Raw genomic sequence first — 123315 nt, forward strand, 5'->3', positions numbered from 1 at the left:
TTGGAGGCAGAGGAACTTCCTCAGCAACAAAGGACTCACAATAGAAGTACTTCATTGATGTAGGTGGTATAGTGGCTGCCTCTTGAAAGCTACACACTCTGCAACAAAAGTGTCAACAGTTGATTTTGACAAATGACTAATTATTACACAGACTAGATAATGTATGTAATGTATTGTCTTTCCAGATCTTATATTTGAAGTAATTTCAAGTCTAAAGCAAGACTTACCTGTCAGTTTTATCATAAGGATCTCTGCTACGGTGCATTTTATTGACATGCGCTCCATAGGCTCTTTGTGGTGGAGGACTTGGATGCAGTGGAATCTCAGCCAGCAGGTTGAGGGGCATCAAATTAAGACCTTTATCATCCAGAGAAAATCTGTCAGAAACATCTGGGTACTTCTTCTCAAGAAAGTGCCTCACATGACATTCATCGTCAACAGGTAGAGGACTTGGAGGCAGTGGAACCTCACAAGCCATTACACAAAGAGGCTGGGACATCAGACAGGCCACTTCATCATCCAGACAAGGAAACACAATGTATTTTAAATCTGGGTGCTTATTCTCATCTGTGTTCCCCATGTCCAGCACATCCTCAGCAACAGTGGGGCTTGGAGGCAGTAGAACTTCATGAGGCAACAGATTGGCACACATTGGATCAGTGTTGTCATCCAGAGAAGGAAACCCAACGTTTTTTAAATCCTGGTACATCTTCTCATCAGTGCTCCACATATCCAACACATCGTCAGCAGGTGGAGGATTTGGAGGCAGTGGTATCTGAGCCAGGAGGCTGAGGGGCATCAAATGAAGACCTATATCATCCAGAGAAGGAAACCATTTGTCAGAAAAATCTGGGTACCCCTTCTCATGAGCGTCTCCCATGTGAAGCATATCCTCAGCAGGTGGAGGGCTTGGAGGCAGTGGAACTTCATGAGGCAACAGGTTGGGACGCGTTGGATCAGTATCGCCATCCAGAGAATGAAACCCAATGTTTTTCAAAATCCTCTCATGAGCGTCTCCCATGCCCAACACATCGTCATCAGGTGGAGGACTTGGAGGCAGAGGAACCTCCTCAGCAACAAAGGACACACAATAGAAGTACTTCATTGATGTAGGTGGTATAGTGGCTGCCTCTTGAAAGCTGCACAATCTGCAACAAAAGTGTCAACAGCTGATTTTGGTATCATACAATGCAAACAGATAACAAAGGACTCATTATTACACAGACTAGTTATCGTATGTTTTATGATAATAAAGACGCGTGGTTTACTTCATAGGCTGTATACTTGTGTTATTACATTATCTAGGTCACATAACAGTGATATAAACCCATAGATGTATCCTAGAATTCGTTTGAAATAGTAATACATAATTATAGCTGCTCCGCAGCAATGGTCAGGGCCCAGCATTTTAAGCAGGAAAAGAAAAAGGCATTGGATGGAGAAGAGGAGAAAAGGGCAAATAAACGAAGATTCTGTCTGCAGAAGTGCCAAACAGAGACAGTCCTGCTCATCTGTTGAGTATGCCCAAGGAACAGGCCTAATGTTTAAGTGAGGGTTAGTGAGTCCGTAGGGGATTTGAACTCCTAACCTCTCGCATTGAAAACCAGTATCAAATTTGTTGAGGTACAGCTCCTTTTAAGAAACCTGTCTCCAATCTCCAAAGCATAATGCCAGACTACACAGTGGCATGTTAAGCTAGGACACAACTAATGAGCTGATCGTTTAAGACAGGTGTGTTGATGCTGATAAACATCTACTAAAACATGCAAAAATTCATTTCTCACTAGAAAATTCAGAGAATTTTTGTACTTCGTTAAGACAACTTAGAGATGCCTGTAATGTATTTTTGACAAAGATCAAAAGATGCTCTATGTTGCATTGACTGCAATAGCATAGATGAGGACTATTTGAGATCAAATTCAGACATTTTGCACACTAAATCTACAGTGACCTCTAAATGTTGTGATTTTTTTTCCATAAATATCAAAGATTTAGTTTTAAGTATAGGTAAACGCTTGTTAGCAATTGAAAAAAACTGTATATTTGAAGTTATTTGAAGTCTAATGCAGGACTTACCTGTCAGTTTTATAATAAGGAGCTCTGCTACGGTGCATTTTATTGACATGCGATCCATAGGCTCTTCGATCTTGTAGGGGCTCTTGATGTGGGAGCTCTACCAAACTGTGTTGGTGATGGCCATTTGCCTTAAAAAAAAGTAACATTTTTGTTGGTTCATTTGTTCATTACTGAATGGTGTCAAGCACATTATTTTGTGTTTTACAAAACTGAGACAGAGAAAGAACTTACCACACTCTGTGCCTTGTTTAGGCATTGGTCAGACCAAAGCTCCATGGTGGCTTTTTGATTTGACAATTTGTATAACATTACTTTTGTCAGAAAAAGTAACACAGTTTTATCAAACTACTCAAACTGCAATGTTAAACATCTATTTACATGAAATCTAATCATAGATCAGATGTCAATTGAGCTGTTTTGTAAATGAATTAAAGATCCATAAAACCTTACTTCAATGACTTTTTTTCAATCAGTGTCGACAGCAGCCTGCAGTTTTCTTGAAATATCTCTGGGTTTTGTAAAATGATCAATGTTTCGAGTACAAATATAGTGTCTTTCAGTTGTGGTGCATTGAGAAGAAAAAATCACTTCTGTGACATACATTCTGTGATGGAACTTCCATCTTGTTCCAGAGTGCAATGTACTCCAGAACACAGTGATGTTTGGTTCTGTGTTTTTTAAATGTTCAAGTTACAAAAACACATACAGTAAAATGCAACATATTTAATGTTCTTTAATAGCCATACAAAACACATTTTAAATCTTCAGGGCTGTTGTAAGATTGTATTCAGGTTGCTTCACTGATATTTTAATGTACATATAAAATATGTATAATATGTATATATGAAATTAGAAAATAATATATAAATAGTACCTCTTTTTTTTAATCTCTTTTTGGTGTAGCTGACTCCATGGTCTTCAGACCCAACAAACATTTTTATTTACCTATTCCACACTCACTGAGAGTGAGGATGCAGTTTAGTGGTTACAATCAACAGACCCATGATGTCCAGAAGCAGCCATGGTTGTGTTCAAGTCACTGCAGCTCACTCTAGGTGTTGAGGATTTGGCAGAAGTCGCATTAAAGTACCTGAAGGTCAAACCCAACACCCTCACGACATTTGCAGCAGGCCATTGGAGGACATGAGGAGCTAGATTCACTCATCAAAGACTCCATCACTGGTGGTGGTGTCAACCCCCACATCCACAAATCTGTGACTGTAAGAAGTTGGCAACAGGAGACTGTTTAGCCTCAAATGGCTCAAGTTCTCAGCTTACTGCTTATTCTTCTGTGGCGTCAATAATAGTGTTTATTTTGTGTCTTTTGATGAGATAATCCTGCATTTTTGTGACTTTTTTTGAACTTTCTTGAACATGTGTGGCATTCTTGTTCTAAGAGTGTTTTATGAATTGAATAAAATATTATTCTTAGGACAAAATAATTGTTCTGCATCAAAACCATGCGTTTTCAGAAATTATTTTCCTTAGGTCAAACACATATTGCTCCCATTCCTCTTTACACTTCCTTTAGTCCACCTTTATTCCGTGCAGTAAAAAAAAAGGTGTTGCTTGTTTTCCAGTCCATAAATCACTGACTTTATTCAGCACTGATATACCATGGTCTGTGGTGCAGCATAGCAGTCACCCTAAAGTGCTTTCTTTCAAGTTCATATTTCCTTTTACTGTAATGTCTGAGTGCACAATATACACAATAACCCACTTTTTTCCATGAATGTTCTGATTCTCTGCATATCACTTGCCTCAGGGAGCCACAGGTTTTGCTATGATGTGAGACTGCCTCTAGTGGTCAAAGCAATATACTTGCACGTGTGTGTGTGTGTGTGTGTGTGTGTGTGTGTGTGTGTGTGTGTGTGTGTGTGTGTCGTACAGGAAAAGGGTGCTGCTACTTTTCCAGTCCATTGTGCCTGAAGTGTGTAGTTTGGGGCTCTGCATCTTCTCTAACAATACCTCTCTGCCTCAGCCTATCTGCCTGTGTATCTGTGACAGATTCACCCACACACTGGTTTCTCTAGCCTGTGTTATCTTGCACACACACACACACACACACACACACACACACACACACACTCTCCCTCTCCTCTCTGTCTTTCTCTACCACTTCTCACTCACCTTCTGGCTTCCAAGCCCTCCCCCCCTTTCCCCTCAGCCTCGCTGCCTGTCCACGTAGAGGACTACGGTGGCGAGGGTGCAGTTCACCAGCAGTGGAGGTAGCCCCCTTTTGTGTTTATCAAGAGCAGTTTGACAGGAGATCTTATCCCCTGTGCGCTGCTCACGTCACAGCAGGAGAAGGTGGCTGAACTACTCTCCGTGGGCTGCCAGGGTTGGATAATTCAAGCTCAAACTAGGAGAGATACAATGTTAAGCTCAATAGGCCAAGTGGAAAGTCTTTCCAAGTGGAAAGCTCTTTCAAACATTTCTTAAGCTGGAGGTCGTCAACCCCATGTGCTGAGAAGTTAGTTACCCGTTTAAAAGCTTTGGGTTACATTCATAAAGTATCAAAAAATAAGAGTATCCCATTCTTTCTTATCCGCTCACAGAAACTGTCAGTCGAGGGTGCCTTAACTCAGCACGAAAACTGTAGGTGGTCCTTTCACTCAAGTACCACAATGATGAAACAGGTTGAAACTTCCTGAATGGAGATTTCCCCTGCAGCATGTGGGTCAAAGGAAGAGTCTAGACCAAATGTCTAAAGTTTAGTTTCCTGGAAGAAAATGTGCTTGGTTTAGAATCTAAACCCATCACATTTTCCGCCAGGAACTTCTGCGTGTGATTGTAACTGTGGGTTGGCTCTGGCAGATGTACGTCTGTCAGAAACATACATACAGTTAGTGAGTGTGAAGCTGTGGCCGTTCAAAATCTGTGATGTAGCATCATACTTTCAAATATCTACAGTAAATAACGTAAGAGTTACCTTTATTTATACTCACTGAAAAATATGTTTAACAGTTGCATCCCTGGAAGTAAAGCAATACTGAAAAGTAATGTCCTAAAAATGTGGCTTATTTAGTCTCTATTCAGAAGCTGGTTGACTCCTTGCTCAACAGCCCTGTAGCACATACACATTTGTTAGACCATACAATAGATCGTGGCTGATTTGTGAGTATTAAAGGTAGCAAAGGTCATCTGCCAGTGAGCTAGTGGTAAGAACTGTATTCACAAAGCCCAATCCTTCAGTGAATACTACATTCAGCAGAACCGAAAGCTTTATTGATCGCCCTTAGTACTAACGAGATTGGACATAGCATTCCTAACACCACCAGTATTCTTTTCTCACTAAATCAAGGGATTATATTGGCATACACATCCGTCTTATCACAGCCTGTTACCATCCATATGTGTCAGGCAGCTTTAAGAGGACAAAGAAGCATAAATGAGAATGAGAGAAAAGGTGGGATTGAATACAAGAAAAGACACACCTAAAGGACTTATAGGGCTCCAGCTGAGTCTGTATGCTGAGGTAGAGACGCCCACAAAAGGGGAGAGAGATGAGGGTTGTGATGGGCAGGCCATCACATCCACAGGGAGACAAAAGAGCGGGGTGACAAGCAGCCGATGGACAGAAGGTCCATTTCCACTTGCACAAAAGAGCCGGGGAGATGAAGCAGATTAGCAGCTCTTTTTGCCCATTGTGGAGGTTCTAAATGATAAGATTTACCCCGTTTCCATCCCAGCCTGTGTCCTGTGTGTGTGTGTGTGTGTGCATGTGTGAGTATAAATTCACACAAGACACCACGAAATCCTTTCTCTTTCACTCCATCAGAATATGCTTGCCTTCTTTTTCTTTCACATGCAGGTACTTACACACACACATACACTTTTTTTTTCCAAGTCTTTAATTCATCCTCATAGGAAGAACAGACGCGACAGATGGCTTTTGAGTCACTTCCCTTCTTTGTACTAAACCGTAAATGTACAGTTTGATGGGAAAGCTCTTAACTTAAACCTTTTCATCACTAAAAGACTACGTTCTTTATATGTCCCTTTAACTCATAAATTCCTTTTTTCAGTGGAAGAGGCACATTTAAGCTATGTTTCTACAATCATTTATAACTCATTCACTGGTCTTAATATAATGTAAAAATGGCACACCGTTAGCAATTAATATCATGCCATTATATTACATTATTATGTTCCATCTCCAGTAGTTTTTTTTCTCACCTCTATCTCTATAGTCATGGAGGTTTTATAAACTATTGTTCAATGAACAATAGATAATATGAACAATGTTCCTACATGACTCATTTGGAGACAGTAGTTTCCTCTGATTATACCTTAGTATTTAGTGCCATCTACTGATCATCTTATAACATTGCAAGCTCTCATTTTTCCAAATTTGATCAAATATTTCATACAATCTATTGTATAAGATACATATTATCCTTAAATTGTATGAAATTAGAGTTGTGTATACCAGTGCTGATGCTTGGTTGATGATGTAAATGTAATTTTTAAAGTGACGCACAGTTGAAAGTGACAGAAATAACATTACCACTTTAAAGTTATACTAGACCATATGGGTTTCGTTCTGCTTTTTCAAAAAAACTGTTAATGAACTGCATTTTATATCCAGTGGTGGAAGCAAAGTGCATTCATCATTCATACAACTTTGATGTACTCGTAATTAACCTGAGTATTTACATTTTATTTTTACTTTACACTTACTTCAGAGGGAAATACTGTACTTTGTACTCCACTACACAAGTTACTTTCAGCGGGGTATCTTAACACTTATTTCAACCATTTTCATTTCTTATTTCTTTTTAGGTCTATTTAATTAGTCTTTTTTTTCAATTCTTTATTGTACAAAAGTTTATATACAAAGGTACACACAAATACATAGAACAGATATTACAACACAGGAACAAAAGAGAAGACAATACCATAAAAAAAATATATACTTTTACATTTCATAATGCCAGAGCATGTGTCATATTATTTCATATTATTCATTTAATATCATGAAGGTCTTAATGGCTTTTTTTATATATATATATATATTAAATAAAAGGGTGCTATATTGCTAAAATTCATTAATAAAGTGCAGGAAAGTTGGCTTGGTTCCTGACCATTTTTGCTTATGGATATGGAATTTTCCAAAAAAATAATAAATAGTTGTATAATATACCTATTTAATTAGGCTGCGTCCATGCTGCTCCCACATGTTGTCCCCTTTCCGGTCTGTGTGAGTTTTCATTCGTCCTCTTGGGGGCGCTGAGTGTCGGCCCCTCCAGTCAAACACTGTTGCGTCGATTGCCGAGTCACGGATAGGAGTTGTTTAACATTCACACAAGGGCAACAGCCGTTAACAGCATGAATATACAAAATTGATGTTAGCGATGACAGACGCCTGGCTCACACTGACTCTCACCAGTCCGCCACGTTATGAACTGTCGTTTGTGTTAACGTTAAAGCTGTGTATAGCTGACTGAGCTAGCTTACAGCTAATAGTTGTTGTTAGTGGATTTGCTATCTTCCCTGGAGTAACGTTAACCTCTGTTATTGACAAGTGAGTGGGTCTCCATCGTTGAAGTGACTGCGAAGTTGACAGCAACCATCTGGCAAATAAGGTAATGTTACAATTGGCTAACTTTATGTGTAGAGCCTCTGAAATACATGCTAGTAGTGTTAAATTCCTTTTGCCTATTGTCACTTCACCTTCTCAATGTGAATGATGTTGGAGCGGGTATAATGTTACACTTCATATGAAGTGTTCCTGTAAAATGCCCTACCCACCACATTTGGTACATTTTGGTAATGTGTGGCAACTGTGTGGTGGTGTGGAAATTTATAACCAGCAGTTAAAGCATGTGCAATAGTGAACAATGAGTCAGCAATGTATGGTGTCACTGAAGTTAACAGCCTAAAATAGCAATAGCAAATCTAAGCAGCCAGCCAAGTATGTAGAGAGTCTGCACTTCATTGTTTGGAGGATATTTATGATTGTTAAACTACCCAACAATATATATATATACATTTCCTTTTGTTGTAATTTTACATTAAGGTGTACAGTCTTCTGGACATTTAATCTGTTACCTTTAATCTTGCACTTAATCTATGGTTGTGCTGTATCTCCAATTAAGTCATTTCTGTCTCTCCCCAGCTGCAACCATGGTGTTTATTCAGGGCTACTGCGAAGCCAATTCCTCCATCTCCCACACCTGGGTGGATGAAGGCATCTCCCCATGCTTCTACTTCACACTGGTCCCCACCATCCTGCTAACCATCTCCTTCTTCCTTGGCACCATCCACTGCATATTCTACCAGAAATATGGCACTGCAATGGAACCCAAGTTCATTCCACGCTCCTGCCTCTATGGTTTCCAGCTAGCTATCTCTGTCCTTCTCCTGATCCAGTTTCTGGGTGGGATGGTGTGGCTGGCAGCCAACGGAGGAGAGCTCCCAGGCTACGTGTTGTTATATGGCTGCTTCTCTGCGCTGGGCTGGGCTTGGGCTATAGCCGTGCTCAGGGTGGAAAGACGCAGGTCTCTGCTGATGGACCGGACAAGGGGCCACAGTGTAGCCCTGCTGCTGTTCTGGGCTGTGGCTTTCTCAGCTGAGAACTTGGCCTTCATCTCCTGGTACAGTCCTCACTGGTGGTGGGGCCTGGAGAACAATCAACAACAGGTGAAGAAAGATCAAATGTCACATAAGATACCTTTTTTTCACCATCATTTTGAAAAGTCAACTCTTAAGAGGGCTTGGTCTTTTGTAGCACAAGCCTCTTTTTATTTTTATTATTTTTTTCGAGACTGGATTTGATCAAAATATTGTACACTGCATACTGCATTGAGCTCATATGCATTGCTTCATTGTTATCCTCTGTACCAGCATGCAGCATGTCTGTGCAGTTTATCTCCTTCCATTCCTATCTATTCAAGATTAAGTTCATTTTTCTAATCTTAATTTTTTTATTTAAAAAAATGCCGTTATAGCTTATGCACATATTCTGCATAAGGATAAACCTCTTTTCACTATCATTCTATGACTGTTTTCTAATGTTGACAATGTGTGCTTTAACAGTCTAATTAATGAAAGGTTAGTTAGTTGTTATTCTTTTGAGACACACTTACAACTTGGCTTAAAGCAGTGCAGCCTGTTTTCATGTTTAGTTTCGAGTATAACAAGGTCCTACCCAGCCATGGCATGCAAAACATGCATAACACCAATGTTAGTAGGTGCAAGACTAGAGCCTTTTTTTGCTGAGTCATTGCCCAGTCTAACTTTCAGATCCCAAATTTTAAGACAAAATCTTGCCCCTCCCACACTGAGTCAGACCACAGAATTGTAAGCATGACTTGACATTTGTGTTCTTTGTATTATTTTATCTGTCCTTAATTTGAAATGATGTTTTGTTAAAATGTTAATCCTGTGTTTTACTCAATTTGATACCTCTTTTTCATTGTAAAGACCCCACATTTATAACTTGTATGATGAACACCTGTTATGTGGTATCCATATTGATCAGTTTGAATTGCCTATGAACCCCTCAGGTGCAGTTTGCCCTGTGGCTGATGCGCTACATTGGCACTGGGCTGCTCTTCTTCATTGGTCTCAAAGCTCCAGGGTTGCCCCGGAAACCCTACATGCTACTGATCAACGAAGATGAGCGGGACGTTGAGAACAGCGGACAGGTAACTAGGCCTGTAAAAATGATTGCATAATTGTCTAATTGCAAATTTTTTTTACATAATTGCGGTTTCCTTCTTTAACCGCAATTAATTGCTAACATTAGCTAAGGTCTTAAGGCGTATGACTGGTAAATGTTGATTTTGTTTAGATATGCCAAATTGTAATTATATAAGGGATTATTGGTCGGACTATATGTTTTTATAATTATTTCAATTGTTAGTTGTTGGCACTTGACACCATACAAAAATGACGAGGGGGATACAGAAAAAAATGTTTTGGATAATAAAGAGGCTTGACCTACTTCATAGGCTGTGTGTTTGTGTTATTACATTATCTGGGTTACATAACTGATATATAAACAAAAGATGTATCCTGGAATTGCTTCAAAACGTATTGTTTAAAAAAGTAATACATAAATTAATATTTTTAAATTTGACTGAAAGAGACAATTATATTGTTAATCGCAATTCTTTCTGAGACACTTAATTGTACAGTCACATTTGTAATTGTTACAGCTCTACTACAGGTAACGCAACATTAAAACTCTCATCTGGCACTGATGTTTAAAATTTCACATCTCAGACATGGCCTCTTTCCACTTTTATACACAATGCTGTGTTAATTGATTTGTATGTCTCTATCTCAGAGCCTTTTGGGCAGAACAGAGGACAACCAGTCTACCTGGCAGGGTTTCAGGAAAAAAGTGCGCATGCTTCTTCCCTACATGTGGCCCCGGGGCAACATCTTCCTCCAGCTACTGGTCCTCTTCTGTTTGATCCTGCTGGGAGTCGAGAGAGTTATTAACGTCTTTGTACCTATTTACTACAAGAATATTGGTGAGGGACATATCTTGTTACCAAACTTTGTAGACTCAAATGTTGATTTATTTCAGAGCTGCTTCTCAAGTGAAATGGTCCGTTTCTGTAACTACATTGCTGCAACAAGCTAGAGCCACAAGCTAATAGTGTTTTTTTTATTTATTAAGTCTGAGCCACAATTTGAAAGCCTCAAGTGCCACATGCCAAAAATAATGTTAAATATACACCAAGTGGCATGCAGACAGACTCATTGAGTTTAACACACTGTTCCTCAGGATGTGTAATGTGATAAAATTGAGACATCTTTCTCCTGATAGCTTAGTGCCTCCCGAGGACCAGAGAGAGAAATATAAAACACCCTATCATCAGAGAACACCTTCCCAATCTTACTATTATCTACCTTATCTTCAAGCCAAATAGCTGACCGTCTTGAGTTTTTTTTCATTTACCTTGATGTATTTGTCCCTTTCTCAGTGAATGAACTGACTGATGGCAGCAGCTGGAATACTCTGGCTACTACAGTGTGTATTTATGTCCTGCTGAAGTTAATGCAGGGCGGCGGGGCAGGTAGGACCAACACATTCTGTTCTGGACGCATAATGTAGAGAGTAGACTTTGTAGTGCCACAGAAAGACAGACACTTACTGTACAAGTGATACGGCACGTTGATTTTCTGTTTCTAATCCCATTTCAACATGAAGGTTGTGATAAGGCTTGTCTGTCACTTTCACCATTGTCTTTTCCTCTTCCCAGGTGCCTCAGGTTTTATCAGTAACCTGCGCTCCTTCCTGTGGATCAGGGTTCAGCAGTTCACCAATCGTGTGGTTCAAGTGCGTCTGTTCAGCCACTTGCACTCCCTGTCCCTGCGCTGGCACCTGGGCCGCAAAACGGGCGATGTGCTGAGAAGCATCGACCGTGGCACCTCCTCCATTAACAGCCTGCTCAGGTAAAATGGCACTGGATGGACTGGGTTTTCCTCTGGACCCATATTTTTCCTGAAATTGTATTCTCCTATTTGAAGAGAAAACTGACTCAACTGTCCCTTTTTTCCCCCGCCACAGCTACATAGTGTTCAGCATCATCCCAACCATTGTTGATATTGTCATTTCTATTATCTACTTCATCACTTATTTCAATGCCTGGTTCGGCCTAATCGTCTTCATCTGCATGGCCCTCTACCTCAGTAAGTAGTGCATGTTCAACCATAGCTATCCAAAATTCTAATTCATTTAATAATAATAATAATAATAATAAACAACTTAGTTTAGTTGAACATATCCCCAGATATTATTGCCTGTCAATATTTCCACCAGCTCTGACCATCATTATCACTGAATGGAGAACTAAGTACAGGCGAGACATGAATCAGCAGGACAACAATGCCAAGTCCAGGGCTGTGGACTCCTTGTTAAACTTTGAGACGGTACATCAAACATTTCATCCATCTGCATTTTGGTTTATAAAAAAGTTTCAATAATTAAGATGCCAAACTTTGTCCCACCTTTTTTATTTTGTCTGTTTAATAGGTGAAATACTACAATGCAGAGAGCTATGAGGTCAGCCGTTTCGAGGATGCCATCTTAAAATATCAGGTAAGTTAGAGAAGTTCCCATTTGGACATTAATTCTGTCTATGTATAATCATCACTGCTTTTGAGATTGCTTTTAGTGTCAAGCTGCACAAGATGCTGTGTGGAAGCCAATCAGCACCTTCCCCAACAGCAAATGGCCAAACCCCCAGGAAATATAATTATTTATGGCAGGTTTAGTTTCAAAACAAAGACAATAAGATCATTTGACACACACACACACACACACACACACACACATATATATATATATATTCTACAGTCTGATGGTTCTTTTCTCCTCCTGTTTTTAGGTGTCAGAGTGGAAGACCCAGGCATCCCTGGCCTTCCTCAACCAAACACAGAACCTCATCATCGGATCAGGCCTGCTGGCAGGCTCCCTGCTCTGTGCCTACTTTGTAACTGAAGGAAAGTTTCAGGTACTGAGCACTTTGACATGGCTTTTTTTTTATTTATTATTATTTTATTTATTTATTATTATTAATTTTTATTTTATTTTTTTTCTATATTCTCCGGTCTCTACTAGAACTACCGCTTGTAACCTGAACACTCCTAAGATGATGTCTTGATAAAATGTATTGTATGTTTTACTGATCAAACTGAAGAATAACAATTTTAGTTTGAAGTGTTGCCATGAGGTGGCCGGGTTAGCTCAGTTGGTAGAGCAGGCGCACATCTATAGAGGTGTATGCCTCGACGCAGAAGGTCCAGGGTTCAAGACCAACCTGTGACAACTTCCTGCATGTCTTCCCCCTCTGTCTTCCCCTTTCATGTCTAGCTGTCCTATCCATTAAGGGCGGAAATGCCCCAAAAAAATCAAAAAAACAAAACAATTGTGCCATTAGGTTTGACTGTGAAAACAAATCCTTTTATCCTAGATTGGAGATTTTGTTCTCTTTGGTACCTACATCATCCAACTATACACTCCCCTCAACTGGTTTGGAACCTACTACAGGTAAGAAGAGGAAGAAACAACTTAAAATGCATTGTGGTCGACTATAGTACAGTAAAGTTTCTTACTTTTGGTTCATTCTTGTTATTGTTGTAAACTGTTGGCCCTATTTGTTCTTTACTGCAGAATGATCCAGAAGTCTTTCATTGACATGGAAAGCATGTTTGAACTTTTCGAAGAAGTCGAAGAGGTACTTTTTGAACTGGCCGATGATTGTCCTGTGTTTTCACCAGTCTGTGGTTTTCACTTTAGGCGCTGTATTGTGATCCACTTCATTATATCTTCTGTGTTTGTTCTCTCGTGCAGGTGAAAGATGAAGTAAATGCAGGAAGTCTTCTATTCACACAGGGAAAAGTGGAGTTTGAGAATGTTTACTTCAGCTACACCAATGGGTTGGTTCACATTTGATTTGATAGCCTGGTTAGAACTACAGTTGTGTAAAGTTGTTAGACTAGATGTAAGCCGTGACTTAGTTTGATCATACGAGACTCAATTCTTGGATTTCTTTACTGTTTTACAGGAAGGAGATTCTCAGGGATGTTTCCTTCACTGCACTTCCAGGACAGACCGTTGCCCTGGTAAGGAACAACTTCAATTTAAAATGGATTTACTTACTCGTACAGTGAAAGTGTCTGCGTTCTGTTTGGACTGTGCAACTGTAATTTGCTCTTAATCTCTCCAGGTGGGACCATCAGGCTCTGGGAAGAGCACCATCATACGACTCCTCTTCCGTTTCTATGACGTTCAGGGAGGCTGCATTAGCATCGATGGGCAGGATATATCAAAGGTAAATGTTTGGCACCATATCTAGTACATGGAAACATAATTCCAAGTACAATTGAGCATACAGTGAAAAAATCAAAGCAAAGGCACAGTTTGTATATAGTGGAGATGGACACAATATGTACAGTGCAAAGGAAGTCCAACTAATGTAAGCATAAATTAGCCCCTTCTTACGTTGCTCTTGAGATTACCAAGAGAAATGAAAGCACAAGTTACATTGTCTTTAATATAGCTGTATGATACTGTGTGCGTTCACAGGCACACTCTGGGCTGGTAATGACTATGTCTTCATTGTCTTTCCTCAGGTGAAGCAGACATCTCTGCGAGCTCATATCGGCGTGGTTCCCCAGGATACCGTGCTTTTCAACAACACCATCCGGGATAACATCCGCTACGGCCGCATCTCTGCTAGTGACCAGGAGGTGGAGGAGGCTGCTTTGGCTGCTGATATACACGATAAAATCATGACCTTCCCCGAAGGTAACCTTTGGATTAACCCTGCTGTGCTTTAACTGATGTATCAAACTGTCGTGGATGTTGAAGGTAATGGGAGGGATATAATCCCTCTACTAGTTTGTTGTGCTACATTTGCACAAACTATTTCTACCACCAACCGGTGTCTTTCTCTGGCAGGTTATGATACGCAGGTGGGTGAAAGAGGTCTGAAGCTGAGTGGAGGAGAGAAGCAAAGGGTGGCTATCGCCAGAACGATCCTCAAAGCACCACAGATCATCCTGCTGGATGAGGTGAGATTCCAGGAAGGGGCAGTGATGTCTGAGTGGACAAGCAGACCAAACACAGAAACCGTTGCATCTACATTAGGGCTGCACGATATGAGGAAAATATGCGCTAACATTGTTGAATATCTCGATAACATTACTTTCAATAAATAAACAGATATTTAAGTGGACTCAGTTCTGCCTTTCTGCTGCTTTCAGTAATCTGCTAAAATACAACAAATTGCGGGTTGAATTTAATTCAAATAAAAGGAAATCATTTCCAACATTTTTATTGAACAAATTGAACATTGAATAGAATATGAAAGGCACCACTAAAAAAGTGTCAGTTACATTTTAAAGTGCAGTTTTCTACTGATATTTTCTTTCTAATAACAAAAAATCTCTTGAGTGTCTTTTTAGCGATATGCTGCAGCCTTTGTGATGTGTTGATTGCGCCAGTTGATATCACAATGGCGATTTAAAAAAAAAAACTATATTTTGTGTAGCACTAATCAACATTGAATCTTAACGTTGAAGCCTTAAAATAATTGCCACAATGTTGCCGTATTTGCCCAAGTTGTTTCACTATCCTTCCACTTTAAATGGCTAAAATGATTGCTGTTATTTCCAGTTGTAACAAATAATGTCTCTCTGCAGGCCACATCTGCTCTAGACACACAGACAGAACGCAACATCCAGGCCTCATTGGCTAAAGTCTGTGTCAACCGTACAACAGTCGTTGTAGCTCACAGGTAAGAGATGCATGTACTGTCCGGTTGTTTTCTGAAAGGTTTTAGTTTTTTCTATTTCCTTTGTTTCAGTGGTTTTATCTAATGGTATGTGTGTTTCTCTTTTAATCTATATATATAAAAGGTTGTCCACCATAATTGGAGCAGACCAGATTCTGGTTATCAGTGATGGCCGGATTGCTGAGCGAGGACGGTAAGTGTGACTTATTGTTCTGAATGTCATTGTGAAGATCCCCTTCTCCATTGAACTCCAAGTGACTCACTTTCTCTCCATCCAAGACATGAGGAATTGCTAGTCAAGGGAGGCTTGTATTCAGACATGTGGATGAGGCAACAGCAGGCCCAGGACTCCGATTCCTCGTCAGACACGGAAACCAAAGACCGAACTTCAGAGAAACTGCAGCCGCCCTCAGCTTCATCAGGCGACCACGGCCACTGAATGTATTTGTTTTGTTTTGTTTTGTTTTGAAAGGGAACTTTCTTTTTGAATGTGCGATGGCAGGTTATGGAGAAAGGGGAAGGTGCCTTAACCAAACTGAGGAGGCACGCACAATCTTACTTTTTATACCCCAAGGCATTGGTTGTAATAATTATGGTGAAGGTTTTGTATGCAGGGACAGGACAAAAAGATCAAATCATTACCGCATCATAAAAACAGACATCGGTACTTTTTTCTCCAAACCTATAGAATGAAAAGTAGTGCATGTTGTCCCATGCCTTCATCCGGAGGACACCCTGCGTGTTTACATTTTACAATTTGTTTTGAGGATGTTATTCATTTTAGAAGTACTCTTCTTAGCTTTTAAAATGTTGTCTCTATTTTTATATTAAACATTGACATTTAAATGTCTTAATAATCTCTGACCTGACTTGACATAAATTATTTAAAGATACAAAGGGAGAGTTGCAAGAAATAAGGGAATAGAAACACTAAGATTCAAGATTCAAAAAGCTTTATTGTCAAATATGTTGCAAAGCAGCTTGTTGAATTGAGCAACTACTAATGACTCTGCCGTCCACTAAATAATATCATATGAATGTCAATAGGTTGGTATACAAACTGTCAGGGATTTTATTTAGCTTTGTTTTATTTCTTCAAGTTTTTGGTTGTCGGTGTCTGAGCTCTACTGTTATTTATATTGAAGGCGTATTTATACTTTTTGATCACTAAGGTAAAGTGGGGTGCGTTGCTTGTTATATTGTGTCTTCTATTTAATTGTCAAGGATTAATGAAGACACAAAAAGTAAAGGTATAAATTGGCAATCATGTGATTTTTAAAAATGATTTACATATAAAGTGGTACGATCCATGTCTGCCTGTCATTGGCAGACATTTTGACTTGGTCCATGGATGTTAAAAGTTATCTGTTAGATCTGCTTTTGCTGCAGAAAAAAGTCCAAACTTATAGCCATGAAAAAGATGTACCATAAAACTAAATAATACCCAATGTTATTCTCACTTAGTGTAATGTTTCAGTATATACAATCATATACACAATTTCTGAATAAGAATTTGCAATCATTTGATGTTTTGTATCTACCTCAAATGGTATTGTCAATGATTATTACAATTTGTAAATATTCTGTTTTGTCTTAAAAATAAAAGTTGTTTGTGCTGATTTTGACATTTACTCTATCAAAACGGAAAGAGCAAGTAAGAATAAGCAAGCTGAGAGTTGGACACAGTAACTAAACAACTAAGCAGCACACTTCATTATAGGGAAGCATCCAACTGGTATTGTGATCATTGTGAGGTACCAGAAACTGTAGAGCATGTGCTTGTTACTTGCAGGAAATATGTAGCCTATCAGAGAAAAGGGCGATGTTGAAAGAAATGAAACGATTTGGGATAAAAGGAGCAGGAGTTAATAACATACTGGAGTGTGGTGAGAGTGGACAATACTTCCTAATGAGAACAGGACTGATGAGCAAAATATGACGTCCTGGACACTGTAAGAGTTAACTAACACCAGAAGATGGCAGTAATGCAAAACTGATGCAAGCTGCCGTTCAGAGAAGTGTCCCAGGTCAGGCAGGGCGTGTTGCTGTCTGAGCGCTAGCAGTTACTTGTCAGAAGGGGGCCAGGCCAAACAGTCGTCTTTTCAAAACTCGGCGGACTAATGTTTAATCTATAGTAGATATGGATTTCGACGCTTTATTTAACGAAAAGACATTTCAGTTTTCGGACTTCCAGGAGTTCACGGTATGTCGTTCAGTTACGACGACGCTAGGTCCACTAAGTACGGAAGCTAACGCTTGGCGCTTTAGCTAAGCTAACGTTAGTTGACGGATATGTCAGCCAGTTAGGTTAACATTGGGTCTCTTGTTCGAATTTCAAATACGGCCTATATAAGTCACATTGATTAGCTAGATAGCTAATGTTACCAATTCAAGCTAAATCATGTGTCGTTAAAAATTATACTTTTAAGTAACGCTAGCTCCTAACGCTAGTACTTTGTTAGCTAACGTAGCTAGCTGTCATGTTGCCCTCACTCCGTTGGCAAGCTAACGTTACGGGCCTTATATAATAGTTATAAAAGCTACTGTAAACTCACGAAACGTTAGTGTTAATGGAAGCTTTTGTAAATGTGCGTGTTAGTAAAATTAGTGCTGAGCATATTGTTTTTTTTGCAGGTAGCGTTTTACGTAACGTTAGTGCTTTTCTAAGCGAACTAGCTAACGCAACGTTGTTGTTTTTGCAGTTTATTCCTGGACACCAGAAGTTGAGTGAACGAGTGAGAAAGCGACTGTATTATGGCCTGGACAAAGACGTTTCTTTAGATGGCCTCTCTTGCCCTGTTACAGGTGAGTTAAATATTAGCCTTTAAACTAGGTGAACACACAGAACTAAAGCGCCTCCCCTTCGTAATAAAAACTGGATGTGCAAGTTTTTTTTCCCCTGACTTGTTATAAGTCACTGTCAACAAAAGAGGATTTAGTTTTATATAAAATATTTTTGGGACAACTTTGAAGTTCCCATATAGTGACTTGCATGTTACACGTACAGAATTAGATGATAAACCTAAATAGATTGTGATTGCACACAAGTTAACTTTTGTTTTTACTTACTGTGACTGCAGATATCGCTGTTGAAATCTTCCAGAAGTCTGCCCCAAGCCCAATACGAAAGCTTCAGAAGAAGTATGCTGCTCATGTTTCCAGGTTTGTACTTTGTATTATGCATAGATTATATATTTTATAGGAACCAAATGTTGCACTGCCAGTCATACATCTGAAACTAATCTATTTTTTGCTTCAGGGAGGCTTGCATTTCGCCATGTGCCATGATGCTGGCTCTAGTTTACATAGAAAGGCTCCGACATAGAAACCCTGAATACCTACAAAAGATCTCCTCCTCTGACCTCTTCCTGATCTCCATGGTATGTGTGTTGGGTTCATAGGTCATTCCATATGTGTCAGTGTTATTTCTGGCATTGTTGCCGCTCATTTCAGGAAGCATTGCAGAGTTATACTTTTGTTCCCAGACTGCGAGTATAATAATATTGTATTGACAAATCCATTGATCTCTCACATTGAATTAGATGGTTGCCAGCAAGTACCTGTACGATGAAGGGGAGGAAGAAGAGGTTTTCAACGATGAGTGGGGAGCGGCTGGGAAGTTGGACGTCAAAACTGTCAATAACCTGGAGATGAACTTCTTGAATGCCATTGTAAGTGTGTTTGTGCATTAGCAGATAATATGTTCTCACATTGGCATTTTGGTTCAAGTTCTTTGTTCCAACCATTGTGTTGTATCTTCTAGGAGTGGAGCCTCTTCACAGAGCCAAATGACTTATTTGATATACTAAGTCAACTGGAAACCAGGTTGGTAGTCTCAAAATACTTTTTGAATAATTTTTTTTTTATCAGCACTGTAGTGACATAACTAGTGTAAATGGAGTATTTCTGACTCTTGCCTCTGTATCCCCAGTATTGCAGAGCGGCAGGGGATGAAGCGTGGCTGGTTCACCTACACTGACCTCTGTGTGCTACTGGAGCAATCGGCATGGAGTCAAGCCCTCACAGCCATCTACCAGCACTTTACCAAGGTTTTTTCAATGTCTTTTTTTTCTCCTCTAGTTATTACTTAAGACCACACAAACATTGCAACAACAATATATAGTCAAAACTAGAGGTATTAGAATCGTGAACATATAAGGTTTGATCATCCGATAAACCTCATTGTATTTTCAGGTTTCATGTATGCTCGGCCTGGTCTATCTGACCAGTGTGGCTGGACTTATTGCCACCAGCGCTGTGGTGCACCAGCTCAGTCTCTCCCGGAGCGGCCAATCCCTGCTTCTACCTCCAGCTGAGATTAGTCCCGACCTTCAGATCTCCAACCGAAATGCAGAAGCTCGTTCTCCAGCCCGGCACCTCCCCCGTTGTGTTCTGGCCAACAACAGTCTGAACCGTCAGCCCGGTGCAATTGAAATCGGCCAGGATCACGGACAAAGCCCCCCCTCGGTATCCTCACAGACATCAGTATTGTGTTTCTGGGGCTCCATGCTTGCCTCAATGGGTCACATACATCCTGAAACAGATTCTGATATGGAAGCTCCCCAAACCTGGTCTCCTGTCTCCTTCTTCTGTCCTGGCTGTCTTGCATCCCTCCGTCCTCTTCAGTGCGGGCTTAGAAACACCTCAACACTCTTCGCTCACGGCTCCCTTGATAACCATCATGCAACGTGGCTGGCCTCCAGCCTCCTTGGATGGGCAGAACCAGGTCTAAACTCTCGCTATACTCCACCTATACAGCTGGGATCCTGCCATCCGGAGTCTATGTTGCCTGTCGACAAAGCCCAAGCTCTGCTCATGCCCGGTTAGTCACTGGCAGACTCCACTCCTGTCAACCTGTGGTAATGGACTCTGGAAGTTAAACCAGCACTGATTTCATGACTCATCAACTGCTTTAAGTCATGTTTTTGTTTATTTTTCCAGATCTAGAATACAGGTGCAAAGGCCAGAGTACTTAGCCACAGACGGAGGAGATTTCGGAAATTCACTTATAGCTCAGCACTGCAGAATTCGTTTGCCACAAGTAAAATGCCATAGTGTTCCGTTGCTCTGCAACTTGTTTTAAAGCGGAGAATATAACAAGGAAATGGAAGCTAGTTTGATATGTTTTTCTTGGCTGCAACCAAACAGTTTCGCTACCCACATTTATCGTTGTTTGAAAGTTCAGACCGGGATGTAGGGCCTTTTGGGATGTGTGTTTTGAGTTACTATATTACAGCTGTAATATTAAAGCTGCGTGCTACTTGGCAAGTTGATGAAAGTGTGTGGAGGTTTTCACAGCATATCTGAAAGTTGACTTTCACAGTAGGTGGTTTTTTTATTTAATGATAGGGCTCTGTGAGAAGAAGGGACTAAACCAGTTTACTTTGTTTACTTGCAGTAATTTTGGCTTATCCATATTTGCTTAGGGTTACAATTTATTTTTCATTTATGCATAAGGAGCTTTACACCAGGCATTGGTCACACACATGCAGCAAGCATTTTGTACACCAAATAGTTTCTGTTTGTGGAACACATTAATTGCCGCCTGTCCTTTGTAAACTTTCTCTTTTTTATTCAGAAGAAAGCATCAAAGAAAGGAAATTGACAACACAGAAATCAATAACATCAACTCCTCTTATTCTGTTTATTTGTAGTAAAAAGTCTAATTTTCTTTATTGTCAATACTTGCCAGATTCTATGTGGCAACACATAACCTTAAAGCCACTTCTCTGTCACAGGATTATGTAGCCGGATGAGATTTAAGAGATTAGTTTCCCTTCTCTGTAAAAAGGATGGGCTCCTGCAGTTTCATGCAATTTGTATTTGGTTTCTGGTTGGTGTTTTTGAAGTGAACATTCTGAACATGTTACAGACTAACGGCCGTGTTTCTTTGTTGATGCGGTCTGGAATTTGCACATCTGGCTCCATTTTCACTGCAACAGGACATTTCACTCTGTCGAGCATTGTCCAGTGCATCTTTTAAACACAGAGGTCTACATGGTCCCCAGGACATTTATTTTGTAATCGAACCTTTTGACTAATTGTTCTGAGCATCTGAATTTGATACAGCACAAAGTCCTTTAATTTTGTACATGGTGTAAAATACAAATATTGTACAAATCTGTAGAAAAACCAACAGTCTAATAAAGGATGCATTTCTTTGACATTTGTTAATTATCGTCTTTTATCAACAACAGTGTAAAGCCTGGGGAAATCATCGTTTGAAGCACACTACTGTCACAAGTTGACAGCCAACAATATGTTTTGTATGTTAAGGCTCTCTGAAAGACCTGATACTGTATGCAGCCCATATAAACAACAATGTAATGCCATTTTTATGCCTGACAACAGGCCTTGATAAATAATGTAAGATGGATTTGTAAAACCTCTTCAATGAATAATTGTATGCCAGAAGTTCCACCTTGTGTGTGCTACACCGCTTTACAGTCAATAAATAGAGGCAAATGAGATCTGCGATGGCAGTACATGTTTTAAGGGAAGCCAATGCATTCCTTTAAACCAGCATGAAGGCAAGGCGATGACGAGTGCATTTTAAAGGGACAGGGGAGCGGATGTCTGGTTTTGGCAGATTATTCAGTGTCCCGCCCCCTGAGCTTGAGCCAGCTTCTTTTACCCCTGGCCTGCATACCGCTTGAGAGCTCCTAATATAGACCCAACTGCTTCATAGGAAAGGGCAGCAAACTAAGCGGAGTCCCCAGCAGTTTGAGTTTGCTGCTTTGAAATCAACTTTTTCATGGACACACCAACAGAATTATGGAGCCTCCCTCACAGGTGAAATGCTACTTTGGGTTGAATACAACTAGAAGAAAAGTGTTTGTGGAGTTTAAACTATTCTGACAATGTCATGTGTGCTTGTTCTGTTGTAGGTGTTACTCCCAGAAAAGAGGCAGGAAATAAAGAAACAGGGTACGATTACAATCATTTGCATACATATGATCTGTCTTTGTAAATGTGCATATAAGCAGGGTTGTATGTACACATTCAGTGCCAGGATCTGTGCTGTTCATGCTTGTTAAAAGGTGTGTGTGTATGTCTGTCAGGTAGTGTGATCAGCTGTTATATGTGGTATAACGTGTGATTCCACACAGAGGCTGACGCCACAGTCTACATGAATTTCATGAAAAGTCACTGCTGCTATGATGCCATTCCAACCAGCTGTAAACTGGTCATATTTGATACCACACTACAAGTAAGAAACTTGTGCACAGGCGCTTGAATCACCATTGGTATTTGTTGCTAGTAAATCTCTACTCTGACTGTGTAAATGTTATGACTTCCAAAAGGTGAAAAAGGCCTTTTTTGCACTAGTGGCAAATGGCTTGAGGGCTGCGCCTTTATGGGACAGCAAGCTGCAGAGATTTGTGGGTAAGACGAGAGATTAATGGAATAGCCATAGTGAAGTATTAGTCACTGTTAATTCTGATAATGGAAACATGTCACAGGTATGCTGACTATTACGGATTTCATCAACATCCTCCATTGCTATTACAAGTCCCCTTTGGTGAGTATGAAGACCCTACAGTACCCAAAATGTAAACCCTGATCAGCTTTATTTTTAGGATAGTATAAATAGATCAGACATTATTATTTAACATCCCCTTCTTTTTCTAATATAACCAGAGATGGCATAAAACAAAGTGTGAAACACTTGACAGAATGTTTTGAAGGGTTGCAATATTTGATTTGACCTACTTGAATGGTAATCTGACTCATAACTTGACATTTGGGTTTTCCCTTTGAAGGTTCAAATGTATGAGCTGGAGAACCACAAGATTGAGACATGGCGAGGTGATTCATTTCAAAGTAAATAACCAACACTGATCACAGATATTACCCCTGTGTGCACATTTCTATGAATTTCTATGAGAGCTCTCTTTCTCTCTCCTCCTGTCTAGATGTCTACTTACAGTGTTCCAATCACTTCCTCATTAGTATTTCCCCAGAGGCCAGGTGAGTGCACACAACACTAATCTTTAAACTATTTCAACTGATTTCTAGTCCACTGGCAGTAAATGCTCTCCTCTACTCTTTCCCTTTTAGCCTCTTTGACGCCATCTATTCCTTACTCAAATATAAGATCCACAGGCTGCCAGTCATCGATCCACAGTCTGGAAATGTCCTGCACATTCTCACCCACAAAAGAATCCTCAAGTTTCTCCATATATTTGTGAGCAAGCAGATGTTTAGCATGTGGATCACTTACAACCTGCTTTTTGTTTGCATGCATCAATGTTCCTTCACAATGCTGTTTTGGATTTGTTTTCAGCAGAAAAGAGTTCCCAAGCCTGCATTCATTGGAAGGCAGATCCAGGAGCTTGGGATTGGGACGTTCAGGAACATCGCCACTGTTCAGCAAACAGCATCACTTTATGATGCCCTCTCCATTTTTGTGGAAAGGCGAGTGTCTGCACTACCTGTGGTGGATGAACAAGGTATGCACTTAAAAATGTGATTGTTTTACATTAGATGGCTGTATTTATTAGTATTGATGGGCATTACAGTTTACCAGAAAGTATCTTAGCACTGATATTATGGCGTCCAACATTTTGTTTTCTCAGGCAAAGTGGTGTCACTCTACTCAAGATTTGATGTGATAGTAAGTATTATGTCTTACACAGTTTTTTGTGCAACTAAAGGCTCTATTTGTTAATCTCAAAGGGACACCTACAGTTAATTCTTTATCCTTGCATATCATACCATTGTTTGGTGTCACCTGCTCCGACACTGAGGTATCTGTGTTCACTCCATGGCAGAATCTAGCTGCCCAGAAGACGTACAACAATCTGGACATGCCGATGCAGGAGGCCGTTCGCAGGCGCTCATGTTTTGTTGAGGGAGTAATCAAGTGCTACCCTGATGAAACCTTGGAAATCATCATAGACCGTATAGTCAACGCTGAGGTAGATGTTTTTCTTTGAATGAGTTTGGTCTCAAATATTTCTCATGAAATCAGACAATCTGCAAACTACAGGAGAATGTTCTCTCCTTGTCATTTTCAGGTCCATCGGCTGGTCCTGGTGGACCGGGCTGATGTGGTGAAGGGCATCATCTCTCTGTCTGACCTGCTGCAGGCCATGGTCTTAACCCCCGCAGGTATTGATGCCCTTTTGTCCTAGCACCAGGTGACAAGTGGTCCCCTACTCTCCTTTACCACCTGTGTAGGCTTGAGTCCTGGCCGTGTACCCAGCCAGGTAGGCCTCTCAAGCCTTTTTTTACTCATTGTAGTTGCTAAGTAGAATGATAGAAGATTGTGCTTATGTCTTTCAGAATTTAACTTGTGACTGAAATGAGAGACCACAAAAGGAAGAAAAATCCCCTGGCTGTGCTGCTGTTTACATGAACGTGTCTTCCATGATTTATGTGCTGTGTTCAAGTAACTATAAAGGACAGTGAGCCAACCTTGAAAATGTACTGAATCTCTATAGGTCTCCAAGCACAATGTCCATATTGGCTGCATTTGATCAAATTGATCAATATGTGTTTATGCAACACTGTATATTTCTGTATTAAACATTTGTATCAAAACTTGCAGGTGTGTGTGGTCTTTTCAATCTACATTTTCTGGATAAATGCAGTACGTGCAGTATGGCTGAAGTTTGCTTGGTGTTCATTAATTACAATTAAAATGAAATACACATACCGGTGAATATTCTATCATACTATCATCATATAATGGCGGATTGCAAACAACTTTTAGGTGCATATCGCCGGCGCGTCATCGATCATGTCATTTTACAATTATCTTAAATTCTACTCATCAACTTGTGTTGTGTCTTTAAAAAAATGAATTAGTTCCGATTCTTATCCCCTCTCCCTCTCCTCCTGATCCCAGTATCCCCATCAGATTCCACTCCCGCCCTGCCTCCTGAACCCTATCCCAGAAAAGAGATGGATTACTCTTTTAATGGAGAAAAAATATCAAGAGTCACGTTTCTATTTTTTAATCTAATCTCAAATCTTACATCCAACAAAACATAACATAAAATAAAAAGTATTTAACTGCCTTGAATGTCTTTCATTTAACTTTGTATGCCCTGGTCTGATTATTTCCTTGACTTTATTTGTGTAACATTTAACTGTAAAGTTGTCGGTATAGCTAGCTACAGCTTTAGCAAAACTTATAATAATATTAATATATTATAATGTTCAGAAAATGTGTTTTTACGCCATCTAGCGGCCACGTACAGTAACTACGACTACATTCATGTCAAGATAGATTTATCCATAGACATATCGCATATAAGCAATCATTTTCGGTTACATCCTTCAAAATAAAACATTCATATAAGCAAAGATCCTCTATACCAAACCGCCTCTGGCTGCGTTTGCAGGTGTTTTACCTTTGTGCAACATTTCATGCATGCAGCAGTATATCTAACCACACAGGGGCACAATGGGCTTTAACCTTAACCCTTCTCCGTAAACAAGGAAACACGTGATCCGTACGCCCCTCTGTATTGGTACATCAAGTTGCCAGAAACCATCAAGAATAAGGACGGAAATTAATATTGCCTTCAAAGTAAAATAAGCTTACCGTGCCGGACATAGCATCTCTGAAATGATTACTAATCATTATATTAGATATGAGGTTATTTGTAAAAGAAAACACCTTGTATACAAAACTTGTATTTTTTATTGACCAAATACATCTCTATTGATCATTTTCGCGTTGGTGTTTTGTGTTGCTATAAGCGATAGGTTTTATTTTGAAAGTAATAACCGGAAGCTTACTTTCTCTGTACGTCTGCCACACTTGACTCTGCTCTTTGCATATACCCCGTGATATCCCAACAACATAACAAAGTGGGGGAAACATGGCGAGCGAGGAGGAGGCCAGAAGACGCCCATCGGTTACCTCCTCTTCTGTCGGTCTTGAGTCTCTGTTCCCTTCAGGGACATCGGAACAAACCCGCGGGGACGAAAACCCGGAGCTCGTCCGCCTGCGGGAGCGTCTTCAGGGTTGGCTATCGCAGTATGAGCCCCTGCTGCTATGGGTGCAGAGGCTGTTGGTCTGGGAGAGGCCATTCTACAGCATCTCTGTGGCCCTGACACTCAACACATTATTTTGGTAACCGTCGAGTCCGTGTTTAATCACGTTATTCACATTCTTGACAGCGCAATGAGGTTGCATTGAACATCAATAGCTAGGCTGGCTAACATCAGCGAGGATATTACGAGTGAACGTCAAGATAAATTAGCTAATCCCACGTCTTTAGCCCAATGCTAACGTAGCTTTCAAGACAGCTTAAACTTACATTTTTTAGCTCGGCAAAGTTGGCGTCATGCATTAAACACTATCAGGAAAAACATTATTGCGCTGACAAAATACGCAACCAGAGTTATTTTGAGTTGTTTACACCCGTCAGCTTTGTTCATCTTATTCCTAACAAACACTCATGTCATGCTTAGTGGCCCAGGCCTTGTGAACCAGCTGTCAATGACAGCCGACTAACACAGATGCTGTATAGCTGTATTTATTAAGTTTAATTTGGGAGTGAGTTTCCTGACAGCACGTGTATGTTTATTATATTTTTGTGTTGAACACGCCAGTTGGTAGGCTGTTTATCTATGTGTCTCCACAGGCTCCTGTCATCCACCTCCCTGCGGCCTCTGTTCCTGTTGAGTGTGTCCCTGCTGGGACTCATGCTACTGGAGAGATGGAAGCCCAAGTTGCCCATCATTACCGGTAAACCCAGGCCTTCATGTCATTCCAGTCTAGTTCTCAGACTTTGTCACTCATTGCCCAAGCATATGTTCAAAGTTGCTGAGCCGACTAAAATCAGTATTTGTGGAATCGCAGTACCTTCACTGGATAGAGAAGCCTGCTATGACTATGTCAGTGTGTAGACTGTTTATCTGCTTAAGATGAAGTATTTTTCCTGCAGTGTTTGTGCCTTGTCAAGGTGGGAAATTCTCAAGCAAAGAAATTGACGGAAAGACCATAACATTTTTGAAAATCAGCTAAATGTTATTATTAGTGTTCTTATGTATCCGGTCATGCATACCTGATGGAAATCTTACATTCTAATCAATCTAAGTTAAGGTTTTCCAATTCACAACCAGTGTATGATTGCTTGATATTAAACAACATTAATATGTAATCAAACACAATACATACACCTTTTTTATGCTCCAAGGCCAAAAAGCATAAACCCCTTGAATCTTTTTAATAATCTTGAAAAACATGTTTGCTGAAACACATGTTCATGATCTGCTGCTAATTGTGTTTTTCTCCTACATCAGTTGAACATGCAGAGGCTCCTCCTGTACAAAGGTATGTAGTGTATGTGCACAATAAACAGATTACTTGTTAGATAGTTTTCTTTATGACAACGTTGTGAAGTCTGTCTTTATGTTTACAAAATTCCCTTCACGTCACACCATACAGTATCATCAGAAGTGATTTCAGGCTACCAGGCGTCTCCACTGTCATTACATTAACATAGAATCATACATTACCTCCTCTCTGCAAACATTTCAGTACAGCCTGAAGCATTTTAAGTACAGATTTTTGTTCTTTACCAAATGTTTTGTCACTCTCTTCGTGTGTGTGTGTGTGTGTGTGTTCTTGTTTGCATACAGTGACACAATGAGTGTGGAGCAGCATTTGCTCAGTATTCCTGAGCTCAGCCACCACCTGGCTGAAAGCTACCTGACCTACTGCCTGTACCTGCAGGAGATGCTGCAGTACAAACAACAGAACCATGGCAAGGTACAGCACTTTGATTCTGCCCATTGACTAGAGGTGTTGAACTTAATCAAACATGGACATGGACGGTGCTGCATCGATAATCGGCCCGGCCATAATCGATTATTTCTGTTTACAGTTTAATGTAGGCCTAACAACCTTTCTGTTTACATATTCTGTTATGTTTTGCACGTTCAGGAAGTGCCATGTGCTCAGTGCTGTAGTTTTATGTATCCAATTTATTTAGTATTCGAGCACTGCAGAATGTTTTGTTTTTGAAGCTTGAAAAGCTATGAATTAAATATCCTATATGGCTTTAATAGAAAAATGTATTTGACGCATCGAGATATCGAATCGCTTACGTGATAATGGTAATAGAATCGGGAGATCAGTGAAGATTCACACCTCTACCATTGACACACAAAGAAAGGAATTTACAGGAAGTAAATTAACAAGTGTTGCATATTTCAGACACCCTAAATGTTTGTATTTGTGGTTAATTATTGCAAATTCACCGTGAACGCAACTGTGTATATAAGAATAAGTACGGGATATCTACATCGCACGGTGCAATCTGTCGGATCTCAGCAGGTGCTGCATTCTCTTCTATCATGCACAAATGCACCACACACCTGCAGAGATACCACGTTTTCACTTCCTCATCCTGTACCCTGTGGAACTTGAAGGTGTAATAGCCTAATTTCCTTTACTTGTTGTTTCCCAGTTCTGTGTGATGATGTGCAGTGGCTGTCTTGTACTTGCCGTGGTTGGGCATTATGTACCAGGAATCATGATCTCCTATATTATTGGTGAGTCACTTTTTGCCTAATCGGCATAAAGAAACTATTGTGCTAAGCTCTGAATTTACATTGGATTGTGTGCTTGTCCTGACAAACAGAGGGTGTGTGTGATAACAGGCAATGGTAGCAGTTAATTGAGTAGTTCCATTTTCTTGTGGTTTTGGATTCCCTGGTAATGTGTTCAGTAAACATCAGGAATCCTGTAGGTGTAGGGGAATGTCTAATAGGCCATTCTCCTTGTATTTTAATATTTTGTAGCAAGGGGATATTTATCACATCAACTGTTAAAATGGTTCATTTTTTATTGTATGGCACTCTTGTTTGTATACTGGTGAAGAAAAAGAGCAGTATAAAGTTGATACTGTTTTGTCTGTGCACCTGTTCAGTCCTGAGCGTGCTGTTGTGGCCGCTGGTGGTGTACCACGAACTGATCCAGAGGATGTACACCGGCTTGGAGCCAATCCTGATGAAACTGGACTACAGCATGAAGGGAGAAACCGAGCACCGCAAGCACGACAAGAGGAGTGAGTGTTACTGTGACACCTTCAGGCTACAGATTTAGGCCTAACTCATGCGCATTACTAGCCTGGTTGACACCAGACCCTTCTCAGTTGTAACTGAGAGTGGGTCTGGGGGAACGTTCATTCACAGCCCATTTCCAAAGGGGCGTCACCAACGGACGCCGCTCAAATGCCTCTGGGCGCAATTGGGTAGTCCTTCAACCAATCAGACCAGCGATCCGGGTGACGTAGCAGCGACAGTGGCATCAACGGGTTGCTGCGCTTCGGTGGCCGTCATGTTGAATGTAAACAAAAAGCTGCTCGCCATCGTCATCGTGTTAAGCCCGCCTCAACGGTTGTGATTGGTGCCTCGATTTGGAAAAATTGGAAATGGGCTCTTGGCCAGACTTGCAGGGGGGGCTGCAGAGCAAATCTCAAATTTGCCGGAAGTTCGTCAGGGTTTTCCCAGGCTAGTGCATTACATCAAATTAAAACAAATGCCTGTGTTTGTAACATTAACACAGGGATAAGCATGTGAGTGTGAAGTGTAACAGAGGGAGCTTGAATCGATTGAGACCACCTTTCTTCTCCCACCACAGGAAGTGTGATTATAAGTTCCTCCGGTTACATTTGTACCTAGATCCCATATCTTTCTTTATTTCGAACGATTTAAAAATAAATAAAATGACGACAAAAATGTTTTCAACATAACACATACTAGACCCATTCGAAAAAGGGATAGCAAAAAGCCTAGGCTTGTCAAGTCCTACCCCCACTTCTGTACTTTTCAAAGAAGTATATCTTTTGTACATATATATATATATATATATATATATATATATATATATATATATATATATATATATATATATATATATATATATATATATATATATTTAAATTGCATTATATTTATACTTAGTTTGATCGTTTCGTCAAGACCTTTCCACAAAACCAACCCGCAAATCGTAACACACTTACTTTTGAGATTGGTCCGAGCATATTGCTGTTTCAAATTGAATTCCCCTCTTAAGTTGCACCCCCCTTCTCTATCTATGTCTCCCAGTGTAACAGTACATGTATACTGTTGCTCCTTCTGAAGATACGGCATAAACCTGAGTGTCATTCTGTCTTTTAATCAGTTCTTAAGCACATTTGTTCAAATGCATTTTCCTCTCCATTATAAAAGTGTGTGTATGTGTTTTAACAGAGGTAAAGAAGGAGATGGAGGAGGGGGACGAGCCAAGAGCTGAAACGGAGAGTGACAGTGAAGAGGAGCTGTCCTGTTTTACCCCAACGGTATGAAGACACACCTCCAAACTCAACCCATGTTTCACTGCCACTTTTTTTTTTTTTTTTACTTTTATGAGAGTGTGTACAGCATAAGACCAACAGAGGAAGCAGTAGTAGTGTGGGAAGCAGGAAATGTGTTTTTATTTTTAGTTCAAATGGAGCTCTGCATTGTGGTGTAGTAAATAGCTTCAAAAATATATATTTTTCAAGTGTGACCAGATTCCATTACGCACCTGCAGGACATGGTTCCATTCAGTAACTGACACTGTTGCTGTAATGTCAGGTAGGCAGTCGATATGCTGTGTCTATTGGATGAACTAAGTAGGGGTGTGCAGTTAATCCAAATTTGAATCAGGATTACGATTCTGGCTCCTTATGATCACAAAGACTGAGTAATCGAGAAAAAAAGTTTGTTTTGCACATTGCGTTTTGCAAGTAAACTCTTATTTAGTCTTGTGTTCTGAATAGGGCTGGGCGATATGGAGAAAATCAAATATCACAATATTTTTGACCAAATACCTCGATATCGATACCGCAACGATATTGTAGTGTTGACTATTGGTGCTTTAACAAAAATATTTACACAATGAGATTTTTGATAAATAATCATCAGTAATGTGGCTATAATGACTAAGTAGGTAAAGGCAAATAATAGAACAGTTACAACAGTCAGGTAAGTTCAGAAATGACTTCACTTTACTGTAATGCAGCCTTTAACCAGGAAAAGACAACACTTATGCCATATTACAATATCCAAAATCTAAGACGATATCTAGTCTCATATCACCATATCGATATAATATCGATATATTGCCCAGCTCTAGTTCTGAATGGAAAAAAATGGGGAAAGTATGAAGGGAAATTTCACAGTTCTAGGTGTTTCCACTGTTGATTTGTTTTACTTTTTCACTTTTTTAAAGTTTAATAATTGCAACATCTTTCCAAAAGACAATGAGTAATGGTGTAAAAAAATTGTGATTTCAATATTGACCAAAAATAATCGTGATTATGATTTTTTTTATTTATTTTTTCTTCATAATCGAGGAGCTCTAGAACTAAGACACTGCATTTGTGTGTTAGCAGTGGTCTAACGCTGTGATTTTGTTGGTCAGGTGGATGTGAAGACCACAGCTCTGGCGATGGCCATCACAGACTCGGAGCTGTCAGATGAGGAGGCATCCATCTTGGAGAGCGGAGGGTTCTCCGTGTCGAGAGCCACCACCCCTCAACTCACTGACGTCTCTGAAGGTAAATGATCGCTCATATCACTGTCACACTTCAATTCATACCCATACAGAAGTAGCAGGTTTTTTTTAGGGGGGGGGGGGGGGTTTCTTGGTAGGAAGTTCAAAGGAATTCCAAAATATAGCAGAACACATCACTCCATGGAGGCGTTGCTGATTTATGAGGTTCACTTGATCCTATTAGAGCCACAATGCTGGTCTGCGAGCTGAACAGTGACGTTTAGCTTTGCTCATTTCAAAGGAAGTGTGCATGCAGATGTTCTTTTGCTTCACTGGTTCTTTGCATCAGTAGTTTTCTTTTAAAGCGTAACTCTCGCCAAAATGCAACCTTAGGGTCTTTTTGTGAATGTACCCAAGTCAAACTTTTGTTTAAAAGCATATTTAGGACGGAAGCGCCACTTTTAAGATTTACCGTTTTCTCGTTTTTCGGTCAAATGGCCTTTTGAATGGGAGTGCTAGGAGCACTTTTATGCTAGTCTCAAAATAGCTATTTTTAAAACACTAAGAAGGCTCGACACAACATGAGAATTTGCTCCAAGTATCACCAGGGGCTCTACACCTTAACCAAAGCATTGACAACATTGTTTGTGTACCCAGAGTTTACTAAAAAACAACTCACCGTAGCTCTTGTTGCTCCTTTTTCAACTACGAGGTCAGTATTGTTTTTCAATAAAGACAAAACGAGAAATAATCAGTGCATTTATATGGAACTAAGCTTTAGGAGCTTTCCATCTTTACTCTCCTCCCTGTTATGTTGCATTCGGAAATCGATTGTTTTTGACTGACAAAATGGCTGCGGCCGGAAACAACAAGACCTACGGTAAGTTGTTCAAAACCTTTCTTTTTAGTAAACTCTGGGTACACAAACAATGTTGTCAATGCTTTCGTTAAGGTGTAGAGCCCCTGGTGATACTTGGAGCAAAGTCTCATGTTGTGTCGAGCCTTCTTAGTGTTTTAAAAATAGTTATTTTGAGGCTAGCATAAAAGTGCTCCTAGCACTCCCATTCAAAAGGCCATTTGACCGAAAAACGAGAAAACGGTAAATCTTAAAAGTGGCGCTTCCGTCCTAAATATGATTTTAAACGAAAGTTTGACTCGGGTACATTCACAAAAAGACCCTAAGGTTGCATTTTGGCGAGAGTTCCGCTTTAACTGGGTAATTACAGGATGTTCAGCTCAAGTCTGCACTTGAGTAAACATATTTGTGATTTATTGCTGTAATATTTAACCAAAAACATCTCTATCTGTGAATTATATTTGGCTTTGATGCTTGAGTCAGTGTTTTTTTTGCTGTCTCATCTCTACTACAGACCTGGACCAGCAGAGTTTACACAGCGACCCAGAGGAGTCCTACCTGCGGGATCTGCCTGAGTTCCCCTCCGTTGAGGAGTTCCCGTCCATCGATCACAACCTGCTCCACTTCCCTCTGCGAGGCCCCGGCCAGGGTGACGGAGCCCAGGCTGGTGCTCAGTCCGAGAGGGAACCGTTGAGTCCCGCCAGCCTCCTTATCCAGCACCTAGCATCTCCGCTCCACTTTGTGAACACGCACTTCAACGGACATGGGCGACCACCTGGGGGTGAGGAGGGCATGTTGCCTGTGCCAGGCGCAGGGGAGGCAGCGGGGACACGGGAGGAAGAGGAGAAGGAAGCTGCAGTAGCCCAGGGTACACAACAGTCCTTGGAGGCGTTGAGCGAGGAAATAGTGAGCACAGCCATCTCCACCGTGGTGCAGAACACTCTGTCGGCCATGCTGCGCTCCAGCGAGGCCAGCGAGGAGCCCTCCCTGGCCGAGTTCCTTCCCACTGAAACCCCACCTGGCCCTCTGGAGACCTCCACCCCACCCACCGAGACCACTGCTAACACTACGATTACTACAATAGGAGCGCTGGGGGCTGACCAGGACCTGGATGAGGCGATTACGACAGAAAGCGGCACCGGAGAGGAGATGCCTGACGACACGCTAGTTCCGACCGAGGAAGAGGACTTTGAGCTTCTGGACCAAAGTGAACTGGAGGGGCTGGATGAGGCGCTGGACCTCATCTCTGCCAGACAGGCAGTGGGAGGAGCCTCGGGAGCTCCAGAGACGCCTCCGTCTCCTCAGCATCAACCACAGTCATAGCTTCCCTGTTTTGCTCCCCCTGCCCCCCAACTGTTTTGTTTTTATTTCTACATTAGACCTACATTATATCCATACATACTGCTATATACAAAACATGAATCAAAGAGTTTGCTGTTTAATACGGTTGGTTATTGTGTGGCATGTGGATGAGACCACTCGGTGCGTTGGAAGGGTCTGTTCAGCCTCCGTTTGCAGTAGGGATTTTTTTTCGGCCTGCTGGCCAGATAGTAGATCATGTTCTGGGAGAGCAGGTTCAGGGCAGAACTTCATTCTTGTCAGGGGTTGAACAACATTGAAATTTGCTTGTTAAATTAGCAGGCAAATATCTTACAGCGTAGTGGAAAAATAGGTCCCATGTCAGAATGATGACGCCTTTATTTTCTACTGTGGCTGAGAGCTAAATAACCCTTCCGTCTTGTTTTCATAAGGGTCTTTATCTCGATGGTGTTACGAAGAGTTGAAATGTCGGATTATATAACAATTAATATATGCTCTAAATTATTTTATTTAACGTCATTCGATGATACTTTATTGTTAAGCCGAGGGGAAGTTTTAAAGTAAATGGAATCCCTTCGGTTGCCCATAATGATTGTATGATAATTGTTTTAATGTTGACACCGTGGACGTCCAGGTTTAAAATGTTGTCAGCTATTCCCAGAGTTAGACTTAGTACAGCAACAGTGTTATCCTTCACTTCATCCTTACCTCCGAGGTCTCCGAGGTTACAGTTTTGACAGAAACATTCAGTCATTAGTGGTCTTTCACTTGTTGCCTGGAAACTTAATCTTTGACATTGTTGGATGTTAAAAAGTAGTAGATCTTTACCCGTACACGTAAGTGGCGTTGACATGGCAAGATAAAAGAAATGTTCCTGAATTTTTGTCTCTGTGGTTGATGCCTCATTTGTATTAATATTTGCGAATAGAATTTAATTTCACACATCCATTATGTAATTGAATTCATTCTTGATCTACAACTCTGTTAAAAGACCCGCTTCTTGTCGATAGGCCCGTCTGTGCCCAACCATTTGTTACATGTATAGTCAAGTCATACATGTAGTAAAGTCCATGCATGCCATGCATCACGCATGTATTTACCATGACAAATATTTGAGGTCAGTTTTCAAAGGAGTGTTACTTCTACTGGCGCAGATTAGGCCTGCACGATTCAGGGAGAAATATGAATCACGATTTTTTTTATTTTTTTTTAGCTTAGAATTGATATCACAATTCACTGCCACGATTGTTTTTCTCACGAAATGTAATGTTTATTGCACACATAAACCATGACAAAACAAATTGGCAGTACCAAACATAGATTTGTTTTTGGCACCTATAGCACATTGCGCATCACCACAAGCCTGTAAACATAGAGGCTTCAATGAATAAAGAAAGTAAAAGTACATACTGGCCATTTAAGTACAGTAGGCTACCAAAAATAGTGACAATGAACTAAATATGGCCCTGATACAGCCTCTATCTGAACTCCTTGAACATGTCTTAACATAATTAAAACATGTCAATGTCAAATGCTTTCAATAAATTAATTGGAGAAAAAAAAAAAAGTCATTTAAAAATTAAATCACGAACGGGTGAATCGAGATGACGATTTTAGAACGATTTATCGTGCAGGCCTAGCGCAGATTTAGTTTGTTTCTCGAGGGACATCATAAATGAATTAATAATTAATAATGTATCTGGCCGCTGCTGGGAATTTGTGGAAAACGTTTGACATGACAAAAAGAGATTTAGCACTATGCTCTGTTTTGCTTTTGTAAACCACTCAGCATCCAAGTCTCAGGGGTGGGTTGTACAAATTGAATATAACATTGCAGAATATGTGTTTCCCGACTTGTAGTAATGCACTGTATTTGTACTAACCTTTCCTTTTTCAGTCAATGCCTCCTTATGTATAGTGTAGAAATGTTCAAAAGGAACATGTATATTCTGCATGTAAAAACAGCGCTCTGTTCAAGTTCTCCTTGTCAACTGACAAAGTACTGCACAATTTGTGAGAAAAGAAAATCCATATAATTGTTTCAGGTTAAAAGAGCCCATTAAATTCCGTTAGTTTATTATTGAATTACCACCGAGGGAAAGAAATGTTTTGATGTGTCCTCATTTTTAAAAAAGACTGCTCAACTACTCAAGTAAAGGGAAATGGGTGGCAAGTGATAACATCAGACTTAGAGAAGGATATTAACGGTTTGTGTATGTTAGTAGTGTGTTTTATGCTTAAAATGTCGCTTCTTGAACTATAAAAAAGGCACTTACTGAACTGTACAATTTTAAAAAAGGAATATATTTTCTAATTTCTCCTTTTTCCATAAAGTACTCAGTTTGATCTTTTACATCTAAAAAATATAACAGCAATGGGCGAGTTTCACAAAGCAGAAAAGATTTATTGTCATTAAACTGGTCAAATAACACCACATGTGAAAGTAAGAGAATAAAAGAACAAACTGAAACAAACTTCAGATGTAAGACTGCCATTTATCTGAATGATTTCCCTGATCATTGTAACCAACTTCTAACCTATGTTTTAAGTCTGTGTAGTTAATATGCACAATTTTCTCTTTTTGTTGGCATTTGTAGACCTTTATTTCTGACAGGACGGCTTTAGACATGAAAGGGGAGAGAGAGAAGGGGAATGACATGCAGCAAAGGGCTGCAGGTTCAGTTCCATCCTGCGGCCCTTTGCTGCATGTCACTGCGTCGAGGACTGAGCTACCAAGGCGCCCAATATGCACATTTTTAACACCTATCAACTGTCTACTTTATTTATAACCATTGTGCAATTTTCTGATCCAAGTTCTTTTTCCTGGGGAAAGGAAAAACACATCCGTTAGTACCTTTAGAAACATCTGTGAAATGGTAACAGGAGATTGCAGCTATGAAAATGTGTGTTGTGCAACATCCCTTGTTAATTTTGTAACTAGACATACCTGCCGGAGTTCACTTGCATAAAGCTGAAGTCTTTCCTTCAACTCGTCTCCAACAGTGACATCCCACAGCACGGACCATCTACCGTCTGTGAAAGTTACTGGGATTGAGAGAACGATGCCATCTGGGAGATTGTAGTAGCCTGCAAGTAGCCAAAGATAACAATTACACATCAACTCTAGCTAGATCAGCCAAAATCAATGTCTAAAGTAATGCGTTGTATTTACCTGGGCAAAGTACACCCATAGAGAAGACCTCATCTGGACAACAAATGCCATTCCAAGCCTTTAGGACAGCAAGCATCCCATTGGTAACTGTCATGGCAGCTGCTCGGCAGGTCTTTGAGGTCACAGCTGCACGCTGACAACGTACCAAGTCTTGAAAGTCCGTTTCCAACCATTTCCTGGAAGAGAGAAGGAGATTATTGCCTTTTTTTTTGGCATATCCCAGTGCAGGGTGTTTTGGATCAGAGTATTCACTGTACACTACTGTGAAATTAACATTGGCACAGACTGAAAACACGGCAGAGTACAGTTTGGTAGGCAGTTTTGTAATTTGATATTACCTGTATTGTGTTGTTTGTTTAGCCAGCAAAGTGCCAGGTGGGTGGAGTTCACAAATACAATGCATGCACTAAAGTATATAACATCAGATAAGCCGTTAATCTAGTGTTTAAAGCACACTAAGATTTACTTACCGGTATTACTTATTGAAATCCTATTTCTATTTGGAACAAACCTTCCTTGGAGAATGCTTTTGGCTGGTTGGGAAAAGAAAGCTGGTCCTTTGATTGCCCCATCATAGTTGAAAACCTTTGCTCTCTGCAGGTCAATGTAGAAACTACCACTGATGTTTCCCCAAACAATGACATTTGTAATATCTAGAGCAGAAGAAGAGGGAGAGGCCATTCATCTTGGATGAATAGTGACCATGCTGAAATACAATGGGAATATACAGAAGGTACGAAGGGAGAGAATGTACTACCTGAAGTCCTCACTTTCAGCTTCTTTGCAACGATAGCCTTGGCTTCGTTCTCCAGCTGAGTTGCCACGGTGACAAACTGGTGGCTGTCAATGGAGTGCGCGTTGTCCAAAAGAAGTGAGCATCTCAGGTTCACAAATGAGTCACCAGACACGATCACCTTCACGTCCTTGTTGGCCATTGTGTCAATCAGCTGTCCATACTCTCTGTACCTGTCTGAGATTCCCTTTACCGTTTTCTTCTTCACTTCCTCCTCATTCTCTCTATCACTGTCTTCCGACCACCCCTCATCCAGCAGTAGAATGACATCCGCCTCTCGGAAGGCCTGTTCCAGATCTGTGTGAATGGTCACCTGTGAAAAAAAATATATTGTTAGATGGCTTTATTTTTCTTCTGATATGCTTAAAACCATGATCCTAAAAAGTAGCATACTTGATGGAGCAGACGGAATGCCAGGTCCTCCGTCTCCATCCTCAGCCACTGCAATTCCTCCATGTTCCCCTCCAGGTCCATTAGGTGGAGGCTGATTGCGGACACGTGGGGGAACACCTCAGCAGAGAGCAGATAAGGGATCAGGAAGTGGCAGGTTGAGCTGAGAGCACTGGAAATGTACGGGGAAATGTACACCATACTTGAAACAGTTCCACACATCAAAAAAAACATATTGAAAATGTATATTTTTCTTTGGTTTTGAATTTTTCAGACTAACCCACCTGCTGATCCATATGTGAAGGGGTTTGATAAGACTGACACGATGTTGCTCCTCTGCAATAAGATTCATCTTGGTTTCCAGATTCTCTGCAGCAACACTTAGCATTATATCCGTAGACATGTCTGATGTGATGTTGTAGTAGTCCTACACAACCGGTGGTTACAGGAGTTGGCAGGTATGGAAGTTGAGAAGTGATTTTAATTAAGACAATATAATAAATGACAATGATACCTGACAATGCTCTAGGAAGTCACTGAAGTCCCCTAAGAGAATCCCTTTTCCCCCGTGGTCCACCAGTTCCCTCCAAACCATAGGGGACTGCTCGTGTTTCCAGCCATTTCTTTTGCAGGTGGCCTCCAGCCATTCCTATCAGAGAGCACCAGAGAGAGGTCAAGGAATAAAAAAGAAATACATACTACACAGAAGTCCACATCTCACATTGAATTATTAACAAAGCCTATAGCAGCAGGAACAAAAGCGTTTTTGTGTCTGTTTGTCCTGCATTTAGGCAGACAGACGGCAACAACATGAAGTATCTGTTCAGGGGGGGGGCTTATATCAGCCAGGACTGACTGGGCCTTCTTCCGGGTCTTTGTCTCATATAGCGATAAAGAAAAGAAAGAATAGTTTGAATAGAACAACAATAAAACATCCTCATAAAGGTCTTATCGACATTTTTCTCGTATTTGTATTGCTTCACCACTAATATAGCTTGATCGTTAATTTGTATTTAAAATAAATAAGATCGCGGAGAGGACGCAGCCCTGGGGAGGGGGGACCGGTGGAGGAAAAGGTAACATCGGATAAGATGCTTTTCACTCTCACGCGTTGAGACCTGTCAGTTCAAAAGTTCATCAACCAACAGATAAGACTAGGATCGATATTAAAAGTACTCTTTAAGGTCCCTGCTAAAATATGTGGTTGGATGCAATTAAAAAAAAGCTGAAGAAAAGTCAATAAAAAGCAGCCGCACAAAGCTCTTTGCACCCTCAAGATGGGTATTTGAGTCAATGGGTCAAATTGAGGTGACAAATAAGTAACACGGAAAATATACCAATGGTTTGTAAATTAAGGAGACTTGAAAGCGTAAGTAAATAATAAGAATACCTTCCATTCATGTGGGAGGATGGAGATCTTTTGGATCCTAAAGTTTGGCAGAGATCGCTGCAAACGGTCTGCTAATAGTTCCGCTTTGGCGTAATGTGGACAGTCTGTTTTACCTGTAGAGGTTCAAATTGTCAAAAATCAGCATTGCGATATTTTGTGTACATCCTATGAGATAAAGAGTCAAATCAAACTTTACCAGCAAGCACAAATTTTGCCATACTATCCTCCTGTATCCGGGACTCGAGTACTTTTCCCCTAGGATGGCGAAGTCATGTCCCGCCCTACTCTCACTTGCTTTGCCTCTGATTGGCTTACCCTGCCATTCTTGCCCTAACCCTAACCAATCCCACTCCTCTTGCGTTAACCTAACCAATCCAATCAGACCGAGCAATGAGTTCTAGCCAATCAGGAGGAAAGCAGGGCTGGTCATGCCTTCGCCTTCCTAGAGAAAAACATTTGTGTGGCGTTGGTTGCTAGGTAACCATAGATGTTGCACGTATTTGAGTCCGTGTAGGAAACACCACAAACGAAAACAATATCAGGACGTGTTTTGGTGACTGTGAGACCTATGGTTTAAAATAGATCACATGTTGGTTTTATTAACTGTAAATAAAGATTACACTGGAGACATTTTTCTTCCACAATAAGCATTTTTGTTATATATGTAGTATAGTAAGCTACGTGGTGTACCAATTTGTTGACAGGGGGAATAAATATCGCAGCGCACACAGCACGAAGCGTCGCATGCAAGCAAAGGATGGACAATCTTTACAGCTAGTGTAGTGTAGCTCTGTGGCTCTTTGCTGAAAAGCGTTTAATGTCAAATATTACATGGTCTAGCAAATGCCATGTGTTACATTGGGACAGTTATTTGTATGTTTCCGCGGTTAGAGTAATAGGGGGCGTCACTTAGCTAACCTTAGCTAATGTAGCTAAGCTAGCCAGTGTTTTCTGTTGACCTTGTATGCAGCTTAGTCATAGTACTTTGTGATACATTATTTGTTCTAACTACTTCCATATCTTAACTGTCTGTTTATGTGGCCAAGAATGTAAAGTGGAAACCCGCGGATAATTATTAACTTAATGTCTTGGCTCTTTTTAGCGTCCTCTATTAGAGAGCAATGTCTGTCTGGGTAACAGAGGAAGTCATGAGATGGGGTCTGCGCCTTTGCAGCCGCAGGTCTCTATGGCAACAGCGCAGCTTCCTGGAGACAACATCAATCAAAGACAAATCTTTCCCTAGTCAGCAGTTGGCACACATTTGGGGCACAAGGCAAAACCAGGCATTCCTGGATAGGAGTCTTGTTAGTTCAGTGAGATTTTACTCACAGAGTAGTATTCACAATGCAGACTTGGAAGAGAAGGAGCAGCATCTCTTGCCTCCACTGGCAGACTCTTTGCTGCCCGCTAAAATCCAATCTGATGCGACAGCCTCAAGGCAGATACAAAGGCACTCACCCTTTATGGAGCACCTGCAGCGTTGTGACTCCCCATCAGACGTGTTGGACCTCACCTATCAATACTCACTCACAGCTCGACAGGTCCAAAACTGCCTGACCCACATCTGGGACATCACTAAGAAGATGTCAGATGAGCAGCTGCGCTATGAGCTGCAGCTGATGTTTGAGCATCCTGCTTTTGACCGCCTCCTGCAAATGGCCATGAAGAAGATGGGGCACATGAGCACTGACAGCATGGCTTATTCTCTCCTGAGTATGGTCAAACTTGGTGTCCCCCAAAGTAGCCTCGTGGTCCAAACTTTCCTCCGAACCTGCCAGGTAGGCAGCGAAAGACAGTCGACCAGCAAGCAAACATGTTTTTATTTTGGAAATTGTTTTTGTTGTTTAGCCAAATCCATTTTATTGTCCACTAACAGGAGAATCTGAATGGCTTTGATGAGAAGGGCCTGTCCATCTTGGCCTCCTCTCTGGAACATATGGAGGACAGTACCAACGTTGTTGCACTTAAGGAGGGCATGAGGTCAGGATTGTCAAAAAATGCATATGTTTCAGCCAAACATATAAGCATCAGAATTTAATAATTGGTGCTGAAAAGAAAAACCTTTATTACTATATATATAGATTTTCACCACTTCTTTTCCAGATCAATTGACATTGATGTTTATTTTGGCCATGTCCTACTGTAGATTGGTGTTTGAGGCCCATCTTCCCAGGTTCAAGAATGTAACGTCTCTCCAGACCATGATGCGTCTGTTGGGGAAAGATGCCTCGCTGGACCTTAAACTGAAACTCGAGGTTGGTTTATGGGTCTTGGTTTTGACCATATTTGGTATTCATATCCCATTCTAAAATGATCCAGGTTTATGATTGCCAACTCTTGTGCAGGCATGTCTTTGACTATTCAACATATTCTCTGATAACAGCTTTCTCATTATAACATTGTAGTATTTTTGAATGACAGGGCAACTGAATCCGTTCCACATTGACACTCATTCTGTACACTGCTTCCTCCAGGCAAACGCCTTATCAATGATAGACCAGTTCAGCCTTCCCAACACCCATTACATGCTCTTCACTATGGCCACAATAGGCTTCTACTCCAGACCACTCCTGGATGTCTGCAGTAAGACGATTAAAGGTCAGAATCAATATAGGGAGCCTGAAATATTGTATTTTACTTCTGAAAAGACTTAATGTTTTACCAACATGCTGTCCCTCTTTGGTTTCTTTTCCACGTCTCTCTGGTAGAAAACCTACAAGGAATCCCCTTCACCAGATTGTTAAAAGTCCTGCAGTCGTGTAAGGCGCTGTACTACCGAGACTTTGAGCTGCTCACTGGCATTTCAGACTATGTCGCCTCTACGACAGACATCTGGACCAATAAACAGGTGCTGCAAAATACAACAGTTTACTAAAATGTTAAACATTTAAGTCAACATCGTGAAGTACTTTAAACTATCTATATATATATATATATATATACACACACACACACACACAGTATGTATATCAGAGTTTCCTCCTTTCTGTTCAGATGGTCTTCTTCTTGTTTATGTTTGAGAACCTCGCCTTCTGTCCCACTGCCCTGATGGAGGCCTTTGCTGATAGGGTGATCGCCAATCCGGATGCTCTGACACGTAAAAACCTCCTCTGTGTCCTCAAGGTGTACGCCTCTCTTAACTATGACCTGCAGCACCAAAGACAACAGTAGGACTCTCGCATGTCTTCATCTTTCAAATTGTACTCCTACACAGGCCCTTCATATAATATTTATAAATCGTAAATGTCGCATGACTGTCTTTGTTGGGTTTCATCTTGCTGTTCCAGGTTCCTGGATAGTCTGAGCCAGGCTCTTGACTTTTATCTGCCCAAAATGTCTGCGTTTGGGTTGTTAAAGGCTGTTTACCATCTGTGTCTAATGGGTCACTTCCCCTCTGCACCACTGGAGCAACTCCTGCAGAGCAGTACACTGGAGAAGTTTAAAACGACCGGTAAGACGTGCAAATGCTGGCCAGTCTAGTCTCTCTTTCTGCCTTTTGACTTCTTCCACTCGCCTTTTTTGTCTGCCACTTCTAGGGCTGGGTACCGAACTTCAATACGTTTTAGGCACCGACCAAATCTCCATAGTATAGTGTGATTGGCTGTCTAATCTACACGTCGTAGAGACATGCAGGGAAAACTCTACGTTACACAGAGACAGGCTCAAGTGTGTGTGTGTTGTATTTCAAAAAGACTTGACTACAGCGTACATTTGAAGCTGAAAAAAAAAAAAAAAGAATTGTACTGTAAAGTTGTAATTTCTTTAGTTAAAATGGATTTTATAACATTGATATGGAAAAACTTAGCGTTCAGGAGCCGGTATCGAAGTCACAGTATCAGTATCGTTGCCGGTATCCACATTTTTAAAATGATACCAGCCCTAGCCACTTCTTCCCCTCGCACATTTGTTTTTGAATTTTATCCGTCTGAACTTCCTCTATTTTTTTCCCTCAGCACCCAGGTTTCTCCCTAGCCAGGAGAGCATGTTTCAGACCGTGAACTTGTGCCTCCGTCTCGAGCGTCCTCCACTCCCTCAGCCCCTGACGGTCCCCCCATCTGTCCTGGGAGACCCCGGCCCTAGAAGTCTATCAGTGAACCCGTTGCTCTTAAAGGGCCTGCAGAGCATGTTGGGCGACCAAGCAGACACAATGCTGCAGGAAATGGTGGTGGTGGAGAACGTCTACCTCATAGGTAAAGAATATTGGAGGAAAGAAGTGAAGTTGATTGAGTGATACATTTGAGTGCTTCTCACAGTCTCGGCTTGGGTTTATGATTTTTGTCTATCTCTCCACAGAAATGCCTTTGTAACTAATAGTGTCGACTCATCACATGATAAATATAGTTGATTGTGTCTGCATTTTGCTCTTTAACTTGAAACTGTGATGTGAGGAAGCGCCTGTGTTTGTGTGTGTTGACTCTCAGACGGTGTGATAACCAAACCTCTGCCAAACCACACCTCTGTGACTGAAGCCAGTAGTTGTGCAGGAGAAGAGCGTTCTCCAGCAGAGAGCAGTCAAAGGTAGGATGTCGGCTTGCAGTCGATAACCTCACCAGACTCGATCTTGAAGAAATCTGCAGTGCTATTTTGTTTTTTATGTAATGTGCTTATGTCCTATTTTCGGTTAAGTTTTGATGATGTGAAAGAAGGTGGAGAGGATGTTTGGATGTTCTGTTCTGGCCACATTGGGCGTTAACGCATGCCATGATTGCGTATGTCATAAAGAGCTCCGAAGGGCATCAAACTGGCTACAAGTCACTTGCTTTTACTGAGCAACAAGGTTGCAAAGAACTTAAGACATGGTTGAAAATGATGCGTTTAAAAAAAAAAAAAAAAAAACTAATCCAAGTACTCTAACCAATAAATAACTGTAACATAAGTTAAAATGTCATAAAGTGGTGTATGTGCAATTGTGTAGTGTTCATCTAGTTTATTTACAACCTTTGAAATGATTTGGATATGACTTTGCATTTGTTTTTACTCTTAATTTGTGTGCACATCTATACTTTTTATGTACTGTTGTCCTCTTCTTGGTGCCTTTTTTTTTTTTTTTATTTATTTGTTCAGCCCTACACAGGGAGTTTACTAAGTACTCATTCAATTTCATAGAACATGTACATATTCACCTCTCTTACTCTATTTTTCTCACTATTGCACACACATATTGTTTTGTCTAGATTTAGTAAATTGTCATTCAGTGCTGCTGTAACTAAATAGATTGTTATTGAGCCTGCTGATGTATTTTACCTGCACAAATTCAGCCGAATCATTCTGATGCTACACTGTACGGAAAAAAATTGTAGAAATACATTTTGCACGCTTTTACTGAGCTTTTATCATAATGCATAAAAACATAGAATTTAAACAAATGTTTACAGATGGATAAACGTAGACGAACAAAAGAGTACAAAATGCTCCACATTGTCTCAGTTTAAAGAGAGCCACAATCTGCTCGGTTTATTTTTCAGGTTTCACATTTTTGTCTTATGACCCAACTGCCACTTTCACCCTGTCATGCCTGTACCTGTATTCAAATGTTGACCTTTTTAAGGCTGAGAAACTCTTGTCTTGATGTCCTAGAATTGCAGTAATTTGCACACCACACTCTGGTTTTTGCTATGGCACGTCCAATCCCATTGGTCATCTGGCTGTCAAGATTCGCCATCTGAAGATCCTGGGATATAACCCTGTCTTGGTGAGACTCGGAAACGATCACAGTTTGAGTTTGGCTCTTCTTTTTCTAAGGATTGAGTAGTTACTACACTTCACCAAGTGTTAGAATATTATTTCTACATTCATTTCTACATTTGTTGTAGCCACTTAAATAAAAACCCGCCTTCAGCCACATGTTCCTTTTCAGATATGAGTGTTTAATTTCCTCAGAATATATATTTTCAGAATATTGTGTTCCTCCTTGACAATAGCTCACTGACATTTTACTAAAATGCTTCTTTCAAATGTAAATGACACTACCACTAATTGAAGAAGAAACAGTGTTGAGTGTTCCAGTGATGGCGAGATTTACATGATCCTAATCCTGTTCTCCAGGTAAGGAAGCAGGAGCTGCAGTCTGTGGCCAAGGAAAAGAGGACGGATTTCCTAAGGAGACATGTTTTTCCAGATCACCAAAGATCAGACACACAACCTAAAGTGGAGCAACCGGGATCTTGAGGACAAATGTCGATGTTAAATGGATGCCACGAGCCATACCTGCTTCAGTAGTCTCAAGCTGTGCAATCGATCTGTGCTATTCAAAGCTTTTGTTGTGTAACAATAGAGAAGAAATACTTATATTAGAGGTTGGTTTTTTTAAATAAATTTGGAAACATTGAGATAAACATGAAGCGAACCTGAACTTTTCTTCCCCAGTTTGTGAAACGGTGTCATTCTTCTTTAGAGAAGGGAGTGTGCGGGATGGAAACGATCTTTTAGCGTTTGTTTTTAATCATCGGTCGGTAAATGGTTCAAAAAGCTAACAGAAACAATGTTAATCTTGCTGATGCGTGTGGTAAATGATGAGTAAGCTGCTGAATGAAACCAATAAAAGCAGTGTGTGCGCTTGCAATGGCTGCACAGAAACTGCAAGGTGAGCAAGGTAAATGTAGAAGCAGCCACATCTGCAGAAAGCACGAGAAGGGAAAGAAACCGTAGAGTAAGACAGGAAATGGTGCAGATTGTTATTGTTTGAAGTGTTCGCTTCTCATTGTTGTATATCTGGTTCTCATCAACTCCAGTGATGTTAACTCTCTGAAAACACATTTTGAGCTTTCTGTCTCTTAGAAATAAGAGCGTGGATAGAGATGGTGTGATGTGAATCAGTTGCATTACATTTCATAACGGCTTTTTACATTTTGAAATTGTGGTCACCCATGATTCACATATATCACCACACAGGTTTACAAGCTGAGTGAACTCTTTTGAAATGTGGTTAAATCCCCTCATTCAGACACCGCCTTCTGTTTCGACCACAAAGAGGGGTTCCAACTACAGATCTGTGTGTGTGTGTGTGTGTGTGTGTGTGTGTGTGTGTGTGTGTGTGTATGTGACAATTAGGGACAGTAAGTTAACAGAAAGTGGGTACCTTTTTTTATTTATTTTTTTATTTGGCACAGCCACACCTGTTAAAGGAACTGCTACTTTCGCTGTGTAGACAAAAAACAACTAGTACTGACAACACAATGGACTAAACGAAAGAAAACTCACTCGCTCTGCACAGGGCAAGCTACTACTGTGTTAATATTGAAACTAACAGGGATAGCTGTGCAAATAGTGAGACGATGCATGGGTGATCAGAAGTGTCGTGGTATAGGATTTTGAAACCCTCTTTTCTTGCAGTTCCTTGTTTCTTTGGGTTTGGTGTTCATGTAATCACTCTGGGAATCCGACCTCCTCCACTTGACCTGTAAGACAGTTGAACAACAGTATGTCTGTGAAGATTCATTATGTATCACGTACAGTAGGAGGACGTAGCTATCATTGATGACACCGAGATCGTGTCCTCTGGATTTTGTGTGTGTATGTGTGGGGGGGGGGGTTTATGGGAATTTTGGGACCTGATGTGTAGCTCTCATGTCATAATTTTAAGGTTACACATGGTGGGATTTTTAAAGGCAGATGCCAACATTTTTTTTAGACTTTGACTACTTTCAGGCCAAGAAAATTAAAACATGGAGAAGAACAACAATTTTCCCAAACAGGAGAAAGCTCTTGGAGAACAGTTTTTAAAACATATTGGTGGAATACTGGGACATACAATGTCTTTTTGGAATAAATGAAAAACGCATAAATGAAGAAAAAAAAAAAAAGGATGTTTTTCCTCTTTCAGACCATTCTTTGTAAACCCTAGAAAGGGTTGTGCATCGTGGCCGGGTTGGATCAGTGGTAGAGCAGGTGCACATATACTGACATGTTTATGCCTCGACGCAGAAGTCCAGGGTTTGAATCTGACCTGTGACAGTTTCCTGCATGTCTTCCCCCTCTCTCTCCCCTTTCTCACCTAGCTGTCCTGTCAAAAATTAAAGGCGGAAAAGCCCCAAAAAAAAATCTTTAAAAAAAATAAATATGGTTGCTTAGATCACCTTTCTTTACCATTCTGACATTCAGTTTGGAGTTCAGGAGATTGTCTTAACCAGGACCACACCCCTAAATGCATTGAAGCAGCTGCCATGTGATTGGTTGATTAGATAATTGCATCAAGGAGACATTTTACAGGTGTTCCTCAGTATCCTTTAGGTGAGTGTATAGTCCAAATAGTCAAAGAATGACACGCAATGGCTGTTACTGTGTCATTTCAATATTGTACGTGCTTCTATATACAATTTTTAGTACTTTACTTTTTCCTCATCTGGTGTTCGTTTGTATGTGCTTGAGGAATATCTTACCCAGATGATGGTGGCAATAATGGTGACAGTTAGGCTGTAGATGCCAAAAAGTACGAGCCCCAGAATCCAAATCCAAAGAAATCCATTGTTTTGATCTCCACCTCGTTTAGGATTACTGCATTGGTGTCCTGGAAGAAACATATTTAGGAAGTATTCAGTGTACTTGACTATATGCACACATAATTATAGATGGGCTCCTGTTGGTTTTAAAACGTATGTACCTCTTAGGAATATTTACCTTCTACAAGTACCAGGATCCACAAAGTACTTTGCACTGTTGTGAGGGGGGGAGGGAACGTGATGATGCGATCACATCTGTAGATACCATAGCTACTGGCATTCACTCCAGTGAGCATGAAGCTGACTGATTTGTTTTCTTTCTTTTGATGATGTTCTATGCCGACCCTGGTGTATGGCGGTTTACAGAGAGATCTATTGTTTCCGTCTGGGTTGCATGTAAGGTAAATCACTTTGTCATCTTTATGAAGTTCAAAAGTCACGTCTTCTCCTTCAAACTCTGGGCAAGGCACGGACACATTGCCATTGACAGGTACACAGTCCATATTCAGCTGGTCTGGAGAGAAAAATGTGATAATGATTCAGGGTGCAAGAGAGCTACAGTAGCCTGTCGTTGTGTTTTGCTGCAGTAAACCGAGTCAGAATGCCTGTGTCTGTAACCAACACCAAACACCTTTGCGAAGGAAATTGCTTCTTACAGCTAAAACTCCTGCAAAGATTGATTTATTTGCATTTAATTCCCCAAACTGAAATGCTCAGGCTTTGAAACTCGTCATGTCATAGCAACTCCACCCCCACACGGAATTTGTTCAATAGCAGCACATCTTAGCACATTTACCTCTTTTAACCAGCCTCACATTTCTCATAAAAAACAGATTTGCCGTGTGAGTGGCATACTTGAGTCAGCCACTGACTGACTTAAGTATGCCACTCAGAAGGTGGTGGTTGTGGTTATTGTGATGGAGTGCTATTTGCATGGATTAGTTTTTATTGTTTTAATTGAATTATTTGGATATTCCTCTGTTCATTCTGTTGACTCGGTTCACAATAAAATACCTCAACCCACAAATTCAGCCAGCATAAGGAGAGTATAAGGTTAATAAACAGAAAAATAGTCAATAAGTGAATATACAGTATATTCTCTCGAAGCCAAAGGGAACACGTTCCTACACATTCCTATTTCTTCCAACTTCATTTCCCATATTTTATGGGCCTAAACTTAACCAAAGCTGTCAACTAGAGAGTAAGTCACACAATACATACACAATACATATCCACTGCTGCAACTGAACCCTCTAAATACATTGAAGCTTAAGTTTTACTGCACAACTACTAAGGGTGTTAACCTCAGTGTTAACAGATGAAACCAAACAGTCCCACTGTAACCACATATATGCACAGTAAAGTCTTTTTCAATTACTAATCTTTATGAGTATATGAATTACTAAAAGCTAGAATGTATGTGTTGCAATAAAGTCTACAACTTACTTTTACAGATGCCCGGAGACTCAGTTGAATGAGATAACCTGCAGCTCAGGAGGATCATGAACATCCAGCAAGCTCTCATCTTTTGCACCAAGAGTGTGAACTTGCCTCCAGCAGAATGATGTCCTCGAGGCTTTCTCTCATCACCAAAAAGTTCAAGCTCTTTCAGCAAACTACATTAACTGTATGCTGCGGAGAAATCATCAACCCTGGTCCCATGCACGCGCTCCTCCGACTGTAATGCATCATATCCTCATTGTGCCTCTGATTGAAACACTCCCACGGTGCTGCTGTGACTGAACATCACACATCCTCTCATGAGGGAAAACATCCTGTGGCAGAAAACGCCTCCTCTTCTGACATTTCTGCTCTCTCCCAGAGTTTGTAACCTTTGATGACTTTAGTGTTCAATTAATTTGAGACTATGGTTATGTGTTCAGTTAGAGGCAAAGGTCATTGCGAGAGAGTTCTGTTCCTATCAAGTGAACTTATTTGTTATATTGCATCATTGTGTGGAGACAAAGATTAAGAGAATGAGCAGTACTTACACGGAATGCAAATGGTCACTGTAAAACATATTATGGGAAAATACTCTTGAAATGTGCGTAGTTTTTGCTGTGTGGCTGTTTGTTGCAGCCACAGTTTGAGGTGGAGTGAGTGACCAGAAGTGCAATGACCCAGTGTTCCATGTGTGAAGATCAACTGAACACAATGAGAAGCACAAAAACCGGTATTGAGCAGGTTTAAACTGACAACAGACATTTGTGTGATTGCCAAAGTGTCATTGCCTCACTGAAAGGCAGAGGTAGCTCAAAGGCTAAGTGGCAGAGAAAATATTTCTGGGAGAAGTGAACAAGAAACTGCCTCTATACTGTAGAGTCATGGATTAAGACATTATGTACAGATGCTGGCACAGTAAACATGTCAGTAAGAAAAAAAGAATACAAGATAAGAGAAGGTTATTATCTTTCATGGTGTAGTCCCAAGAGACACATTTTGATTCTTTGATTTAAAAATCCATGGCTTTATCAACAAAATGGGGTTCATTTGAAATAGCTTTCTTTGTCCACTAGATGGTAACAAAGCATTTTAGTTTGAGTTTTCTACCGCTACAAGCCAGGAAAATAGCTATTCAGCTCCAATCTCATATTAATTGCCACTACGTATCACTTTGCTTCAATGCCTTTTCCTGTTTTATACAGGTTTAACTGTCCAGAGCAGGGATTAGAGACCATAGAAGGGTATAAAATACTTTGTGTGGCAACACATGGTGACAGATTCATGGGATTGTGAAGTGGGGATTATAGCATTTCTAAAATGTTGTTTGTAATTCTGACTCAGAAAATGGATGATGGGGACTGACGGGTTATTAATGCAATGTCTCCATATGGATAACACGCAATAATCTCCTAATCTGGAACAAGGCCCTTTTGTCTGGTGGTGGCTTTAGGAGAGCATCAGCAAGAACCCCCGCAGAGCTCCAGTGTGGTTAAATGTGGCTGCTCTCATCTACTATATTTTTTAACATTTATTTTACCTTGATTTTATTCTCTATCTTTTTAGCTTGTGTAAATAAGCATATTTGAAAGTAGCAATATATAATTTACAATTATTATTATTATTATTATTATTATTATTATTATTATTATTATTATTATTATTATCTACTGCCACTGACTACAAGGAATAGCTACTGGAGACTGATGCTGCCTTCACTGTTCCTCCAAGACTGCTACTTTCGTGGACATGTTTTCTTTAAACAATTAATCATCAGACAACTGGGCTAAAATGCGTCAACTAGTCGGATATCACCGCAATTTATCTCTTTTCCAGTCTGCCGTGTTCGTATCTGTCATTTAGCTAGATCATTCCTCATCTTTGCGATCCACTCTAATATAATATATTTCCGACAGGCCCTGAATGCAGCGTTGGGTTCTGGGCTGGACAGGAAACGACGGAGACGCGCAGCGTGTCTCCTCAGCAGCTCCGGGAAAGAAGAGTGGGAAAGGGAATGGGATTGTGTGTAGACGAGGCGACGTGTGGAAACATGAGGATAACGGACGGTTTTTTAATTAGATTCATCTTTTAAACAGATATTTACACATATATCAGGAGTTTTTCTTCTTTTCTCCCTTAGGCAGGGATATTTGCTCTCCCATTGGAGAACACAGGAGAGGTGAGGACCCTCTTTGTGAATCCCATTTCACTGTAAGTGATTTTTCTTCACTATTCCGGTTTTAATTCTCTAACGCCTTTTTTCTCTCCTTTTGATAAGCATGCTGAGAGACTAAAATGTCAATAATAAATAAATGACAATGTATCAAGCCAGCCCATCCTAGATTGTGTTCTCGGGAAAGGAGACGGGAGGAGTAGCTATACTGAATGTTTACCACACTTCTTAAAGACAAGCACCAGTAGTTATTAAGAAGCAATGTAAATGTGTTGTTGCCTGTTAGAAAAGGTGTGTGTTGTGTGGCAGGGTGTTTGAGTGGGGGGTTTGTGTGCCCCCTATGCGACCATTGAACAATCCCTTTCTTGGGGAGAAAGGGCGTGCAGCGTTTGGGCCGACTGGGAAAAGAGCCGCAGCTTTCACGGGAGAGGCAATTAAACGTGAGCCTATTGTTATGTTGTAGTTGTTAATTATGTTGCCAAAGCCGAGCCCTTGCACTCTGTCGTTGCCGACAAGGTATTTTCAACCTAATTTTCCTCCTCTGCATCTAACTGAGCAGGAGGAATATGTGTAGTCTCCACCCTGTTCAGCGGGAGGGGGGCTATCATCAGCTCCTGGTAATGGCCGATGGTTTTGTCGCGCTAATGTTTGTATCATAGGCTGCTGGAGCATTTTTTTTTTTTTTAAACACCATGTTTTATGTCTTTAAAAACCTGTAAGATAAGTGGTAGTTTACGTTAGTGTGGCTGGTTTGAGCTCATTACCAGTTACCTTCTTCACTGCACCTCGTGAACACTGTTGTAATTCCCTTTGTTGGATGACGCCGCCGGAGATTGGATAACATGTAGCCAGTTTGACCATTCATCAATTTAATGCTAGCATCCACTTTAACCAGAATAATTATCCTTTTTAAAAACTACACTGCTTCACTTGTTCCCAAACGCCTTAGGGAAGCCTGGTGGAAAAGTTAAAGCTCAAACACATTGTGTTTAAACTTTGCTGCTGCTGCTTTATTGGCAAAAAATACTAAGAGGTTCCAAAACACCTAGCTATGTTTCCCTCTCAAGTCTTCTTCAGAATTGGCTTGCATTCAGATATTAACACTAGAAAGATAATGAACCTTCATTGACAGTGGGGTTCAAAGGTCATTTGTAGAGGAGCTGCGTGCACACCATGCCACTGTCTGGCTGGCTACCATATGGGCCCAGGTTGTCAACCAGTTAACATTCCCTGTGGGTTATTTACTCTACCAAGGCTAGGCGAGGACAGTTTTTTTTAACTGTTAAGCTTCTGTTCAGGGGTGAATACACAAAACAAACCAACAAAAAAAAAACCACTAAGATGCCACTTGGTCCAGCCTTTATTCCCCACAGTGGCATTATAATAGGCCGTCTGTGTCCTTAAGGCACGCTTAATTTGCATCCACAAAGCACTAGACTAGAAGCACATTATTCTGGGCATGGAGACAGTGCAGCAACAATGCAGCCCATTCGCTTACAGTGCAGTTAATGGGATGAAAATAACTACTGGCCTTCTGGTCGCTTCCCCTCAGGCAGATGCTTTTAGGCTTGTCATGTTTTTTGCAAGAGGAAAATAGCAGGAATCATATGCCACTTATTACTGTATAAATACAGAAAATGAACCCAGTGATATGTTGTTTTTGTTCCTTTGGGTATTGTTATTGGGTCGCTGTGTCCCATTATGAGTTGAAGAACTTCTATCAACTGGTTTTGTAAAAGTACAAATAAATGGTTTGTAAATATTTGCTCTGTTTTTAATGTTAGAAGCAACTTTTTGTGCTAATTTTAGGCCTGTGGCTGAATTGCATTGTGGTTGTAACAATATCATATCATTTAAAAAGAACAAGTGCCTGTTTGATTCAGTATCATCATTTGCATAATGCCATGAACAGGTTTGTGTTGTGATGGCATTGGTGCACACACATAAACAGTGGACATGCATCTCATAATACAGCACCTCAAGGCATTTACTCAGTAGACTTAATAGTCCTGAAGTCATTGCATTCAGGTAGTATGGTATATAGCTCAGTCATAAAAAGCTCACTCATGGATTAAGTTTCCAGCCACAGAAGTAAAACACATGTTAGACGAGAGCGTGTCATTTCACTGCTCCTGTTTAGAAGCACATGTAAGGAATTTTTCACTGTCAGCTTTCTTTCTCAAGGGAGGCTATTGAAAAAAGAACTTAGGGAGCTAGAGTATATACTTTGGAAGAGCTCAAAATACGTAACCAGAAACATGGTATTCTCATTCTATCCACTCTGTCTTGTTTCGCCAAGTGGAAGGGAAGAAAAATAAGGCCGTCTGCTTTCCTCCCTCCATCTCTCTGCTGCCTTTCATCCTTTTTTTGTGTACGCTTGATTTCCTTGGGATGTAGTTGATTAGATGAGAAAAACAGTTGTCAAATGATGTTTTGGGCTTGAGGAATGATGCCATGAGACTATGCGTTCAGAGAAGAGAGCTTTGAAAGCTATTCTTGGTTTGTGTGTTAGCAATTCTGCGTGCTGGTCTGCCCGTCTGTCAGCACTTTACTGGCTCTATCGTGTGAGTTGCAAGGGCCATGTCTGACCTCCTCCCATCCATCCACCAATGTCCCATGGGCATAAGTCTGATCTGCACAAAAGCTCCAGAGACGAGGTTGGGGGTGGCGATGGTGCTTGGTGTAAGTTTACCCAGGTTGTGTTACAGCCGGGGGGGTGTAGGTGGGTAATGGCGGGCAGGGGGAGGATGGCACTTCAAACACGGCCTTCAACACACCCTGATGAAGACCCGGAGGGTAGAGTGTAACCTGATATTTCTACTGATAGGAGGTACCTTGGCTTGGGTTGGGGTGTTGTGAGTAAACTACAAAAAGGCCACCAGCTGCATCAGCACTCCTTGGTGCCAAACAAGATGCAACATTATGGGTGCGTTGCATGAAAGAGAAAGTGTCTATGTGTCATTCCACCTGGGTGTGTCCCCCCTCTTGTCACAGGCACATGATCCCAGCCTCTATAGGGCCTTGTTTAGTAACATTTTGCTGACCTTTGGTGACAGCTCCCCTGCCATTTGGAAACAAAGACAAATGGCTGACCAGCCCGCCTGTAGTCTGCAAAACCACTACTGTTTCAGATAGAGAGTTGCTCTTCCTGTTGGCCTTTTCATACAAACCTATAGACTTATATCAGTGCCCTCGATGGCAGGAAATTAATTGTTTGAGATCCATGCAGCCTTTTCTTTTGTGATGATTGATTTCTGTTCTTTCGACAAGGTGAATAGTAAGGTTAAGGCGGTGGAGCCTGAAAAAAATTGCACTTTTACTCTCTTATGTGGATGGTGTAGAGATCAAGGTGTGTCATATCGTCCGCCTGTGCCAAAGCAATGTATTGACAATGCAGCCTCTATTCTCCGACCGCACCGCTGATCGGACTAGGCAGAACCAGGGCACCCTCCTCTATTTTCAGGGCAATACATGATCTGGGTCCTCGTTCAGCAGGTGCACTCAAGCACATACACACTGGTATATAAAGACAACTAGAGATACAAATGGCGAAGACTGAACTACAATTGGGTGTCTTTGCCATGTTAGTTTTCATATCTGTGCCATTAGGTTTTTCCTGAAAGCACTTTCACGGGTGTATACATTTTTAGTACGGGTCAGTCCTGGTGGGATTTACACTCTTAAAGGAAAAGTCCCCTTTTCAGTACAGTACATTGCTGGATAATATTCAATTTGCGGTTTCCACTGTGTTCCAGCGATTATTTCATTAACAGCGTTGTCCCCCTTCATACATGTCACGTGTTACCTTTCAACAACCATCAGAGAAAGGGCCTGCACTTGTTGCATCTTGCTGTGAGTTCAAATTGATAGATGAAGAGAGCTGGTGTGAATTTTGAAGTGAACAAAAAGTGGCAGTTGCACCCCTTACTCACTACACTGTCCACTGAGGCTACGTTAACTGGAGAAACTGATACCTCTACTTCTTGTATAATTATTAAGCATCTGTAGAAAATTGTGGGTCTGGAAATAAGCCCTTACTTTTTTGATTCCTTGACCTGTTTTCCTATATTTGATCTGATCTGCTACGATACATTATTGTTTATTCATTAATTGTCCCATTTGTGTGCTACCTCTTTCCCTCTACAGTGTGTTGAAGCAGCTTAAGCAGCTATTAATCAGTGTGACTTCGACAATGGCAGGTGGCTGATTCTCACTGTTGGGCTGCTGATAGGACTCCCTCCTCCTCTACTGTATTACAGACGGTCTGTTCCATTCGGTGTTGCAGGAGGTCAGTCTTTGTTAACTAAAAAGGAAATGGGGGGGGGCTATAAAATGGTCTTTTGTGAGATATACTGTCTTAATTGTTACTCTCTATCACATGCAGTCAGCATGAAGAACACCTGTGACTACCCTATAGTCTTGAGGCCCTCTTGCTGTGTTTTTTCTTCACCTAGCTTTTAAGTTAAGTTGCACACAGTTGGGTAATCACCCTGAACTTGATTTAGCATGCAAGGGTGGAAAAGGGAATCTCATTCTCAGCTAGAATTCCAGCAGCCGCATCAGGTATCAGTGAGCTGAGCGCATAGGGAGCCGTGGAGTCGGTGATTTATGGTGTCATGTTTCTTTCTATTCCTCACCTGTAATCCCCCACAAAGTCCAGTTAAAGCTCCACTGTAACAGTCACGGGATGGGTTGATGGATGGGGCGGTCTGTCTGTGCGGATTGAGTTGGGCCATGGATAATGGGTCTTTGACATGGAGAGAACACAAAATGCTTAAGGCAAGCAAGAGTGCTTCAGAGTATTAAAATGCACACAAAGTGCTAACTCAGAGGAAATATACATGTGCTGACTAGATGCTGTATAGAAAATGCACATTATTGATAGGATGATGTATGATCTGACTGATGTAAGATGTAGATTTGAAAGAAGAATGTGGATTTGTTTCCTACTTTGTGTATTGCTTGTTCTGCTATTTTGCACCCCTGATTGAATTAAACGGCCAGTTCTTTACAGCAGATCATGCGACGTGTTATAGCCTGGGATAAACATCAGCACAGCCAGTTCCTGTGTTGTCTCTTTTACCCGTCTGATCAGAGTTCAGCTAGTTCTCATGAAACCATAACAGCGGTTTGCGTGTCTGCGTGTTATGGGGCTGGATTGATGGGGTTTGTTTGCCTTTTTGCAGTCTCTGGTAACACTTACAATCCATCATACAAACACAGATGCAAGCAAAATGAACTGCTGTTTTCCCTCACCTCCCTGTGAAATGCCAGCCGCTTGGCCCAAAATGTTTATGCTTTGTTAAGTTGCTTTCTAATCATTGACCCCCCGGTTACATTCCTGTCAAATCCACCGAGGATTCAGTTTTATATACCACTTAGAATACACTAACAATTGTGGCATTATAAGACTATCAGAGAAAGTTAAAGATCCAGTTACAGTTATTATATAGACATTATAATGTCCTTAAATCAGCATTACATTGTTGTGGGGGTTGTCAAGTTTGTGTGTGGTTACAAAAGCAGCATTATGTGCCTGAATCATTTGGAACAAACAAATATATTGTCACGCATAGAAAATAGATTTACGACCTGCTGAGCATGCACTGGATTTAAGTTGTCATCCTTTTGAATTGTAGCAATTGTAAGGATTTTGTTAAACTACATACATACGCTGAAGCGAAAACTCGTACATTATTTAAATGTTCCAACCGTTTCAAGTGTTTGTGTTCAGTTCAAGACACAAACTAGCACTACACCCACAAACTGGGGCTGAAATGGCTTGTTTTGCCATTAAATATGCAATGTAGCCTACTTCCCCCCCCCCCTCCCCTTCAGACTTTAACTATGCTCTCACCCATAATCATGAAAGTTACCCCAGCTCATGTCTGTTAGAAGTAGCTACACTATCCAGGCAGTACTTCAGCGTGCGGTGAATCCTCGGGGAAGGGAAACCAGCCCGCCCTTATCACATCTCCCGTTCATAACATCCCAAGGCAAGAGCCGCAAGGGTCACCACACATCGCCATGTCACTAGTGACTCCGCAACCGAGCTGGCTGCCAAAACGACTTGGGGAAGTGGAAGAACACCTGTAAGGAACAAGGTGAACAATTTAATTTGGTGAGAAGTATCAGATGGAGGATGCGGAGAGTGAGGTTTATGAGAACCAATAAAATGTTCTTCAGTGCAGCTGATGTCATGTGAAATACGACGGCTTGGAAACACTGAGGTCATTCTTCGTTTTCCTGGTGTCCTCTGCCAAATTCTGGAAGTCACACTTTTTTTTTCACAACACTTGGCTTCAAGCTAGTGCTCTGCATTTACTGTACAGCGTGATGTTGGCAGGCTGCTCCATTTTTCTTTTTTACACCAACATTCATGTAGGACACTGAAGGAATCTCGAGTTTCAGGCCTTGACCTACAACACGGAGAGAATCCAAGTAAAACAGCCGTGCTTGCCGTGGTTGAAGGGGATTGACACATTTTTTGCTAGAGAATCCCTTGACAGTCACTCAAACCTGCAGGCTTGATCTCACAAAATAGCGCTGTGTGTGTGCTTGTGTGACTGCCTTTGGCCAAATCTCATTGACTAATACCCTGGCAGCTCTGCGAGTCAGCCCAAGCCTCTATTGAATGAGTCTCTGGGTTAAGTTAGTGGCTGAGTAGCTTGCTAATCTCTCTCTGCTCCGCTGATCTTCCCTCTCTAGTGATTCCTGATTATTTTGCCCCGCGTGCCACACAGGCAACTCTGCTCAGTGACTGAGTCAAGATTTGCCCCCAAATTTGGCACCATGACCGGCTTTGAGGCTATATGGGGAGGGTCACTTGGCGTATTTGAGGTCAGTCAGCTTGACCCTACACTGCTGTTCAGCGATTATTGGAAGGAAACAGTGCAAATGAGAAGTGAGTTGTAAGGAAGCTGTGCTAATGATGAGGTTTGAGAGTTGAACTGATTTATTTAGCAGTTAAATGAAACAGTGCACACAAAGGACTATTATGATCCAACACAAGAGGAACAGGTCCAAATGTAGACTAACACAAGAGGCGTTTGATCATGTAACTCTGTATGTGTGTGTTACATTACCCATAAACCACACTGGCAGCTTGCCAGCCAATGGGACCTCCATCAGATCCCACTGGCCATCGTGGGAACATTCCTGACGCAGCAATATTCCATAATTCCCACCATGTGTGGTTTTTCCAGAGCAGAATGCTCGCCTGCTGCACGGACCGTGGAGAATCCCACTGAGGAGAGGAGATCAGCTCCTTGTAATCGCAACCAGACATCACTGTGTGAGAGTGGGAATGGCACAAGTAGTGGAAGGTCCGTTCAATAACCCCCATCACCATGAGGTAAAGCTCATAAAGAGGGAAGGTTGTTTGTTTAGCCTCGCTCGTAAGTCACTTAAACTGAACAATCCAGTATTCACCAGCTGGCAGTCCTTTGAGGAACGCAGCCCCCCAATGCCGGTCATTTTGGTATCCGGTATTCAAATCCAAAATTGACACAGACAACTTTTGAAGTGATTTTTATTTTTTATTTTTTTATTGAACTACTGAAGAGGTCAAGCCATCCACTGAGCAACCCGTGAAGCTTTGAGTTGCACTTGACTTGGTATAAAAGCACAGTGATCAATACTAATGCACCTTCTCAGCAAAGATCGGCTTTGTAGTGAACCATCAATTATCTGACTGCTGCTTTACCTAAATGCCCTTACAAGAACGCTCAGGGTCACTGCTAAGGCCTTATCTTGTTCTGAAAGCAGACTAAGATGCCCCTGGGCGTTTCTGATCAATAAATCTCAACCGGTCCAGCCATTGTTATAAAGATTATTAGTGTATTAAGGCTGGTTCACAACCTTTTCGAGTACGACCCCCCCCAAGAATAATCAGGTTGGTGTTCGCAACACTAAATATAACGCGTAAAGGGTACAAAACTCACATTTTTTAATTTCATTTTATTTCATGTTACTTTTTATGATGGTGTTTATTGCATGATAACCGTATACTCGTTCAAAAATGAAATCTTTGAATGAATAACATAACTGAAACTCAGTATGATGAGGATATGCTCTTTTGGGCCGACACGAGTGTCTAATGTAGGCTGATCTGCTCAGTTAATATGGTGTGTCATCCTGAGTAACAAAGGCTTAAGCTGTGTAGTTGCTTGTGTGTCATTCTTTTCTGTTCTTTAATGTCAGTTTGGGACTTGGATTCTGTTATGTGGTGTAAAACCCTTTATTATAGAATGTGTCTTTATATGGACAACTATTCTATCACACAAATTCTCATCACAGGAAGTACTTCTCACAGTATGATTAGTAGAAGTCACATATTTGGGATTTAGCAGACATGCAGTACCAACATACACTGGACACATGTATTGTGCGTTCAGCTCTGTCCGATGCCTGCCTGCTTACTCATTTGCTGTACTTCCCCTGCAACAGTCCTGTCTTTCTTTTCCTGCTGTGACATCATCAACACCCCTGCTCGCACAGTGCCCTGCCCTCCTTCCCACTTCCTGCCCTGACAGGAAATGAGCTGCCCCAAAGGATTACTGTTAATGGGGGAAGTGTGGGTGGACAAGGACACACCTGTGTCCACTACATTGGACCCTGTGTTTTCCCCTTGGTCTGTTGTTGAAGTGGGGCAACAATCTAGGCCACATAAAAACTGTTGAAACTAACTGTTGTAAGGGCATCATTTTGGGAAGTTGAATGTTTTCAGAGTGCCCAAGGAGTCTCCTGAGCATTCTTTATTACAGAATTTAGAGGGGAAACAAGGAGGAAAATGTACCTATGTCATGTCCGGAATTATTGATTTGAGTCTTTGATGATGAATGTTTTTTTTTCTCTCCATTTTTGTACAACCATTGCTTTTTGATCACAAGTTGGTAATGTTTGTCTGTGCATGGGCCGCAGGCCTGCCTTTGTTTTCAGCATTGGAGCAGCTGCCTGCCGGCCCCCGTGCTGTTGTGACTGGAGCAACTGTGTTCCCTGCAGCTGCACAGATCCATGTGTCACTGCCACACCTGTTCAATGGCCTTGTGTTGACTGAGTGATATCACACGTTAACTGTGTGCAAATTACACCAAAGAGATGGGGGAGGGTGGTGACCTGTAATCTGAGACGGCAATTGTGTGTTTTTGACACAAATATATGGATGCCGTGCACATGCACAGACAAGCACACTAAAGTCATACTCTTCCTGATGTCCTGTTACAAGAAGTAACACACACACACACACACACACACACACACACACACACACACACGCACACACTTTCTGCCAAGAGAAGGGCCGCATGCTGTGGCTGAACAACAGTTGGTGTGTAGAAAAACGAAGGAACAGCTGAAGCCAGCAGGAATAGCTTCCTAGTAGATAGCCACAACATCAGCTGCCTACCTCTCATACACACACACAGTTAATACACACTATGACCAAATCATAGCATTGATGTTTCCAGGCCAGCTCAGCATGTTACAATCTACAAGCAACATGTTGTATGACATGACCAGACTATGATTCAGCATTTAGATTGTTTTAGATAAAATAAGGTTAGGCTGGTATTAGTCAGCACTTGTGTGTGTGTGTGTGTGTGTGTATAAGTTGATGATTCGTAAAAATGTTTAACGCCTGTCAGCATTGTGGAGACTGGTGAGTCACAGTCAGTCCACAAGTAAGAGTTTTGACAAGGTTTGGTTTTTCTACTCTGACTCATGATGTGAAATTATTAGCCTGCAGTGGTTACCACACTTATTAAGTTGGCTGCGTGTGTGGCTCTGAATTTGACTTTGTAGTCAAAGAAGGGCCTCTGCAGCTCAAATGTCACATTCTAAATCTCACAGTAATGATGAAGACAGTTTCTAATGAAGGGAGAACTGCGCTTGATTGCTTTCAGAGCTTTGCGATAAGTGTCTTTCTGGCTGTGCGTGTCATTTTTGTCTGCGCTTAGTTAAGTCTCTCGCTCAAGAACACTCCACAGTTAATCCTCTGCATTCTTGTGACAGTGAAATCGCTCTGCCTTCCTCTAGCTGCCTGCTGCCAGGTCTCTGAATTCTCCTGCAGTGCAGTGAGAATAAACGCAGTCGGATCTATAAGTTTGGAATTTCACACACTGATGCCCTTGGATGAGGCGACCAAAGAAGGGATTGTGTTTTGCTACTATAGTCGCAAAAATAGACACTAAATCATATCTTATAGATTTTCTTCTTCCTTTTTTTTCATTTCCAGAGGATAAAAGCCCTGTCACGGAGGGGAGTGGAGTGGTGGTATCGTCTGACCTTTAACCTCAGTAGGAAGGAGAGAAAGCCACTACAGAGGTAAGAGTTCCTGTAAACTGGAGTGAGTAAATGGTGCCATTGCTACTTTCTGTGGGTAATACATTCTGAGCAGAGGAAAAACAGCATTGACGTTGCTGCCAGTATGCTTTGCAGAACTGATGCTTTCTTGCACAAATGCCACAGGGACTGTTATTTTTGACAAGCTGCTGTTGTAGCAAGCTGCCAGAGATGTTATATTTAAGGTGGTCTCAAATGCTGGTTTTATTGCAGCGCCTCTGACATGCATGTCTGAGACATCATGTGCTCAAACTAGCTGTCATCTAAATGCTTTTACATTTTTCAGAAAGTCAGTCGACAGTGTGGATGGACAGTGTTCGTTAGGTGTTGTAAAAAGAAGTAAATCCAGAGCTGGGGGAAGAGTGGTAGGCTTCACCCCCTCCTTAAAACCTCCGTCAGAAGGCTTTGTAAATCAACGCCAAATGAAAGAGGAGTCAAGCCTCTGAGGATGTTGTCAGGGGAGAGTCTTCCTCGCTGAAGGAGATAATTCCTGACTAAAGTAGAACCATGTGAGGGCGAACTGGGCTGTGGTCTGTAGTAAAGAGCTGCTCGTTACAGTGAGCCTTTATTCTCTCACTATCACAGATCTGCGTTGAATTTGCAACCCAGAATCTCAGTGTTTCCACTTGTATTTATACAAGGGATGGCACCGATGTCATTTTCTAGAGTGCCTTTATGACTGCGTGTGCAAAGCACACATGACCATCAAACCAGATTTTTGTCTTTTGTCAATTACCTCTGTAAAATAGAAACGCATCATAGTGGCTATAGGGAGTTATGGCTGATATAAGTGGCCCGGGGCAGAATAACAGTACACAAGATCCAGAGCATAAGCACCTCATAAACCAATGCAAAATAACTCCACAAATAAAATGGCATCCTGGTTGCTATTTTCCATGATATTTAGTTTGTTGTTTAGGAAAACTAGCCAATTCAAATGTCCTTGAGGCATTTCGGTTGCAGTGGTGGTGTCCACATACTGTAGGTCAGGTCAACTTTATTGAGAAGACGCATAAGGAGTAAAAGATGAATCTGTTACTTGTAACCTTTCCTAATTTAAACCTAGACATGGCTTTTCCATTTGTGATGGCGGAATGAATTCTAAATGTTCCTATTCATGTTATAATAGGAACACAACTGGCTTGTCAGTTGGGAAATGCACGTCTGGACAAAGTATTAACGTGTCTAGAAAACACTAATGGGGGAGAATGTGAATGGACAAAGTCCCAGACACGTACTGTGTAAAAAAATAAAAAAAATAAAGTGAGGATGTGGAAGGAAGCCTGGTTATAAACTGGGACCCCAGCAGGGATGGAGCCTGAGGCTGAGAGGAGGAAGCCTGCTCCCCTGGACTTAAACTGTTCCAGAGGAAGTCGGGGTGCGTGTGTGTGTGTGTGTGTGTGTGAGATGTGGGCTGTCATGCAGAGATGCTTACTGACGTTGACACATTTAGCTGTCAATATTATTCGACATGTTCTTGCAAGGGCCATGGTTAATATGTCATTGTTCTATGCACCGGGCATTCTTAAAACAAACTGTCCTTGAAACGATCTTCCCTGCTGTTCCCGAAGATATGCAAGTTGCAACCACAAAGACTTCTGGGAAATGACAAGTGTGTGTGTGTGTGTGTGTGTGTGTGTGTGTGTGTGAGAGGATGGCAACATTGGCACGGCAGGAATGCTGGAGGTGGCGTGGCAGGAAACAGACTAGCACATTTCTTTGTGTCTGTTTGGATGAGCTACACAAACACACACTTGGACAACAGGAAGCTTTTCATCATTAGCCAATCAGTGGCCAGCTGCAAGGGTTGTGGGGTGAAGGATTGAGCAAAGGGGAGATGGGAAACGTAGTAAGCTAACAGAGGAAAACATTCCCAGCTGCTTGTGGCATGAGTGCAGACGTATGTGTATTTTTTTGTTGCTTTTAGGTGCAGCACATTGTACATGGCTGGCTTGTGGCAGTATGAATGTGTTGTCACCGTCCATGCGTGTGTCCGGGCATGTGTTGCTTGTGCAGTATGTTATACCTATTGTGCTTTGTATTCCCTAACAGGTGGCAGATGTAAATCTCATGTTCAGCTACACCAAGCAGCTAAAGGATGATACAAAATTCTATCTGTGAACATCATAATTACTTTAAATATATCTAGAGAAGATGAGAGGGCAATGAAAAAATATTGTTCTATACTGCTGGGAAGTACGAAAGAAATGTGATATAATAAATAGTTCTAGGTTGTATTGTTCCTACTGTTTTTTATTATTATTATTATACTTTCATATTTTGGCCGGTATGATTGTGAAACAGGCCTGCCTTGTATGTGGTATTTAAAAGGTCTATGTGAACCCTGCAGAAACCCTGATCTGAAGTGACACTGTCCTGTTTTATTTTATCCAGTATCCTAGATACAACCTATTTATTTAGATAAATTACAGCAGGTTCTAAATGTTTCAGAGTTACACATTTATCATTACAAAGCAACAATTTACATTACAGCATTGCAGCTCTTTTTACCTTTATGCTTTTAGCAAAGCAGCTGAGAACTTTTTTTAAGGAGTGCCCTTTTTAATGTCTGGCTACTGGCTAGTTCTTCTCAGCAGTCAGCCTCTGTTGTCTGCTGCTGCTGCTGCATTGCTGCATCATGTTTAAAAATGTGTGTGTGAGCCCACTGCAGCAGACCACCTAAACCCTGTGTGTGTGTGTGTGTGTGTGTGTATATGTATATGTATATGTATATGTGTGTGTGGATGTAACCCAATCTCCCGAGGGCAGGACGACTATTGATTTCACATTTGGACTGCTGCCCTGGAGGAAGGCAGGGAAGCTGACACATCCTTGGAGTGTTTGTGTGCAAGAGAGAGGGAGACTGTCAGGGAGAGAGAGGGACACAAATATGACAAAAGGAGACTTGCCCACTTGTGTGCTACTTAATCTGTGGCCTGCTTTACATAAAGGTCAGCTGTTTTACCCAGCACAAACCACCTCTTATTTATTTCTTTTCCTACCATAACATAAAGTATTAGGAAATTATGGAAATCTTCACAAACGTCATCTAAATGCGTTGTGGTTATATGACAGGCAGATGGACACCCTACGAGCAGGGATGTGGAAGCATCACGTCAATATGTTGGTTATTACTGATGTTTTGAGGCCAAGCTCACACTGAAGCTTTGTGATAGCGGCATGTCTGTTTTGCGGAGCACATCAACGTGGGGATGTGCATGTGTGTGTTGCCATGGTGATGGCTGCACGAATAGATGCAGGGCAGCTGAAGTTTGGCTCGCTCTGATATTGGTGAGCTGTTGAGTCCTCACACCTACCGCCCACCAGTGTGACCATGCATTTTCATGCTCCCTCTCTTACCTCGTCTCTCTCTCTTTCTCTCTTTCGCTCTGTTTCCTCCCCCCCGACTCCCTCTCCATCTGTCCACCTCTGACATCCTCCTCATCTTTCTCCCCTCTCTGTCCCCCATCCCTTTCTCTGCTCCTCCTTCCTAATTGGCTGTATAAGCCAATTGTCTCACTGTGTCACGCTGTGCTTGAGTGAGCACGTATGTGTTTGTGGATCTATGTGTGTGTGTGTGTTTGTATGCGAGCTCCTCCTCTACTTGCAAGCTGTCGGTCATGCTTGACTGATGACATGGGAGCAATTGTTTTGGCCATCAGGGCCTCCCGTCTATTCACAACCTAATAGCCGGCACCCTCCTCCATTATTGTACCCATTCATCATTTCCTTCATCACTCCCCCCTCTTCCTCGCTGGCCTGTTACACATCTCATCTCTCTTCCCTCATCAGTTGTTACCCTAAATGCTCTCCCTCCTCTTTTATGTGACGTTTGGCAAGTTTTGGCCAATGATAGGTTTTTATTTCTATAAGGCAGAATTGTCTGAACATTAGTGCACATTTACATTAAAGCTACCCTGCTTCGGGAATAGGGGGTGGGCGATATTGTCTTAAAATAATATCATATCCCTAAGGGTATTTTTTGATACCAATATTCACGACAGAATTCTAGAGCTAGACTCACTATTTAGCTCTGGCATTCAGTGAATATACAAGGAGAAATCCATTGGAGAGGAGATAGAGAAAGCAGCTACTGACACAAGCCTCAATTGACCAAAATCCAGTGCAGTCACAAGATATATAGACATATAGACATATTTACATTCCGTTTTCTTGATTTTAAGTGTAAGGGTTGATGGATAATTGGTACATCAAAGTGGTAAAGCACAGTACTCATTATGAAGATCTCCCATCAGCCATTGATGGTATGTAGAGTTAATACAGGTAGATGTCTTGCCACAGGTGTATCTCGTTGCATTAACACAACATTAAACCTACGATCTTCATGTCACAAGCTTGCTTCTTTAATCTTTAAAGCGGCATCCACCCTACATGTTTCATTCATCGAGGACACACACACACACACACACACACACACACACACACACACACACACACACAGTGTTATGTCATTTTTCACTACAGGTCAGTCGACAAGCCAACCGCACCCAGTTTAACGTTGGACAGTAGCCGACTAACCTTCGAAGAGTTCTTTTACTGACGCTGCTAGCTACAGCTTTTAGCCACATTTCCTCTTTCCACTTTTAATTTGCATAAGGTCTATGTTTAACACAGTGACGTTGGTTTCTGGTCTCCTTTGCTCCTCTCCTGGTGTATCGTCTGTACATGGAGGGAGTCTACCAGGAAAAAAGGCGAGAGTGGGAAGAAAGTGAGCAAAATAAACACATTCTGCGCTGCAAACATGAGCCTGGAACTAACCATTATTACATGCTCGCACATGGAGAATGAGATTGTAGCCGTTTTATGTCTCATAGGCAGTGAAACCAGTGCGGCAGATGTGGAAATTGCCTTTAAACGGTTTCACTATGACACAGGACATCATTAAAGATAGCTTAACACTTGTGTGTGTGTGTGTGTGTGTGTGTGTGTGTGTTTTATGGGTTGAGTTTATAGGCTATGCGGGCTATGATGACGATCAGACACATGTATGTGTAAGAGGTGATTCATAGTCTGTCAGGCCAGAGGTGCTGTATGCACGAGAGAGAGAGAGAGAGAGAGAGATTTTTGTATTTGAGAGTATTCCATATATACCATTCAGTTTTTAAAAGTTATGTTAAGGGGAAGATTCGAATATATCATAATGTTATGTAAACACATGATATAGAAAAGCATTAATGTAACTTAAGTTTATGTTTAATGGTTTTCAAATTAGCTGCTTCTTCGGGAACAACTAGGCTTACAATTACTGGATTTGTTAGTCACCAAGGAAATAACGTGAAAATATGTATGTGCTTGTATTTACATATCTTTACACAACAGTACTGGGACACAGCAGCTTTGCTATGAAAGATATATTGTGTAGCTAGGGTGGTCCTGGTAGTTTCTTAATCAATGTTTACTCAATTTCTTACTCTTTCTTACTTAATGACATGCATTAAAAATGGCCCTTCAAAAATGCATAATCACACCACTACTCCTCAAAATCATGCTCCAGTCACTCTTACTGTTTCTCAAGCACAATTTCCAAATGAGTCAATCAGCAGCATGTAGAGTATGGGGGCACACATTGGTAGCCACATTGTAGCCAGGCTGGCCTGCTCGATGTCTGGAGCTATTCCTAGCCATGGGTATGCTACATGTTTTACTTGTTCCCTCTGTTTGAGCTTTGTCTGCATCTTGCCCCCGGAGACTCTTGTCAGTGTGAGCGTTTGTGTACCACTAAACTCTCAAGAATTCCCACTCTCCCACTCTATATATGCAGCCAAGCACCATGGCACTGTGCTCATGCCTCATAACAGTTCACTGAGTTTCTATAGCTGCCATGCTGTTTTCTTTTTCTAGCCCCATGTGTAGTCCTTTCCAGTCCATTCTTTTTTCTCAAATTTGCCTTACTTTGGTGGAATTATATGATGTGTTGATAATATTTTTTTAGAAGAGAGGTGTCAGACATGCTCAGACATTGCTTAAAGTTATTTATATAAAGATAATTTGAGAGGAAATAGCTGTGAGGACATGGTGGCTTTGGAAGTTTGTGTGTAATTCTCAGTTTTTTCCGAGGCGGAGATGATGAGAGCCAAAGGGCTGATGCCTGGTTTCAGTAACCTCCAAAGTTGTCATTGCAACATTACAACACACACACACACACACACACACACACACACACACACACACACACACACACAGTGTTGAGTATTCGGTCCAAAAATAGTCTATTTAGAAGTGCTTGATGGAAACATCTATTCAGTCGTCATCACAGCGGGGGCTATTGGCCACAATTGTAGTGTTACACAGCTAAGGTCATGTTCCACATCCCAGCCCTCCTATTTCCTGTGTGATTGAAATATGAAAGTAACTCCAATGTCTGAAGCAATTCATCATGTGAATGTCAACTGGGAGCAACAGGCGGTGGATGGCTTTGGCATTTTGGAAGGGGCCTTTTTTCTTGTTTTCTTGTATTTTCAGATTGTATAGATTTTAGCAATTAGTTTTTTTAAAAGTAATTATATTTAGTCTAATAAACATTTTAAATAAACCGAAGAAACCATACTTAATACCCAAAGTACTACTCCTCTAGCTTGTATGCTGGATTGTAAAAAGTTGTGGTTGTCCATCCCAGATTAGTGTGAACCAAATGAACAACAGTCCTCTGTTTTTACCATGAAAACTAGATTAAGAAGGAAGCCATGGAGACCTAATCTGACCTATGATGTCATGTTGCACTCTCCCTTTGTCTGTCTGTCACACCCAATAATACCATATTCAGTAGCATCCCAGTTGTCTAAGAGTTCGTTGTTAGGAGGAGGAACTGTGGAAAACTATTCTAGATGACACTGTTCTGCTCTTTGTAGAGCTTCGTACCGCACCCCTTTTCCATACCACTTGACACTGATGTGATCGACTTGGTCTAAAGATAGACATGTCCTCCTCCTCCTCCAGCTCTTCATCCTCCTCAGCACCGGATGCTTTGCTGTGTTTTCTTTGATTTAGTGCGATTCTTTTTCCCAGAACACACGTTTCATCTTCCCTTCACTCCTCATCTCCCGTTGGCCGGCACTGCAGCATCAGCGTGAAGTGTTAACATGGGACGGGGGGAGGCTGCAGAGAGAGACTCCACTGGGCAGTTCTTTTGACCTTTAACCTTTCACCCTGGACCTCTAAGCCACCCAGTGGTCACAGACAGATGAGTGCTGGTCATGCTCATACTAGATGGAGGGACTGTGCGGTATCAGGAGGAGAAAAAACGCCAAGGCTGTGTTTGGTTTGCGATGAAGCTTGTAGTAGAGCGCGCACACACACACACACACACACACACACACAGCTTCCTCCTATCCCTGTTCCTCTCATAGGTCATGCTCCATAAGCATAAAAGCAGGACCTCAGGTGGTAATTCACTTAAACCTGCAGCATCGTCTGCCATTGAAGCCATGATGACAACCGCAGAGCTATTTTCAAAGTGTTCTTTGTTTTGTGTGTGTGCATCATTTTCTCTGTTTTTTTGTGTGCTGTTTTTGTTGTTATACTTCTTGCAGACACATTGAATATGTACCTACAGCATGTGTATGTTTCTGTGTGTATTTAAGTATGAAGTGAAGGCCCGCTGGCTAATTGCTGTTTAAACACAGCTGTTAAAAAGTGTCCTGCAGTTCGTCTCATTTCTTCCTGGTGTATTTACATATGAAAGCACCTCAGAGAGTATTGGCAAATGCAATGCAAGCTCATTTGATTCTAGCCTTGTACACATCCTGTCTGCGTCCAGCTAGCCATGATGTCATGCCTTAATGTGAGGAAAACTGGATTCTTTCATACTGGGGAATCCCCAAATAGAGCTGTCTGTGACCAAATGGCCCCATATGGAGCCACATTTGAGGGTAGCCACATAGACAAATGATTATTTGTTGGTGGTACGGTGCCATGTAATTAAAGCGATATTAAACTGTTGTATACTTTGGTTATTTTCTGGTAAACCACTGGGTCGTCCTAAAAGACGGGGTAACTCACGTCCTCAATAAATGGCACAGATAAACCGAAGGACAGCTGGAGTTTCCTGCGAAGAAACAGGCCATGAGGGAAATCAGGAATTCTGCACATCCTGGCCATTTCCTGTTCTGACTCCCACACACAGTCATGAGCGCATGGATATAATTTCACACACACCCACACGCACTTGGTGGACTCGTTTTTGTTTACATACTTAGGACTCCATCTTTGTCGACAAGATGACAAGTCCATGTTTTTGATATGTGTGCCAAAACAGGAAACTATCCATCGTCAACACTGTAATACGTAACACACACACACACACACACACACACACACACACACACACAGCAGTGGCAGCTCTGGCTTGTAATGCCAGCAGCTGTAGCAACACAAAGGCCTGGATGGGAGATTGGGGGAGTATATTTTTGCACAGGCACTGCATACAGTTACTTTAAGGAGCAGAACACGTGTGCTGTCTGGAATGTGACAGCTTCTGATGTGAAACAAGCGCCCCTCAACTTGTGTGTGTGTTCAGCTGACCGATTTTCAATGGTGTTGCTATCATATTCCTCTTTGCTTTGCCAAACGCAGCCTGTTTTATTGCCTCTCACCTACTACCTTTTTTATAACCTGCTTTTATCACCTTCTAACAACAAAGCATGCTTTTCAGATTGCTCTCAAGTACTTTGTGTAACCACAAAGGGTTAGACTCACAAAAACAAACGCATGCATGAAGCCACAAATTTTGCTGGATCAAAAGAACGGGGGTCAACGGAGGGGTTAATCCTGGTTTGGTACAGTCCCCACTAGTGACTGACACCATACAGCGTGGTTAATGGGAAGGAATGACACCCCCTGAAAACAACAATGAGATTACTCGGAACTATTCCATCTGATTGGACTGTATTGGGTGGCACTGGGCTGTACCAGGACCCCTTAAGGGGAAGAGTACCTTGTCACGTTGTACTGTCTGATTTAGTTTATTGACTATCCAAGCATCCCAGGCGTCACTCCTTCTGTGCTTGACTATGCTTTCCTTCCACTTGACAATCCTATTGTTAGATTAGACAACATTCTTCCTCAATGTACATTGGCATTCATGGGTGTTTATTCATTCCACAGGTTGGGTAATATCAGATTGTCTGATACAGTTTGACAGCCCAGCTGACCTAGAAATGATATGAAGGAACAGGAAGGGACGTCAGCTCACATTTATTGAGGTTACATATTGTTACACACTCTAGAATGAACAAGTCTTATCTGCTATGCTGTGTCTCCTTGATTTTCATGTTTTGATTTAGCGCTTTGTCTACTGACAAATGTCCTTGTATATACTGGAAAGGGTTGGGTAGTTTGCTGTTGTCAGTGCCATTTCATTTTAACTCAATACTAGAAGGCTAGACACAGAATTATATCTGCAGTGTCTGGTCAGTGTTAGGTTCTTTTACCTCTGTAGAGTATCAGTGTTAAGATGCTTTTCGGAGACCATCACCTGTTCTGTTGCATAGCCAGATATAAGCTGCTGGAAATGAGTCAACAAGCCACACAGCTGCATTTGCATCAACACCACTTGTCTTTGTTTCCAGTAGAGGGAGCTCTGTCATCACCTTTTGACAGGACACAGCTGGGCTCTCATAACCAGCTTGCTGTGCCTTCCTTCACCCACACTGGCCCATATAGCCATTAATACCACCTGCTAGTGTTGTTAAGTGAAGTTTGATTGATATGTTCTCCATGGGTGCGCCACTGGTATAATGATTCACTGTAGGTTTTATAGATCCTAAAAGCGATCAGCGCAATTTAGGTGATATTGAATGGTGTTCTGCTCCTGAATAGTGGTCTTCCATCAGCATCCCTCTCTCTCTCCCTCTCTTTCGGACCCTTAGCTGGAATAGAGGTGTTGGGCGTGTCAGCGGTGGACCGCAAACAAGACCCTGCTGGGCATTCTACCGATTAGACTGCACAGGGTGCCCGCTAGGGGTCCATGAGCGGTTGTCATAGCAACAGGCAGTAAGGTTGGCATGAGCTGAGCTGAAGGTTTTTCCTCCTCTTTTATATCATTCTTGCTATGTGGGTGTGATCTGATAGTGTGTGAATTTGTGTACATGTGTGGAATCATCTGACAATTTCTCGTGTGTGTGTTTGTCTCTGTGTAGATGGAGCAGGTGTCAGATGATGAGTTGGACCACGGAGCAGAGGAGGACAGCGACAAGGAGGACCAGGACCTGGACAAGATGTTCGGTGCTTGGCTTGGAGAGCTGGACAAGCTTACACAGGTTAACAACACACGTTGTGAGAAAGAGAGGGTGGTTAGTTACATAGATACAGACTCACACAGGTAGAAGAGCAGAGAGAAAGAGCTGTAGCCATAGCAACCTTTACACTGCTAATCCTATACTGTATCCTAGCAACTCCCCCCCCCCCCCCCACCACCACCACCACTTTGTACAGTGTATTTGTGCAGGCCCGTGTGTGTGACAGGTCTGTATCAGGCAGACGTGGTTGCTTAGATCCTGTGCTTTGACTGTATTGTGTGTGGTTTTTACATATCTGCGCCTCATGCTTTGTTTGTGTGCGCTCTGTAGAGTCTGGATGATGGCAGGCCTCAGAAACCACTGCAGAAGCCTCCTCTCAGGCAGGAGACGAACATGGCCAACTTCTCCTACCGCTTCTCAATGTATAACATCAACGGTGAGACACTCATCTCACACACAGTGTCCAGATCAGTATAATAACAGTACAGAGCCCAAAAAGATCAGATAATCGAAATCATGAAACTCCTCCCCCCTATGCTGTCACTGTTTTTGCTTTATCGTTTCTTTGCTCCCTGCAGAGGCGTTGAACCAGGGCGACACAGTGGACCTGGATGCCCTGATGGCTGACCTGTGCTCCATTGAACAGGAGCTCAATACCATTTCCAAACCAAACTCCGCGCCTCGTGGCCAGAACAAAGGCCAGCAGCGAGCCCCGGGGGGGCGCAGTGCCAGCACCAAGCACACAGGCACCAGTGGAGGAGGAAGCAGCGGAGGTAGTCCTGCTGAATAATGTGCATTTATGACGGTGCTTCATGTAGTATTTAACAACAACAAAACTAATTCCAAAAGAGTAATGTAATCTTAAACAAATAAGCCTGTTGTACGAACCCTCTGCCATACTCTTAGTATTTTACATAGCGTCCCACATTTTTGGGATTTGGACTTCCTATACAACACAAAGGAGGCATGCTTTATGGGAAAAACAGGAAGATGTCACTCTTCTCATGATGTTTCTGTTGGTGGAAAAACTCACTTCCAACATGTTTGTCCTTTTTACTAAAGCTTAAGAGAAAACAAACGCATGCAGAGTAATAATAAAAAGGGGGAAAGGGAGACAATTAGCAGCTTCCTTTTTGCAACAGGGAAATTTAGTCTTTAGCATACACAAGCGATACCACTGGTCACTTGTCTTGCTGTGGTCTCATTTTGTTAATGGTAATCACATCCTCACCTAATTTATGTGATTATATTGTATACATATTAATGTTTAAAAATGCTACATGTAGCACCTGAAAGCCAACTGGAATGTGTCATGAAAGCAGTGTAATGTTACCAAATGTAGACGTTTGTTGTCATTACAGGGCCGTAGAAGTACATTGGAATTTTTGTGCATTGCTCTTAGAGTCAGTTCTACAAAAAAAAAAATACAATTTAAGAAAATACAATGAAAATATAAAGCTATATAAATATTAAAAGTAAATAAAATATAAAGTAGAAGAACATTATAAAGACAAAACAGCTGTACGATAAAGTTTTTTAAACATGCACTGTATAAAAAAACGGCTTATTGTTGTACATGAGATTTTTTGAAGTGTACTCATTTCACAATCCATTTCACATATTATTTAAAAAGCAGTCCATCTACAACTCCATTGCTTCTTCCATCTGAGCTGTGTTTAAACTTTGAACTCCCCGACAGGAAGCACCAGTAGCAGTACCCGAGCATCGCCGGCCAACACCGTACGAGGCGGCAGCGTCAACACCCGCCCCACGGCCTCCAACATCTCCCTGGATGACATCACCTCTCAGCTGGAGAAGGCCTCTCTCAGCATGGATGAAGCGGCACGTCAGACCTCTTCCTCCTCCTCCTCCTCCTCGTCTTCTTTTTCCTCCACCACGCTGCGGCGGCCCTCGTCAGGGTCGTCAGGCGGTGGGCAGCACAGGAGGACGGGCTCAGTGGGCACGGTCAGTGAGCGGGAGGCTCCATCCCAGCGGTCCAGTGTAAACTCAGCGTGTGCCTCAGCATCCAGCATGGACTCCCTGGACATTGATAAAGTGATGACGGGTGGAGAGGTGGAGGGCCAGAGCAGCCCGAGCACACAAGGACAAAACCAGACCAGCACAGAGGTATGGCTGACACTGAAATACACACGGAGAAACACACACCAATGACATCCAGGAGCTAGACATAGTATTATTAGCTAATGAGTGTGTGAGCCACAGCGTGAAACACTGTGTGTACATTTCCACATGTAATAGTAAGGTAAGCTCTGCATGTTTAACCACACAGCATGACGTTTGGAAGCAACTGCATGAAGTGTATTAAGAGTCAATCCACAATACGGCCCGTGTATTGTGCATTGGATGGTGTGTGTTAATGAATACATTGTGATCTACTATAAGGCTCCCTAAGTGCGGATTACAATGTTCACATCTACCATTTCTCAATTCCTTTGTTCACTCACCAAGCATCTTTGGCTCTCTAACAAAAGCCAAATATCCTCTAAAGTCTTAGCATGTTTCAGAAAAGGCCGAAGCTAACATACTAAACCAGATATGTATGTTTAGGTGTCGTTTAGGAGCGGGCAAACACTAGAGAAAGGAGGAGAGGAAAACCGTGACAGTGAGATAGTAATTCAGTTTAGAAGAAAAAGTTTAAACGGTATCATGCATGTCCCCTGTCCCCCTGCATGTCATCATATTATCTGTGTTTGCATCCTGTCCTATATCTTGTGGTCCCTATCCACACACACCTTGCCTGCACCTCCTGATTTTCCCAGCATGTCACACTGCGGCGGGCCAGACGGCAGCTTGACTTTACCTCACGAGAGGGTGAAGTGGATCGGGCCACTGTAAGTGTGTGCGTGTGTGAGAGAGCTTGCATGTGTGCATGCATGCATTTTGGCATTTACCCATGTAAGGCTGCAGGTTAGAGTGTGATAAAAATGTACAGTTACAATTTTAGTTACATTTTAATTGGCTAAATAATTTCCACTGTAGTGTTCAGCCGGTGGTTTCTGTGTAATGCATGCACATGTAACCATAAGTATAAAAATATGTATGGTGTGAAAGAGAGATTGTGTGTATGTTTATGAAAATAGCTGTACTGTAGACTATAGGTTTTGTAGCCAGCCAGAATGCACTGTATACTATGTGTTCACATCCTCCAATTCATGGCAGTCATGTTTGCTCTGTACATCATCTACAGTACTTCTCACAACCATTGCTTCTTTACCCACAGCTGCAGCTAATGACAACCACAACTGCTGTGCGCTCCATTTATGGAAACCTCTCGCTTCCACGCTTCTTTATACAAAAAGATCAAAACACCTGCGATTAATAAGCCTCCCAAGAATCATCTGGCGCTGACTTTTCTATATTTTGTCTGTTCCCTCCGCTCTCCTTTTTATCCTCTCTTCACCCAAGCACTCCTATCTGGACCGAGAAACCTCGCTCATTCTGAAAAGCATAGCAGGAAAGCCTTCTCACCTCCTGACCAAGGTGACTTCCTCATACACTCGCTTCGTGGGTTTCTCTCTCTCTCTCTCTCTCTCTCTCTCTCTCTCTCTCTCTCTCGTGTCTGTGTGTGCACTGCTCCTCTCTTCTGCTTTGCATGTCTTGGAAAAATCCATGCTCAGAAAACAGCTGCTGGAAATCAGACCAACTTATTTATTTTACTTGAAAAATTATAGTAAAAAAAGTATTCTTGGAAATTTAGAAATGCACAACCCAAGAGAAATACATGAGGCGAATTGAGAGAACTTGGGCAGGCCAAAAAATAGATTTTCAAGACCGTATCACAAGTAATGACATTTTAATATCTAACAGGGTAAGGGTATCTGTTTATCTGTGTAAAATGGATTTTTTTTCCTTACGTCATATTTAACATTTACCCTGCACATACTGTACTATGGTTATAGATTGAATACACTTGATTGTTTTGTCCTACTTGCTTCCACATTTATCTGTCACTGGCATGTGCTATTTTGTCTATGGGTCTCTATTTCCCTTCATGTTTCCTCTTTCTCCATGTAGCTGGCTTTTGATTTGCACTGTTTATGAAATGATGTTATTGGAGCTCCAATGATTAAGTTGATTAGTTAGTCAACAGACAAGACCCCTGTAACAGTTTTGATAATCGATTCATCATTTCAGTCATTTATCAGTCGTAAACTCTGACCGTTTGTGAGGCTCCAGCTCGTCCAATGTGAAGATTTGCTGCTTTTCTCAGTTTTTGTATCAGAAGTGGAATATCTTTGGGGTTTGGTGTGCTTGGTCAGACAAAACAAAGACAAAAAGGTTAGTTATTTACTTTGCAAACAGTAGTTTTATCAACAACAAAATATTAACTTAAGGTCTACTTAAAAGCTTTTTCTTTCGATTTTAATCACATCTCAAACTCTTTCTCCACGGATGGAGTTTACTCAGACTGAGGACCTTGAGTTAGCACTTTCTGACATTATTTAGACTAAACAGAAGTTTGAAAGTTCTATTTGCTTTACTTTCAAATAATAGCAAGTTGCAGCCTTGTATTTTGTGTATCATGCTTGAATTTGTGTTGACTTGGGAACCCTCTGGGCTCCACTGTTTTTAATATACAGTATAACAACTAACATCTGTTTATCCATTGTGTCGGTCCACCTAAGTTCCCATCTCTCCCAACTTACTGTAAACCTCTCGGCAGCCGTCTGTATTCGCAGCAGATGTATTGGTTGCAGCCCTGGCTCCCGTGCAAAGCTTATGCCGATCAGATGTGTGCAGATTTATGGTTCAAAGTTGGCTGCAGTTGATTTAGATTTATCCGACCATCGCTAAACGACACAGCCAAAGTGCAAAGCAGGGGATTTCAACAGAGGTAGACGATGCAGTTTCTTTAATCCTATTGAGATTTAATATACCAAGAGCATTTACTGAATATGAGACAAACCACAAATTATGGGTCTGGAAAACTCTCAAGAATGATTTTGATTTATTTATTTTTTTCCTCCAGGATTTTAGAAGTCTCTTCAAAAAGCTTCATAACAAAAGACAGGCTTGTACAATTCATATAAGAGAAAACTGAAAGATCTCCATTAGCGATCATTGGCATTGAATTGCAGATTTCTATCCAAAACCCTTTCAGTTATCTCCAGTTATTTGAACATAATGGATGCCAACAGTGAAGCTGGCTGACTCTCTGTTATATCCACACAATTCATCTGCCCTCACATTTTACAACCAAACTCTTGGAGGGGCAATTACTTTATCACTTACCATTACAAAACAATGGAATTAATTCAGTGCTTCAAGGCTGTAGGTTTGTGGCATATCGGCTCTCGGTTTGTGCGGAAAGCATTTGAAAGGTTTTAAAAAATAAAAAAAATTTTTAAAAAAAAGTGGGGAAAGGATGGATCGCCTGTGGCGTACAGACTGTGAGGGAGTTCATGTGTTAGTGTTACACTTTTCACCAGAGAATGGGAGAGAGCGAGCCCCGATCCCCCGGACTCACACATTTTCTCCCTCTCAAATCAGAATACAGAATGAGCGCGGTATGTTTGGGAACAAGCGTAGAGAGAGCGAGAGAGTGGAGAGACATCAAAGGGAGAGGGTGCCAAGATTCTTTTTTTTTTTTCAGGCTAGGCAGAAGAGCCTTTTACAATTGGCTCTGGTGTGACTGAGTGTGAAAGTGGAAGGGAAAACGCCTGTGGAATAGGAATCAGATTAATGTCTAATAGAAAAGCAGGGTGTAGGAGTCATGTGGAGAAGGAATAATGGAGGGGAGAGGGAGTTACGCTGACAATTATGGGGGTAAACCTTCAGTGTGACTCAGATTGACTCTGGACTGTAATCTGCACATTCCCCGTGACCTCTCCTCTCTCCCTGTTTCTCTTACTCACACTCGCGCTCACACTTGGCTGACTAAAAGCCTGCGTTGGCCAAACATGGTGTTGGCTTTATTGCATTAATGTGTATGGGCCCTGGAGCTAGTCATGTGGAAAAGGTAGTCTGGGTCAAGGAGGGGTACTTGAGATAAGAGGCTTGGGGAGAGGTTGTCCCTGACCCCCCTCACCCCTTCTCTTTAAACACACATGCATGTGTACACACACAAGACTTCCAATATTCAGCACCTGGGCTTCTCATTCCCCTAAATTCCACTTTCCATCGTTGTCACTGTCATTTAGCTCCAGGGCCAGTGTCAGTCACGGTCTCCCCACTCGTCCGGGGGAAAGAAGGTCTTGAAATCGGGGCTCGCTGGTTGGCTGACCCCTTACTCTACTATTTTTGTGGGGATTATGCTCCATTGATTGGGCACGCTGCCAAAACCCTGCATCTGTTATAAAGAGAGAGAGAGGGGGGGAAGAGTGATGGAGAGTGGGTGAGCGAGAGAGGGGAGGAAGCAGGAAGAGAGAGTTGCAGGGTAGAAGGGGGAGGGGCATCGTCCTCCCTACTGTTCATTTGGGCTTTTAGTCAAGTTAGGCTCATCTCGGGGCGCACGTCTGCGTGTCCATGAACCTGCGCTGTCACAAAGTCTCTGCTCAGCACAGCCTCTGCTATCTCATCTGCTGTCGTCTTTTGAGTGATGGAAGATGCGGATGCACGGCTGAAATTCCCCCACTGAGGTTCATTGTGGAATAACTTTTTATATGCCAGTAGCTGACTAGGTGGCCAGTGGACTAAAATTATTATTTTTGTTTGGTTTCTTGCAACTGAGAAAGATAGAGGTGTTATCGTTTATGCATTAATTATGGATGAATCTGGATATATTTTTCATTTTTGCCCTTGAGACCTGAATATGATCTTTGCTGGAGCTCATTGTACCTTTTTGAGTGGAGGGCACAGAGGCTTTCTGAACTGATTCTACACTTATCCGCAGCCTCTCGCCCTTTGGGGATTGTCTACCATTGTTTCCCTTCTGCTGTATAGCAACATCAAAGGAAACCGCTGCATATGAATCCAATATGGAACCATAGACCGCAAATGGAGCGCCATATTTAAGGGGATCACTGGACCAATGTCACAGTAGCAGCGATTTAGCATCATGGTTGTTTAGTTGTGTTTGATCATATATTCACACACAAGTGATAAAACGCACCCGCTCACACACTTGGAAGCATACACAACCTGCGCAATGGAGATGATGGCATCTTGCTGGAGGGGGCAGGTAAGCAAACCCATTGCATGGAAATACTGGATTTCGTTTTGCACATGACACCATGCGCCATCATGCCAAAGGCTTGGGCATTTAAGTGGTTTAGAAGGCTGCTTACTATTTAATGAAGTTGTGTGTGTGTGTGTGTGTGTGCACAATGTCTTGTTCCTACCAGAGGAATAATGAAAGACATGAGTGAAGAGGATGAGGCAAGGCTAGGAAATCCGAAACCCTTTTTGGTTTTTGTCAGGGTTTTCAATGTGTGGTTTTGTTATGTGAATGATAACCGTATTAACCATGCTCCTGCATCTCCATCTAGGAGGAGCAAGCTGCCAAATTGAAGGCAGAGAAGATCCGAGTCGCCCTGGAAAAAATCAAGGAGGCACAGGTCAAAAAGGTAGGACCACCTCCTTTCTTTTAGTACACAATCTCACTTACTGACTCAGTTTCATTTTTAAAAGATCAGTCTGACTCGTGTAATAATTGCTGTCTCGTTATATTTACTGCACGCTGCATTGTCTTTGTAAACTTCATTCATAGCGAGGCGGTGAAGCGTGGAGAAAATAGGTCATTGCAGTGTTTGATTGTGTGTGTATCTGCCGGGGAGGGAGCAAGACATCAGAAAGAGGCTTCAGAAAAAGAGAGCTGCAAGACAATGCAGACACATTCTACACAAAACCGCTTATTCACCACATCCAACTGAACAAGTGCTGGTTTTCGATGAACTGGGGCGCCCTGATAGCCATGGCGTGTGAATGTCTCTATTGGGAAGTCCGTATGGGACTCCACAGGCAGGCCATTTGTTTACCAGTGTTTCCGCCAGTGAATGAACTGTCTCTTTGAATAAAAGCAACAGAATGGTGTCCTTTTGCAAGCAATGAATAGTTGAGACCCAACTGTGTTTCAATAAACAGGGCTAGACTTCACTCTGCCAAGTGAATACAATGTGACAAGATAAAGAGTGCTGGTACAGCCGGCACTTAAAAAAACCACCTCATCCAGCGTAGGAGAATGCTGTAATGTGCTAAATTACTAGTTGTGCGATGGTCAGCAGTCTATATAGCCAGCTATGCGTCACAATTTACAATATTTTTGATTCATGACAATAAAGCAGTTTGATTGCATTTGGACTGAAGGTTCCGAGTTTGATGCTGTTGAAGCAGTGGGATTTTCTGGGTTTGATTTTAATATTTTTTTCTTCTCCCAGACTAGGGGGTTTAAGGGGTCCATCCTGTAAGAAATGTAGGTCAGACTCCCCATGTCTTTGTCTCACAGCTCTCCCATCATTCTCATTGGTCCAAGCTTCTCGTCAGTCAACTGTACCCACACACTGATTGGATGTCAGAGTCCTGGTGGGAGAGGACAAACAGGAGGTCTAGGAATTGAGGGCTTTATTTGGTTTCACACCAGGACAAGTGTTATGTAGGCTGCGATTGTGTGAGGATGGATTTGGCACGCGTTTGTCTCGTTCAGATTAGTTTAAGCTTGCTTGTTATGGAGGACCTTTGGTTGCCTCTTGATGCATAACTTCGGCCAGATTATTGGATTTTAGTCTCTAGTGGTTGTATATGCAACATTGTGATTGTAGTGGCCGCATAAATAGTTTAGTTTAGAGTATTTGAAACGAGCCTTGTATCCCCAACCAGATTCTGTGCCATTGTGCCTTGAAATAGGTTCACATAAAATTAATTTATTAGGTATTATATGATCTTTGGGGGTTATTGTTCCTTTGGCCAAGCTTCCTGCTGTGATAAGAGACGATTATCGTCCATATGTCCCCAGAGAAAAAAAAAACTTTTCTTTTGTGAATATGGTGGCCAGTAGAGAAAATAGAATAAAAGATTACTGTAATTTGTATGAATACATGTTTGGAAGCCTGAAATAGTCTACATCTGTCATAAAGAATGATTGATTGATTTTACATTTGAAATTAAAATACAGGTGCTGGTCATATAATTAGAATATCATGAAAAAGTTGATTTATTTCAGTAATTCCATTCAAAAAGTGAAACTTGTATAATGTATACATTCATTCCACAAAGACTGATATATTTCCAGTGTTTATTTCTTTTAATTGTGATGATTATAACTGACAACTAATGAAAACCCCAAATTCAGTATCTCAGAAAATTAGAATATTGTGACAAGGTCACTTGGTGTCACACTCTAATCAGATAATTAACTCAAAACACCTGCAAAGGCCTTTAAATGGTATCTCAGTCTAGTTCTGTAGGCTACACAATCATGGGGAAGACTGCTGACTTGACAGCTGTCCAGAAGACGACCATTGACACTTTGCACAAGGAGGGCAAGACACAAAAGGGCATTGCTAAAGAGGCTGGCTGTTCACAGAGCTCTGTGTCCAAGCACATTAATAGAGAGGCGAAGGGAAGGAAAAAAGTGTACAAGCAATAGGGATAACTGCACCCTGGAGAGGATTGTGAAACAAAACCCATTCAAAAATGTGGGGGAGATTCACAAAGAGTGGACTGCAGCTGGAGTCAGTGCTTCAAGAACCACCACGCACAGACGTAACCAAGACCTGGGTTTCAGCTGTCGCATTCCTTCTGTCAAGCCACTCTTGAACAAGACACAGCGTCAGAAGCGTCTCGCCTGGGCTAAAGACAAAAAGGACTGGACTGCTGCTGAGTGGTCCAAAGTTATGTTCTCTGATGAAAGTAAATGTTGCATTTCCTTTGGAAATCAAGGTCCCAGATTCTGGAGGAAGAGAGGAGAGGCACAGAATCCACGTTGCTTGAAGTCCAGTGTAAAGTTTCCACAGTCAGTGATGGTTTGGGGTGCCATGTCATCTGCTGGTGTTGGTCCACTGTGTTTTCTGAGGTCCAGGGTCAACGCAGCCGTCTACCAGGAAGTTTTAGAGCACTTCATGCTTCCTGCTGCTGACCAAATTTATGGAGATGCAGATTTCATTTTCCAACAGGACTTGGCACCTGCACACAGTGCCAAAGCTACCAGTACCTGGTTTAAGGACCATGGTATCCCTGTTCTTAATTGGCCAGCAAACTCGCCTGACCTTCACCCTATAGAAAATCTATGGGGTATTGTGAAGAGGAAGATGCGATGCGCCAGACCCAACAATGCAGAAGAGCTGAAGGCCACTATCAGAGCAACCTGGGTTCTCATAACACCTGAGCAGTGCCACAGACTGATCCACTCCATGTCACGCCGCATTGCTGCAGTAATTCAGGCAAAAGGAGCCCCAACTAAGTATTGAGTGCTGTACATGCTCATACTTTTCATGTTCATACTTTTCAGTTGGCCAACATTTCTAAAAATCCTTTTTTGTATTGGTCTTAAGTAATATTCTAATTTTCTGAGATACTGAATTTGGGGTTTTCATTAGTTGTCAGTTATAATCATCACAAGTAAAAGAAATGAACATTTGAAATGTATCACTCTGTGTGTGATGAATGAATATAATATACAAATTTCACTTTTTGAATGGAATTACTGACATAAATCAACTTTTTCATGATATTCTAATTATATGACCAGCACCTGTAATCTACGATCCATATAATTAAAAGCACTAATTTAAGACCAATTTCAAATGATGATGCCATTTGCACATCAGGTCTATTTTCAAAAATCACTCTCCTTTCTCCTCCTCTTCCTCAGTTGGTGATCAGGGTCCACATGTCAGACGAGAGCTCCAAGACAATGATGGTGGATGAGCGGCAGACGGTGAGGCAGGTGCTGGACAGCCTGCTGGATAAGTCCCACTGTGGCTACAGCCCAGACTGGTCTCTAGTGGAAACCATCAATGAGCTACAGATGGGTAAGGGAGGAGAGACATAATAAACATTGTTTATGGTTTGCTTTAGTCTGCACTGTTGGCATATGGATTATAATTATCTGTAAACTAAAAATAGTCACTGCTTGTGACCTCGGGCTAATTGTCAGGCTTACAGTTAAAGGTTCGGCCCCATCCAAAAAAAAACAAGGGAGGAGATTAAGTGCACATTTGCAGGTCAGCAAAAAAACTGCATATCTTGCATCTTATCTTTTTCTCCGTCTTCTCTCTCCTTCTCTCCTCCCTCTCTCAGAGCGTATTTTTGAGGACCATGAGAACTTGGTGGAGAATCTATTAAACTGGACCCGGGATAGCCACAACAAGCTTATGTTCATCGAACGCATCGAGAAATATGCACTTTTCAAGAACCCTCAGGTGACTGTCCCATTGCACAGACACGAGAGAGAGGACAGATCATCTTCTCAATGCCCTCCCTGCATTCAGTGTATAAATGCTGGCAGCATATGCTATACACACAAACACATTGTTTATGCATGCTCAGTGCCTGCACAGCCCAGAGAGTGAACAAGGTAGTGTGTAGGAGAGTTGGAAGTAGGTCAAAGCTCTAAAGCGAGTAAAGGCGAATAATTTATTTAACGAAAGACAAGGTGAGCCATCGACTTTACATTTTCCCCCTGTTTTCTCTTACGGTTCCTCTCAATCATCTCCAGAACTATTTGCTGGGGCGGAAGGAGACATCTGAAATGGCTGACAGGAATAAAGAGGCTTTATTAGAGGTGAGATTAATGTACAAGCCCAAACTTTGCTATTTTTCCTACACCAGGAGGATCATTCACAGGATAAACTTTGACATCAATTTCTGTGCGTCCATCAGGAGTGTTTCTGTGGCGGCTCAGTGTCTGTGCCAGAGATCGAGGGCATCCTGTGGCTGAAGGAGGACGGGAAGAAGTCGTGGAAGAAACGCTACTTTCTCCTCAGAGCTTCAGGGATCTACTACGTCCCCAAAGGCAAAGCCAAGGTCAGTAAGACTTGGGATGGGTGTACTTTTAGGCACACAGTCACGCTGCTCAGACAGAATGAAGATGGAGAACAGAAATGTGCGTTGGGGTTATGAGAACCAGATTCACATAGTCTGCTCTGGTATTTCCTGTTGCTGTAGCGCCTGATCACTTTGAACACAACTGAAAAAATGTCCTATTTTTAGCACTATCATCCTCCAAAGTCATTTTCAGTAACCTTAGCATTCAGTATCTGCACTAATAGAGACCAGACTACTTAGCGTTTTTTTTTTTTCCCCCCCAATTTAAATCCTACAACCTTGGGTTAGCTACAAAGTAGGTTGAATTCTACAATACATTATAGTGCCAGCTCAGGCATTAAATAAAACACGTTAAATTAAATTTAGATCTGTGTAATTACCCTTTAAAAACATGTACGCTTTGACTACAGTGGGACTTAGATCCTCTTAGCATCATTATTTAAAGCCCTTTTAGAGCAACTTCTTCAAGCACGGAAACAGCATATGCTCCAGAAATACTTTTAGACTTATAATATGTAATCAAGACTTTTGCATTACATGTTTCTATACTTTTATTTATCTATACTTTTACAATTAATCTAGACAAATTGTCACCAGATATGTAAGATGTACCTGTAGGGAAGTCACTATGCCCCAAGTTATTCTGGCATCAAGGACAGCATCTCCACCCTGCACAGAGCAGCAGCTTCACTCAGCCTCAGTCCCTTTTTTGAAGTCAACCATGCGTCAATAAATCCTCCTCTGCCTCCCTCTGTGCAGGCATCCAGAGATCTCGTGTGCTTCCTGCAGTTGGACCATGTTAACGTGTACTACGGCCAGGACTACCGCAGCAAATACAAGGCTCCTACTGACTACTGTCTGGCCCTGAAGGTGAAGCCCTATGTCGATATCTTCCATCTGAGTGGAGAAATGTTGTCAATGTCACGCAAATGTATTCATAGCAACAGATATGTAGCATGTTAATACGGACACCGACGGTGTGAATTTCTCATCCTATGTGTGGATGTAAATTAGCAGTGTGAACATGTGAAATAATTCTTATGGTCGCTATTATTAGAGCTTCTCTCTTACAGTGTCAGACACGCATCCTTAATGCATTAGCCTTCCATTAGAAAAGACCGTTCTATTAAAAGCTCTGCAAATTGCTGCCAAACAAGTCAATTACAGTTGTTTTGTTTGATTTGATCATCATTAATAAGTGGATCGGAAGTGTTATTTACTGTATAATGTTAAAATTAAGAAATTGTCTCATAAATAGCCAGAATATGCTTCAAAGCCAAAATACTTACACCCCATTATATATCATGTATAATCGATTCATAATGAAGAAACTTAGTAGCATTTTTCAGTGCATATGTGAGGCATTGGTGGAAAGTAAAATGTATATTCACTTCTTTTTGCAGCATCCACAAATCCAGAAGAAGTCACAGTACATCAAGTATCTGTGCTGTGATGATGTCCGGACCCTGCACCAATGGGTGAATGGAATTCGCATCGCCAAGGTGAGTTTCTGCTCCACTTTGTTTGGTCTGCACAAAGGATAAGAAATGGTTCTGTAACACTCCTAAGATAAATGTTAATTAATAATATCTCATTGTGTTTTCCACTTTGTGTTTGTGTCTAGTATGGCAAGCAACTATACGTGAACTACCAGGAAGCCATGAAGAGGACAGAGGCGGCCTACGATTGGTCCTCTCTCTCTACCTCCAGCATCCGATCAGGCTCTAGCTCTGCCAGCATACATGGTTAGTTTAATTCATCAGTATAGTCGATGTCAACATTTTCATGATCATTGACATTTAAACATTTTAAAGGAATGCCAGCAATTTAAAATGCCACTAAGTCAGCTTTAAGGCTTTAAAAAAATGGAATAGCCAAAATTGAGGTAGCAGAGGCAGATATATCCTGATTTTTATTTCTTTTATGGTTCAAGCTCCAAAAACACTAGATTCTACATTTCCCACAATGCAACTCAGTTTTTCGTGAGACTTACCCTGCCTATATACACTATAGAAGTATAGTGTGTATATACTCTTACTGTCATTTGTGTGTGTGCTTCCAGAGTCCCAGTCTAATCACTCAGGCCATTCAGACAGTGGAGTGGACACGGGCTCTTCTCATGGCCGGTCCCAGAGTGTGGTGAGCTCCATCTTTTCTGAGGCCTGGAAGAGAGGTACCCAGATCGAGGAAAGTTCCAAGGTATGGCTTTCTTTCAGAGACAGCAGGGATTTAAAAAAAAAAAAAAAAAAACCCTGTTATAGTTGCATATCTGTTACACAATATGTCATTCACTTCACTGAGCTAACACACAGTCTCTTTTTAGCATATGAGAATGGAGGCATCCAGAGGGGCCACCCTGCCGCATGCTTCCCACAGTCACCGGCATCACAGCCAGCATTCAGTTGATCACCCAGCCCTGACGCCCCCTCCCCAACCTCAGGTGCAGCCGCAGCCTCAGCCCCACCAACAGCACCCACCACAGCATCAGCCCCACCAACAGCACCCACCACAGCATCAGCACCCATCAATGCACCCCCAGACACCGACCCAGCCACAACACCAGCCTCCCCAGCATCATTCTTCTCAACAGGCCCCACAGCCACCCCCCCAGTATCCTCAGCGCCCTCAGCAGTCACCACAGTCTCCACAACAGCAGCCGCAGACCATCAGCAGCTACAACCACATGCTCCCACAGCAGCAAGAGCTGGCTCCTCCGCCCCCACCTCCCCCTCCACCGCCTCCCCCTCCTCCCCCACCCCCCCCAGTTCAAATGGTGTCCCACCATTCGCCGGCTCCCACCATGTACAAGTACAGCACCATCACCAGGCTACAGAACCAGAAGGCCTCCCAGTCTGCCAATCACCACAGGTTGCCCAATCACCTTCTTGCATTGGGTCAGCAAGTTCTGCCCACAGCTTCGACGCTGCCTGCAGCACCAGTGCCCATTAAACCCAATGTAAATCACATTGCTGCAAGGACTAATGTCCCGCCTCCACCTCCCCCCTCCCCCCACCGCCGTCCATGCCAACCCCTGGGTCCGCCATGGCTGTGCTAAAGCTGGGCCCTCCCAGTCCAGCTACCCCACCTGCCTTTATTCCTCCGCCCCCAGCACCTCCACCTGCTCCACAGACCAACGGAGTTACATTTCCTCCCCCTCCTTCTCCCCCACCACCCCCTCCTGCACTGGCTCCCATGAGCCAGCCTGTTAACCCCAACGGGCTGAAGCAGGCCCTTAAGGAAAGGTTTCCCAGCCCGCCACGGGACCTCCTCTCTCCAAACGGAGGCCTTGAGGAGTCCCCACCGCCTGCCCCCGCCCCACCTCCCCCACCTCCTCCCCCTCCACCTCCGCCACCCCCACCTCCTCCTCCCCAGCACTTCCCAGTGCCAGTCCAGTTCCCGCCTTCTCCTGCACCGCCGCCGGCGCCACCCAAAACCTTCACCCCAGGCTTTGTCCCTCATACTGCCTCCAAACCCATGTCACCTGTCTCCCCATTTCCTCCTGCCCCACCTCCTGCTTCTCTGGGCGGCCCGACCCCACCACCACCTCCACCCCCTCCTCCACCTGCACCCCTCAAGAAGCAGTACAGTCTCCAGGCGGGCCACCCTCCTCCGACTCTCCCCAAGCAGCACAGCCTGTCTAAACAAACGCCCTTCTCCACGGGAGCCGCTCCCACCATGTCTTTGGTGAAACAACTAGCAAGTCAGTTTCCAGGAGCTCCGTCCCAAGTAGCCAATCACACAGAGAGCCCCAAAGCCCCCCTCTCTCCACCTGCAGTAAAGACCAAACCAAAATGGCAGCCTGGGGGTGGCCAACAGCTGCAGTCTCCAGAGTTCCCTCCTCCCCCTCCAGACAGCAACATTGGCTTCCCTGCCCCTCCTCCTCCGCCACCTCCCCCACCCCCCGTCACCGGCCCGACTCCACCACCTCCCCCACCCCCCGTCACCGGCCCGACTCCACCTCCTCCTCCGCCACCTCCCCCACCCCCCGTCACCGGCCCGACTCCACCTCCTCCTCCGCCACCTCCCCCAGCCCCCGTCACCGGCCCAACTCCACCTCCTCCTCCACTCCCTCCTGGGAACCTGGGCTCCCCCTTGAGGAGGTCACCCTCTGGGTCCTCCAATTTCATAGGCAAGAAACCCCCTCCCACCCCACAAAGGAACACCAGCGTCAAGTTCAACGCCTCAGCTTCTTATGAGGAATCCAGGAGGAACTTGTTCAGTAAGTTTGCTCCCCAGAACAACGCTCCTCCTTCATCCCCATGTCCCACCGCCTCCTCCACTGGATCCCTTTCCAAGGACCCTTCAGCTGGACCCCCTGCTCCCCCGAAACCAGGCAAGCTCAACCTGGCCAACCTGCCCATGGCGCTCCAAGCCAAAGTGAGCCAGGTAAAGCAAACCGGTGGTGACTTCCCTACCCCACCACACGAGTGCGCCTACTTCCCACCTCCTCCCCCGGCCTCTGAGCTCTTCCCCCCTCCTCTACCTCCTGGTAGTGACACCCATAGCGGAGGCCCTCCTAGGGTAGCTGTGGTCAACCCCCAGCCCCAGGCACCCCCCCCCCTCCTCCTCCGCCTGTCTGCCTTGTCAGCAATTCATCATGGGGGAAGAGCTCCCTGAAAAAGACTCCTCCACCCACACTTGTGCGGCGTAATAACACCACCCCGGAGCCCCCTCCACTCTCACCACCTCCACCCACCTCCCCAAAGGGCAGCTCGGGCCAGCCCAATTTCCTGGAGGATCTCAACCGGACACTGAAGCGAAAGTCAGTGGGTCGCCAAAGTTCTCTCAACTCGGCTGGCCTCACGGACAAGTTGGACCCTGCGGGAACTATGGATGACATGGCGCTGCCCCCGCCGCCCCCTGAGCTGCTCCTGGACCAAGGAAAGCAAAGCAACGGAGGAAATGGCAGCTACATGTCCGGAAACATCTCGGGCTATGCAACACTACGACGAGGACCCCCACCTGCGCCACCCAAACGGGGGGACACCACCAAACTTACTTGAGTGTTGAACTTGGAGATCGGGACACCATGAAGATGGATGAATAGACAATGAAAGAATATATGGAAGTGAACATTCATTCGTGAAATGGGAGCGAATTCCTGAATTCCTTCCGTCCTCTTGGGATCACAATGATAAATAAATAGATGACTGTGTATATACTAAAACCCAAACCAGACCATGGTCAATTAGTGTTTGCTAATTATTGCATTTTTTTTTGTTTTTTTTGTTTTGTTTGTTGTGTTTTTTTTTTGTTTTTTTTTTTACATGTTTGGCTTTCTGGATCAGTGGGGTTTATAATATTGGGACAATTTAAGACTGGAGCAGTTAAGTTTGAGGTCACAGAAAAATAAAACAGACTTTTAATTTTCTGTGTTTTGTCTAAACTCTCTGGAAGACATTGTATTTCCCTGTATGGTAAACCCCACCCATCTGGTACACCAAGCAGCACTCATAAGAATTGTGCAAACATTACTGGATCCCGGTCTGAGCCGAACCATGTTATCCGCTTCTTTGCCATAAGTTTGTGCCACATACTGGAGACAAAAAAAAAAATTACACCACCACAGGATCTTTCTGCTTTGGTACTGCATGGACTTCATGTAAGAACAAGCTATAAAACATGAAGCTGTTCTGGTGTGTGTGCATGAGTGTGTGTGTGTGTGTGTGAGAGAGAGAGAGAGAGAGAGAGAGAGAGAGAGAGAGAGAAAAACTGAGATATGCATACATGCATTGTGTGCATGCATGTATGTATGATTATATGCCGGTGAAGTAGTTAACCATTAAAGAAGGCCTTTGTAGAGCGGGGACGGTTAGGTTTGCTTTTATATGAAATTATTTAATGATCGCTAAATGGAAGGATTTTTTTTTTTTTTTTTGTAAGTCTGTGTTTTAATAGCTGGTCAACAAAGTCTAGAGAGGAACAAAACATCAGGGTGCAATGGAATGTATATGGAAAGGTGTAATTGAAATTACACACACAAAGGAAAAAAAAAACAACTTTCAGATCTGTTGTCTCAAACATTTCTAGACTGTTCCACAACTTGGCAAATGCAAATCAGAAGGAAGCCTTATCCCCAAAGTCTTGCACAGAGGTCAAAGCAGAAAGGAGATTTCTTCCAAAGGTTCAGCAGAGTCTGGACTGTGCAACTGGAGAAAAGAAAAACACTTATTTTTTATTTAATGGGACTGTAAATGGAGGAGGAGGCCTGTAATGGTGTATCTTCGTGGACTGTGTGAGTTCCCCATGCGTTGGCTTGATTTTGGACCTTATCCTTCAGTTTGTATCTGTACAGTTGCAGCTGCTACTCCGTTACTGTTGGTCCCCGCCGCCTCTTAAAGTCACATCATATCACAATTCAGGAAGTAGAATGTACAGGTTGGATTCAGTCATGTCAAGTATACTCATCTTCTCCACGCAAGGTGACCCAGTTGAAAAATATACATTTGTCTGGTTAATGTACAGAGCGTTAAATCATGTAGTCAATAACAGAAATCATATGACTGGCATTAGACTGAATGTTGCTTTTATCTGTGTGTCTATCATATCTTGTTTCTCCACGGTGCTATTGGTGGACAGGGACTTAAGGTTATCATTCGATTTTGCACCTGTACAGTGGATCATGAAGGGTTTTAATTTTAAGTGCTAGTGCTGTCCTTCAAGGAATTCCTCATCAACATGTCCTTGTGTGCCAGGATGACATATCATTAATATTTCAGACTGTTTAAACCGGTTTTAAATTGGCTTTAGTGTGGAAATGTGTGCTTGTGTCATGAATGTGGTCGTTTCCACTCACATTCTTATGTCCTACACTACAGTGGTTTGATCGCCACCTGGAAGGCAGTGTACCGTTTCTTATAACTGAATATCATTGTCTTTAACAGGATGTTTGCTACAGTACAGTATCTAAGTTATTCATGGGCTGACGTGAACGTGGGGCCAAGTGAAATGAAGAAAAATGGCTGCAGATGTGTCCTCTTGCATATAAACTGAAAATCACAATATAAATGTTCAAACCTGTCTCAGAGTCCTCATTTGTTCAAATGATTTGGGTCAGGTGCAGCTGGGAAGATCTGTATGGGTAATTCACTTAATCTAATGCATTTAGGCACCATGATTTCACAGTTAAAGTACAAATGATTAAAATGGGAACAGAGTTTGTTGGTCAGTGAATCCCAGACTTCCTCTAGTGGTCTTATCCTGTCCTACACTAAGAAATAAAATGGCATGAATCCTTGGTTAGAATGTTTTCCCAATCAAATATCATAAAGAAGGACCAAATTCATAGGGTGCAAATTCAATTTTTTAATTCAAGTTTGTTCTCTGATCAGCACCTGAATTTGTCCAGAATGAGCTGAACTTTTACTCCAGGGAGTTGGTCCAGACTTCCGCTGTCGGGCTGTGGAGAGAGCGACCAGTCTGGACGGGTGGAGCAGTCGGAGCAGGGGCCGGGACTGTTGAAAGATATACCAATAACTGGTTGGTTACATGCACTGAATATTACAATGTATATTGAAATACTGAAGACAAGCCCTGTGAATTTGTGAAAGACATTAGCAAAATGTTTATTGAAACACGTCAGTAAATGATTGTACTCTACCATCACTTGTTAATTACCTCTACTTGCCAATGAGATGTCGAACTGGTGTCTCCCTCTTGAGAACTTCTGTGGATATAAAGCCTTGATATTATTCACATGCACTATATATATATTGTTGCTTAAACTTATTGGAAAGCTTAACTTTTATGTTGTGGGTATGGGTTTATTAAGTTCATTTGCTGTACTAACTTGATGGAAAACTTCCAAATAAATAGAAGTTTTACAGCTTTTTTCCACTTTTTGTAGCCAATATATTTTGCTATGACTTAAAACCAAAAATGGAAAATTAGAAATTAGGTGGGGGGGGAAAAAAATGAAAATGACAGCACTGCTATTCTCCCTTTTCTAGCCCACCCCTCTTGTCTGTGTCCTCACCTCCTCACTGGACTCTGAGCTGGAGCTCGCTGAGTCGTGGCCGCATCTGAGAGAAAGCACCTGGGTTGAGGTGGCCGACATTCGAACCCGACTGGAGCAGGACAAGGATGGCTGAAGTGAAGGCAGAGGATGGTATTTTTTTTAATATTCTGAATAATGCAAATATTAAGTCACTGATACCGCTGCATCATGGCATTATTGATTTGATGGACCCACTCTGTCCCAGTAAATTTGTGCCAATGCAAACAGTGGGCTGCATCAGTCTGTCAACACGTGTCCTACCCAGAATTTAGATAGGAGACCTTCACAGGGTACAGTGAAATAGTTAACAATCAACACTGATACTATGTATTATTAAAGTGATATACCCCACCCCTGTCCTGTGGCACCAAACTAAAACAATCCATCATAAGGTATTAATTAGGTATAGTAATCATTTTTCACCCCTGATGACATGAAATGTCTCACCACAAAGAAGCCAGGTCTGACAGCACATGTCTGTGGGTCGTTTCTGGAAGCCTTCACACACTCCGTCTCTTTAATGCCAAATACCATCAGCAGGTCAGCAGTGTTCGTGCCCACGGGCATAACCTGGCATGCATGTGATATTTGTCATAATGAAAATAATATAAAGAACATACACCTAGTACTGCAGCTATAGTGTAAATAGCATCCACTGCAACTATTACTACTAAAAATAGAAAATGGGTACAGACACTGCAAATAAATATATATCTTATAAGTGTGTAGACTCACCCTTTTGACAGAGCCTCGAGTTATCCGGTAGAGATGGTTGACAGCATACACAGAGTTGACCTCAGCCAGAGCTGCTCCAAGCCCTCTGTTTGCCAAAGCCTCCAGCTCAGAGTTGTACAGTGGGACACCTGCAAGGACAAATATGTGGAGTAAGTCACTCAAGTATTTACTCATGAAGTGATCAATACGGAGAACCACTCACCTGAGCATCCCAGAGACTGCAGCAGGGCCAAGAGAAGCACGTGGAACTTCATCTCGTCTAGCACCAAACCAAAATACCTCAGTCCTTCCTTTACCTCCCTCTATATATGTTCAGCCTTTGTGCGAGCACCCCGATGCACCGCCTCTTACCCTCCATAACCCCATTAAAAAAAAAAACTCCCTCCCCTGCTGTCTGTCCTGCTTCTTTCGTGCAATAGCTGCTAACCTTTGTTCAGCACTATTGATCCCAGGGTGATGCCCTGAGTTAAATGAGCACTATGTTAAGAATTGAGTTCAGATGACCGTCACTCAGACCCTCTATTTGATAAGGATCTTCAAATCTGACTGTTAATAATACATTGTGCCAAAATTTAATTCGGATGAGGTCTTAGCACTGGAGGACACTGAGTCACCAGCAATCCATTTTTAGCAATATATGACTTTGGTAATGTATCCGTTTGTTATATTCGCTGCGTTTCTTTGTTTACCTCTCCAATAGTTCATTTGTTATCTTTGGCTTTTGGACTGTTGGTCAGACAAGACATTTTATAGACCAGAACAATTAATCGATCAGTCAAGAAACTACATCAATACCTTACTCCCGTCATATCTTTATTACATTCCTCATCAATATCAAAAATACCTTACATTTTGGGCATGTAGAGAATTCCAGTTCCAGTGTCTACAAAACTAGTTTTGTTCCCCTTCAGCCATTTTCACCATGTTAAATATAATACATCTCTTTTAAATTAAACTGACACGACTGACAAAGGAATGTGTCCGATAGAAATGCGATAAGAGCTTGAACTGTCATTTCACAGGATAATCTAGTATTTACAAAAACAACTTGAACAGAACTACACCATTTCCTGTAGCTGGATTCTCTCTAACCACGTTAGGCAAAGATCTAATATTTTAAAGAATTAGATTATATCTGTACCTGATTTCAACTTAAAAACACGTCTGTTATAAGGCCATGTCTCTAAATTGTACTCATACATTTATAAGAATTATCAGAAACTTTCTTGGGTTTATTTCAGTAAAAAGAAGAAGAGCAGTGTTGGGAATTTCAACAGCCCTCTGTGTGAGCCCATGAGTGATCTCTGCATCAGTTTTAATCAGATTTTTGTCACCGATCCTTCAGTGTAAATCCAGCCGGAAGTGCATCAAAATAAAAGGTGCTCAAAGTGTCAAATAGCCACTATCACGTTAACTGTACATGCACAGATACACAAACACACAAACGAGTCCTCCTTTCATCGTTCAAGTGTCCCTATCAGTGGCTCCATAGCAGCGAGGAAGCAGGCGTCAAACTCCTGATCTGAGAAGCGAGCCACGGACTGACGTGCGTTGCGTCTGATGTGCAGCCGGCTGGCGGGCGCCAGCGCCAGGATCCTCTCTATGGCTTCCGCGTAACTGTCCTCGTCATCAGCCAGGAAGCCTGTCTGGCCTCCCTCGAAAGGCACCACAATGTCCAGCTGGGGACCGCCGGACTTGTGCGCCAGAATGACCTTCCCTGCTGCCATACACTCCACAATGCCTAGAGGGGATAAAAGAAGCACTTTTAATATCATCAAAAATAAATGAGACAATCTAAACAACATCAGACAGATTAATTACCTATTCCAAAGTGTTCATTCCACATGGTATGCAGTCCGATGGTGGCTTCTCCCATCTCTCTCTTTAGCTCCTCGAAGGGTACGTTCAGTTTAAACTGCACCCTGTCGGCCACACCCAACTCCTGGCACAGCCCCCTCAACATGAGCACCCTATCCTCGTCTTCCTGATTCCTGCATCCACCAATCAGAACCAGCTTCAGTGCCTCCCTGCCCCCCGGCCCCTCCCTCCTCCTGTCCAACACCTTTTTGAAAGCTGTTATCTGCAGCCGGTGGTCCTTCTCCGGCCTGAACTGCCCAATAGAAACGATCGAGTGGCACTTCTTGTCCCCATCCTCCTCCAGCGGCACGTCCAAGAACGCGCTGACGTCGCAGGGTGGGTAGACCACACTGGTGCGGTTGGGAGCGCGCCACAGCGACAGGATATGATTGAGGGTCCAGGAGGAGTTGACCATGATGAGGTCGCTGCAGGAGCCTGCCATGCCGTAGAGCATGGCAAGCAGGCAGTAGTAGACCACCTTGAAGGCGCTCAGGAACAGACTGTTGGAGACGTAGTCAGGGTTGTTGAACCTAGGACATTATTATTTGAGGGGTTAGCAAGCAGCAGGTTTTAGTAACTTAAAGGTCCCATGCCATGAACATTTCACTTTATGAGGTTTTTTAACATTAATATGCGTTCCCCCAGCCTGCCTATGGTCCCCCAGTGGCTAGAAATGGCGATAGGTGTAAACCGAGCCCTGGGTATCCTGCTCTGCCTTTGAGAAAATGAAAGTTCAGATGGGCCGATCTGGAATCTGCTCCTTATGAGGTCATAAGGAGGGAGGTTACCTCCCCTTTCTCTGCTTTGCCCACCCAGAGAATTTGGCCCACCCATGAGAGAGAGACATCATGGCTTTCAAACGAGCAAAGTGGCAGTTGGTCAAGGCCACACCCCCACTCTCCACCTTGCCCCCCCTCTCTCCTCCTCAATAGCTACAGACACAGAAATGGCACATACTAAGGAAAGCTCATTGTGGTACTGGCTCTAGTGGCTGTAATTCTGCACCAAGGCTGAATTTAGGGAAAGAGACTTCAGATACAGTATTAGGGGACCACTATGGTCTATATAAAAGCATCCAAAGAGCACCATGTCATGGGACCTTTAAAAAAAATTGAAATAAATAGAACATAACATAAAAAAGCCCCTGTATGATGTGTTCTCAACACAGCCATTTGACACACAGTAATTACCTGGGGTTCCTCTCTCTCACTACAGACAGCATGTCAGTGCTGATGGTGGGGTAGTGAACATAACTGCCCACTCTGCAGCCTCCCAAGTAGCGGAACAGGGGCAGAGTGAAGGTGTAGCCCATGGAGTCGATGTAAAGGTCTGGGACAAACTCCGTCAGCGCCTCCCATCCCAGGAAGACAGAGCCCACACTCTGTCCCAGCAGGGTGAAGTGAGGAAACAGGCCGGGCTCCACAAGCAGCCGGTGCCTCAGGAACACAAACTGAACCGGGCGGGGGAGCACGATGTTGAAACGACGGCGCGCCCCATCCAGGATCTGCTGTCCCGTCACACCCAGGTCCCCCGTGTATACCACAAAGTTGATGTCCACGTACCTGTGCGGATGTAGAGGGTTAAGTTAAGATTTCACATTTCCACAGATTCTCTTCAAGCTAGTTCACTCTTTATTTTAGCTGCATATAATGCTGTCAAAAAGGAAAAATCTACCCAAGGACTAAAAGACACCGTTTTGAAAAGACTGTGACTACATATTGGAAAACGCAGTAAATCAGTAACTAGTAAGCACACAAGTTAGGAAAAGTAGACACTACTTAAAACTATAACAAATGTATCAGTTAGCTTTACCTGCGCTGCAGTGCCCTGATAGCACACCAGAGCACCCTCTCTCCCCCACCACCAGCATTGCAGTAGGGGTGGAAGAAGGCAACCGTGGGACGGCCGTCCCTCGCCCGCCGAGCGTTCCTGCTGCTCTGAAGCCAGAAGCGCACAGCCAGCACCAGCAGGACTAGGACAGCGATCAGCAGCACACACAGAAACAACAGGGGCAGCAGCAACTTCCACAGCAACCTGAAACACAGAGACACAGCACACTTAGGTATATGGGATTAGCAAGCAAGTTGCATATTTTATGTATATGGCCAACATTACATCAAAAGCTTAGGTGTAAAAAAAAAAAAATGGGAAGAAGAATTAGGGACAAATATAATATATCAGATGCCGTATGGGACAGAGCTATAAGCTGGGTGAATGGGTTTAAAGTTCTTCACCGTATGCACTACAGTAAGGTTAAACTGGCCAAACACATGGACATGGATGACATCTGTGACAGATGTAGACTGGACAGAGCAGATTTACTTCACATGTTTTGGTCATGTTCCAGGTTGAGAGAGTTCTGGGCATCAATATTAAAGGTCTTAAATGAAGCCTTTGATTTAGATCTACAACCTAGCCGTGTTTGGGGTACAAGGGGGTGATATTGTAATGCTCAATAGTAAGGAAAGTGTTGTTGCTTTTGTAACCTTAATACAGGGTTCATACGCATTTTAACCAATACTTTTCGGCAAATTTCCATGACTATGTATTCCTGAAAATGTCAGGTCGACATTACACAATAAGAATAAAAATCTGTGTTAAAGTTTACCCTCAGAGGTTTAACAATAAAATGAATGAGAATTTATGTGGTTCATAGTGGGATTCGTAATATCACAGCCCGAATAGAATGGTGAGGTTAAGACGACGTGAAAATACATTTATTAATCACATGCTATTATGCTGTGTTAAAAAAAAAAATTCCATGACTTTTCCAAGACTTTCTGGGTCTTTTAATGTTTCCAAAACCTTTTCAGGCCTGGAATTTGCATTTTTTTCAAATTCCAAAACTTTTCCAGGTTTTTTTCAAAACGTATAAACCCTGTTAACAGCATGACGGAGAATACTACATACTATACTACATATTACTAAAAATAAAAATACTTTCTTAGAGGATCAACCAGAAACTTTTACAAAAATTGGGACCCTTTAATGGCTTACTTTGAAAGACTTACCTCACTTCCCTCTTAATAACTGCTAATTGTAAAGCACACTGATTACACTATTTGCTATCATGAGTAATAGAAGAAAGGGGTTGTTTTTTTGTTTGTTTTTTTCTCCTCCTTTTCTTTTTATTTGTTTCTGTATCTGTCCTCCTTTCCTCGGGACAAGGGTTTGTGGTGGGTGGGATGGGGTTAATAGAAATATGTCTTGTTATAATTGACAATGTAATGTTGCACTGTATATTCTATCTTCTCTAAAGCAATAAAAATACTTGAAAAAAAAAAAAAAAAAAGCTTAGGTTTAACCACGTTGTTGTGACATTGTAACTTATCAAAATGTACTACTTAACTAGCGTTATACACATAAATAACGCATGCATATAGTCATAATAAGCTCAGGTTTAAAGGAATATGCCCTATTGCCACATATAGCTAGCTAGACTACAGACTGTAACGTTACTGTCCACTGACCAAACTGCTGCATACATAGGAGTAATTTAACTAGTAAAGAGCTTGTTCTTCATGGCAATATTACTTGTAGTAACGTTAGACAAACAGGAAATACAGAGTTGTAATTTTTATAAAAACCACAACCAACGCATTAGCTTCACGTTAACTGAATAACCTGAAAGATCGTCAAAATGTTAACGTAGCATTGCTGGTATTAATAGCTAACGTTAACGTTACAAACGTTACCGGAGCAGCAGCCAACATACAATTAAATGAAACAAGCGCTTTCAAAATTGACAATTGACATCTTGTAATTTTCTAATACTCGGATTATAACCTAATATATCTTACCTTGTTAATTCACACAAACAGAGGACCAACTGGTCGTGGCCCGACATCTTGCCAAGATCGATTTAACAACACAACCTTCCCTTCCAAGTTGTCACTTTCCTCCTCCTCCTGTTTGTCCAACTGTTATTCATATTTACCTGGCGCCGCCTATCGGCGAGGAGGTATTATAACTCCACTGACTTTTACAACTTGTATTGATGAAGAGTCGTATTGTAAAGCTTGCATTCATTTAGGCATTTTGTAAATTATACAAATATTTTAACTGGAGTTGCTGACACTATAGCACCAGAAATATGCTAACCTGCTGCCTGCCAGCCATGATGGCTGATCTATGCCCTCCTCTGTCAAAACAAATAATGTTTAACTTCTAAATAAACACTGTTTAAATCAATAATGTGTCCCTGTCCCCGTGGTTTAAACAAACCTCTATCATTTCTAGTCTGGATTCTGACATCATGAAGACTCTTTTGATTTTGTTTGTTTTAATGAATTTGGACAAACTCCTGAAGACTGGACGCTGCACAGAAACGCAGTAAGTTGATTGAAATGTCAAGCAACTGTGTTCATTTTTTATCTATGAGGTAACTGTTTTCCACAAAGAAAATAGATTATGACACACTTGTGCAAACACACACGCTCATACCATGTATGTTGCCGTGCGTGAACACAGATTCAAACTCTATGACACAATTTTAACAAAGCTTCTGAAAATTAAACCGCACCTTATATTTACTTATTCTGGCACTGTCTATAATACAGGTGAAAACATTAAGACATTTGTTTGTTTCTGATTGGCCCATAGGTGTTTGCATCATCATTCACTATGTATCTTAATAATGTCCTGTTTTTCTTTTTATTCAGAGACCAAATTCTATCAATCACCCCCAAAACACAGGAACAAGTGGACATCTTGAAGAATGTTTCCACTCAATATGAGGTAGAAATTAGAGTCTTCATCAGTGATTGCGCTCCTTTGTTTTTTCCGCTCTGTTTATCATTATGTTACATACTTTCTCCCAGACAGCTTTATGGCAGCCTGTTTCACCTCAGTACATCAAAGAAGAAACTGAGGTCCACCTGTATGTTCCTGCAAACAGCTCAGAGATTGTCAAGGATCTGCTACAGAAACACGCCATGACACATGGGTCTGTTACCTGTCTGAAAACATAGTTCTGCAATTAGTTTGAAGGTTTTGTTATTTACTTGTATGTTTATTGTAGGGTGTTATTGGCCAACGCCAACGAGTTGATTGAAATGCAGACGAGAAACGACTCCACTGACCCACGAAGCGGCTCAACTTTCTACGAGAGATATCACAGTCTGGATGATGTATGCTTTTCATCTAACTATCAGATTCCAGCTTCATAACATTTAGTTATTTGTTGGTTTTATGTCAGAGAGGTGCTAATTCAACAAATTGAACAGTTTAAGCGTCACACACAGACTTTATTCCAAGACCACTGGTGTATTGATGGACTTTGCTTGATGGATGTATCACAGTTTACATCCAAACACACTGTCTCCATTGTAGATCTATCATTGGATAAACAGGACCCAACAGGAAAACCCCAACATGGTCAAAGCCATTCTCATTGGCTCCTCATATGAGAAGCGACCACTCTATGTTCTGAAGGTACACTCATCCATCACCTACTAAGCTACAGCAATGACGATTGCTTTTTTCCCCGCATACATTCTGCACAAATTAATCAGCATTATTACTTTTTTCTCTTTAGAAGTATTTTGTGTTGAAAAGTGTTCCGAGATTTTTGTTTTCCATTCATAAAGCTGACCTGTAAGAGAAATTAGATTGTTTTTCCCCCTCACACTTTAAATGAAGTCTGTCTTTCTCAGTTGTCTATAAATAACAGGCCGAATAAGAAAGCAATGTGGATTGACTGTGGTATCCATGCCAGAGAGTGGATCTCTCCTGCTTTCTGCTTATGGTTTGTACAAAATGTGAGTATATTTATTGAAGTATCGACAGGGTGGGAATGTCTTGTTTGTTCTTTTATGATTTTCACACAGGTCTAGCACTAAAATCAATGTCCTTTCTTGGAAAGTCTCTGTCATTTTACAAGCTAAACCAAGACATTACTCGCATCTTGGACAACATGGATGTCTACATCCTGCCTGTTATGAACCCTGATGGATACCATTACACATGGACAACAGTAAGAATACATATTGTGTGTATTGTTAAGTGCTTGACCAGTTGTAAAGAGGGCAATTCCAACTGGATTCATGATTTGCCCCTGTTTTATGTTTTTGTCTCAGAACAGGATGTGGAGGAAGAACCGCTCTGTCAGCAAGAGCAGCAACTGCATCGGGGTCGACCTCAACAGAAACTTTGATGCCAACTGGTGCAGTAGGTCTTCCTCTAACATTACAGTGCCCTCCTTATTGATTACCACATTGAACTCTTTCTTCCATATATGAGAGTCTCAGTAGGATCTATAAGGTAATGTGATTGTGTGTCTTCCAGCGGAGGGAGCCTCTGATGAGCCCTGCACTGAGATCTACTGCGGTGCGTTCCCTGAGTCGGAACCAGAGTCGCAGGCCGTGGCCAACTTCCTGCGCAGTCACAAGGACTCAGTTCAGTTCTACCTCAGCATCCACTCCTACTCTCAGATGCTTCTCTTCCCGTACTCCTGCACCTTAGATGAAGCAGAGAATCACAAAGACCTGGTGAGTGGTGACAGTCATAGCTTACATGTTTTCCACACTTCAGAGGTGTTTTATGTGAGTCCTTTCCTATTCAACTCCAGAGTATTTATTCTGCATGTGATTTGAGATAACACAGAAACTCTATATTGTTCTAAAAGCTTGAGATGGCCCAAGAAGCTGCCCAGGCAATCCGAAGATATTACAGGAACACCTACAAATATGGCTCTGGAGCAAAGACAATATGTAAGTAGGGCTTCAATATGAAGCAAATCAGCAAGACTTGATTCAGTCACTCACAAAGTACACATGAATGTCCTTGTCTGTTCTCCAGACTTGGCTCCTGGTGGTTCTGATGATTGGGCGTACAACCTTGGCATCAAATACTCCTTCACATTTGAGCTCCAGGACCGTGGGCGTTATGGCTTCCTCCTGCCACCATCTCTCATTTCCAGGGCCTGCAATGAAGCTCTGATTGCTGTGAAGACCATTGCTCTCAAGGTTATAGAGAAAACAAAATCTCCAACAAGTCATCCTTAAACCCTCTGGGCAGTTACACATAAAAGCATAAATACATAAAAGCTGTAAAAAAAAAACACAAAAAAGATTAAACTCATTGAAATTACAGATTAAGTTGAATGTCTTTTTTCTGTTTATTATTACTTACTGAGCACATATGGTAATAGCGTGTCACACTTACATAGAAAGTTGTTCCAATGAAAACTACATCATCATGCATACACCACACAGATAATAATAATCATTGTTACTGTTCTTGGAGATATCAGCTTTTTTTCCATTCCTTTATTGTGATTTCTTTTTTGCACGTTATAGGTTTACAAAGTGAAAAAGCCCAAAGTCCACCCCAAAGGGACTTAGCATCTCCAACAGAAAATACTGATCACAAACTGCTCCAAACAGCTCTATTGTAGTCCAGCCTTTACTTCAGAGATAAACGTGTCACTTTGTAACACACGTTATAATGCTCGCCTAGCTGCTAGCATGGCACGCCCTCATACTCTGCAACTGACTAGCTAGCAGTGCTGACCTACACTGTAAACCCGAACGTTCAAAGTAATTAAATAGATTAAGTAGTGTATACTCAAAGTTTTAGAAAAAGTTCTACTAACTTAATTATGTCAAGTTGGTGTAACATGTTCTTCCTTTTTGAGTAATTTTAACTAATCATTTTTGATTAAATGGAACTATTTTGTGCAAACTAACTTAAACTAACTTAAAAACATAACTTAAGTACAACTTAATATAAGTAAGTAATTACATGCTAAGAATAATAAAGTCCTGTTATTTCTATTGTTTCAAATAGGGATGATTTAAAAATAAACTTAATTTATATAGCACATGCTACATGAGTTACACGACACAATAAAATCTCAAAGTGCTTCACCAAATAAGTAAAATTGATCATAACAAATAAATTGCAATCATAGCAGTATATATTAAATATATTAATTATTAATTATTAATTAATTATTAATATTAAAACAGTAACAATTTGATTGGGGCAAATGGTCTGTTTCAAATATATGTATTATGAAGCATAAGAATACACAGTAATACAGTTGTTGTGGAACGGAAATCCTGCTTCTTTTCAAATACCGAACCAAAAGACAAACTGTACAAAGCCATAAATAAATAGATAGATAGATAGATAGATAGATAGATAGCACTTTATTGTCCGTGTACACGGAAATTTGTCTTGCAATACAAGCTCCAGCAATCACAACACAACAACCTATAAACAAGAGCTAAAAAACATAGAGGCATCAATAAGACATACATAGATACTTAATTAATATGAGGGGGGCCCTGCCCTGCAAGAGTGGTCTTAAATAGCCATAAACATATAGATAAAAGTAAAAAAATAGATAAAAATAGGGCCTCCGGAGGCGCTATAGGGTCTAAAGGCCCAGCATTACATGAATAACATCAACAGACAGACAAAATAAAACAACATAGGTATACAAGTAATTGAAAACAATAACAACAACCACACAAAAAAAATAAAAATAAAAAATTAATAAAATAAATTAATAAAATAAAAAACAAATCAGGAGCAACTTGACAGTGCCCACCCACCCGTTCCCACCCCAACGTAGTGCCACTTAGATGTGCTGAAGACTAATGCCTGCCTGCGTAGTGAATCTTAACCGTTAATCTTTCCCATAAATGATATCATCGGTCTCCAAATCTTTTCAGACTCCTCCATCCTATCACTAAGGATATAACGAATCAGTCAGGTATCAGTGTAGCCTATCAGTCAGTGTCGCAATCCAAACTTTAAAATTCGGTACCTCTTTATCTTTCCAGAGCAAAAGAATAAGTTTCTTTGCACAGAGGAGGCCATAGGACAGTAGATGGAGCTGTGCTCTGTAGTTTTTTAGAGTCCATTTTTTTCAACTGATATAATGTGTATCTCCTCTGTTTAAGTACTTCTGCCGTGTGTCCTTTGTTGCTGAGGAGGTTCCTCTTCCTCCAAGTCCTCCACCGGATGACGATGTGTTGGGCATGGGAGACGCTCATGAGAGGATTTTGAAAAACATTGGGTTTCATTCTCTGGATGGCGATACTGATCCAACGCGTCCCAACCTGTTGCCTCATGAAGTTCCACTGCCTCCAAGCCCTCCACCTGCTGAGGATATGCTTCACTTGGGAGACGCTCATGAGAAGGGGTACCCAGTTTTTTCTGACAAATGGTTTCCTTCTCTGGATGATATAGGTCTTCATTTGATGCCCCTCAGCCTCCTGGCTCAGATACCACTGCCTCCAAGCCCTACTCTTGTTGAGGAGGTGTTGGACATGGGGAACACAAATGAGAATAAGCACCCAGATTTAAAATACATTGTGTTTCCTTGTCTGGATGACGAAGTGGCCTGTCTGATGTCCCAGCCTCTCTGTGTAATGGCTTGTGAGGTTCCACTGCCTCCAAGTCCTCCACCTGTTGACGATGAACGTCATGTGAGACACTTTCATGTCAGAGGTCGGATTCGAACCCTGGACCTCTTCGTTGAGGCATAAACCTGTCATATCAACCTGTATATGTGCGCCTGCTCTACCACTGCTCTTTTGTGTTGTGTCTTGTCTTGTGCTAAGTTCTGTGTTGTGCTTTTTGTTGTTTTCTGTTTTTGTGATGCTTTGTGCTAACTTTTGTTTCGCTTGTGTTTTTTTGTATTTTAAAAAAGCCTTTTTTAACATCGAAGGCAGGGGACTACAGATGATTTTTTTAACCCACGGGAAATCATGTGTTTTATTAATTTGCGCTGTCCCCTTTCATAAATAAACTAGGGGGGGAAGGGGACTGAGTACCCAGGGCCCTCATGAGAAGAAATACCTAGATTTAAGAAACATCAGGTTTCCTTGTCTGGATGACGACCATATGGAGGTTGTGCCTTACATGGGAGACACACATGAGAAGAAATACCCAGATTTAACAAACATCAGGTTTCCTTCTCTGGAAGACAAAGTGGCATGTTTAATGTTCAAGCCTCTTCACCTGTTGCATCATGAGGTTCCTCTGCCTCAAGGCCCTCCTGCTGCTGATGCTGCGTTGGAGCTTAGGTGTTGTTTTTGATTCAGCCATGTCCTTGGAGTACCACTCTAAACAATTAGTTAGAAACTGTTTCTTCCAACTGAGGAATATTTCCAAATTAAGAACACTAGTGTCAAAGGGTGAGTTGGAGATGATCATTCATGCTTTCATTTCCTCTCGGTTAGACTACTGTAACAGTCTTTTTACCTGTTTGAGTAAGAAGGAGCTTTACCGTCTCTTTAACTCTGCTGCAAGGCTTTTAACTCACATTAACAAAAGAGCACACATCACACCTGTTTTAGCAGCACTTCACTGGTTACCAGTCCAGTATAGAATTCAATTTAAAATCCTGGTCCTTACTTTTAGAGCCCTGCACAGTCAAGTTTCTCCCTACATCGCTGACTTGATACAGCTTCATACTCCCACCTGGAGTCTGAGGTCATTAGGTCAGAGGCTATTAGTGGTTCCCCACACTCATTTTAAAACTAGAGGGGATCGATCCTTCCAAGCAGTGGCTCCTAGCCTGTGGAATAACTTGCCTCCCTCTCTACGTTGTGTGAATTCTGTCGAATCTTTTAAAAAGCAATTGAAGACTCTGCTATTCAAGCAGGCTTTTAGTTAGTCGAGGGTTTTTTATGGTTGTTTGTTTTGTTTTCTATTTGTATTTAAATGTTCTTGTATTTTTGTCGGATTGTATTACATTTTATTGTGAAGCACTTTGCATTTTTTATCTGTGAAAGGTGCTATACAAAAACGTTACTTACTTACTTAATAATGTATTCATTTCCTGTCTTTATGAATATGCATGTGAATAAAAACTGACCAAAATACTTTGTACAACTTTGTCTCATTATTATCATAATCAGTGATGTAATGGTAAAAGGTACAAACAGAGTTACCACAAATAGCGCTAAACAACACAAGTATAGCAGAAAAAGAAAAATGATTTATTTATAAATCATTCATTTGTTGACACTGGTAGGATTTGCACATTCACATCATCAACACTTAGAGTATTCCCAACATGCACATACCCTTGCCATGAGACACAACTGCACACCTACTGTAATTGTGTCCTTAACAACTTCAGTTTATGCAATATGAAGTGAGAAGTATTAAATGAACTGGAAGAGCTTCTATGATCGCCCATCAAGAAAGTGTGCAGCAGTCCTATAAAACGGGGATCTTCAACAGAGGGTCCAGGACCCCTAGGGGGTCCTCAGAGTCAATGCAGGGTGGCCTCCAAATAATTGTTAACCTTTTCTAAAGTTTTTTTCGAAAATTACAAAGTTTTAACATGAATCCAACCTATTATTAGCAAATATGAATCTCCACTGCTTGGGTGCCCGGATAGCTCAGTTGGTAGAGAGGGCACCCATATATAGAGGTTTGCTCCTCAACGCAGCGGGCCCGGGGTTTGACTCCGCCCTGCGGCCCTTTGCTGCATGTCATTCCCCCTCTCTCCCCTTTCATTTCTTCAGATGTCCTATAAATAAAGGCCTAAAAAATGCCCAAAAAAGAATCTCCATTGCTTACTGGCCTATAGGTAAGGTAGTCACTACGGTAGCCACCCACAGATACAGTTAATCCTAAGGATTCACTGTGCCACGTGTAACATTAAAACATGATTTATAAAATAATGCCAACAATTATTAGCCTACTTTACTGTAATAGGTTAGTATTCTACGCAAAAAAAAAAAAAAAAAAAGGTATGTATAAAGGCGTTAGGCCGCCCTACACGTTATTGTAGGCCCAGTTTAATGTATGTAGTAGGGGGACCCTGCTCCGTCTCTCTTTCAGTTAAGGGGTCCTTGGCTTAAAAAACGTTGAAGACCCCTGCTCTAAAACATCCATGGGCTGTTAGTCATGTTTAGCATCACCGTTACTGCCCTCTGATGGTCACAAGGAGTAACTACAAGCACAAAAACACTTCCGGTGAAAACTTTAACACAATAAGAAAAGCAAAGAGTATTATGGCGAGCGTTTTATAAAATAATATTTTCGGAAGAGATATGTGATGATATTTCCACAGCGAGCAGTACGATAAACAAAAGCGCAAAGAATATATACTGTGAATGGCGGCAATGCAACACCCTGGAGTACAAACGGCCTCTACAAACCACCGAAGAAGAACGGGGCATTTATGATGCACACCCTCCGCCAATATGAAGGCACCCAGGGCAGTTTCTGCCTTTGATTTTAAAGAATAAGCCTTGTTATTTCTACAAGTGCTGAATCCACTACCTGGACTAAAGTAGATGCGACGCCGAATTAATATCTTGGGTGAGACGGCTTATTTGTTCAACAACACAATATCTAACAGGCACGGCACTGGCACTGGCGGTGGAGTGAAGGCCTAGCTAGCGCTAAGATAAAGCATGAAGTCATTAGCTCTTTGATGAACTAACTTTAGAATTAGCATCTGTTCGCTTGTTTCTTTTCCCTGCACAAGGCACGCCGTATAGTTAACGCCATTAACCGGCTAAACGTGGTAGTCTCACATACACACGTAAAATACTTAAACAATGGCATTAAAGTCGTGTAGTTAGCTAGGAACTTTACGTTAGCTAAGCATGCATGCAAGACTCACTGCACCGACAACAGGCCAAGCCATTTGCATCTGTTTATGTTTTGCATATGTTGCTACCTACAGGAGAACTGCAGGCAGCCAAATGTTAAGATTACAATCATTTAAGAAGGTTGCTAGATTCAAATAGTTTCATTAGTCCTAATTGAGGGTGCTAAAATCTGTAGCTCTGCACTTGGAATGAATGAATGAATTCAGGTCTGACAGTGCAACACTGGCAGTGTAACGTTAGTCACCCGGCAAAGACATTTTGATGGGCCGAAGTTTTATAAAATTGTTTTTACTGTCGTTTGATCCATCCGAACTGTGTAGTACATATACTGTATCCTTGGATACGCTTTGGATCGATAACCGTTATTAACCTCCCTCAGCAGCAAATATGTGACTAATTTATTCTGCTCGCAGTTTACTCCATTAACTTTTTATATACAAGTACTTATTTAACGTGTGTTTGTTGTATTTATGCAGATGATTGATCACTGACATGTCATTGTCAAGCATTGTTTGTCATGTTTCCAGTCCTGCAGAATGTCCAAGATCAGGCGGAAGGTAACAGTGGAGAATTCAAAAACCATATCTGATAGCAGCAGCAGCAGCAGCACCACGACCAGCAGCACCAGCAACCCCGCCGCCCCCTCCCGTCGGCCCAGTGTGTTTGAACGACTCGGCCCCAGCACTGGGAGTAATGCTGCTGATGTATGTATATCCTATAGTGCAAAGTATTTCCATGGGACAAACATGTGCTCCTGTTGCAGAGTTAGTGATCCAGTACCTCACTTATTGGCCCTTTTTTAAGTGCAAGCTCTTTTAGTAGTCTGATCAAATATGTCTTGTGTTCTATACTGAACTCAATATCCTCCTAGTATTCCTACTGTGATGTTTGTCTCATTTTAGTGGATGTTGCATTATCCCATCAGGCTCATTTTGTATGTGTCTTTCAGAGTCACTGTAGAAATTGGCTGAAGACCGGTAATTGCAGTTACGGCAACACTTGTCGCTACACACATGGAACTCAGCCACGAGGCAAAGGATTTAGCTTTAGTCGGTAAGATGGCTTGTTTAATTTGGCAATCAGGATTTCTATGTGATAATTTAGGTATATGGTTTCATGACTTTGTACCCATGAGTCCTTTTTACTTTTTTAATTGCTGTTTCTGTTTTGTAGTTTTGTCCACAACGTAACAAATGGCTTATCTATAGCATCATATTATTGACGCGTAACTTGAATGTGTATTTATTTATGTTTGTGTGTGGAGCAGGTCAGCCGAGAGACCCACAGGTGATCTGCGGGAGAGGATGAAGAATAAAAGACAGGATGTTGACCCAGAAAACGTGAAGCGAGACCTAGACGAGCCCACATCCCCCACAGCGAAGGTGAGTTTCCTGCTCCTTCAGTCTCTACCTTTTTGTATTGTCAATGTATTGGCAAATGTGTAAATGACGGATGGTTCTAAACTAGAGGAAAAGTCCACTGCTAATCCTGAATCTGAAAATGAATTGAAATGTGAATAACGTTTTTAAAACCTGGAACCGCAACACATGGATAAGCACAGTAAGTGGTGCCAACATGAAGGTGTCATTCTAACGTCTCTGTGCATGTTTATCCACCCACAGCAGAGAGACTCCTCCAGAGGCCGACACAGGGAAAAGGAGGATATAAAGATTACAAAGGAGCGCACCCCAGCCAGTGAAGAAGAGCCCACAGAGTGGGAAACCAATCGTGAAGGTTGGCTTGTTTTGTTCAAGTTTTATACAGACATGAAAATCACTCACCTTTCGGCGAAATTCAAACAATACGAGTGTGCACGTTCATAGCGGAACACGATTTGTCATTAACGATGGCCACTCTGTAAAAGCTATCTGAAGCCCAAACTGCCTTGACAAAGCTGTCTGTCTGGAATCAGCATGGCAGGTATTGACGTCCCAGAGTTTAGACGTCTAGCTATATGAAAAGATAAACAATGTATGTAACAAATGTAAATAAAGCAGCTAATATCAACAATGGACAAAATCATGAATGTACTAGCTAATTTGCTTTTTTGATGATGACCTGGCCAAAGTAGTAAAATTTAGTTTTCACAATGATTCATTGTAGGATTATGATATTATTGCAATATGTAAATCCACATTGACTCTTTATTTAACATATGGTTGGAAGAAGTAATAATTGATCCAAAACTTTTTAGTTTTTAAAAATTATGAGTTTTATTATTGTGTAATGTCAGAAGGACTTTAACCGTTTTGCCAGTCAAATTAACTTTAATGAGTGCATATTGAAATATTACACTGTTGGTTGGCAAAAAATGTATCTCAAAATGCATCAGATTGATGCTTTAAAATATGGAATATTTAAAATTTTCCCAGACCCCCCCCTAGAGTGGTAATATCCTTCTCACCTTTTTCACCCCTGACCTGTTTTCATGCCTGTTTATAGACAAGGGACCTAAAGTAGTTGTAAATATCCGTTTGATTTTAATTTATAAAAAAACTAAATAATATCAATATGAGCTTTGACATGACCGACATGTTCTGTCATGACTTTAAGACTCCGATATCGGTGACTACGACTACGAGTTATCACTAGAGATGAAGCGCCAGAAGATTCAACGTGAGCTGATGAAATTGGAGCAGGAAAACTTGGACAAGAGGGAGGAGATTTTCATCAAGAAAGATGAGGCCCCCACCAAAACGAGAGCCACTGCCATACCGAAGGTAGGTGACTAGTTTGAATCATTTTTAGTGTTCAGCCTGAAAGTGTCTTCTAATGTATCTCTGCCTCTAGAACAGCTCATTGCCCGTGCTGAAGTTGCTGAACTCTGATTTGAATTTCAACCTTCTCTGTCTCTCAGGCCTCCCCAGAGACGTTAAGCAATAAAGATTCACCCACAGCCAGGAAGTCCACTGGATCCCCCAAACACAAAAGTGCAACCAAAGGCCCAGGCTCTGGGAAGAAAGAAAAGAAGGCACCACTGTCCTCACCTGTTTCAGAATCTACCAGGTAGGAGTCTGGGGGTGCACTTTTTGTTTTAGTTGCCAGAATGTCTCATATACTCCTCAACAGACTTGAGTAACATTTTGTGGAAAGTTGAGCCATTTGGGAAGCAAGAACTGATTAAGAATTATACCTTTTCATTATATTTTGAGGAAGATATGAAAGATTTTTTTTCTGTCCTCTTTCAACCAGGCCTTCAAAAGGGAGCCACAGTAAGAAGAAAGGGCCCCGTACCCCCAGTCCTCCTCCTCCTGTCCCTCTGGACATTCCTGTGGTGGGGAAGAAACACAAAGGCAAGCATAAAAACAAGGAGAAGTCTGAGGAGAAGCTGAAGGAAGCCAAAGATCGGGGGCGAGATGCAGAAAAACACAAAGAGAAGAAGGAGAAACGCAGGTAAAGTGCGGAACCAAGAAATGACGTATTCCCAATTTAAGATGGCTGTTCTTATTCGTGTTTCTGGTGGTCTTTTGTGCAAGGCATCCTCTTTTTGAACATACCCGTGTTGTTTATAGGGACCGATCAGACAGCTCCCACAAGGCAAAGCGGTCAGTGACGTCAGAGGAGCGTTCTGGTAGCGTGTCATCTCCCTTTAGGGGCACTTCACCACCAGCCAGGAAGAAATCCACCTCTCCTAAAGCTTCGTCCCATAAGACGCCTGTGCCGGCCTCCCCTCCTCGCAGGTCAGCACATGTGGGCCACCGAGCAAACGCCTTGACTACCACTTGACAAAACGAATGTGCCAGGTCTTTGGTATTATTTGGTAATGATGATACCAGTGCAGTTCAATCAATAAATAGCAGGAAATAACCGTCCTTTGTCACCGCAGGTCTCCCACTCCTCCCTGCCACCATCGCACCCCGACTCCTCCCCGCCACCACTCGCCCTCCTCTCACTCTGGCTCCTCTGCCCAGCGGCACTCTTCGTCTCCCCGCCGACGCCGCTCGTCCTCTCTTACGTACCACCGGAGCACGGCAGCCCCGGCCTCTGTCTCCTCCCCTCCAAGCTCCCGGCGCTCCCGATCGCCTCCTGCCTCCCACGACCCCTCCTCGCCCCACCGTCGATCTGACCGATCGAGCCCCGGCCAGCGGCGCTCCAGGGGCCGCGAGAGGAGCCGTGGTGAAAGAGAGAGGAGTCCGCCTGCTCAGGAGCGCAGACATGAGCGCAGAGATGGTAACCTCATGTTCTTGCACTGTGTTTTCTTGTTTCTCTTATGTCTGTTTCTCTTTTTTTCAGCACATTTGACACGAATGCTTTTGAGTGTCAAGTCCACACTACCAGTGATTTTGGCACTATAAAGTTATAAAATAATGGTCATTTTTTTACACAAATCCTGCTTTTTGGAAGATTTTATTACTACAGCATGTGTTACCAGTGTCTCTGTGAGTAATGAGCTCTGAGTTCAAAATAAAAACTTGAATAATTGAACTTGGCCTAATATATCTTGCATAACCCCAGTCATTATTTAGATTTGCAAACAATTTTTGTGCAGAAATAATAATGGCAACACTTTTTTATAATCGATTTTAATAAATTCTCCCCCCCTTTTCATCAGTTGTTAAGCTTTGTGCTTCTCTTTATAAACAGAAAGCCGCAGCAAGCGAGAGAAGGACAGCGTCCGCGACGACCGGGACTATGACTCTGAACAGGTCTCGTCACGGGACGCTCGCGACGACCGGGAGACCAGAGACGCTCGCGAGAGACGGGACGCTCGCGACCGAGGAAGGGAAACAGCCCGCGACTCTCGCGACCACCGAGACAACAGGGACGTAAAGGACTCCAGAGAGAGCAGGACGGAGACTCGCTCCAGTCGAGAGTCGCTGGAGCGCCGTGACCGCGAACGGGAACGAGAGAGGGACCGGGAAAGGGAAAGGGAGAAGGACAGAGAGCGAGAAAAGGAGAGAGAAAGGGAGCGAACAGACGCCCACAGGAAGGAGGAACCGGCTCAGGACGACAGGAGTTATGGGAGAGGTCATGGACGCGAAGATGGAGGGCGTGCTGATGGAAGGACGGAGAACAGGACGGACAGAGTTGAGAGGAACGGACGAGGGAGAGGGCGTGCTAATGAAACATCTGATAAAGGCAAGAACTGACATTACATTTAGCTTTATTTCCATAGCTTTTTATTTGTGGCCATAGGAAAAATGTTTAGTGACAAGGAGCTTCTTAGGTGACAATACTGTACTCTATATCTACTGTCTAACCATTGTACCTTTTCTTTAGTGTGTGTTTTTTTTTTTTTTTTTTATTCCCTTTTTTTGAAACAATCTTTTATCTCCTTTCAGCCTCAAACAGAAACTCCCGGGGTTCCCAACTGGAAAGCAGCCATGACAACTGGGATCCACGGAGTAGCGCGGTGCGCGAACGGAGCGCGGAGAGGAGCACAGATCGCAGTGCGACCGAAAGAAGCTCCGAGAGGGGTTCAGACCGAGATCGCTATGACGGCGACCGGAGAGGAGAGCACGCCCGAGACTCCTCATACGACAGGAGAGGAGGGCACGGAGAGCGGGATCGCAGAGACAACCGAGAGAGAGGTGGGCGTTTTTGTAAACCTTTACAATATCAAAAACCATGTACAGTAGGGCTGTGCAATTAATCAAAATATCAATCGCGATTATAATTTTGGTAATCCCAAAAACCGATTAATCAGTAAACGATTATTTTGCACATCAGACTTTGCGTAAACTCTTAATTTGTCTTGTGTTCAAGCGGGAAAAGTATTAAGGGAAATGTAACAGTTCATGGTGTTTTCACTGTTCAATAAATGCAACATCTTTCCAAAAGACAATGAGTAATCTTGATTTCAATTTTGGCCAAAATAATTGTGATTTATGATTTTTGTAAATAATCGAGCAGCCCTAATGTACAGTATATTGTATGATAGTTTTTATTTTATATTTGTTTGGCTAAGCTTTTGAACTTTCTGTTTTCCCAGATCAAAGAGCAGCCTCACCAAATAGACACCAGGGGAGATCAGAGGAGTCTGAGAGGGAGGAGAGGAGAGAGGAGCGCAGGACAGAGAGAACAGAGGAGAGGCGCGATGACAGGACCCGTGACCGGGAGCGAGAGAGGGACAGGGAGCGGGAGCGAGAGAGGGAGAAGGAAAAGGAGAAGGAGAAGGAGCGAGAGAGGGAAAAGGAGCGAGAGAAAGAGGCCGAGAGGGAGCGGGTCAGGGAGCGGGAACGGGAGAGGGAGAGAGAGCGGGAGAGGGAGCGAGAGAGGGAAAGGGAGCGCGAGGAGCGGGAGAGAGAGAGGGAGGAACGGGAGAGGGAGCGAGAGAGGGAGAGGAAGGAGCGGGAGAGGGAGAGGGAGAGAGAGAGGGAGCAGAGGGAGCTGCGGGAGCGAGAGAGGCAGCGGGAATGGGAGGAGCGAGAGAGGGGAAGAGATGAAAGGCGGGAGAGGAGAGATGACGACCGGCCCGTTAGAGAAACACGGGACGACCGCAAGACAAGGCATGTATCAGCCTTCTCTGTTTATTCTCACATTTTCATTAATATCATGTTTTCTTTGCCTCTTCTGTACACTACCACAGTATACAAACTGTACAGGTATACACTGTACATTTCTATAAATGGCGTGCGTGGTGGTACACCAGGCTTTACTCCATTTGTCCATTGAAACCTACAGTTCTCCAAATAGTTGCGTAGCCTTGAGTGTGATATTTATTTAAAACAAATGTTTGTAATAACTCTCCTCTTTTCTCCCGTTAGTCGTAAGAGGCCCAGGGTGGAGAGCAGCCCGAGCCCCCGAGCCTCTCCTAAGCGAGCAACTCGGGACCTCAGTCCGGCAGACAGCGACGGCTACAACAGTGCAGAAGAGAAAAGTGAGCGTCTGATTGGCCGAGGGCAGGCCAAGCCCCTCCCACAGCCCCTCCTCCCCAGCCCAGTGTGTCCGCCTCCATTGGACAGTAGGAAAATTCTTTTTGAAAGGACACACTCCTGTTTAGTATGGAATGCACCTTTATGTATACCGGAAATACACTCTTTGTTAAATGCAGGGGTTTCTCTGCCATTATACGGCTTAGTGTATTTGCGAACCATCTACAGTGGACAGCATATGAACGTTAAAACAATGTGGAGAGAATCTGGAAGAGCCGACACACAGCACTCGTTGTCTTGTCTCATTGTCACTCGACATGTGCCGCATGATGGTTCGCGTTCACTGGTGCAAAACAGTGTCACGGGCACACACACACACACCATGCATGTTGCGCACACAGCGGCAGTTGCAGCCCACCCGTTGGCGAGGGTGCGGCATAGAGAAAGAGAGAGAGAGGGGGGAAAAAAGGTGAGGGAGGTGTTTGTTGGCGAGTATGAAGTTGTCAGTAACGCTTTAGCAGTGAACGTAGCAGCGCCGTCCGTGTACAGTTTATCTGTCGGTGAATAAATGCTGCAAGACCCAAGCCAAGTTCCGTATCTTGCTTTCTACCTGCTGGTTGTGAAGTGGGCTAGCAGCAGTGGAGCTAGCGACAACTTCAGCACAGGCTCACTAACTTAAGGTGGGCCAGCTATTCTCATTTTAGTGACAGGCTACTCCTCCAAGTTTTGCTTTAGTGATCTCTCCCTAGCTCCAACCGACGAGCACTAAGCTTTATGCAAATAATTGCGCCATGGCGTCACCAATATGCAAATGAACGTATGATGACCGTATAATATGCACCGTTAACGCTCTAAAAACCCAGGGAAAACTCTGTAAATGCATTGTTAGTCATGTTATGGCAAATACCTCCAATGAAAAGCCTCAACTGTTAGCCCACAAATGGCACAGAGAAGCAGTCTGTTGTCAAAGCTGCTATTTGACTGATTGCTTTAATGCTTAAAAAGTACTGAGTGTCGTTATGTGACCGTTTCTGTGCAGGTGCTGACAAAAATCGTTTGCTGAGCCAGGTGGTGCGGCCCCAGGAGCCCTTGTTGCGTTCTCCGCTTAGGGCTGCTCTATCTGAAGAGAAGCCCAGCCACTGGAAGGATGAGGAGCGCAGAGGTGCTGGGGACAAAAGGGAAATACGCAGCCGCCATGAGGACCTAGAGCCTCGTGCGGAACGGATTAGAGGAGGCGACAGACGAGGAGAGCATCTTGCAGACGCCCCATCTGACTGCCGTAGCAGAGGCAGAGAGCAACGAGAGTCTACGCCGCCTCCCCCTCCTCCAGCCCTCGCACCTGGCAGTGAAGACAGAGACACCGCTGGCTCCCAGTCCCATGAGGAGGGCAAAAAGAAGACAAAGTTGCAGAGGAAGGGCTCGAAGAAGGGTCGCAAAGAAGAGGAGATTGGCAGTGGCAACAGCCTGGCTGGTGCAGGAGATCGTTTCAACCCCGAGCCCCCAGCCAGCGGTCCTGCAGATGGGCCTTCACCCATACTCTCACCCAGGAAAGTAGCCAAGAAGAAGGCGCTTGAACGAAAGAGGAAACGGTCGCGAGAATCTGACGTGTCTGATGAGGACTCATCTGCCCCTCAGCCACATAATAAGAGGAAGAGAGGTCCCCGGACGCCACCACCCTCAATGAGGCCTGATCATCGCGGTACTGGAGGCAACACAGAGCCATCTCCTCTGACCAAAATGGACCATTTCAGTGACTGGTCAGATGAGGAGGTCACAGACCGAGGAGCACCGCTGGAAACGCAAGCTCCACTGGCTCCTGCTGAGAGGACTCCTGCTGAGCCTCTTAAGAGAGGGGTTGGTCTCAGGGTGGGCAGGGACAGGGAGCGGTGCAACCCTCCTCCCATCGCCCCGCTGCTCCCCCAAGATCCTTCGATGCTGCTGCCGACTCTGACTCCGCAGCCCCTCATGTCCCAGCCCATGCTCCGCAAACTTCCCCCAGAGCAGACGCGCAGCAGCAGCATGGGAAGCAACCAGAGCCGCGCGTCATCCAGACGCCTGCGATCGCCCTCCAACGAGTCAGCCCATCGAGATGACCCGCAAGGTCCACGAGCCCGCCGGGGCAGGCTGCAGGGCGCCAACTCACGGGACCGAGAGAGGGAAAGGGAGAGAGAACGGGAGAGAGACAGGCCGGTCGTGAATGACCCTCCGGTGGCCGAGAGAAAGTCTCGAATTGACCAGTTGAGGAGAGGAGAGCCCAGCCGCAGCACCTCCTCAGGTAGATTACACTCACCATCTTGACACTACATTGCTGAACATGAACATCTATATTTACATTAAACCATAAACGTTTTGTCATCTCTGATACCAGAATCATGCTTAATTAAAACGCCCAACTCTGATCCCAGCCTAACTTGTATCTGTCTCTGTTTTACAGACCGACAGGATTCCCGCAGCCTCAGCTCCAGGCGCAGCTCTCCTGACTCTGAGAGGCAGGCCAGGTCCATGTCCCGCGCCGGCTCCTACGACAGTCGCGAGCGGGAGAGAGACAGGGAGCCGTTTGAGCGGGAACGAGACCGAAAGGACCTCCGGCCTCAGCCGCTGCCGCCGCAGCCCCAGCAGCAGCCCCTGCTCCTCCAACAGCCCCTACAACAGCAGAGAGACTGGGAGCCCGAACCTAGGGACTGGCCTAGCAGGGGACGGGAGCCCCTACTGATGCGTCCAGGCCGGGAACCTCTCCTGAGGGAGCGGGATATCAGGGACAGGGAACGCTTACTCCCTGAAGGACTCATCCAGCAGCATGAACGGGAGCGGGAGAGAGAGAGGGAGAGAGACAGTAGAGGTGACAGAGGCGGCGATCGAGAGAGGGAGAGGATGATGATGATGATGATGGATCTACCGCCTCACGGGGACCCCAGGGTCCCAGGACGAGGAGACCTGAGGGGCGATATGAGAGGAGACCTGCGAGTGGACATGATGAGACAGGAGAGGGGCGACTATGAGCCTCTGCTGCCAAGAGAAGCCTTCAGCCCACCAGAGCCGGAGAAACCGAGCAACAGTCACCATCTCATGGGAGAGCAACGGGAGCTGGAGAAGACGGAGAGCATCGACGGTAAGAAGATCAACACAAATTGCTTTTTTATGTCACTTTCTTTCCAAATTTCCAGCGCGGATTGAAAGGAATCTTTGTGTGCTGTGTTCTCAGGAGACGACGATGGCAAAGAAGATGAAGGCCAGTCAGTCGCATCTGTGGGAGAGGAGTATGAACCAATCAGTGATGATGAGCTGGATGAAATTCTGGCTGACAGCCAGAAAAAAGAGGATCAGCAAGACGATGAAAAAATTACAGGTACTAGGAAATACCTCCTTATTTATGAAGAATATCTATGTGGAAATTCATTTCTGTTATCCAAACCTTTTTTTTTTTTTTTTTTTTGAAAAAAAAGGTTTTTCTTCTGCTTGAGGGATTGATTGGTTTCATTCCAACTATTTGAACATCTCAGGAAAATCTAAGAGATCTTGAAATTCACTATATCATTAAATGCTTTTTTAATAAAATGTTAGTAAACTACTCAGATGTTCCTTTTTTAAAATAAAAAATAAATTAAAAAAAAAAGTAACCTCCCCAACGCCATGTGTTGACAGGTCCTCTGGATGTCATTGATGTGGACTGGTCCAGCCTGATGCCCAAACAGAAGCAGGAACCCCGGGCAGCAGGGGCAGCTTTGCTCCGGTTCACCCCAGGGGCCGTGCTTCTTAGGGCGGGCATCTCCAAGCGACTCGCTGGGCCTGAGCTCCTGGAGCAAGTCAGAGAGGTGTGCAAGTCCGAGCTGGACGACCCCAAAGGTGAGAGTTTTGACATCTTCAGCAGCATTTAACATCAATGTTTGTTCTTTTTGCTTTTCTTATGTTTCATTTTTTTTTTTTTTTTTTTTATTTGTAACATGATTTTATTATTTAAATCAGCAAAACTAGTAATTTTGATCACAAGTTATGATGGGGATCATGATAACAGACATTACTGTACAGCATGTATTCTTTATCTAGAATGAAATGTTCAGTTTAATTAAGTTTAGTCTGTTTTTTTTGTGATCAATTTGTCTAAAACTTTGTCAACTCTGTCCTGCCAGATGCTGACAAGCTGTTTGAGCATGACCTGGGGGCCCTGAATATGGCAGCCATGAACAGGCGGGTGGAGAGGGCAGGTTTACTGAGAAACCTCGGGCCCTGTTGCAAGGCCCTGTGTGCCCGCAGGGACTTCGCCATCCGCCGGCAGCTGTTAAAGAATGACAAGGTAGATGTTAGGGCTGCACGATATTTAGTTTCATCGTCTACATCGCGATGTGCGCATGCGCGGTAGTCACATCGCAGGACGTTGCGATGTTGACGCTACAACTTCTTTGCTGCTTTAAACTTTCACCGTTCTCCTTTTCCATGATTGTTACCGGCCGACCCTTCCCCTTTAAGACAGGTGGTCATGTGACGTAACGTTAGTCCGACGGGGTGGGGGGTTGTTATGGGAAGTGAGGCTCTCCCGTGTGTAGAAAAGTACCGTGATGCACGTGCTTTTCCATGTAGTGAAGCTACAGTAGTCAGTGTTTTATGTTCGCTGCAAAGACAAACTAAATCACCTGATTAATGCAACGTAATCACGACATATCCCGGCCATTTTTCACCGCAGAAAGCTGCTACCAGCCAGGCTAAAGCTAACATAGTTAGCCTAAAGAAACAAGGCGTCTGTCCCAACTAACGTTATGGTTCGGAGCTGCGACGCTGGAAACGTAACACTAATCTACAACAACAGTCTGTTTCTGATATAACGTCATTTCCACTGATTTTAGTGCTCTTGGATACACAGTTTGTTGAAGAGTGTGACATGCAGTCTCTGCATGCACAGCAAACCAGCAATCATGATCTATTTTAATGTATCAAACAACCAAAGCAGGCCCCGCTAGTCGACCACAACCTGACATTTAGAGGAAGCAACATGCATGCATTATTAATATCATTCACTTTAGCCTGGATTGATATTATATGAATACAATGGTGTCATGTCAGTCAACCAGTGTATTTCTTCCTAATTTCCCTCTCCAAAATCACTTCAGAAGAGTAATCACAGCGCTTACTTGCTTTGGTTTTTGTAAAGCATTAAAGTTTAACAAAGACTGGTTCACATAAGAACATTTCCTTTTTCATTTTTATTTTCTTTGTAGATGCACTCTCCTACAAAATCACCCCAGTAGTTGAGAATGATTTGGTATTTCTAAGTAGGGCTATTTATGTCCTCTTGTAAAAATTAGTCTTTTTTTCATATCGCAATATATATCGCAGGGGAAAAAAATATCGCACTGTAAGTTTTTTCCAATATCGTGCAGGCCTAGTCGATGTCATCCAATCACTGGCAGGAAAACTAATTTAATACTGCAGTTACTTTTGTCGATCTCAACTATATTCTCAGCAGCTTCTCTGGACGTCATTTCCATATGCTGACCTTACAACTGCATTGTTAAGAGAGATGGGTTTTTAAATCTACTTCTCCTTCTTCAGGGCCAAACCAAGCAGTACCCCACTACGCCCGTGGTAGACAACGAGCTGCTGCAGATGAGCATGCGTCTCTTCAGAAGGACCATGGCTGGCCAGGCCTCGGGCCCAGAAAGGTCCGACAGCGGGTCAGCACCGGCAGCCGAGGTCGCTCCAGCTGGTAGTAGTAAGCTCAGCACGGCACAGCCTGAGGTGTGTGTGTCCTGAAAGAAGTGGGTTTAATGAGTCAAACACATGAAAGTGAACACGTCTAACTCTCCCTGACTCTGTCCCATTCCATTTCATACATTCATACATAGCCTTTTTAGTCGTGGAAGGAAATAAAGGAAAAGAGCAAAATTGTGAATCTTACTCAGTAATGCTTTACATGTTTTTGATGATCTGCAAGTCCCGTGCCAGACTACTGGACATTCTAGCCTATGGAGGTTTGTAATGAACCATGTATGAGAAGCATAAAACACACCTAAAATGACTTCATGTTTTTGTTTTGTGCATTACAGTGTTTTAGAGCAGCTTTTTAATTGTCAGTTTCACCTGCCTAACCAATTTCAAATGACTGTTTTGTTTTCGTATATATTGTGCATTGGTTACTACGACTGTGCATTAAAATGCTTAGATGTTGATTTTTGTGACGGGTCTTTTGCTTTGTATGAAGTGAGTGTTCAGCCTTTTAAATGTGACACTTGATGTTATCACTATATTACAAAATATCTGCAGTGCAAATCTATAGCATTTGCTGCAGAGTGTTACTGACCAACAACACTGAAACATCCTGCAGGGACTTGAATGAACGTTTTTCATGAATAAGCACTGCCAAACTATTCCTTCATTGAATGTAATTTGTTATAACTGTTAGTCGTTAAACATTATTGCTTTTTGCTTGATGTGTTTGTTTTGAATGGTTTGGCAATGTCTCCCTGAAATGAACTGAAGTGATTGCAGAGCACACTATAGACTGCAGAGTACCAGATCTCCAATACTGCCATGTGGAAGTCCTCTCCTTAACATTCACCAGCCCAAACCATCCAAAAAGGAGCCAAAATGTTCCCAATAGGAAAAAAAAACACTAGACTGCTTAGATAAAGAAATGACTAAAAGGATAAATCATATGAACCTTTTATGTGTTCCAGTGGTTGACCGTCCAGAGTCCCAATAAAAAGACTTGTACAGGTGGATAAACTGAACCTCTGGGATGTGGTTGTATCAACACTCTTAGTTCAACAAGTGACACTTGAAAAGAGCAGGTTGTGCATGCTGTGAGTGCTTGGACACATATTCAATGGACAAACCAGCTTCAGTGTTGCACAAAAATGCTTAAAGAACATAAGAATGGAAACAAAGCTGTTATCTTATAGATCCCTGGATTCAACATGGCACCTTCTCCAGGGCATGCAACTGTGACTTGAAATCTGAGTGACATTACAGACATGGAGCGATTGGGCTGTGGTGTAACCCGCTGTCTTTTAGTCGGATCTTTGAGCTGTTGGAAAACATTTTTACTACTACATATTTATTTTGTCTAAGGATCAAGGTCAACATTGATATGTGCAAGTAATGATATCTGGTTTAAGGCTGTATTTTTTTTTTATTTTTTTTTTTACTGTAAAAATAAATGTAGAATGACATTTTTACATTGTAACGACATTTTGCCAGATAAGGACAACTGGGGACCTGAAGGAATTAAAATGTAGTGCAGGTTTATCACATTACATTACCACAATGAGCTATGAGGACAGCTACTAGATCCAAGCTTTTGCATTTAGAGGTAAGTGCTGAAGTTTACATATAACCACAACCACTTTAGTTTTTTTTATCCTAAACTTTGACAGTATCTGATGGTGTAAATACGCAATTTTATAATTTGTACAATGGTGTTAAAATTACAGCTTTTGGGCATTATTTTTGAGGTTTTTGACACCAGTGTTTGATAAAGACTTAAGACAAGATAGAGGCATCTCAGCTGGTTGTAGACCTCATAAGCCTAACACAAAATAAAAGATCTTTTATATTGTGAATGCCTCTTCTTATCCTCCTGTCTTAAACATGTTCAAAGCCTTGTATAATTAATGATTATTTGTGTGTGTCATACAATTGCAAGGGCTGAACTCACATGTGATTACCTAATTCACAAGAATACCACACAAAGGGCAGCTGACATTGTTCAAACGGAAAACAAATCATTACTGCATACCACATTCTATGACATTCCTAAACAAAGTCAACTGAAATTAGCAGAATATAGACCTAGAACATGAATACTATCCATACATTTATTTCTGTAAAACAGTTTCTTGCCACAAAAAAAAGAATTTTCCCTCTGCACTCTGTCTCTTTCACAAGGCCCCGGACCCCCACTGACATTGACTCATAAACCCACCCACCCCTAGTCACTACACTTTGCATTACCTACATCCTGGACTATACACCTGCACATTCTGCACTCAATCCATTTAGCCTCTTTTTTTCTTATGTTAAACAGCTATTTTGTATATATTTGTTTCTGTATTTATTGTTTATTTCATATTAAGGTTCAATATGTTTGTTTATGTATGCACCAACCACCAAGGCACATTTCTTGTTAGTGTTACATACTTGGCAATAAACCCTTCTCTGATTCTGATTTAAATAGTCTAATAATGCAAAAAAAATTACATATCCTTGTCTTCATTATCTCAAAATCTTCCAAAAGGTACAACAATATTTAAATTCTATTAAGTATCCAGTTTCTTGGAGGTGTATTTATTTGTTACAGCTCACATACTGGCAACGTCTGTCCTCGGAACCCTTACTCGTACATTTGATGTTGACGAAAAATATATTAAACGGACCAGTTTCCTTTACCCACAATCCTCTGCTTTAGGTCCGTCCTTCCGACTTCCGCCTCAACTACGAGCCGAAGTGAGTATTTTTTTCGGAAATTATATTTCTACAATCTATCACCATCCTACGCTTTTAAAGACACAACTGGCCACATTCTTATTATAAATATACATATTAGTGTTGCGTTGTCCTTTATATGAGGTTTTTGAGGCGGTATCACGTATTTAAAGACATTTAAAAGCGACGAACGGTACGGCATTAGCTCGAACGGAGTGGCTTCAATTTGCCTGGCTGTACAGTGCCCGTTTTCTTTGACGTAGAAAAAGTGTTATATTCTTTCTAACGTAAAGCACTGGTACTAGTTCTAAGTTTCTATTTTAACGCAAGTGCTTTTAGCCTGCAGGTTAGCTTGCGTTAAGTAATAACATTAGAACAGAGGTGCCAGTCTGCAATAAGAAATCTCTAGCTCGTTAAGCAGATGGTGCTGCTTTTCCAAAGTGCTCGGGTGCATTTAACGTGACCACTTAGCTATAACATTCATATGCTCAAACAATAAAGTATGTTTGTTGGTTCTAGATGGCCCCAACCAAGAAAGGAGAGAAAAAGAAGGGGCGTTCAGCCATCAACGAGG

The 123315-nt window shown here is 42.4% G+C and overlaps 13 protein-coding genes across 19 annotated transcripts in view; 9 read left to right on the forward strand and 4 right to left on the reverse strand.

Moving 5' to 3' along the window:
• Positions 1-7317: 7317 nt before the first annotated feature.
• abcb6a (ATP binding cassette subfamily B member 6 (LAN blood group) a) lies at positions 7318-16954 on the forward strand. Its single transcript, XM_078244107.1, has 20 exons — positions 7318-7664; positions 8198-8721; positions 9588-9728; positions 10373-10562; positions 11019-11111; positions 11298-11490; positions 11606-11727; positions 11858-11967; positions 12071-12136; positions 12426-12551; positions 13011-13087; positions 13211-13274; positions 13391-13476; positions 13605-13662; positions 13767-13871; positions 14173-14347; positions 14501-14613; positions 15244-15338; positions 15460-15528; positions 15615-16954. Exons 2-20 carry the CDS (start codon positions 8206-8208, stop codon positions 15772-15774), a joined length of 2559 nt encoding a protein of 852 aa, XP_078100233.1. The 5' UTR covers positions 7318-7664; positions 8198-8205; the 3' UTR covers positions 15775-16954.
• Positions 16955-17352: 398 nt separating this feature from the next.
• On the forward strand, positions 17353-21499 carry cnppd1 (cyclin Pas1/PHO80 domain containing 1). The gene is made up of 8 exons (XM_078244108.1): positions 17353-17538; positions 18038-18140; positions 18416-18497; positions 18595-18715; positions 18878-19006; positions 19099-19160; positions 19267-19384; positions 19530-21499. The coding sequence occupies exons 1-8, from the start codon at positions 17476-17478 to the stop codon at positions 20160-20162; spliced, it is 1311 nt and encodes a 436-aa protein (XP_078100234.1). The 5' UTR covers positions 17353-17475; the 3' UTR covers positions 20163-21499.
• A 98-nt stretch (positions 21500-21597) lies between these two features.
• prkag3a (protein kinase, AMP-activated, gamma 3a non-catalytic subunit) lies at positions 21598-24879 on the forward strand. 4 transcript variants are annotated; one of them, XM_078244109.1, is made up of 13 exons: positions 21598-22127; positions 22223-22262; positions 22445-22545; positions 22640-22721; positions 22799-22857; positions 23099-23159; positions 23252-23306; positions 23397-23523; positions 23623-23788; positions 23915-23952; positions 24110-24256; positions 24356-24547; positions 24624-24879. In XM_078244109.1, the coding sequence occupies exons 1-12, from the start codon at positions 22110-22112 to the stop codon at positions 24470-24472; spliced, it is 1011 nt and encodes a 336-aa protein (XP_078100235.1). In that variant the 5' UTR covers positions 21598-22109; the 3' UTR covers positions 24473-24547; positions 24624-24879. The 4 variants fall into 4 exon arrangements, with proteins under 4 accessions (XP_078100235.1, XP_078100236.1, XP_078100237.1 ...); XM_078244110.1 differs by having other exon boundaries at positions 23099-23144; XM_078244111.1 differs by having other exon boundaries at positions 22223-22545; positions 22665-22721.
• Positions 24880-26112: 1233 nt separating this feature from the next.
• retreg2 (reticulophagy regulator family member 2) lies at positions 26113-36440 on the forward strand. Its single transcript, XM_078243456.1, has 9 exons — positions 26113-26424; positions 26939-27042; positions 27600-27630; positions 27939-28068; positions 28769-28853; positions 29231-29368; positions 30555-30643; positions 31750-31885; positions 33192-36440. Exons 1-9 carry the CDS (start codon positions 26171-26173, stop codon positions 33998-34000), a joined length of 1776 nt encoding a protein of 591 aa, XP_078099582.1. The 5' UTR covers positions 26113-26170; the 3' UTR covers positions 34001-36440.
• On the reverse strand, positions 36122-39974 carry mdh1b (malate dehydrogenase 1B, NAD (soluble)). The gene is made up of 10 exons (XM_078243457.1): positions 39939-39974; positions 39743-39855; positions 38867-39001; positions 38637-38779; positions 38356-38524; positions 37927-38275; positions 37681-37822; positions 37170-37345; positions 36945-37084; positions 36122-36820 (listed from the first exon to the last, which is right to left on the reverse strand). The coding sequence occupies exons 1-10, from the start codon at positions 39958-39960 to the stop codon at positions 36764-36766; spliced, it is 1446 nt and encodes a 481-aa protein (XP_078099583.1). The 5' UTR covers positions 39961-39974; the 3' UTR covers positions 36122-36763.
• A 472-nt stretch (positions 39975-40446) lies between these two features.
• fastkd2 (FAST kinase domains 2) lies at positions 40447-46083 on the forward strand. Its single transcript, XM_078244088.1, has 11 exons — positions 40447-41520; positions 41619-41722; positions 41889-41997; positions 42217-42340; positions 42451-42590; positions 42737-42909; positions 43030-43193; positions 43696-43932; positions 44164-44260; positions 45320-45434; positions 45788-46083. Exons 1-11 carry the CDS (start codon positions 40864-40866, stop codon positions 45908-45910), a joined length of 2043 nt encoding a protein of 680 aa, XP_078100214.1. The 5' UTR covers positions 40447-40863; the 3' UTR covers positions 45911-46083.
• Positions 46084-46808: 725 nt separating this feature from the next.
• LOC144513028 (uncharacterized) lies at positions 46809-49917 on the reverse strand. Its single transcript, XM_078244089.1, has 4 exons — positions 49627-49917; positions 48359-48694; positions 48121-48248; positions 46809-47139 (listed from the first exon to the last, which is right to left on the reverse strand). The coding sequence occupies exons 1-4, from the start codon at positions 49703-49705 to the stop codon at positions 47029-47031; spliced, it is 654 nt and encodes a 217-aa protein (XP_078100215.1). The 5' UTR covers positions 49706-49917; the 3' UTR covers positions 46809-47028.
• A 1659-nt stretch (positions 49918-51576) lies between these two features.
• raph1b (Ras association (RalGDS/AF-6) and pleckstrin homology domains 1b) lies at positions 51577-91353 on the forward strand. The gene is given in 19 exon segments (XM_078244087.1): positions 51577-51831; positions 62028-62116; positions 72292-72411; positions 72721-72826; positions 72969-73163; positions 74090-74517; positions 75171-75242; positions 75817-75891; positions 79839-79916; positions 83159-83318; positions 83587-83708; positions 84005-84070; positions 84169-84312; positions 85093-85203; positions 85737-85835; positions 85958-86078; positions 86396-86532; positions 86657-87335; positions 87338-91353. Coding segments are annotated over 17 exon segments (4326 nt in total). The 5' UTR covers positions 51577-51831; positions 62028-62116; the 3' UTR covers positions 88951-91353.
• Positions 91354-91553: 200 nt separating this feature from the next.
• spp2 (secreted phosphoprotein 2) lies at positions 91554-93250 on the reverse strand. Its single transcript, XM_078243849.1, has 5 exons — positions 93065-93250; positions 92777-92899; positions 92309-92419; positions 91951-91999; positions 91554-91787 (listed from the first exon to the last, which is right to left on the reverse strand). The coding sequence occupies exons 1-5, from the start codon at positions 93236-93238 to the stop codon at positions 91696-91698; spliced, it is 549 nt and encodes a 182-aa protein (XP_078099975.1). The 5' UTR covers positions 93239-93250; the 3' UTR covers positions 91554-91695.
• A 614-nt stretch (positions 93251-93864) lies between these two features.
• On the reverse strand, positions 93865-98818 carry alg11 (ALG11 alpha-1,2-mannosyltransferase). Its single transcript, XM_078243903.1, has 5 exons — positions 98722-98818; positions 96734-96955; positions 96112-96483; positions 94886-95451; positions 93865-94805 (listed from the first exon to the last, which is right to left on the reverse strand). Exons 1-5 carry the CDS (start codon positions 98766-98768, stop codon positions 94522-94524), a joined length of 1491 nt encoding a protein of 496 aa, XP_078100029.1. The 5' UTR covers positions 98769-98818; the 3' UTR covers positions 93865-94521.
• Positions 98819-99176: 358 nt separating this feature from the next.
• cpb2 (carboxypeptidase B2 (plasma)) lies at positions 99177-101927 on the forward strand. The gene is made up of 11 exons (XM_078243822.1): positions 99177-99253; positions 99583-99658; positions 99742-99866; positions 99942-100050; positions 100253-100354; positions 100576-100680; positions 100785-100895; positions 100999-101089; positions 101207-101409; positions 101547-101631; positions 101720-101927. The coding sequence occupies exons 1-11, from the start codon at positions 99177-99179 to the stop codon at positions 101923-101925; spliced, it is 1290 nt and encodes a 429-aa protein (XP_078099948.1). The 3' UTR covers positions 101926-101927.
• A 4940-nt stretch (positions 101928-106867) lies between these two features.
• zc3h13 (zinc finger CCCH-type containing 13) lies at positions 106868-121495 on the forward strand. 4 transcript variants are annotated; one of them, XM_078243384.1, is made up of 20 exons: positions 106868-107215; positions 108039-108215; positions 108461-108564; positions 108776-108893; positions 109134-109245; positions 110065-110231; positions 110369-110517; positions 110704-110904; positions 111024-111191; positions 111338-111681; positions 112096-112590; positions 112794-113042; positions 113444-113960; positions 114219-114331; positions 115366-116601; positions 116761-117435; positions 117529-117672; positions 117969-118169; positions 118454-118617; positions 119871-121495. In XM_078243384.1, the coding sequence occupies exons 2-20, from the start codon at positions 108048-108050 to the stop codon at positions 120069-120071; spliced, it is 5526 nt and encodes a 1841-aa protein (XP_078099510.1). In that variant the 5' UTR covers positions 106868-107215; positions 108039-108047; the 3' UTR covers positions 120072-121495. The 4 variants fall into 4 exon arrangements, with proteins under 4 accessions (XP_078099510.1, XP_078099508.1, XP_078099509.1 ...); XM_078243382.1 differs by having other exon boundaries at positions 106869-107215; positions 114219-114415; XM_078243383.1 differs by having other exon boundaries at positions 106869-107215; positions 108779-108893; positions 114219-114415.
• Positions 121496-122678: 1183 nt separating this feature from the next.
• Positions 122679-123315, forward strand: part of rpl31 (ribosomal protein L31) — a 2193-nt gene continuing 1556 nt past the window's right edge. Inside the window, exons 1-2 of the mRNA XM_078243942.1 lie at positions 122679-122762; positions 123261-123315. The exon at positions 123261-123315 is cut by the window's right edge and continues 49 nt beyond it. Of these exons, the coding sequence (XP_078100068.1) occupies positions 123261-123315 (55 nt within the window). The 5' untranslated portion in view covers positions 122679-122762. The remainder of the gene's footprint in view (positions 122763-123260) is intronic.

The sequence above is a fragment of the Sander vitreus genome, chromosome 24 (genome assembly GCF_031162955.1).
Source record: "Sander vitreus isolate 19-12246 chromosome 24, sanVit1, whole genome shotgun sequence".
Classification (NCBI taxonomy): domain Eukaryota; kingdom Metazoa; phylum Chordata; class Actinopteri; order Perciformes; family Percidae; genus Sander; species Sander vitreus.

Bases quoted from the DNA above. Each gene is read 5' to 3' on its own strand.
- abcb6a (XM_078244107.1), top strand. From the start codon at position 8,206: ATGGTGTTTATTCAGGGCTACTGCGAAGCCAATTCCTCCATCTCCCAC. The intron at 10,563-11,018 runs GTGAGGGACATA...TCCCTTTCTCAG, and splicing joins TATTTACTACAAGAATATTG to TGAATGAACTGACTGATGGC. The intron at 11,728-11,857 runs GTAAGTAGTGCA...TATTTCCACCAG, and splicing joins CTGCATGGCCCTCTACCTCA to CTCTGACCATCATTATCACT.
- cnppd1 (XM_078244108.1), top strand. From the start codon at position 17,476: ATGGATTTCGACGCTTTATTTAACGAAAAGACATTTCAGTTTTCGGAC. The intron at 18,498-18,594 runs GTTTGTACTTTG...TTTTTGCTTCAG, and splicing joins TATGCTGCTCATGTTTCCAG to GGAGGCTTGCATTTCGCCAT. The intron at 19,007-19,098 runs GTAAGTGTGTTT...TGTATCTTCTAG, and splicing joins TGAACTTCTTGAATGCCATT to GAGTGGAGCCTCTTCACAGA.
- prkag3a (XM_078244109.1), top strand. The intron at 22,722-22,798 runs GTAAGACGAGAG...AACATGTCACAG, and splicing joins CAAGCTGCAGAGATTTGTGG to GTATGCTGACTATTACGGAT. The intron at 22,858-23,098 runs GTGAGTATGAAG...TTCCCTTTGAAG, and splicing joins GCTATTACAAGTCCCCTTTG to GTTCAAATGTATGAGCTGGA.
- retreg2 (XM_078243456.1), top strand. From the start codon at position 26,171: ATGGCGAGCGAGGAGGAGGCCAGAAGACGCCCATCGGTTACCTCCTCT. The intron at 27,631-27,938 runs GTATGTAGTGTA...GTTTGCATACAG, and splicing joins GAGGCTCCTCCTGTACAAAG to TGACACAATGAGTGTGGAGC. The intron at 30,644-31,749 runs GTATGAAGACAC...TTTGTTGGTCAG, and splicing joins TGTCCTGTTTTACCCCAACG to GTGGATGTGAAGACCACAGC.
- mdh1b (XM_078243457.1), bottom strand. From the start codon at position 39,960: ATGGCAAAATTTGTGCTTGCTG. The intron at 39,856-39,938 runs GTAAAGTTTGAT...GAACCTCTACAG, and splicing joins GGCAAAATTTGTGCTTGCTG to GTAAAACAGACTGTCCACAT. The intron at 37,085-37,169 runs GTAAATACAACG...GGCTACTTGCAG, and splicing joins TATGGGTGTACTTTGCCCAG to GCTACTACAATCTCCCAGAT.
- fastkd2 (XM_078244088.1), top strand. From the start codon at position 40,864: ATGTCTGTCTGGGTAACAGAGGAAGTCATGAGATGGGGTCTGCGCCTT. The intron at 42,591-42,736 runs GTGCTGCAAAAT...CTTTCTGTTCAG, and splicing joins ACATCTGGACCAATAAACAG to ATGGTCTTCTTCTTGTTTAT. The intron at 45,435-45,787 runs GTGAGACTCGGA...CCTGTTCTCCAG, and splicing joins TGGGATATAACCCTGTCTTG to GTAAGGAAGCAGGAGCTGCA.
- LOC144513028 (XM_078244089.1), bottom strand. From the start codon at position 49,705: ATGAGAGCTTGCTGGATGTTCATGATCCTCCTGAGCTGCAGGTTATCT. The intron at 48,695-49,626 runs GTAAGTTGTAGA...TTTTCTCTCCAG, and splicing joins GTCTCCGGGCATCTGTAAAA to ACCAGCTGAATATGGACTGT. The intron at 48,249-48,358 runs GTAAATATTCCT...TGTTTCTTCCAG, and splicing joins GATCCTGGTACTTGTAGAAG to GACACCAATGCAGTAATCCT.
- spp2 (XM_078243849.1), bottom strand. From the start codon at position 93,238: ATGAGTAAATACTTGAGTGACTTACTCCACATATTTGTCCTTGCAGGT. The intron at 92,900-93,064 runs GTGAGTCTACAC...CATGCATGCCAG, and splicing joins CTCGAGGCTCTGTCAAAAGG to GTTATGCCCGTGGGCACGAA. The intron at 91,788-91,950 runs GTAATTAACAAG...ATCTTTCAACAG, and splicing joins CATCTCATTGGCAAGTAGAG to TCCCGGCCCCTGCTCCGACT.
- alg11 (XM_078243903.1), bottom strand. From the start codon at position 98,768: ATGTCGGGCCACGACCAGTTGGTCCTCTGTTTGTGTGAATTAACAAG. The intron at 96,484-96,733 runs GTAAAGCTAACT...ACATCCGCACAG, and splicing joins ATCAGGGCACTGCAGCGCAG to GTACGTGGACATCAACTTTG. The intron at 95,452-96,111 runs GTAATTACTGTG...ATAATGTCCTAG, and splicing joins GTGAGAGAGAGGAACCCCAG to GTTCAACAACCCTGACTACG.
- cpb2 (XM_078243822.1), top strand. From the start codon at position 99,177: ATGAAGACTCTTTTGATTTTGTTTGTTTTAATGAATTTGGACAAACTC. The intron at 100,051-100,252 runs GTATGCTTTTCA...TCTCCATTGTAG, and splicing joins GATATCACAGTCTGGATGAT to ATCTATCATTGGATAAACAG. The intron at 101,632-101,719 runs GTAAGTAGGGCT...TCTGTTCTCCAG, and splicing joins CTCTGGAGCAAAGACAATAT to ACTTGGCTCCTGGTGGTTCT.
- zc3h13 (XM_078243382.1), top strand. From the start codon at position 108,048: ATGTCCAAGATCAGGCGGAAGGTAACAGTGGAGAATTCAAAAACCATA. The intron at 111,682-112,095 runs GTAACCTCATGT...CTTTATAAACAG, and splicing joins CAGACATGAGCGCAGAGATG to AAAGCCGCAGCAAGCGAGAG. The intron at 118,170-118,453 runs GTGAGAGTTTTG...CTGTCCTGCCAG, and splicing joins CGAGCTGGACGACCCCAAAG to ATGCTGACAAGCTGTTTGAG.